Consider the following 125,932-nt stretch of genomic DNA (forward strand, 5'->3'; position numbering starts at 1 on the left):
AAATGATGGACTTTATCGAACAAAACAACATTTGTTGTGGACCTGGGATCCCTGGAAGTGCCTTCTGATGAAGATGATCAAAGGTAAGGGAATATTTCTAATGCAATGTATGATTTTAGATGTGCCCAAGATGGCGGCTATCTGTATAGCCTAGGGTATTTTTCTGAGCTCAGTACTCAGATTATTGCAAAGAGTGCTTTCCTCGTGAAGCTTTTTTGAAATCTTTCATAGCGTTTGCATAAAGGAGATGTTCATCTATAATTCTTTGAATGACAGTTTAATTTTGTATCAATGTTTATGACAAGTATTTTTGTAAATTGTGGCGCTGATTCACCGGCAGTATTTGAGGGAAAATATTTTCTGAACGTCACGCGCCGATGTAAAATGCTGTTTTTATATATAAATATGAACTTTATCGAACAAAAAATGCATGTATTGTGTAACATGATGTCCTAGGAGTGTCATCTGATGACGATCGTCAAAGGTTAGTGCTGCATTTAGCTGTGTTTTGGGTATTTATGATGCATGCTAGTTGCTAGGAAAATGGCTGTGTGGTTGTTTTTGTCGATGGACTCTCCTAACATAATCTAATGTTTTGCTTTCGCTGTAAAGCCTTTTTGAAATCGGACAACGTGGTTCGATTCAGGAGAAGTGTATCTATGAAATGGTGTTAAATAGTCATATGTTTGAGAAATTGAAGTTATAGCATTTATGAGGTATTTGTATTTTGCGTCACACGATTCCACTGGCTGTTGTCCCACCTTGCCCAGGGAGGTTAAAGGGATTTTCATTTGGATTTCATAAATAGTCCAAATTGGTGAAGTGAAACAAAAATTACTTGATTCAAAAAATTCTAAAAAATAAAACGGAAAGTGATGCATGTATGTATTCACCCCATTTGCTATGAAGCCCCTAAATAAGATCTGGTGCAACCAATTACCTTCAGAAGTCACATAATTAGTTAAATAAATAAAGTCCACCTGTGTGCAATCTAAGTGTCACATGACCTCGGTACAAATACACTTTAACTCAGCAAAACAAAGAAATGTCCCTTTTTCAGGACCAAGTCTTCCAAAGATAATTCGTAAAAATCTAAATAACTTCATTGTAAAAGGTTTAAACACTGCAATTAAGGTCACAGTTATGAAAACTTAGGTCACTAAAGAGGCATTTCTACTGACTCTGAAAAACACCAAAAGAAAAATGCCCAGGGTCCCTGCTCATCTACGTGAACGTGTCTTAGGCATGCTGCAAGGAGACATGAGAACTGCAGATGTGGCCAGGGCAATACATTGCAATGTCAATACTGTGAGACGCCTAAGACAGTGCTACAGGGAGACAGGACGGACAGCTGATCGTCCTCGCAGCGGCAGACCACGTGTAACAACACCTGCACAGGATCGGTACATCCGAATATCACACCTGCGGGACAGGTACAGGATGGCAACAACAACTGCCCGAGTTACACCAGGAACGCACAATCCCTCTGTCAGTGCTCAGACTGTCCGCAATAGGCTGAGAGAGGCTGGACTGAGGGCTTGTAGGCCTTTTGTAAGTGTCGTGTCTTTGGCATCATTAAATTGAAGACTGTTATTTTATCAAATCAATTCTCTGTAATTATTATTACGTGATTAAACTAATCATGTAAATGTACTTAACTAGGAAGTTGGGCCACCAAGGAAAATCTTCAGATTACAAAGTTATAATTTTCCTAATATAACTCTTCAGATATTTTAATATCTGATCAATTGGTCTTCTAATTAATTAATTATTCTTTACCGAATGTCAGTCTCATTCCGAACGTTGTAAATCGTTGGTTATCTGCACGAACCCAGCCTTTACTATGAATCATCCATACATCAATTGTCTTAATCATTTATTTACTAACAAACTAAATAATCACAGAAATGCATAAACAAACAAACAGTAGATATGGTTACAAGGAAATGATAGGGGAGGTTCCCTAGTGGGCTAAGCCGACATGATGGCTTGGTGGACAAAGGGAAGTGGGTGTGGACTGAGAAGGGCGGAAAAGAGTCACTACACAGTTGATAATTATAATAATTGAAATGCTAATCCTTTGCACATGAACGCTCACTCATTCGGGAATAATTGCAATCAATATATATATATTTACGCTCAGTGTGTTGTCGTGATCTCTGTTGGAATCGTCCGTCTTTCTGTTGGAAAGTTAATCTGATTGTCTCTCTGCTTCCATGAAGTCTCTCGTGGTTAGAATGTATACGTCAGAGTACCATTCAGAAATGTTCTTATAGAATAGGGGTTTCGGCGGTTGTCGGTCCTCGCATCTCAGGTCGACATAATTTCGAGCTGCAGACTAGTAATTAGTATCGAAGATTTGCTCTTATACTGTTGGTATCGATAGTCTCAGAGTTTAACAACCATTACAACCTTAGCTTATGCTGAGGTTTTTGTGGTCTCTACTCAAACCTTTGTCCTCTCGGTGACCGAGGTGTGCATGGTCTGAAGTGGGTTTCTTCAAGTGGGGGTTTTATTCGTAACAGTAGAAAAGTGCTGTCCCATGAGCCAGATCATGTCTGTGTTCACGAGGGTGGGCCAATGACTTAGTTAAACTTTGAAGGGAATACAATTCTCTCACATTAACAGTTCAACATCACCTTACATAATTTCAAAAATAATTTCATCTTCATCATTTATTTTATACAATAATTAGACACAAACCTCATAACGGAGGCTCCTGTATAAACAGAGTTATGGTAATGTGGCTGTATTGTCTTTCATGAGGTCACAACATGAAACAAAATGGACCGGGTCGTAGCGGGCTACTCCAACGACCGTTTACACATTCTCCAAAACATGGATATTGTTCAGTTCTCAAGTTCTGTGATGTAGAAGATGGTCCTTTGTTCTACTGTGAAACTCTCTCTCTCTATAATGCATGGCCATGAGGAGAGAGTCTCCTCCAGGAATTTACGACCTGAGATAACAGAACATGGGTGTAGGAGGGAGAGAGAGGGAGAGAGAGGTGGATGGTACTCGCTATACCCAAAGAGGGCCATGTCATGACATAAGGCAGGTCCTCAACAGACGCCACTGGCAACAATGTTGCCAATGGGCACAAACCCACCATCGCTTGACCAGATTGTGTGTTCCTGAGATACTCCAATCTCTGCTGTGGAGATTTGCAGCTCCTTCAGGGTTATCTTTGGTCTCTTTGTTGCCTCTCTGATTAATGCCCTCCTTGCCTGGTCCATGAGTTTTGGTGGGTGGCCCTCTCTTGGCAGGTTTGTTGTGGTGTCATATTCTTTCCATTTTTTAATAATGGATTTAATGGTTCTCCGTGGGATGTTCAAAGTTTACGATACATTTTTTGTTGTTGATGTGTACTTCTCCACAACTTTGTCCCTGACCTGTTTTCGAAAGGTCTTTGGTCTTCATGGTGCATCTTGCTTAGTGTTGCCCTTTGCTTAGTGGTGTTGCAGACTCTGGGGCCTTTCAGAACAGATGTGTATATATACTGAGATCATGTGACAGATCATGTGGCACTTAGATTGCACACAGGTAGACTTTATTTAACTAATTATGTGACTTCTGAAGATAGTTGGTTGCACCAGATCTTATTTAGGAAATTCATAGCAAAGGGGGTGAATCCATATGCATGCACCACTTTTCCGTTTTGTATTTATTTGAAACAAGTAATTTTTTTCATTTCACTTCACCAATGTGGACTATTTTGTGTATGTCCATTACACAAAATACAAATAAAAACCATTTAAATTACAGGTTGTAATGCAACAAAACAGGAAAAACACCAAAGGGGATGAGTACTTTTGCAAGGCACTGTATAACATGAATTACCTGATATGTGACATGAGGGAGAAGGGGGAATAGAGGAGAAAGAGGGGAGAGGGAAAGCGAGGGGAGAGGAGAGGGAGAGGGAGGAGAGAGGGAGAGAGAGGGGACAGAGACAGAAAGAGCGAGATAGAGAGAGAGAGGGAGAAAGCAAGGGGAGTTAGAGAGAGAGAAGATTTGTGACATGAATTATCTGATATGTGACATGAATTCATGCTAGAATTAAAGCTCTGGCCCACCTGCCCTGAATGACATGTCGCCACTGCCTGTCCTTAAATCCTTCTCAAAAAACATCGGAGGAGAACTTCTGAGGGGGGGGACCTTGGATATTCTCTTCCAATGCGTTTTGAGAATGAGGCGAGGAGAGAGGACAAGGAATTGAGGGAAGGTGAATTCAGAAAGAGCCAAGCGGTGGTTTCCAATATTCAACATTTTCTCCAGAAGTGTGCACTTGTTCACTTCCCTTTATGGATTTGAAAGGAAATGACTGGTGTATGGGAATCTAGCGCACATGCCTACACCAACCCAAGGCTTTTAGATTTATGGGAAGTAGTGGACGAGTGTACACTTCAGCAGAAAGAAGATATTATTGGTATTATCATTCTTGCTTTCAGCTGTAATTCATTTTTGCCTATAGATTATTTTCAGCCTTTTGGATCAGTCACAATGCTGTATCGGTTTCAGCTTTGTCCTCTTCCCTCTAAACAGTGTATTCATTGCAGGGATAGGCCTCCCACTTGCGGGACAACTTCCGGTTAACCTGTTGGGGATAGGGGGCAGTATTTGCACGGCCGGATAAAAAAAATGTACCCGATTTAATCTGGTTACTACTCCTGCCCAGTAACTAGAATATGCATATAAATGTTTCATTTGGATAGAAAACACCGTAAAGTTTCTAAAACTGTTTGAATGGTGTCTGTGAGTATAACAGAACTCATTTGGCAGGCCAAAACCTGAGAAGATTCCAAACAGGAAGCGCTCTCTCTGACTATGTCTTGGCCTTCTTGATCATCTCTAACCAAAACAGGGGATCTCTGGCATAACGTGACATTTTCTAACGCTCCCATAGGCTCTCAGAAGGCGCCAGAACGATGAATGGTGGCTTTGCAGGCCATGGCTGAAAAACATTAGCGCATTTGGATAATGGTCGATCAGAGGACAATGAGACTGGAGGCGCGTGCACCAGCCGACACCATGTTTACTTTCTCTCTCTTTGAACGAAAACAACGACTCCCGTTCGGAATATTATCGCTTTTTTACGAGAAAAATAGCATAAAAATTGATTTTAAACAACGTTTGACATGCTTCGAAGTACAGTAATGGAATATTTCAATTTTTTTTTGTCACGAAACACGTCGGGCGCACGAACAAAACGCCACTATTTGGATATAACTATGGATTATTTGGAACCAAACCAACATTTGTTATTGAAGGAGAAGTCCTGGGAGTGCATTCTGACGAAGAACAGCAAAGGTAATCAAACTTTTCTAATAGTAAATCGGAGTTTGGTGAGTACCACACTTGGTGGGTGTCAAAATAGCTAGCCTGTGATGGCCGGGCTATCTACTCAGAATATTGCAAAATGTGCCTTCACAGAAAAGCTATTTTAAAATCGGACATAGCGAGTGCATAAAGGAGTTCTGTATCTATAATTCTTAAAATAATTGTTATGGTTTTTGTGAACGTTTATCGTGAGTAATTTAGTAAATTCACCGGAACCTTAAAGATTCACCTACCTGTGTAACAACGTGCTAGTCACATGCTAATGTAAAAAGCTGTTTTTTGATATAAATATGAACTTGATTGAACAAAACATGCATGTATTGTATAACATAATGTCCTAGGGTTGTCATCTGATGAAGAACAAAGTGCGCACACTCATTCACGTGCGCAAAAACACTAACAAACCTATTGTACTTCCTCTGGAATATCCTCTACTACTTCTTCATTATTCAACAAACAAGCCTGAAACCTTGTATAAAGACTGCTGACATCTAGTGGAAGCCATAGGTACTGCAATCTGGGTCCTATTCATTTGAATGGACAATAGACTTCAATTGAAAGTGGCTGTGTCCTCCCAAAAAGGATGGATTCTGGATGGATTTTTCTCGGGTTTTCGCCTGCCATATCAGTTATGTTACACTCACAGACATTATTTTAACAGTTTTGGAAACTTCAGAGTGTTTCTATATGCATATCCTAGCTTCTGGGACTGAGTAACAGACAGTTTACTTTGGGCACGTCAGACAGGTGGAAATTCAGGATTCTGAAGAAGTTAACTAACTGTATGATTACCTTTCTAACTGACTCCTAATGGTAATATCTACTGTATGATTACCTTTCTAACTGACTCCTAATGGTAATATCTACTGTATGATTCTAACTTCAGTGACTAGTAGTTGAGTAGTTACTCTGATGTGCATCTCCACCAGGTTCCTCTCTGTTGTCTGTCTGTGGTCCACTACAGTTGATAGAATGTTTTAAGAATCCAATCACCTTCAAGCAGGAAGTTGTTAGACCTCACAGGATATTCTAAACACAGTGATATAACATGATAGCTGCTTCACAACAAGTAGTGTCGAGTGCAGCCTTTCATCCTATCACTTTGATAGGCCTGTTTGTGGCTTCCACAGCCTTCAAATGGAGTTCACATTATGGCTCGTACTCTCTCTATGCCATCGATAGGGGCCTTTTTCTTTTATCTATGCTGTGTGTGTGTGTGTGTGTGTGTGTGACATCAGTGTGAAAAGTTAGTCAGAGATGTGTGTGGGACATCTGTCTGCATCTTTATCAGAAAAGGGGAACTTCACACGTGTGTCTGTGTGTGTGTTTGCCTGCGTGCAGTGTGTATCCTCTCAGTACTGTTCTGCCTTCTGTCTGTGTCCAACTGCAAGTCACATTGTTTAAACAATCCAATCACATTCAATCAGGAAGCTGGTAAACCTGCTAGGTTCCTTTCTTACTTAATCTGAGCCTTAGTAAGAAGATGAACTAAAGAGATTTATGCTAATAATTGATTATGAAAAAAGCACAAGCCTATGGCAAATCACATAACATGTTTCTTTTTAAAATAATGAATGCAAGCATTTTACAGATGACAGTATGTCTACACACTGTTTAACTAGAGAGAGATACTGTAGCACTCTATATAATGAGCTACTGTATAGGTAAATGCTATGTCATAATATTTATCTACAGGCTCAGAATACCCAATATTACCATCAGCACAGTCCTAGTTACAGTCTATCCTGGTACATCACAATTATCAGGTTGTTTTATCCCCCAGTACAGTACCTACAGTGTGTTGGTGTGTGTGTCTTAGAGAGAGAGAGAGAGAATGAAGTTGTGTACATGTGTAAGGTGCTGTATGTGTGCGCGTCCTCCCACCAGCCTCCTCTGTTGTCATGGTGTTGTTAAACCACCTTCTCACAAATCCAGTAACGATTGAGTAAACATGATTGGTCATTCCATGCCTTTACAGGACGCCATGTTACTGTGTTCAACTCAACACAGTCCTCCTCCCCATTTTCTGGGTAGTCACGGCCATTATCAGGCTGCTGTGAGTACCAGTAACTACAGGGTAAACAAGACAGAGAAAATAAAATAATTACAATTTTATTTTGTCACATGCGCAAAATAGAACAGGTGTAGACTTTACCATGAAATGCTTAGGTATGGGTCCTTCCCAAACAATGCAGAGTTAAACAGTAAAACATATATTAATTAAACTTTTGCTATATAAAAAAAGGAAAATATTAACACAAAATAGAAAGTGACTTGGCAATCAGGATAGGTAATAAACAGAGTAGCACAGTGAGTGTGAAGAATGTGAAAGAGTGTGAAATAGTGTGAAAGTGTGTGTTTACGTGTTAAATGCTATTTCTAGGGGGTTTAGGGTTAAGGTTAGAATTAGTATTAGGGTTAGAATTACATTAAGGGTTAGGGTTAGGGGCTAGGGTTAGTTTTAGGGTTATGTTAGGGTTAAGTTTAGGGTTAGTTTTAGTGTTAGGGTAAGGAGCTAGGGTTAGGTTTAGGAGCTAGGGTTAGTTTTAGGGTTATGGTTAGGGTTAGGTTTAGAGTAAGAGTACGGGTTAGGGGTTAGGGAAAATAAGGTTTTGAATGGGACTGAATTGTGACGTCAATACACGTGTGTGTGTGTTTTGTGTGTACATGTATGTGTGTGTTTGAGAATCAGTGTAAGTATGTGTGAGTGTGTGGGTAGAGTCTAGTGAGTGTGTGGGTAGAGTCTAGTGAGTGTGTGGGTAGAGTGTAGTGAGTGTGTGTGTGGGTAGAGTCTAGTGAGTGTGTGGGTAGGGTCTAGTGAGTGTGTGGGTAGAGTCTAGTGAGTGTGTGGGTAGAGTCCAGTGAGTGTGTGGGTAGAGTCTAGTGAGTGTGTGGGTAGAGTCTAGTGAGTGTGTGGGTAGAGTCTAGTGAGTGTGTGGGTAGAGTCCAGTGAGTGTGTGGGTAGAGTCTAGTGAGTGTGTGGGTAGAGTCTAGTGAGTGAGTGGGTACTGTCTAGTGAGTGTGTGGGTAGAGTCTAGTGAGTGTGTGGGTAGAGTCTAGTGAGTGTGTGGGCAGAGTCTAGTGAGTGTGTCGGTAGAGTCTAGTGAGTGTGTGGGTAGAGTCTAGTGAGTGTGTGGATAGAGTCTAGTGAGTGTGTGGGTAGAGTCTAGTGAGTGTGTGGGTAGAGTCTAGTGAGTGTGTGGGTAGAGTCTAGTGAGTGTGTGGGTAGAGTCTAGTGAGTGTGTGGGTAGAGTCTAGTGAGTGTGTGGGTAGAGTCTAGTGAGTGTGTGGGTAGAGTCTAGTGAGTGTGTGGGTAGAGTCTAGTGAGTGTGTGGGTAGAGTCTAGTGAGTATGTGGGTAGAGTCTAGTGAGTGTGTGGGTAGAGTCTAGTGAGTGTGTGGGTAGAGTCTAGTGAGTGTGTTGGTAGAGTCTAGTGAGTGTGTGGGTAGAGTCTAGTGAGTGTGTGGGTAGAGTCTAGTGAGTGTGTGCATAGAGTCAGTGTAAAAAAAGTAAAAAAAGGGGTCAATATAAATACACACATGTTTATTCAGCTTTAAAAGGAGCACAGCCTTTTTTGGACCAAGATCCAACACTTTATTTGTATTTTTTTATGACATTTTATGATATATCTTTAGTGCTTGTGGAATGACATCATTGAACATGATTTGAAGCAACATGTAATTTGTTAAAGGTGTCTATCACACCTGGATGGTCAAATCTCACCTTGTAGTCAATGGATTATGAACAACACAGAGAATCAGTCCTACTCCTTACACTGATGAGAGTGTTATTACCTTGGGGTGGTCAGTGTTATTATAGAGCAGTAGTCTCTTACCTTGGGGTGGTCAGTGTTATTATAGAGCAGTAGTCTCTTACCTTGGGGTGGTCAGTGTTATTATAGAGCAGTAGTCTGTTACCTTGGGGTGGTCAGTGTTATTATAGAGCAGTAATCTGTTACCTTGGGGTGGTCAGTGTTGTTATAGAGCAGTATCTCTTACCTTGGGGTGGTCAGTGTTGTTATAGAGCAGTAGTGTCTTACCTTGGGGTGGTCAGTGTTGTTATAGAGCAGTAGTGTCTTACCTTGGGGTGGTCAGTGTTGTTATAGAGCAGTAGTGTCTTACCTTGGGGTGGTCAGTGTTATTATAGAGCAGTAATCTGTTACCTTGGGGTGGTCAGTGTTATTATAGAACAGTAGTCTGTTACCTTGGGGTGGTCAGTGTTATTATAGAGCAGTAATCTGTTACCTTGGGGTGGTCAGTGTTATTATAGAGCAGTAGTCTCTTACCTTGGGGTGGTCAGTGGGGTGCCGTCCACCCATTTCCAGGTCCCCTCAGTAACAGAGTCAGTCAGACCAATCCAGGCTCTCTTATTGAAGCTTAAGAGAAACTGCTGTTGGTGAGAAAGATACTGATGTTGTCAACTACTATAGGCTACATGTGTTAAATACTGGAAGATACATTACTAACCAAGAGATGTTTGATTCACTCACTCACTCGCTCACTCACTCTCTCACTCACTCACTCACTCACTCACTCACTCACTCACTCACTCACTCACTCACTCACTCACTCACTCACTCACTCACTCACTCACTCACTCACTCACTCACTCACTCACTCACTCACTCACCTGTTCCATATCACTGTTTATGATCACCAGGTCTGCTCCTCTCTTCAGACAGTCCTCTCTGCTCTCCTTCCAGGTTGCAGTCTCAGTAGAGATGAAGTACCACCTGGAGATAATCCTCTGCCAGCCTTCAGGACAGGTTTGTTCTACAACACAAAAACATGCATTTCCATCTTATTATTCTGCACCTATTATTGTAGAATAAGAACACAAGTTTACCGCATATTAGATATGTGATGTTATGATCATTTATCAGGTAAACTCACTCAGATTAGAGAACTTTGTCATGAGATCATCTCTTTCCTTCTGTAGCTGGTCTCTCTCTTTAGTCAGGGTGTTGTAACTGGTCTGTAGCTGGCCTCTCTCTTCAGTCAGGTTGTTGTAACTGGTCTGTAGCTGGACTCTCTCTTCAGTCAGGGTGTTGTAACTGGTCTGTAGCTGGCCTCTCTCTTCAGTCAGGGTGTTGTAACTGGTCTGTAGCTGGTCTCTCTCTGCAGTCTCATTGCCTCTGTTATCTGGAAAGCATTGATACATATAGTCAAGAAATCTAAATGCATATTCCCATGATAATGACTGAGATGATTGGCATGCAGTGTGAACATTTCACCAGTAAAACGTGATGAATTATCTTTCATTATTGACATTGATGTTTACAGTCTATTTTGAAATGAGGTATGCCTAACTTGGTGTAGGAAGGTGTTAAAAATATAACATGTTCTTGAGACAATGTGGATATAGTCAGACGTTGCAATCGGAGTATGCATTTTATGTGTGTTCTATAAAGAGAACACACATAAAACTTGAGAAATTATGATGTCATAAACAAATATCACTCCACCACTGCTTATAAAAGACATGATTGACGTCGCGAAAAGAGGTTTATAAAGCATTCCTTGTGCTTTCATAAGCACTACAGTCGTGGCCAAAAGTTTTGAGAATGACACAAATATTAATTTCCACAAAGTTTGCTGCTTCAGTGTCTTTAGATATTTTTGTCAGATGTTACTATGGAATTCTGAAGTATAATTACAAGTGTCAAAGGCTTTTATTGACAATTACATGAAGTTGATGCAAAGAGACTTGCAGTGAGTCTTGCAAAGTGTCTTGCAATATTTGCAGTGTTGACCCTTCTTTTTGAAGACCTCTGCAATCCGCCCTGGTGTGCTGTCAATTAACTTCTGGGCCACATCCAAATCAAATCAAATCAAATCAAATGTATTTGTCACATACACATGGTTAGCAGATGTTAATGCGAGTGTAGTGAAATGCTTGTGCTTCTAGTTCCGACCATGCAGTAATATCTAACAAGTAATCTAGCCTAACAATTTCACAACTACCTTATATACACAAGTGTTAAGGAATGAATAAGAATATGTACATAAAAATATATGAATGAGTGATGGCAGAACGGCATAGGAAAGATGAAGTAGATGGTATAGAGTACAGTATATACATATGCGATGAGTAATGTAGGGTATGTAAACATTATATAAAGTGGCATTGTTTAAAGTGGCTAGTGATACATTTATTACATACATTTTTCCATTATTAAAGTGGCTAGAGTTGAGTCATTATGTTGGCAGCAGCCACTCCATGTTAGTGATGGCTGTTTAACAGTCTGATGGCCTTGAGATAGAAGCTGTTTTTCAGTCTCTCGGTCCCTGGTTTGATGCACCTGTACTGACCTCGCCTTCTGGATGATAGTGGGGTGAACAGGCAGTGGCTCAGGTGGTTGTTGTCCTTGATGATCTTTTTGGCCATCCTGTGACATCGGGTGGTGTAGGTGTCCTGGAGGGCAGGTAGTTTGCCCCCGGTGATGCGTTGTGCAGACCTCACTACCCTCTGGAGAGCCTTATGGTTGTGGGCGGAGTAGTTGCCGTACCAGGTGGTGACACAGCCCGACAGGATGCTCTCGATTGTGCATCTGTAAAAGTTTGTGAGTGTTTTTGGTGACAAGCCAAATTTCTTCAGCCTCCAGAGGTTGAAGAGGCGCTGCTGCGCCTTCTTTACCCACTGTCTGTGTGGGCGGACCATTTCAGTTTGTCCGTGATGTTGTAACGCCCTGGCCATAGAGAGGGTTTTTTTGTTCTCTATTTTGGTTAGGCCAGGGTGTTACATGGGTGGGCGTTCTATGTTTATTTTTCTATGTTGGTTTGTTTCTTTGGTTTGGCCGTGTGTGGCTCCCAATCAGGCACAGGTGTAGTTCGTTGTTGCTGATTGGGAGTCATACATAGGCAGCCTGTTTTTCCTTTGGGGTTTGTGGGTGATTGATTTCTGTTTAGTGTTTGCACCTGACAGAACTGTTTGGCTGTCGGTTTCTTGTTTTTTTGTTGTATAGTGTTTTTTCATTTATTAAATCATTTACGATGAACACATCTTCCGCTGCACCTTGGTCTCATTCCGACGACGGCCGTTACAGATGTGTACGCCGAGGAACTTAAAACTTTCCACCTTCTCCACTACTGTCCCGTTGATGTGAATAGGGAGTGGGTGACTATATTGGAGTGGGTCTAGGGTGTCAGGTAGGGTGGAGGTGATATAGTCCTTGACTAGTCTCTCAAATCACTTCATGATGACGGAAGTGAGTGCTACAGGATGATAGTCATTTAGCTCAGTTACCTTAGCTTTCTTGGGAACAGGAACAATGGTGTCCCTCTTGAAGCATGTGGGAACAGCAGACTTGGATAAGGATTGATTGAACATGTCCGTAAACACACCAGCCAGCTGGTCTGCGCATGCTCTGAGGATGCGGCTGTGGATGCCGTCTGGGCCTGCAGCCTTGCGAGGGTTAACACGTTTAAATGTTTTACTCACGTTGGCTGCAGCGAAGTAGAGCTCGCATGTTTTGGTAGCGTGCCTTGTCAGTGTCACTGTGTTGTCCTCAAAGCGAGCATAGAAGTTGTTAAGTTTGTCTGGGAGCAAGACATCGTGGTCCGCGACGGGGCTGGTTTTTCTTTTGTAGTCCGTGGTTGACTGTAGACCCTGCCACATACCTCTCGTGTCTGTGTCGTTGAATTGCGACTCTACTTTCTCTCTATACTGATGCTTAGCTTGTTTGATTGCCTTGCCTAGGGAATAGCTAAAATGTTTGTATTCGGTCATGTTACCGGTCACCTTGCCCTGATTAAAAGCAGTGGTTCGTCATCCTGACTGATGGCAGACCATTCTTGCATAATCAATGCTTGGAGTTTGTCAGAATTTGTGGGTTTTTGTTTGTCCACCCACCTCTTGAGAATTGACCACAAGTTCTCAATGGGATTAAGGTCTGGGAGTTTCCTGGCCATGGACCCAAAATATCAATGTTTTGTTCCCAAAGCCACTTAGTTATCACTTTTGCCTTACGGCAAGGTGCTCCATCATGCTGGAAAAGGCATTGTTCGTCACCAAACTGTTCCTGGATGGTTGGGTCTTCCTGTCTGGGTTGGCGCCCCCCCCTTGGGTTGTGCCATGGCCGAGATCTTTGTGGGCTATACTCGGCCTTGTCTTAGGACGGTAAGTTGGTGGTTGTAGACATCCCTCTAGTGGTGTGGGGGCTGTGCTTTGGCAAAGTGGGTGGGGTTATATCCTGCCTGTTTGGCCCTGTCCGAGGGTATCATCGGATGGGGCCACAGTGTCTTCTGATCCCTCCTGTCTCAGCCTCCAGTATTTATGCTGCAGTAGTTTATGTGTCGGGGGGCTAGGGTCAGTCTGTTACATCTGGAGTATTTCTCTTGTCTTATCCGGTGTCCTGTGTGAATTTATATATGCTCTCTCTAATTCTCTCTTTCTCTCTTTCTTTCTTTCTCTCGGAGGACCTGAGCCCTAGGACCATGCCTCAGGACTACCTGGCATGATGACTCCTTGCTGTCCCCAGTCCACCTGGCCATGCTGCTGCTCCAGTTTCCACTGGTCTGCCTGCGGCTATGGAACCCTGACCTGTTCACCGGACGTGCTTGTTACACCCTCGACAACTACTATGATTATTATTATTTGACGATGCTGGTCATTTATGAACATTTTAACATCTTGACCATGTTCTGTTATAATATCGATATTATAACAGGCTATTATAACAGGCTATGAGGCTATGAGGACTGGCCACCCCTCATAGCCTGGTTCCTCTCTAGGTTTCTTCCTAGGTTTTTTGCCTTTCTAGGGAGTTTTTCCTAGGGAGTTTTTCCAAGCCACCGTGCTTCTTTCACATGCATTGCTTGCTGTTTGGGGTTTTAGGCTGGGTTTCTGTACAGCACTTTGAGATTTCAGCTGATGTACGAAGGGCTATATAAATACATTTGATTTGATTTGATTTGATTTGGGAAAAGTTGCTCTCGAAGGATGTGTTGGTGCCATTCTTTATTCATGGCTGTGTTCTTAGGCAAAATTGTGAGTGAGCCTACTCCCTTGGCTGAGAAGCAACCCCACACATGAATGGTCTCTGGATGCTTTACTGTTGGCATGACACAGGACTGATGGTAGCGCTCACCTTGTCTTCTCCAGACAAGCTTTTTTCCATATGCCCCAAACAATCGGAAAGGGGATTCATTAGAGGAAATGACTTTACCCCAGTCCTCAGCAGTCCAATCCCTGTACCTTTTGAAGAATATCAGTCTGTCCGTGATGTTTTTCCTGGAGAGAAATGGCTTCTTTGCTGCCCTTCTTGACACCAGGTCATCCTCCAAAAGTCTTCGCCTCACTGTGCGTGCAAATGCACTCACACCTGCCTTCTACTATTCCTGAGCAAGCTCTGTACTAGTGGTGCCCCGATCCCCCGCAGCTGAATCAACTTTAGTAGACGGTCCTGGCGCTTGCTGGACTTTCTTGGGCGCCCTGAAGCCTTCTTCACAACAATTGAACCGCTCTCCTTGAAATTCTTGATGATCCGATAAATGGTTGATTTACGTGCAATCTTACTGGCATGATTCCAAACACCACCCTCCTTTTGAAGCTTCCAGTCTGTTATTTGAACTCAATCAGCATAACAGAGTGATCTCCAGCCTTGTCCTTGTCAACACTCAGACCTGTGTTAACGAGAGAATCACTGACATGATGTCAGCTGGTCCTTTTGTGGCAGGGCTGAAATGTAGTTGAAATGTTTTTTGGGGATTCAGTTCATTTGCATGGCAAAGAGGGACATTGCAATTAATTGCAATTCATCTGATCACTCTTCATAACATTCTGGAGTATATGCAAATTGCCATCATACAAACTGAGGCAGCAGACTTTGTGAAAATTAATATTTGTGTCATTCTCCAAACTTTTGGCCACGACTGTACATCAATGTGTTATATAGCATATATAAGTGCATGTTATGCTTTATAAAGGGTTCATAAACGTGGCATAACTGTGTGACAATATCACCCATGTCAAATGTGACATAACCCCACTATGTTGAATATGATATAAACATGTGCTTTAAAAATAGTGAAATGCTGTGCTGAAGTATGAAACACGCTCTAAAGTTAAGTTATTTTAGATTACACCTAATCTCGTTCCCAGACACTTCCGCCCAAATACTCGGAAGGTCTGGTATATCAACGCATCAAACTTGGCCTTCATTAATTAGGTTAGGTTAAAACTACATTTTAAGAAGAGAAATTAGTGCTTAGCCATAATTATGACTTTGTGGCTGTGTTAACTAGTGACGACCAGGGGGAATGTATTTGCTAGCAAAGGACATAGCCTAATGGCAAATATTTTACTCAGTAAGGTCACTTACATAGAATTCTATGGTCACTCCCACTAAGGCCAACTTTGAATGGTTGATATCCCAGGCTTATACAGTGCATTCGGAAAAAAAGACACTTTGACTTTCTTACAGCCTTATTCTAAAATGTATTAAAGTGTTTTCTCCCCTCATCAATCTACACACAATACCCCATAATGACAAAGCAAAAACAGTTTTTTAGAAGTTTTTGCAACTTTATTAAAAATAAAAAACAGAAATATCACATTTACATCACGAATACAGCCTTGAGACTTCTTGGGGACGATGCTACAAGCTTGGCACACCTGTATTTGGGGAGTTTCTCCCATTTTTCTCTGTAGATCCTCTCAACCTCTGTCAGGTTGGATGGGGAGCATCGCTGCACAGCTATTTTCAAGTCTCTCCAGAGGTGTTCCATCGAAGTTCAAGTCCGGGCTTTGGCTGGGCCACTGAAGGACATTCAGAGACTTGTCCCGAAGCCATTCCTGCGTTGTCTGTCATGTGCCTTTTACTGAGGAGTGGCTTCCGTCTGGCCACTCCACCATAAAGGCCTGATTGGTGGAGTGCTGCAGAGATGGTTGTCCTTCTGGAAGGTTCTCCCATATCCACAGAAGAACTATGGAGCTCTGTCAGAGTGACCATCAGGTTCTTGGTCGCCTCCCTGACCAAGGCCCTTCTCCCCTGATTGCTCAGTTTGGCCAGGCGTCCAGCTCTAGGAAGAGTCCTGGTTGTTCCAAACTCCTTCCATTTAGGAATGATGGAGGCCACTGTGTTCTTGGGGACCTTCAATGCTGCAGAAATTTCTTGGAACCCTTCCCCAGATCTGTGCCTTGACACAATCCTGTCTCTGAGCTCTATGGACAATTCCTTTGACCTAGTGGCTTGGTTTTTGCTCTGACATGCACTGTCAACTGTGGGACCTTATATAGACAGGAGTATGCCTTTCCAAATCATGTCCAATCAATTGAATTTACCACAGGTGGACTCCAATCAAGTTGTACAAACATCTCAAGGATGATCAATGGAAACAGGATGCACCTGAGCTCAATTTCGAGTCTCAAAGCAAAGGGTCTGAATACTTATGTAAATAAGGTATTTATGTTTTTTTTTTTTATACATTTGGAAAAAAATCTATTAACCTGTTTTCCCTTTGTCATTATTGTCACGGTTGTCGTAGGGTGAAGCGGAACAAAGTGCAGCGTATGTATCGTTCCACATTTTTATTGAACTGTGAAACTATGCAATACATATAAATAAACTGAATAACAAAAACAACAAACCGTGACACAGAGGTGAAACATACACTAACTCAAAGACAATCTCCCACAAACCCAGGTGGGAAAAACACCTACTTAAGTATGATCTCCAATTAGAGACAATGATGACTAGCTGCCTCTAATTGGAGATCATCCCAAACAAAACCCAACCTAGAAATACAAAACTAGAACATGACATCATAGAAAAACTAAACTAGAAAACCCCCCTGTCACGCCCTGACCTACTCTACCATAGAAAATAACAGCTTTCTATGGTAAGTGACAATTATGCGGTATTGTGTGTAGATTGATTCAATATTTTTTTCCCCTCATCAATTTTAGAATAAGGCTGTAATGTAACAAAATGTGGAAAAAGTGAAGACATCTGAATATTTCCCAAATGCACTGTAGACATGGTTTGTGTACTCAAGTAGAGCTGATGCATTTTTTATTTATTTATTGTCACATTTTTGGCAGTGCTTGACTTTGACTGAAATAGGAACTGCTACGCAGTCCCAAATGGCACCCTGTTCCCTATGTAGTGCACTGTCAAAAGTACAGTGCTAATAGGGTGTCATTTTGGCCTCACTCACAGAAAGCCAGTCTCAGGGAGATGTTGAGAATGACTTGTAGAACACACAGCACTCCTAAACACACAGCAGCCAGCCTGTAGAGTCTTAGTCTTCTATCTGCAGAGAAACAGATACACACACCATCCTACATGATGATTACAAACAGAACAAACATCTTCCTACATCACTACTGACTATGATTAGAATTCTGAGAACCAAACCCCCCCGATTTAGGGTTGTCAGCGAACGTTTGCTCAAGAGTGCTGTCATCTCAATTCTGATAAACAGGAAGCTACTTTATGAAGAAATTACCAAAATTACACAATATAGCTAAAGCATGACTTAAAGAGGCTATCTGCGATTGCTGCTTACATTTTTGGGACATTGAAATGTATAATATTAACCTATTCATTCTTTATGAATGTAACTTATAAATGCCACATGAGCTTAGTTTAACCCCATCAGGACGCAAAACAAAAGCGTGTTCTACCACGGAATTGTTAGCAAACACTGTGTAGCCTCAGATGGGTAAAACTATCATTTTGATCTCATGGATGGTCAGTCCTTGAATACATACTGTAGCTCTGCCTATGAATTACATACAGTACCAGTCATACATAGCTCTGCCTATGAATTACATACAGTACCAGTCATACATAGCTCTGCCTATGAATTACATACAGTACCAGTCATACATAGCTCTGTCTATGAATTTGTAAACAAACACTGTGTAGCCTCAAATGTTAGCTCTGTCTATGAATTTCAGAGTGGTTACATTTCTGCAGCGTACATTGTTTTGAGAGTGGTTACGTTTCTAGCGGAATTAAAGGGAAGGTCACCAGGTGCACAGAGCCTGTTTCAGGTTGCCAGCCCCTCAGCTGTTTACCAAAAACAGTGGTAGGATATCCACTGTGTTGTTGTTTAAAAATATTATTTTCAGTTGATCTTATTTAATAGTTCTAAATAGTTCCAATAACTGAAGTGAAAAAATATATTGAATTGATGCATTTTAGTGTATGTGACCCCAGCAGGTTGTAAACCCCAGGCTCTGTACCAACTCAACCACACAGAAGACAGAACAATAAAACAAGTACAAGTGTTTTTCTATGATGTGCTATTAGTGTGTGTGCACGTGCCAGCATACGTGTGTGCGTTCGTTTTGGCGTTCATACCTGTCTGCATCTGTGTGTGTGTGAGAGAGAGAAAGATAATTCATTGTACCTGAGAGATGGGTCTCAGTCTTCACGCTCCTCGTTGCTCTGTTCTGGTTTTGTTCATTAACTTCATTTAATTCAATCACCTTTTTGTTGATGTATGCCGGCCATCTTAACTAACTGTACCGAATATCAATGATTATGAATCAATCAATTAATCAACTAATTCAGTCTGTCTAACCTTTAATTGTAATATATATGATTTTAACTTTTACTTACAGTATTAACTTACTTATGATTACCTTTCTAACTGACTCCTAATGGTAATATCTACTGTGTGATTCTAACTTCAATGACAAGTAGTTGAGTAGTTGCTCTGATGTGGGTCTCCATTGGTGTCTCTGATGTCTGTCTGTGGTGCACTGCAATTGAAAGAATGTTTTAAGTATCCAATCACTTTCAAGCAAGAAGTCATATTTCATGTTCATAAGGAAGTGACATTATGGCTCACACCCCGTGACTCACATTCAATCAGGAAGCTGGTAGAACTCAGAGATTGTTCCTTTATTTATTCATCTGTGCCTTTGTTCTTCTTATTATAAAAGTTATTTCTGATAATAATTGAAGATGAAAAAATTAATAAACTTAGCAGAAGCATTGGAAGTAACATTACATGTTGCTAATAAAAAGAGGTAGAGGGAGAGATAGAGAGAGATGTGTGTACAGCCTACAAGAAATGCTACATAATGAACTGTACATCTTAAGATTGACAAAAGGTATTGAGTGATATAAACCTAATTGTATTTGTGTGCGTGCATGATTCAGTGGTGTGTGTGTGTGTGTGTGTGTGTGTGTGTGTGTGTGTGTGTGTGTGTGTGTGTGTGGTGTGTGCACGTGCCTTTCTCTCCAACGTCTCGTTCATAGAGCCATTCTACCAAAATATATCATCGGTCTTCAGATTCAGTAAAGAGTTCCTTCAACAGCAGTACCTACAAAAGGCCTTTTTCACAGATCCAGAACTGTGGATATGAACACTGATTGTCCCACCATTCTCTGTAGCCTGATGACCAGTAAGGTAACACCACACAGTTCTCCACTCCACCACCATAAGGGCCTCCACTCCTCCAATAGCTGGAAGTAGAAACAACAGAGTTAGACTGACCACTCTCTCAGACCCTAGAGGATGAACATCATAGAGTTAGACTGACCACTCTCTCAGAACCTAGAGTATGAACAACACAATTAGACTAACCACTCTCTCAGAACCTAGAGTATGAACAACACAGAGTTAGACTGACCACTCTCTCAGAACCTAGAGTATGAACAACACAGAGTTAGACTGACCTCTCTCTCAGAACCTAGAGGATGAACAACACAGAGTTAGACTGACCACTCTCTCAGAACCTAGAAGATGAACAACACAGAGTTAGACTGACAACTCTCTCAGAACCTAGAGTGTGAACAAACTGACAGACTGACCCTGTCACTAAACCTGTCCCTTTCTTTAGTCAGGGCAATGTAACGCTCTTCTAACTGGTTTTTGTCCGTTTTCTCTTGGTCTCTCTCGTTTTGCAGTTGGTCGCTCTCCCTCTGTAACTGGTCTCTCTCAGCTCAGTGACTGGTTTCAGTTCGTCCGGCAATGGTATCTGAATGTACACAGGTCAATGATACCACTACAGGTATCTGGCTGGCCTCTGTCTTTTTCCAGACCAGTGGTGTTGTAACAGGCCTCTAATAGTTTTCTCTCTTCATTAGAGCGGGCTGAAAGAAAGAAAAGAGAAGTTCCTGTGATGTATTCCAAATGACAATATATTCCTTATATGGTGAGCTGCTTTTGACCAAAGCCTTAAGTGCCCTGGTCAAACATAGTGTACTTTAAAGAGGACAGGATGATATTTGGGACACAGAGGTTGTGGTATTTTCATAAATATTTTGTGTGTCAACAATTTTGAAAAACTGCCGGTCCCACAAGCTATGTAATGTCTGTAAGTCTGAATTGTGATCCTTGCTTTTTGAGAACAGAACTATAGTGCGATAATATAATACATATCTATCCTATCGGCCAGGGTTAAAGTAATGCACTATTGTCACGCCCTGACCAGGTGAACTCGGGTATTTTGGGTCAGGGTGTGTCATGTTGGGTATTTTTCCTGGGTTTATTTTCTATGTTTGCGTTATAGCCTTGTGTTAGCTCTATGGGGTTTATTTCTATGTTGGGTTCTGTCGATTCCCAATCAGAGACAGCTGTCTCTGATTGGGATCACATTTAAGTTCCTCTTTCCCCCACGCTGTTTGTGGGGTGTTGTCTCTTTGTTTTGAGCAGTTAACGTATCGGCATTTTCTTGGTTTTGTGTACGTGTTTATTTCAGTGTTAAGAATAAACATGTGTTCGCTCCCAGCTGCGCTTTGGTCCGCTTCCTCATCACCCGACGACGATCGTTACAGAACACCCCACCAAAGCAGGACCAAGCAGCGGGAGGATAAGGAGCTCGAGAGATGGGCTCACGAGGGGAAGGAGTTCTGGACCTGGGAGGAGATCATGTCGGGGAAAGGACCCTGGCGAAAGGATTCCCAGGTCGAGGAGGTAATGCCAGCCGGTGGACGGAGTCGCAGGCGGCGGTCGAGGGGGCCCGGAAGACACCCCCAATATTTTTTTGGGGGGGGCTAAGTGGGTGGTCCGGAAGGGCAGAGGAAGAGCCCAGACCACTGCTCTCGTGGGGGATGACGGCGGAAGAGGAGACGGAGATGAGGCGGTTGATTGAGGACCTGCTGAGGGAAGATCTGGAGGAGGAGCCATGGGATGCGGAGTTGCGTGCTGTGTCGCCAGTGCGCCCGCACAGCCCGGTGCGTCCGGTGGACATGCCCAGCACATGCCGTGCTAGGATGGGCATCCAGCCAGGACGAGTGGCTAAACCGGCTCCACGCTTCAGTTCACCAGTGCGTGTTCACAGTCCTGTCTGGCCCGTTCCTGTTCCTCGCACCAAGCCCACGGTGCGTGTCCACAGTCCTGTCCGGCCCATCCCTGCTCCCCGCACCAAGCCATGGGAAGCGGAGTTGCGCGCTGTGTCACCAGTGCGCCCGCACAGCCCGGTGCGTCCGGTGGACATGCCCAGCACATGCCGTGCTAGGATGGGCATCCAGTCAGGACGAGTGGCTAAACCGGCTCCACGCTTCAGTTCACCAGTGCGTGTTCACAGTCCTGTCTGGCCCGTTCCTGCTCCCCGCACCAAGCCCACGGTGCGTGTCCACAGTCCTGTCCGGCCCGTCCCTGCTACCCGCACCAAGTCAGTGGTGCGTGTTCCCAGTCCGGCCCGGCCCGTTCCTGCTCCCCGCACCAAGCCAGTGGTGCGTGTTCCCAGTCCGGCCCGGCCCGTCACTGCTCCCCGCACCAGGTCAGTGGTGCGTGTCCCCAGTCCTGTCCGGCCCATCCCTGTTCCCCGCACCAAGCCCACGGTGCGTGTCCACAGTCCTGTCCGGCCCGTTCCTGTTCCCCGCACCAAGCCCACGGTGCGTGTCCACAGTCCGGCCCGGCCCGTTCCTGTTCCCCGCACCAAGTCAGTGGTGCGTGTCCCCAGTCCGGCCCGGCCCGTTCCTGCTCCCCGCACCAAGCCAGTGGTGCGTGTTCCCAGTCCGGCCCGGCCCGTTCCTGCTGCCCGCACCAAGCCAGTGGTGCGTGTTCCCAGTCCGGCACGACCCGTGTCCGGTCCACCGGTGCCCAATCCTGTTCCGGTCGACGGCTCCACTCCGGAGCCTGAGCATGCCGCTCCACAGTGGTCCAGTCCGGGCCAGAGGGGTAGGGCTAAGGTGGAGGCGGGGGAAAGAACACGCCCGGGGCCAGAGCCTCCACCGAGGGTGAGGCGCCCACCCGGGTCCCCCCCCCTAATAGACTTAAGTTTGGTGCGCCGGGAGTACGCACCGTTGGGGGGGGGGGTACTGTCACGCCCTGACCAGGTGAACTCGGGTATTTTGGGTCAGGGTGTGTCATGTTGGGTACTTTTCCTGGGTTTATTTTCTATGTTTGCGTTATAGCCTTGTGTTAGCTCTATGGGGTTTATTTCTATGTTGGGTTCTGTCGATTCCCAATCAGAGACAGCTGTCGCTAGTTGTCTCTGATTGGGATCACATTTAAGTTCCTCTTTCCCCCACGCTGTTTGTGGGGTGTTGTCTCTTTGTTTTGAGCAGTTAAAGTATCGGCATTTTCTTGGTTTTGTGTACGTGTTTATTTCAGTGTTAAGAATAAACATGTGTTCGCTCCCAGCTGCGCTTTGGTCCGCTTCCTCATCACCCGACGACGATCGTTACAACTATACATGGAAAAGGGTCCCAAATGACACCCTAGATTCCCAAATGGCACGCTATCCCCTATATTAGTGCACTACGTTTGACCAGTGCACTAATGGAGTGTCATTTGGGACACAGACTCACTCACAGAAAGCCAGCCTCAGGGAGATGTTGAGAGTGACTTGTAGAACACACAGCACTCCTAAACACACAGCAGCCAGCCTGTAGAGTCTTAGTCTTCTATCTGCAGAGGAACAGGCACACAGAAACACGCACACACACATACAGTTACAGAAACACACACACCATCATCCTACGTCACTAATGATTATGATTAGAATTCTGAGAGCCAAACATTTCCATTGCGTCATTGGTTTTCTTTCGATTGAGGGTTGGCAGCAACAGTTTGCTCAAGCTTGTGGTCATCTCCAATCTGATAATCAGGAAGCTACTGTATAAAGAAATTACCAAAATTACACAATATAGCCGAAGCATGATTTAAAGGGTCAATCTGCGATTGCTATATCACATTTTATTTTTTACTTTTAAATGTATAATATTTCCCCATTGATTCTTCTATGTAACTTATTCTGTAATTGCCTCAAGCTTAGTTTAACTTTGTAACCCCATCAGAACACAAAATATAAGCTTGTTTTATCATGGAACTGTTAACAAACACTGTGTAGCCTCAGATTGTTGAAACTATCATTTTGAACTCGTGGATGATCAGTCCTTGCACACACACAGTAGTTCTCTCTATGCATTTAAGAGTGGTTCCATTTTTCCAGCCCCGGCATGGTTTTTACTGTGCTGTTTAAAAAGGTTATTTTCAATTAATCACATTTAAATAGTTCAAAATAGTTTCAATACCTGAAGTAAAACAATTGAATTGACATATTTTAGTGTATGTGACCCCAGAAGGTTTTGAACACCATGCTCCGTACCAACTGAACCACACAGAAGTGTTTTTCCTATTATCTGGTATTTGTGTGTGTGTGTGTGTGTGTGTGTGTGTGCGTGCGTGCCTGCACCTGAGTGTGTGAGAGAGAGAAAGATAGATATTTCTTAGTTCTTACCTGAGAGTTGGGTCTCAGTCTTCACGCTCCTCGTTGTTCTGTTCTGGTTTTCTTCATTAACTTTGTTTAATTCAATCACCTGTTTGTTGATGTAGTCGGCCATCTTAACTAACCGTACCGAATATCAATGATTACCACAAACAATCAATTAATAAACTAATTCATTCTGGCCTCTTATTGTAATATATATGATTTTATTTACTTTTACTTGTAGTATGAACTTACTGTATGATTACCTTTCTAACTGACTCCTAATGGTAATATCTACTGTATGATTACCTTTCTAACTGACTCCTAATGGTAATATCTACTGTATGATTACCTTTCTAACTGACTCCTAATGGTAATATCTACTGTATGATTACCTTTCTAACTGACTCCTAATGATAATATCTACTGTATGATTACCTTTCTAACTGACTCCTAATGGTAATATCTACTCTTATGATTACCTTTCTAACTGACTCCTAACGGTAATATCTACTGTATGATTACCTTTCTAACTGAGTCCTAATGATAATATCTACTGTATGATTACCTTTCTAACTGACTCCTAATGGTAATATCTACTGTATGATTCTAACTTTCATTGACTAGTAGGTGAGTAGTTGCTCTGATGTGCATCTCCACCAGGTTCCTCTCTGATCTCTGTCTGTTGTCCACTAACATTGATATATACAAGTATCCAGTCACCTTCAGTCAGGAAGTTAAACAAGACGGGATATTCCAAACAGAGTGATTGATATAACATGATAGCTGCATGACAACAAGTAGTGAGGAGCGCAGTCTTTCATCCTTTGACAGGCCTGTTTGTGGCTTCCCCAGTCTTCAAATGGAGTTCACATTACGTATCTTACTTTCTCTATGCCACCGATGGACATATAAGGGCTCTTTAATTGTATCTAAGGTGTCTGTGTGTGACATCAGTGTGAAGAGTTATTCAGAGGTTTGTGTGGGACATCTGTCTGCATCTTTATCAGAAAAGGGGAACTTCACACGTGTGTCTGTATCTGTGTGTCTGTGTGTGTGTCTGTGTGTGTGTCTGTGTGTGTGTGTCTGCCTGCGTGCAGCATGTATCCTCTCAGTACTGTTCTGCCTTCCGTCTATGTGTAACGGCTTTCGTCTGAAGAATGGGACCAAAGCGCAGCGTGGTAAGTGTTCATATTTATTCAATACTGAATATACTCGAACAAAAATAAACACGAAAAAGACAACAGTTCCGTCAGGTACAGAAAACAAAACAGAAAACAACTACCCACCAACACAGGTGGGAAAAGGCTGCCTAAGTATGATTCCCAATCAGAGACAACGATAGACAGCTGCCTCTGATTGGAAACCATACTTGGCCAAAACAAAGAAATAGAATGAATAGAATGCCTACCCCACATCACACCCTGACCAAACCAAACAGAGAAAAACGGCTCTCTCATGTCAGGGCGTGACACTATGTCCAACTGCAAGTCACATTGTTTTAACAATCCAATCACATTCAATCAGGAAGCTGGTAAACCTGCTTGGTTCCTTTCTACTTGATCTGAGCCTCATCTTTTACTGAAGAGTTGTATGCTAATAATTGATCATGAAAAAAGCACAAGCAAATCTGTGGCAAATCACATAACGTGTTTCTATTTAAAACAATGAATACAAGCATTTTACAGATGACAATATGTCTACACACTGTTTAACTAGAGAGAGATGCATTAGCACTGTAGCAACGCTATATAATGAGCTACTGTATAACTCTTCACAAATCCAGTTATGTTGAGAGGTAAATTATATGTCAGAATATTTATATACAGGTTCAGAATACCCAATATTACCATCAGCACAGTCCTAGTTACAGTCTATCCTGGTACACCACCATTATCAGGTTGTTTTGTCGCCCAGTACAGTACCTACAGTGTGTTGGTGTGTGTGTGTGTGTGTGTGTCTTAGAGAGAGTGAGAGAATGAAGTTGTGTGCACTGTAAGGTGCTGTATGTGTGCACGTCCTCCCACCAGCCTCCTCTGTTGTCATGGTGTTGTTAAACCACCTTCTCACAAATCCATTGACGATTGTCTAAACATGACTGGTCGTTCCATGCCTTTGCAGGAGGCCAGGTTTCTGTGTTCAGCTCAACACAGTCCTCATCCCCATTTTTTGGGTCGTCACGACCATTATCAGGCTGCTGTGAGTGCCAGTAACTACAGGGTAAACAAGACAGAGAAATAATTAATAAACATGTTGATTTGTCACATGTGCCGAATACAACAGGTGTAGACCTTACCATGAAATGCTTAGTTACGGGTCCTTTCACAATAATGCAGAGTTAAAGTAATTAAGTAATTATGAAATTAAGAAATAATTTGTTAAACTTTTTTTTAATAGTAACACAACAAATAAAAAGTAACGAGTCTATATACAAGTTTTCTCCTATCACAGAAATTCAACTCTGTAACTGTTTTAAAGTCACCATTGGCCTCGTGTTATAATCCCTGATCGGTTTCCTTCCTCTCCAGTAACTGAGTTAGGAAAGATGCTTGTATCTTTGTAGTGTCTTGGTGTATTGGTACACCATTCAAAGTGTAATTATTAACTTCACCATGCTCAAAGGGATATTCAATGTTGGCTTTTTTGTTTTTACCCATCTACCTATAGGTGTCCTTCTTTGCGAGTCATTGGAAAACACCCCTTGTCTTTGTGGGTGAATCTGTGTTTGAAATTCACTGCTTGAATGAGGGTCCTTACAGATAATTGTATGTATAGGGTACAGAGATGAGGTAGTCATTCAAAAATAATGTTAAACACTATTATTGCACACAGAGTAAGTCCATGCAACTTATGTCAGTTGTTAAGCAAAATTTGACTCCTGGACTTATTTAGGGTTGCTATAACAAAAGGGTTGAAAACTTATTGACTCAAGACATTTCAGCTTTTCATTTTAAATTCATCCACAAACATTTCGAAACACATAATTCCACTTTGAAATTATGGGGTATTGTGTGTTGGCCAGTGACAAAAACATCTCAATTTAATACATTTTAAATTCAGGCTGTAACACAACAAAATGTGGAAAAAGTCGAGGGGTGTGAATACTTTCTGATGTAGTTAGGGGTAAAAGTGAGTAGGCAATCAGGATAGATAATTAACAGAATAGCAGCAGTGCATGTGAAGAGGTTGAATGTCTGTGTGTGTGTGTGTGTGTGTGCGTGTTTACCAACTGAGGACATTTTGTTAGTCCCCACAAGGTCAAATGCTATTTCTAAGGCGTTTAGGGTTAGAATTCAATTAAGGATTAGGGGCTGGGGTTAGGGTTAGGGTTTGGTTTAGGGTAAGAGTAGGGGTTAGGGAAAATAGGATTTGAATGGGACTGAATTGTGTGTCCCCACAAGGTTAGCTGTACAAGACCACACACACACACACACACACACACACACACACACACACACACACACACACACACACACACACACACACACACACACTTGGCGTCAATATGCGTGTGTGTGTTTTGTGTGCGTGTGTTGGAGTATCAGTGTAGAGTGTGTGGGTAGTCTAGTGAGTGTGTGGGTAGAGTCTAGTGAGTGTGTGGGTAGAGTCTAGTGAGTGTGTGGGTAGTCTAGTGAGTGTGTGGGTAGAGTCTACTGAGTGTGTGGGTAGTCTAGTGAGTGTGTGGGTAGAGTCTAGTGAGTGTGTGGGTAGAGTCTAGTGAGTGTGTGGGTAGAGTCTAGTGAGTGTGTGGGTGGAGTCTAGTGAGTGTGTGGGTAGAGTCTAGTGAGTGTGTGGGTAGAGTCTAGTGAGTGTGTGGGTAGAGTCTAGTGAGTGTGTGGGTAGTCTAGTGAGTGTGTGGGTAGAGTCTAGTGATTGTGTGGGTAGAGTCTAGTGAGTGTGTGGGTAGTCTAGTGAGTGTGTGGGTGGAGTCTAGTGAGTGTGTGGGTAGAGTCTAGTGAGTGTGTGGGTAAAGTCTAGTGAGTGTGTGGGTAGATCTAGTGAGTGTGTGGGTAGAGTCTAGTGAGTGTGTGGGTAGGTCTAGTGAGTGTGTGGGTAGAGTCTAGTGATTGTGTGGGTAGAGTCTAGTGAGTGTGTGGGTAGTCTAGTGAGTGTGTGGGTGGAGTCTAGTGAGTGTGTGGGTAGAGTCTAGTGAGTGTGTGGGTAAAGTCTAGTGAGTGTGTGGGTAGACTAGTGAGTGTGTGGGTAGAGTCTAGTGAGTGTGTGGGTAGAGTCTAGTGAGTGTGTGGGTAGAGTCTAGTGAGTGTGTGGGTAGAGTCTAGAGAGTGTGTGGGTAGAGTCTAGTGAGTGTGTGGGTAGAGTCTAGTGAGCGTGTTGGTAGAGTCTAGTGAGCGTGTGGGTAGAGTCTAGTGAGCGTGTGGGTAGAGTCTAGTGAGCGTGGTGAGTGTGTGGGTAGAGTCTAGTGAGTGTGTGGGTAGAGTCTAGTGAGTGTGTGGGTAGAGTCTAGTGAGTGTGTGGGTAGAGTCTAGAGAGTGTGTGGGTAGAGTCTAGTGAGCGTGTGGGTAGAGTCTAGTGAGCGTGTGGGTAGAGTCTAGTGAGCGTGGTGAGTGTGTGGGTAGAGTCTAGTGAGTGTGTGGGTAGAGTCTAGTGAGCGTGTGGGTAGAGTCTAGTGAGTGAGTGGGTACTGTCTAGTGAGTGAGTGGGTACTGTCTAGTGAGTGTGTGGGTAGAGTCTAGTGAGCGTGTGGGTAGAGTCTAGTGAGCGTGTGGGTAGAGTCTAGTGAGCGTGTGGGTAGAGTCTAGTGAGCGTGTGGGTAGAGTCTCGTGAGTGTGCATAGAACGAGTGCATGAGAGTCAATGCAAATAAAATAAAACATACAAATAAAAAAGGGGTAAATAAAGTAAATAATCAGAAAACATCATCATAAATTATAGACATGTTTTTTCAGCTTTAAAATGAGCACACCCTCATCTAGCTTAGACCAACAAACATAACTTTAGTCGTATTTTTATTGCATTTTCATATTTAATAGTACTTAGTTTCTAAGATATATATATATTAGTGTTAGTGGAAAGACACCAATGAGTAGAAACAACACTTTTTATGAACACGATTTGAAGCAAGATGTAATTTGTTAAAGGTCTCTATCACACCTGGATGCTCAAATCTCACCTTATGGTCAGTGGGGTGGTCAGTGTTATTAGAGCAGTAGTCTCTTACCTTGGGGTGGTCAGTGTTATTAGAGCAGTAGTCTCTTACCTTGGGGTGGTCAGTGTTATTATAGAGCAGTAGTCTCTTACCTTGGGGTGGTCAGTGTTATTAGAGCAGTAGTCTCTTACCTTGGGGTGGTCAGTGGGGTGTCGTCCACCCATTTCCATGTCCCCTCAGTAACAGAGTCAGTCAGACCAATCCAGACTCCCTTATTGAGGCCAAAGAGAAACTGCTGTTGGTGAGAAAGATACTGATGTTGTCAACTACTATAGACTACATGTGTTAAATACTGGAAGATACATTACTGACAGAGATGCTTGATTCTCTCTCTCTCCCACTCTCTCACTCTCTCACACAGACACACACCTGTTCCTTATCACTGTTTATGATCACCAGGTCTGCTCCTCTCTCCAGACAGTCCTCTCTGCTCTCCTCCCAGGTTTTTTTCACTGTAGACAGGAAGTACCACCTGGAGTTAAACTTCTGCCAGCCTTCAGGACAGGTTTGTTCTACAAGACAAAAACATGAATTTCCATCTTGTTATTCTGCACCTATTATTGAAGAATACAAACACAAGTTTACTGCGTATTAGATATGTGATGTTATGATCATTTATCAGGTAAACTCACTCAGATTAGAGAACTTTCTCATGAGATCATCTCTTTCCTTCTGAAGCTGGTCTCTCTCTTTAGTCAGGGTGTTGTAACTGGTCTGTAGCTGGCCTCTCTCTTCAGTCAGGGTGTTGTAACTGGTCTGTAGCTGGCCTCTCTCTTCAGTCAGGGTGTTGTAACTGGTCTCTAGCTGGACTCTCTCTTTAGTCAGGGTGTTGTAACTGGTCTGTAGCTGGTCTCTCGCTGCAGTCTCATTGCCTCTGTTATCTGGAAAGGATTGATACATATAGCTCCTGGTTAATTCACTCACAAAACAGTAATTCAATAATATCTAAATGCATATTCCCATGATAATGATTGAGAGGATTGGCATGCAGTGTGGACATTTCACCAGTAAAACGTGATGAATTATCATTCAAGATTGACATTGATGTTCACAGTCTATTTTGAAATGAGCTGTTCCTGACTTGGTGTAGGACATAGAACATTTTCTTGAGACAATGTGGATATAGTCAGACGTTGTAATCTGAGGATGCATTTTATTTATATTCTATATATGCATTCAAAAGGTGCCATCCGTTGGTACAAACTTTGATTGAGAAATGATGACAAATATCACTACACCACTGGTCACTGGTTACAGTGCTTATCAAAAGACATGATTGACATCGGGAAAAGAGGATAGACTATCAGCTGATCATTAATGTTGATGATTGATGTAAATCTGCTAGTTAGCTAGATCAATAATGTTTTCACTGATTGTGATTTCATCTTCAATGGTCTTATCAAAGGGTTCATAAAGCCTTCATAATGCATTCATAAGCACTACATAAATGTGTTATTAAGCATCTATAAGTATGTCATGCTTTATAAACGTGTCATAACTGTGACATAATCACCCATGTCAAATGTGACATAACCCACAATGTTGAATATGATAAAAACATATAAAGGGTGACATGCTGTGCTGAAGGATGAAACACGCTCTAAAGTTAAGTCATTTTAGTCACATTACACCTAATTTTGTTCCCAGACACTTACGTCCAAATGCTCGGAAGGTTTGGCAGACCAACGCATGAAACTTAGATTTAGGGTTCGATTTCAAAGCAATTGTGGAAATGGGCAGGGTTTAGCCATAATTATGACTTTGTGGCTGTATTAATTATTGACGACTAGGGGAAATATTTTTGCTAAAGGACATAGGCTGATGGAAAATATTTACTCAATAATGTCACTCCCATAGAATTCTATGGACACTCCCACTAACTTTGAGTGGTTGATATCCCAGGCTTATACAGTGCATTCGGAAAGTATTCAGAAACCTTGACTTTTTTCACATTTTGTTATGATAAAGCCTTATTCTAAAATGTATTAAATTGTTTTCTCCCCTCATCAATCTACACACAATAACAAGGCAAAAACAGGTTTTTAGAAATGATTGGAATTTCATTTAAAAAAAAAATATATATATATATATATATATATATATTTTGGTGGCTGGGACAGACGCCCACAGCGTGAAAAGACAGGGGGCTTGTCTGCGAGGACTGCGGGTTCCCGCACAGGCGTGTCACCTGACTGTCCAAGGGGAGTATTGATGGGCGAGGGAGCGGCCGACCTGTGATCCCCTGGCTCTTCGCCCAGTGCCTCAGGCCCCATGTGACTTGCTGGGGTTCTGTCTTTTGTCATGCGACCACTTTGACCATCAGGGTTCTGAGTAGGTGCTGGCTCAGCAATCCGAAGGTCAACCCTGTTACGATGGTACAGTGATCCATTCACCTCGACCAAGTAGGAGCGTGGTGCCACTTTCTGTACACAGGATCCGAGTCTCCAGAGGCCAGTCCGGTCCCCTGGTAGTGGCTTCATCCGCACCGTTTCACCCACCCTGAGCTCGGGTAAGTATTTTGCTGATTTGTCATAGATGAACTTGGAGACCTGTCTTCTGTGACGTAGCTTCACCAGCACGTCTGTCACCACACATGGCTCCAGGAGAGTGCTGGCTACTGGCAGAGCTGCTTTTAAGCGCCGTGCCATGAGGCGCTGGGCCGGGCTGCTATCCATGCCCTCTGTCGGGGTATTGCGCCACTGCAGGATTGCTTTCCAGGCATCTTTGTCCTCTTGCAGAGCTTTTTTGCAGAGGTTCTTTGCGATTTTGACTGCGGACTCCGCCTTCCCATTAGCTTTTGGGTGTCGTGGTGATGAAGTGACGTGCTCGAATTCCCAATCTGCAGCAAATTTTCGGAACTCAACTCCGGAGAATTGGGGTCCATTGTCTGAAATTACCCTATCTGGCTGGCCCTAGCTGGCAAACTGAGCCTTGCAGCGTTTGATTGTTGTCTCTGCTGAGAGGTCGGGGAGGAGGTCAATCTCCCAGAAGTCTGAGTAATGATCGACTACCAGCAGAAAGTCTTTGCCACTGTGCTGGAAGAGATCTAGACTTACTATCTGCCAGGGGCTCATCGGTAGCTCGTGGGACATCATCGTCTCTCTCTGTTGCTCAATGGCAGATTCATTGCAGATTGTGCATTTACTGACATAGTCTTTGATTTCACTCTGCATTCCTGGCCAATACAGTGTGTCATGTGCTTGTCTGTAACAGGCCTCACCTCCTATGTGACTTGAGTGCACGCGCGCCAACATCTCAGGGCACAGTGACCGGGGAATAACGACTCTCTGACCCTTGAATATTACTCCGTTTGAACACTGAGCTCCTCTTGACTGGCCAATAATCTCTGACGGCTAAAGCAGTTTCTTCCTTGCAGTCGGGCTAGCCCATCAGAATCACAGACCTCAATGCCTGGAGTTGCTCGTCCCTGTCTGTGTGCTGTCTGATTTGTATAAGGTGCTGGTCCGTGACATTGAGGTAGTCAGCCTGGTTGATGTGTTCAACATCCAATTACTCTGTTTGTAAGCTGCACACTGCGTGTCTTTCATGCATGGAGCGTGTGTGAGGGCCTGATGCAGTAGCCCTGCTGAGTGTGTCACTCACATACATCTCTGGCCCTGGCTTGTACACCACCTTGAGGTTGTAGTTTTGTAGGGCCAGTAGCATGCTCTGCAGTCGTTTCGGGGCATTCAGGAGAGGCTTGCTGAATATAGCAATAAGGGGCTTGTGATCCGTCTCTACGGTAATATTGTCGCGCCCGTACAGGTAGTGGTGGAAGCGTTGGCATGCAAACACAATGCTGAGGCACTCCTTCTCTATCTGGGCATAGTTCTGCTCTGTTGGGGTGAGTGCCCTAGAGTTGAATGCCACAGGCTGGCCCTCCTGCATGAGGCAACAGCCAAGTCCATACTGGCTTGAGTCACTCTGAATCGTGACAGGTTTTGACACATCGTAGTATCGCAGTACAGGTGTCTGGGTGACCAGTTGTTTTATTTCCCTCACCGCTGAGTCATGTTTTGGGCGCCAATGCCAGATGGTGTCCTTGTCCATGAGCCTCCTTAGTGGCTCACACACTTCAGAGAGCCGCGGTAGGAACTTGGCCAGGTAGGTGACGAATCCGACGAAGCGCTGCACTGCCTTCACGTCAGATGGGTGGGGCATTTCCAAGACAGCCTTCACTTTTTCAGGATCCGCCTTCAATCCAGTGGAGGACAAGATGTGCCCATGAAAGCGGACCTCTGGCACTTTAAACTGAAGCTTTTTTATGCTTAGCCTTAGCTTGACCTGTCTGCATCTGACCATCAGGGCCAGCAGCTTGGCATCATAGTCACATTCTGCCTCCTCATCACTCTCCCCACAGCCCACTACAAGGATGTCATCTGCTATGGGTTATACACCACTGAGTCCCATCAACAGCTCATGCTGTTTCCGCTGATACACCTCTGGAGCCACGGGAGCTTCAACCACCTCTTCCTGCTCCAGGGTGTCCAAAAGGTGGTCATGTAGCTGCAGGGCTCGTCGAGCTTGCACTGCAGGAAGGCATCTCTGGCGTCCACGAGCGTGAAGACTCTGGCCTTTGGGAGCTTGTAAAGAACATCCTCCAACGTGGGCATAATGTAATTTGAGCGTCTCAGAGCCCGGTTGAGGTGTTTAGGATCAATGCATATCCGTAGCCTGTCTGGTTTCTTGACGATGACCATATTACTTATCCAGTCTGTAGGCTCGGTGACGGATATCATGTGGCCATCTGCTTCGTATTTGTCAAGCTGAGCCTTTGTAGCTGCTTTCATGGCCACTGGTACATCGCGGGGTGCACACTGGACAGGCTGGATTGCTGCGTCCAACTCAAAGTGGACTTCGCCGGGAACTGACTCGACCGGTGCGTTGAAGACATCATGGTACTTGCTTAGGAGTGTCTCCTTGCTCAGGGGCCCAGCCTGGACATTGTCTATAATGTTAAGATCAGCTGGGATGGTGAAGTTAATAAGTCCAAGGTGCTCGCATGTAGAACCTGACAGTAATGGCTGTTGACTAGCCTCAACTATTTCAAACTCAAGGGTGTGTTTCTGGCCACGTAAAACACACTCTGTCACAAACAGGCCTAAAGAGGTCATGAACTGTCCTGAATACAGTTTCAGCTTGGTGCTACTCTGTGTGAGTTTGTCTCTGGGCGCGAGCCTCCTTTTGTCTTTAAGGCTCATAACGTTACATGTGGCCCCTGAATCTAGCTGGCATTGCTGTGGTTTATTATTAAGTAGCAGAGTGACAAACCACTTTTGTCCTTTTGCCCTCACTGCCCCTATGCACTCGCTAGCATATACATCCTCTGTGTTGTTGTTCCCTTCATCTGTGTTTGTTTCAATGGAGTGCACTTTACCCTCCTTTCTCTTGCTTTTCATGCAGACCCTTGCGAAGTGATAAGCTGTACCACAGGATTTGCATATTTTTCCATAGGCTGGGCAGTATTTTTTTCCTCGTCCATGAGAAATGCCACAATATCGGCACGTATTGTGGTTGTCTGCTGCAGAGTTGGCTGTAGTATTAGCATTAGCTGTGGCAAAGGGGAATTTCTTTACTGGCTGCCTGAATGTAGCATTGACATTGTCCATATGTTGTCTTTCTAGTTCCATGGACCTTATCCGTATATCAGTAAGCTCTGCTGCACGGCATGTCTCCACTGCCAAGACCAGCGTCAGGTCACGTTCTCTCAGCAAACGTCTGCGGGTGTCCTCATCAGTTATGCCAAGCACTAGCTTATCTCTGATCAGTTCATCTCTTAAAGCACCATATTCACATGTAGCTGCCTTTTCCCTTAGCCTAGTGACAAAGCTGTCAATGGACTCCCGTCCTCCTGTTTGCAACAACCGAAAACATAACGCTCGTAGATAACGTTCTTTGCTGGCTTAAAGTAATGTTCAAGAGCATCAAGAATAGCTGTAGCGTTACCTTGCTGAGCTGCTGTTAGGTTCAGGTTGTGTTTGTATACGTGTCGGCATTCTGTTCCCATTATAGTCCTCAAAGTGGCAGCCACTACCTCATCGTCCTTTTCCTGAAGTCCTGTTGCTAGTGCATAGTCCTCCCATTCACCTCTAAACGTATCCCAGTTTGTGCTCCAGTCTCCGCTAAGCTTCATAACGGCGGGAGGGGGAATGTTCGCTGCCATGTCTAACCGGTGCTAACAACACTGAAGCTAACTAGCAAACTCACTCTAGCTAAGGACAATTCCGGCGTCCGGCGAAGTTTTACTCAAATAAGCATTTTTTAGGGGGTAAACCAGAACAGGTTGCTCTAATTTGCGGAAAGCATGGTTAGTTATCCGACTCTGACACCATGTTTGAATGTTAAATGACGAGACAGAGGCATTGATGCGAGTAACCAGTCTTGTTCAGTATATTGCAATACATCCGGGTATTTCAAGCACACCGGTAAAAACACTGGAGTTGCAGTAATTAGCATTTACCAACAGATGGCATCACTGTGCCATCTTACACCCATAACACAGACCTTCCTATATATAGTAATTGGGCTGGATACAGTTGATTGATTTAAAACAAAGTTGCACATCACTAATGATAGCAAGGTAGAAAGAGAGGCAGACATGAGAAGTAGAGAGATGAATGCGATTGAAAGAATCTACATTTTCATCAGGATATTTTCAGATTTTATTTGTTCTAGTCATTTCTTTAGGCACCAATGAATCACGGTGTATAAATGTGTCCATATGGCAAAGGCTGGTGCTCTCCCATTAGTGGAATTTCTCCTTTAAGATGTTCATAATTTTAATTCCGGTTTGAAGCGGCAGGTAGCATAGCGGTTAAGAGCGTTGGGGAGGTATACTAGGTGAACAATCTGTCGATGTGCCCTTGACTAAGAGACTTACTCCTAATTACTCATGTAAATCGCTCTGGATAAGAACGTTTCCGAAATGATGTAATTCCGGTTTGTATAATTAACCACGTGACAATTATTTTGAAAGACAAATACGTTACTATTTAAATGAAAATGTTCCACTAAAACGTGTTGATGAAAATCATAACTGACACGCGGATCGGTAGAAATGGAATGATAAATTGTAAACTTTCTCAAACATTAAACTGCAGAGTCTAGGAACAGACTATTGTAAATAGAGCGCACATTTCGTAGTACTGCATAATTACAACAGGTGTGTTTATTTTTGTGCGTCAAAAACATTGACAAACTACATGAATTGTGATCATTGATTTTAACTACAGAACTACAGTGTGATGATAAAATACATATCTGCCCCATCGATCCTGTTCATGTAGTCCGTTATAAAATGGAAAAGAGCCCCGAATGGAAAAGGGTCCCAAATGGCACTCTATTCCCTACATAGTGCACTGTCAAAGGAACAGAGCTACTAGGGTGTTATTTGGGACACAGGCTCACTCACAGAAAGCCAGCCTCAGGGAGATGTTGAGAGTGACTTGTAGAACACACAGCACTCCAAAACACACAGCAGCCAGCCTGTAGAGTCTTAATCTTCGTCTTCCATCTGCAGAGGAACACACACACACACACATCACTAACGATTATGATTATAATTCTGAGAACCAAACATTTCCATTGCGTCATTTGTTTCCCCCTGATTTAGGGTTGGCAGCAACACTTTGCTCAAACTTGTGGTCACCTCACATCAGATAAACAGGAGGCTACTGTATGATGAAACTTCCAAAATTACACAATAAAGCTGAAGCATGATTTAAAAGTACTATCTTTGATTGCTGCCTCAATTTTTGGACTTTGAAAAGTATAATATTTACCCATTCATTCTTCATGAATGTAACTTAGAAATGCCTCATGAGCTTAGTTTAACTATGTAACCCCATCAGGACCCAAAATACACACTGAGTGGAGAAATGTAACCACTTTAAAATGCATAGACAGAGCTCTGTATGCAAGGACTGACCATCCATCAGCTCAAAATTATAATTTAAAGATGCACTATGCAGAAATCGCTCCGCCATTTCCTGGTTGCAAAAAATGACAAAAGAAGCAGTCATTGTGTAAAATAAATATTGTATATTCTGTTGTTTGAAGTTGCTGTACAAAACCTAAAGTAAAAGATGCAAAGATTTAACTTCAGAAAGGGAAGCACAGAAAAACAACACATAGAACAGATCTACTGCTTCTTAGACTTGCTTTCAATGGGAATGAAAGATCTATAACTCACATTTCTATATGAATTTGGTAGGATCTCCCAAATATACAGAGTTTGTACAATTCCATGATTTACAATTCCAGAGTAAATTAAGCTTACACTGAGCATACAGAGCTGTGTGTATGAATTTGAGAGTGCTTACATTTCTCCAGCCCCTCAGCTGTTTACCAAAAACAGTGGCAGGCGGTCCACTTTGTTGCTGTTTTAAAAGGTTATTTTCAATTGATCGTATTAAAATAGTTCCAGTAATTGAAGGGGAAACAATTATGCATTTTAGTGTACATGACCCCAGCATGTTGTAAATCCCACTCTCCTTACCAACTGATCCACCCCGAAGACAGAACACTCAAAAATATACATGCTATGTATGTTTTTCTTTTATGTGGTATTTGTGTGTGTGTGTGTGTGTGTGTGTGTGTGTGTGTGTGTGTGTGTGTGTGTGTGTGTGTGCGCGCGTGCATGTGTTTGGTTCGTCTATGCCTGCAGGCGGGCGTGCGTCCGTGTGTGAGAGAGAGAAAAATAGCAAATGATTTGTCCTTACCTGAGAGATGGGTCTCCGTCTTCACGCTCCTCGTTGTTCTGTTCCGTTTTTCTTCATTAACTTTTTTTAATTCAATCACCTGTTTGTTGACGTAGTCGGCCATCTTAACTAGCTGTACCGAATATCAATGATTACCCCAATCAATCAATGAATGAACTAATTCAGTCTGACTGACCTGGAATTGTAATATCTATTATTCTAACTTACTTTTATTTACGGTATTAACTTACTGTATGATTACCTTTCTAACTGACTCCTAATGGTAATATCTACAGTATGATTCTAACTTCAGTGACTAGTAGTTGAGTAGTTACTATGATATGCGTCTCCACTGGTACCTCTCTGATGTCTGTCTGTGGTCGACTGCAGTTGATAGAATCCAATCAGATTCAAGCAGGAAGTCATATTTCGCAAGGGCTGTTCGTAACATTGTTCATAAGGAAGTCACTTTTGCTTGCACTCTGTGACTGGCCATCGATGGCCATATAGGGGCCTTTTTTCCTGTCTATGCTGTGTGTGTGTGACATCAGTGTGAGGAAATATTCAAACGTGTGTGTAGGATATTTATGTCTGCGTCTTTTCCGAGGTTTTAAAGGGGAACTTTGCGTTTGCGAATGTGTGTGTGTCCTAAGTTCTGTTCTGCCCTCTGTCTGTGTCCAACTGCAAGTCACACTTTTATAAAGATCCAATCACATTCAATCGGGAAGCTGGTAGACCTCAGAGGACACTGTTCCTTTATTTATTAATCTGTGCCATTGTTCTTCTTATTATAAAAGTGATTGATGATAATAATCGATCATGAAAAGAAATCTAGAAAAATTATGAGTACATTTAGCAGAATTCAAGCCTTTTAGAGCACAGTATGTCTACACTCATCTAAATCTTAACATAACATTATTTTTCTCTGTCCATCATTAATTAAAATATTCTTCTTCCTCTAAGGCTCTCTCTGACAAGGCTCTATCTCAACGGTCTTTCCTTGATTCCTCTTCTCTTATCGCCTCTCCTTCTGCTTAACCCTATTAGAGGAGAAGGTCCAAGGTCCCTCCCGAGGATTGTATTATCCAATGTGTTTTGAGAAGGAGGGGAGGAGAGAGGATGCGAGGAGGAACCGAGGAAGGATGAATTGAGAAAAAACCCAGAGACAATTGTGTAATACCACTATTTTACCTCTATGTTGAGTACATGGTGAGTTCATCTCTCACTTTAACCACTAGGTGGGATCACTTAACCATTCAGCACTGTATCCAACCATCAACATGAGAGAGATAGAGGTAGAGAGAGAGCGAGATATTTGTGTAGAACCTACATGCAACGCTATGTAATGAACTATAAATCTTAACATTAAAAACAGCTATTATGTGATATACAGTACCAGTCAAAAGTGTGGACACAACTACTCATTCAGGGGTTATTCTTTATTTTTACTATTTTCTACATTTTAGAATAATAGTGAAGATATCAAAACTATGAAATAACACATATGGAATCATGTAGTTACCAAAAAAGTGTTAAACAAATCAAAATATATTTTATATTCTTCAAAGTAGCCAACCCTTGCATTGATGACAGCTTTGCACACTCTTGGCATTCTCTCAACCAGCTTCACCTGGAATGCTTTTCCAGCAGTCTGAAGGAGTTCCCACATAGGCTGAGCACTTGTTGGCTGCTTTTCCTTCACTCTGCGGTCCAACTCATCCCAAACCATCTCAACTGGGTTGAGGTCAAGTGACTGGAGGCCAGGTCAGCTGATGCAGCACTCCATGACTCTCCTTCTTGATCAAATAGCCCTTATACAGCCTGGAGGTGTGTTGGATCATTGTCCTAAACAAATGATAGGAAGGCGGGACTGAGACAGGTAATGGCGGACTGAACGTAGTTATGTAGAGCACCTCAAGATAAAAACGTAATATTCAATATCGGCAAGTTAGACTAAATAGTAGCACTACACAATCTGGTGGGTGATAACCTTCAATGTGGATAATAACACTAAACAAATCCTAAGACTAGAGACATTTATCGACAAATATTGCGAAAACAAGCAACACTCAAACATGACGAAGAGTAAGACAGGGGAACAAATTTCAAAACGAAAATGTGACTCAACAGACAAAGACGATGTAATATTTTCACCACCGGGAATGGTAAAGGTCAAAACCGATCTGTTAAAATCAATAAATGACAAACTGGGTATACTTGAATTAGTCAGTAAGGATATAAAAGAGTTGAAGGCAAGCCTCAAGATGAGTGATGAAAAAGCTGCGACATTGGAGAAGGAAACACACAAAGGACAGTCAATAAGATTGAAACCGAAGTGAATGAACTTAAAAAGGAGAACACTGTTCTGAGAGAAGCCTTACTTGACATACAGACTAGATCCATGAGAGAGAATCTGGTACTTACAGGTATACAAGAGAAAGAAGGAGAAGTTCCTGAATCTGTAGTTAGAGAGTTCCTCCTTACAGCGCTTCAGATTCCAGGTGAAGCTATTGACAAAATCCAGCTCAAACGTGTACACTGCTTCGGACAGAGAGGGCAAAGGTATAAATGCCCAATCGTTGCCAAGTTTGCTTCCTTTAAAGATAAAATAATGGTTAAAAGCCTGGGTAAAAGACTTGCTGGGACCAAAATTGGCATGAATGACCAGTTCCCGAAGGAAATTGCAGAACGGCGTAAAGTTCTGTATCCAATTGTCAAGGAAAATAGATTAAAAGGGAAACGAGTAGCTCTTGTCGTCGATAAACTATATATTGATGACCAGTTGTTCAGAGACAAAAAATACAAAGTTCTTGTAGACGAGGAAAATAATGAAACACAATTCTAGCCCGGTTATGGATTGTAACAATACACAAAAAAATATAGCTTTTCTATACATCTTCAAAAATTACTAATTTGAACACACAAGCACTAATTCAACATGGTGAAGATAAAAACTCAGTAAACAGAAGGCACAGTATGTGTGGATGGTGTGGTGTGTGTTTATTTATTTTTTATTTTGCTATGTTTGGGAAAGTGTGGCGTTGAGTGAGAAATGAAATGGTTGCATATCCCAAAACCAATGTATTGCTGTGAGCCAGGGTGTGAGAGAGCTTTCAATGTTGTTCAGATGATGGATATACTTTTATAATGAATTATGTCTTATTTATTTATTGTCCTATCATGGTGGAACTGTTTTAAAATAAATTATACATTTAATGTATTCATTGTCCTATCATGGAACTAAATTGTTTAAATATACGTGAATGCTCATCTTGATTTTTAATTATCTTCAAAAATGAACATACAAAATAACAAAACCGAAAAACGAACAACTAACAAACAGTCTGCAAAGCTTAGGCTCAACACAGAACAATCACCCACAAATCACACACACAAACACACCCTAATATATGGGACTCTCAATCAAAGGCAGATAGACAACACCTGCCTTCAACTGAGAATCCCAACCCCAATTAACCAAACATAGAAACACACACACCAGACTAACCATAGAATACAAACACATAGACCATCAACCAAAAACCCGGAAATACTAAATCAAACACCCTTTACACAAACACACCACCCCGAACCACATAAAACAAATACCCTCTGCCACGTCCTGACCAAACTACAAAAACAATTAACCTTATACTGGCCAGGACGTGACAGTACCCCCCCCTTAAAGGTGCTACCCCAGAAGCACCTTAACAAAAAAATAACCCCAAGCAACACCAAAAAAAAATTCCCCTTTTCTAAAGGGAGGGAAGGGAGGGTGGCTGCCGTCAACGACGGCACTGTGCTACACCCCCCCTCCCCAACCCACCTATTTCTGGAGGTGGCTCTGGTTCCGGCCGTTCCAGGCTGTCGGGCCACTCTGGCATCGCCGAGGGGCAGTCGGGCATCGCCGGGGGGCAGTCGGGCCAGTCTGGCAGTTCGGGACAGTCTGGGCAGTCTGGCAGTTCGGGACAGTCTGGGCAGTCTGGGCAGTCTGGCAACTCGGGACAGTCGGGACAGTCTGGCAACTCGGGACAGTCTGGCAACTGGGGACAGTCTGGCAACTGGGGACAGTCTGGCAACTGGGGACAGTCTGGGCAGTCTGGCCACTCCGGCAGTTCAGCGCAGTCTGGCCACTCCGGCAGTTCAGCGCAGTCTGGCCTCTCCGGCAGTTCAGCGCAGTCTGGCCTCTCCGGCAGTTCAGCGCAGTCTGGCCTCTCCGGCAGTTCAGCGCAGTCTGGCCTCTCCGGCAGTTCAGCGCAGTCTGGCCTCTCCGGCAGTTCAGCGCAGTCTGGCCTCTCTGACGACTGTTGACTGGCGGGCAGCTCTGATGATGACTGTTGACTGGCGGGCAGCTCTGATGATGACTGTTGACTGGCGGGCAGCTCTGATGACGACTGTTGACTGGCGGGCAGCTCTGATGACGACTGTTGACTGGCGGGCAGCTCTGATGACGACTGTTGACTGGCGGGCAGCTCTGATGACGACTGTTGACTGGCGGGGCTGGGTTGACGCACTTGTAGCCTGGTGCGTGGTGCTGGTACTGGGCTTACCAGATTATGAACACGCACCTCCAGGCTAGTGCGGGGAGCGGGAACAGGACGAGTCGGACTGGGTTGACGCACTTCCGGGTCCGCACGAGAGACAGGAGCTGGAAACCCAGGGCTATGGAGGCGCACAGTCGGTCTAGATCTTACCTCCTGCACAACCCGCCTTGGCTGGATGGAACTAGTAGCCCTGTACGAGCGGGGTGCTCGTACAGGGCAGACTGGGCTGTGCAGGGGCCTGATGGTAGCCGTGCGTAGAGCGGGAGTTGGGTAGCCTGGTCCTCGGAGGCGTACCGGCGACCAGATGCGCTGCGCAGGCATCCTCCTACCAGGCTGGATGCCCGCTCTAGCACGGCACCTGCGAGGGGCTGGAATAACGCGCACCGGACTGTGCGTGCGTATGGGTGAGATAGTGCGCTCCTCAGCGAAACATAGCGCTCTCCACCCCATACGCTCCTCCATATAACCACGGGTAGCTGGCTTCCGGCTCTTCTTACGCCTAGCCAAACTACCCGTGTGCCCCCCCCAAAAAAAATTATTGGGGGTGCCTCTCGTGCTTCTCCTTCAGCGCATCCATGGCCTCGTACCACCGCCTCTCTGCCTTGGCTGCCTCAATTTCCCACTGCGGGCGGCGATAATCCCCAGCCTGGTGCCAAGGTCCGGCCCCGTCCAGAATTTCCTCCCAGGTCCACTTCTCCCGCCAGTCCAACTCGAATTCCCTCTGCTCCTTCCTCTGCTGCTTGGTCCTTGAGTGGTGGGTGATTCTGTCACGGTTGTCGTCGGTGAATGAGGACCAAAACGCAGCAGGTACGTGAATGCTCATCTTGATTTTTAATTATCTTCAAAAATGAACATACAAAATAACAAAACCGAAAAACGAACAACTAACAATCAGTCTGCAAAGCATAGGCTCAACACAGAACAATCACCCACAAATCACACACACAAACACACCCTAATATATGGGACTCTCAATCAAAGGCAGATAGACAACACCTGCCTTCAACTGAGAGTCCCAAGCCCAATTAACCAAACATAGAAACACACACATCAGACTAACCATAGAATACAAACACATAGACCATCAACCAAAAACCCGGAAATACTAAATCAAACACCCTTTACACAAACACACCACCCCGAACCACATAAAACAAATACCCTCTGCCACGTCCTGACCAAACTACAAAAACAATTAACCTTATACTGGCCAGGACGTGACACCCTAACTGTTTTATGTGCCTGCTGTAAGCGGTCTGTATGCAGCCAAAATGCGGTCAGAGACCTAGAGCAGCACTGCCCCTTCAAGATTCTGAGCCTGCTTGGCAGGGTTGGTCCTGCAAAGCCAAAGCCCCCTAAAGGGAGAGCATACTACACAAGGAAATTCTCAAAGCTGCTAATGAGAACCTTGACGACCTTGTACCTAGTCGGTTTGGATTCCGGTGGGGTGCCTCCACCCAGGCAGTGGCAGTGCTGGCAACACTAGCTGCAGTAACCCATGGGGATGTGGTCACACTCGGACATTCAGAGAGGGGGTATATTATTGTGGCCCTGGTGGCACAATATCAAAAGTCTGACTGCATGGAGGTGCTTGGGAACATGGTCAATACGAGGGACCGTGTTGTGGGTGTTTCAGGGAAAAGGGGTACATTTGACCTCCATCATCTAGGATGTGACAATGGTTAAGGAAATCTCAATTTCTGCCAATTTCTTTTGCACGGTCTTGCAGGCCTTCTCATACAGCTGCAACTGTATATGCATTTGTAAATCAAGACCTAAGTTTGAGTTGGGCTCTGGGATGGTGCAACTGTTGAGAATGTGAGCCTATGGTTGTGTGGGGGGAAAGGTTGAGTGTGTATGATTGTGTGGGTGTATGTGCGTATCCCACAACTGTTGCGAAGGAGTAAAAGATGTTAGGGACAATAGAGGATGATTCACAAGAATTGTTCGCTAATATAATAATTGCTTTTAATAATGTAATTTTCGGTAATGGTGAGACTGATGAGAGGTAAAATCATTTTCATAAATTGCCTACATTACTACAAATATTAATGGCTAATTATGGAAAATAAGAAACAGGATTCTTAATATATATATATATATATATATTTTTTTTTATGGCTATATATAATAAAAATCGAGGTGAGGTCGATGGAAATGCATTTTGCAGTTGATCTAATTCTGTTCTGTAAATGGCACTGTACGCTCTTTTCGAAGGATGGATCCCAGTCTTTTCAGGGCTATGGGATACGGGGGGTCGGGGGTGGTCTGCTGAGCATTGGGATGACAACCCAAGTCAGGGCTTTTAGCGGGTGGAATAGTGGGGACCAATTGGAGGTTTACTTAGTAGCAATGCAAATATCATGGTACAGCTATATAGACACTCAATCATCATGTTACTTTTTAATGGTACGTTTACAAACATATATTTTGATAAATAGAATTGAAAGTTGAGTCTCATTATGGTGAGTGGTGAAATAAGTATAGCCAGTTACAATTGTAATGGCTTAGCAGATAATAAGAAAAGACAAATCAGTATTTACCTGGTTAAAAGAGAAGGAATATAATATCTATTGCTTACAGGAAACTGATTCAACAATTTTAGCTGAGGTTTTGTGGAAAAAGGACTGGGGGGACGAAATATATTTTTCCCATGGGCAAAGAAATTCAAAAGGGGTGATAGTTTTAATTAACAGTAATTTTGATCCAAATGTGCAAATTGTCCAAACAGATCATCAAGGTAGATGGATTATTTTAAATATGTTATTGGACAATAAACAGATATGGCTTATTAACCTATACGGTCCAAATAATGATGATCCAAGCTTCTTTGAAAATATATATATAAGAATTTGTCAACTCTACAAGCAACACCAGACTCTATTATTATGGTGGGAGATTTTAATACGGTCTTAAATACCTCTATGGACCTGAAAGGAAATCACACTACAAACTATCACCCTCAGGCACTTAAGGAAATCATGAATGTCATGGATAAATTGGAATTAGTGGATATATGGAGACTTAAAAACCCTGACCAAGTGAGATATACATGGCGGAGGCTTAATCAAGCTAGTCGTCTTGACTACTTTCTTATGCCATTCTCTCTGGCACCAAAAGTAAAAAAAATGTTGATAAGGGACAGAATCCGGTCGGATCATCACATAATTGGCATATATATTACTCTTACAGTATTTCCATGTGGGCGAGGATATTGGAAATGTAATCAAAGCCTACTAGATGATAAATTGATGATAAAAACTAGGACAGAAGAATTTATAACTGACTTTTTCAGACATAACATAGGTAAGGCAGAACCCCTTATTGTATGGGACACTTTTAAGTGCAATTCAGTACTCATCTATAAAACAAAAGCAATTTAGATCAAAAGAGTCCATATTAACAGAGGAAATTGACGGACTAACAGTACAGTTAGATGGCAATAAACACTGTACCATAGAGGCACACAATAAGTTAGAGGAAAAACAAAAAGAAATGGAGGAACTTATTCAAGAAAGATCCAGTGTAATATATTATAAAAATAAAGCGAACTGGATGGAATATGCGGAAAAATGCACCAAATTGTTTTTCAATCTTCAATATAGAAATGCTACCAAAAAATCGATTAAAACTTGTTACAAATGATGGAGTCACGCATGATTCACCAAATGATATTTTGAAAGAGAAAGTAAAGTACTTTAAGAATATGTTTTCATTTCAGTCTCCTCCAGATCCACTAACTGAAACTAATGGTATGGATATTTTTCCTAATGATAATGTAAAATTAACATCTGTACAGAAAGACTCATGTGAAGGCCAAATTACAGAGGAACTTCTTGATGCAATTGGGGCATATAAGGATGGGAAAACTCCAGGGCTGGATGGCATACCAGTGGAAGTATACAATATGTTTTTGGATATACTCAGAGGACCATTATTACCATGTTTTAACCACTCCTATAAAAATGGTAGATTATCAGACACGCAACAAGAAGGTCTGATATCATTATTACTGAAACAGGACGCAAGTGGTATATATAAAGATCCAGTCCATTAAAAAAATTGGAGATCTCTTACACTTCAGTGTTGTGATAAAAAAATCCTAGTAAAATGCTTGGCGCATAGAATTAAAAAAGTATTGTCAGATATTATTCATCCTAATCAGACAGGTTTTTTACATGGACGATACATTGGAGATAATATAAGACAAGTACTGGAAACACTAGAATATTATGAAATATCGGGGACACCAGGCCTGGTTTTCATAGCTGATTTTGAAAAGGCTTTTGATAAAGTATGACTGGAGTTTATATATAAACACCTAGAATATTTCAATTTTGGGGAATCTCTTATAAAATGGGTTAAAATGATGTATTTTAACCCTAGGTGTAAAATAATAAATAACGGCTACGTCTCAGAAAGTTTTAAACTATCTAAAGGAGTAAAACAAGGTTGTCCACTATCGGCATATCTATTTATTATTGCCATAGAAATGTTAGCTGTTAAAATTAGATCAAACAATAATATTAAGGGATTAGAAAGCCGTGGCCTAAAAACTAAGGTGTCATTGTACGCTGATGATTCATGTTTTCCTTTAAAACCATAATTAGAATCTCTCCACAGCCTCTTAGAGGATCGAGATACTTTTGCTATCCTCTCTGTATTAAAACCAAATTATGATGTGTACTATATTACGTATTGGATCACAAAAAAAGGCACAATTTACATTACCATGTTGTTTACCAATTAAATGGTCTGACAGAGATGTGGACATACTCGGTACACAAATCCCAAAAGAAAGAAATTATCTCACTCAAATACATTTTTATAGAAAGTTAGCAAAAATAGATAAGATCTTGCTACCATGGAAAGGAAAATACCTGTCCATTTGTGGAAAAATCATCCTGATTAACTCTTTAGTCATATCACAGTTTACCTATTTGTTTATGGTTTTGCCTACACCTAGTGACCTGCTTTTTAAATTCTATGAACAAAAACAATTACATTTTATTTGGAACGGCAAGCCAGAAAAAATTAAAAGGGCCTATTTAAATAACGAATATGAGTTCGGAGGGCAGAAATTATTAAATATTAAAGCATTAGACCTCTCACTTAAGGCATCAGTCATACAAATGTTATACTTAAATCCAAACTGGTTCTCCAGTAAATTGGCAGGAATATCTCATCCTATGTTCAAGAATGGCCTTTTTCCCTTTATTCAGATTACATCTGCTCACTTTCGGTTGTTTGAAGGGGGAATAATCTCCAAAATATAGTTATTTTTTACTCTTGGGGCTAGGTGGGACGCTAGCGTGCCACCCGTAGTGCACTCCATCAACAGCTAGTGCATTTCAAGAGCGGCAAATTTGAATCCAAATAAATGTCAAAATTCAAATTTTTCAAAAATACAACTATTTTACACCATTTGAAAGATAAACATCTCCTTAATCTAACCACGTTTTACGATTTCAAAAAGGTTTTACGGCGAAAGCATAAATTTAGAGTATGTTAGGACAGTACATTTACAAGAGTTGTGTGTAATGTTTTGTCAAGTCAAAGACAGGGTCACCAAAACCATAAAACCAGCTAAAATGATGCACTAACCTTTTACAATCTCCATCAGATGACACTCCTAGGACATTATGTTAGACAATGCATGCATTTTTAGTTCTATCAAGTTCATATTTATATCCAAAAACAGCGTTTTACTATGGCATTGATGTTGAGGAAATCGTTTCCCTCCAATAACCGGCAGTCAAGTCAGCATCACAAATTAAATAATTAAAATTAGAAAACATTGGTAAAATATTATATTGTCATTTAAAGAATTATAGATTTACATCTCTTGAACGCAATCAACTTGCCAGATTTAAAAATAACCTTACTGGGAAATCACACTTTGCAATAATCTGAGCACTGCGCCCAGAAAAATATGCGTTGCGATACAGACTAGACGTCATGTTGGGGAGATCTAAAATCGAAAATACTATGTAAATAATCCATTACCTTTGATTCTCTTCATCAGATGTCACTTCCAGGTATCACAGGTCCATAACGAATGTAGTTTTGTTCAAAAAAGCTCATCATTTATGTCCAAAAATCTCCGTCTCGTTAGCACATGATGTAAGCCAGCCGGACTTCTCGTCATGAACGAGGGGAAAAATATATTTCCGTTCGTTCAAACATGTCAAACGTTGTATAGCATAAATCATTAGGGCCTTTTTAACCAGAACATGAATAATATTCAAGGTGGACGAATGCATACTCTTTTATAACGTATTGGAACGAGGGTACCCAACATGAACTCGCGTGCCAGGTGTCTAATGGGACATCATCGTTCCATGGCTCTTGTTCGGTCAGATCTCCCTCCAGAAGACTCAAAACACTTTGTAAAGGCTGGTGACATCTAGTGGAAGCAATAGGAAGTGCCAAAATATTCCTAAGCCCCTGTGTTTTTCAATGGGATAGGTTTAAAGTCAATACAACACATCAGGTATCCACTTCCTGTCAGAAAATGTCTCAGGGTTTTGCCTGCCAAATGAGTTCTGTTATACTCACAGACACCATTCAAACAATTTTAGAAACTTTAGAGTGTTTTCTATCCATATATAATAAGTATATGCATATTCTAGTTACTGGGTAGGATTAGTAACCAGATTAAATCGGGTACATTTTTTTTATCCAGACGTGCAAATGCTGCCCCCTAGACCCAACAGGTTAAACAAGTCTTAGAAAGTTGGTTGCAATTTCAGTTTAATACACCTGAAAAGACAGAACAAATAATACAACAAATATTGTGGTTAAACTCAAATACACAAATTGATTAAAAAATATATATTTTTCGAGGACATTTTTAAAAAAGGTATAATTTTAGTGAATGATATCATAAATAGGACTCGTGGAGTTATGTCACACATGCAGCTAACAAAGACATGGAAATGTCTGCTCTATCCAAAATTACAACCAATTAATTGCAGCATTACCACAAAAATGGAAGAGGCAAGTAGAAGGGGAATAAAGTAAGGAACTTGTATGTCGGCCTTGTATTAAAGAACATAAAAGGTTAAAGAAAAGTGTGATAAATAAAAACATATACCAATTTCATTTAAGGACCAAAAAACTGACAGCTGTGCCATATAAATTGCAAAATAGTTGGGAAGAGATTTTCGATGTACCCATTCCATGGCACATGGTTTATGATTTGATACGCAAAAGAACGCCGGATTCAAAACTTCACATTTTTCAATTGAAATTACTATACAAAATTCTTGCAACCAATAGAATGTTATATATATGAAGAAATACAATCTTCCCAGCTCTGCAGATTTTGCTGTGAGGAGGCAGAATCATTAGATCATTTATTTTGGTATTGTTTTTGGTCACAGGTCCATGAATGGCTGAAGAATTGCAACATTTGCCTAGAACTAACGCTGCAGATAGCAATACTGGGTGATTTGAAAAGCCATAGTCAATCAATCAATAATATAATAATTATTTTAGCCAAAAAATATTTTTAATTTACAATCTGTAGAAGCTATGAGAATAGAAAGGTTCAGTACTTTTGTGAAGCATCACAGCACAGTTGAAAAATATATGGCAAATAGAAATCCAAAATGGATGATGTTGAGAGATAGATGGGAGGGGTTGAATGGAGCTGAAGGGTGGGACTAATAACAAGTTAACCAATGTAAAACATACGGGGTCTGTAAAATGTATATAGGTTCAGACATTTTGTGAAATAGCACAGTTACAAATAGAAATCAAACTGGATGGACATCAGAAATAGAGGAAGGACTAAAAACAAACAAAATATAACTATTGTAAAATAGATTGTGTCTGTAAAATGTGTATAAGATGTATAAACTGAAGGTAGAAGCCTAAGTGTTTATTAGATTACTCCAATTGGGGGGAGGGTGGTAGGGTTTGCGGGGAATAATAAAGGTATATTCTTAAAAAAGTATGTATATCTGTATAGGTATGTGCATGTATATATGTGTATATGTATGCATGCGTGTATGTATATGGATATATATATATTTACCCGAAAAATATATGGGGGATTGGAAATGATGATTAGATAACAATACACTCACAGACTAGTCTCAGGGAGATGTTGAGAGTGACTTGTAGAACACACAGCATCCCAAAGCTCACAGCAACCATCCTGTAGAGTGTTCTCCCTGAATCCTTAGGTCCTGAGGAGATACACACTGATGTGAGAACACACACACATGTACCCACAAACACACGCGTGCACAAGAATACAAATACACACACACACACACACACACACACACACACACACACACACACACACACACACACACACACACACACACACACACACACACACACACACACACACACACACACACACACACACACACACACACACACACATACACGTATAAGAGGGTGGGTGTGTGACATAATCAACCGCAATAGGAATGTTTCTCACAGCTGTTTTATGATATAAAGTCTGCCAATCCATTCTTAAAGATGATAACTTATAAAAGCCTCATGAGCTTAGTTCAACAGTCATTCCCTATCAGAATCTAAAATAAAAGCTGTTTTAGTATTTGTTATGTAAACAATATTGTAAACAAACTATGTATAGCCTCAAAACATTGTTTAAAAATCAAATTTGCTATCAGTTAGCATTTTTTAGTGTTTTTGTTCATGTGCTTAAGTCTTTGTCTGTGTGTCTGTATGTGATAGTCCTCTTAGTTCTACCTGAGCGATTGGTCTGTCTTCACTCTCCTCATTGCTCTGTTCTCATTTTCTTCAATAACCTGTTTGTTGACGTAGTCATCCATCTTAACCTGTTAGGGCTAGGGGGCAGTATTTGCACGGCTGGATAAAAAAAATGTACCCGATTTAATCTGGTTACTAATCCTACCCAGTAACTAGAATATGCATATACTTATTATATATGGATAGAAAACACCCTAAAGTTTCTAAAACTGTTTGAATGGTGTCTGTGAGTATAACAGAACTCATTTGGCAGGCAAAACCCTGAGACATTTTCTGACAGGAAGTGGATACCTGATGTGTTGTATTACCTTTAAACCTATCCCATTGAAAAACACAGGGGCTGAGGAATATTTTGGCACTTCCTATTGCTTCCACTAGATGTCACCAGCCTTTACAAGTCTTTTGAGTCTTCTGGAGGGAGATCTGACCGAACAAGAGCCATGGAACGATGATGGCCCATTAGACACCTGGCACGCGAGTTCATGTTGGGTACCCTTGTTCCAATACGTTATAAAAGAGTATGCATTCGTCCACCTTGAATATTATTCATGTTCTGGTTAAAAAAGGCCCTAATGATTTATGCTATACAACGTTTGACATGTTTGAACGAACGTAAATATATTTTTTCCCCTCGTTCATGACGAAAGTCCGGCTGGCTTAGATCATGTGCTAACAAGACGGAGATTTTTGGACATAAATGATGAGCTTTTTTAACAAAACTACATTCGTTATGGACCTGTGATACCTGGAAGTGACATCTGATGAAGAGAATCAAAGGTAATGGATTATTTACATAGTATTTTCGATTTTAGATCTCCCCAACATGACGTCTAGTCTGTATCGCAACGCATATTTTTCTGGGCGCAGTGCTCAGATTATTGCAAAGTGTGATTTCCCAGTAAGGTTATTTTTAAATCTGGCAAGTTGATTGCGTTCAAGAGATGTAAATCTATAATTCTTTAAATGACAATATAATATTTTACCAATGTTTTCTAATTTTAATTATTTAATTTGTGGTGTTGACTTGACTGCCGGTTATTGGAGGGAAACGATTTCCTCAACATCAATGCCATAGTAAAACGCTGTTTTTGGATATAAATATGAACTTGATAGAACTAAAAATGCATGCATTGTCTAACATAATGTCCTAGGAGTGTCATCTGATGGAGATTGTAAAAGGTTAGTGCATCATTTTAGCTGGTTTTATGGATTTGGTGACCCTGTCTTTGAATTGACAAAACATTACACACAACTCTTGTAAATGTACTGTCCTAACATACTCTAAATTTATGCTTTCGCCGTAAAACCTTTTTGAAATCGTAAAACGTGGTTAGATTAAGGAGATGTTTATCTTTCAAAGGGTGTAAAATAGTTGTATGTTTGAAAAATTTGAATTTTGACATTTATTTGGATTCAAATTTGCGCTCTTGAAATGCACCTGCTGTTGATGGAGTGCACCACGGATCTCCCTCCAGAAGACTCAAAACACTTTGTAAAGGCTGGTGACATCTAGTGGAAGCAATAGGAAGTGCCAAAATATTCCTCAGCCCCTGTGTTTTTCAATGGGATAGGTTTAAAGGTAATACAACACATCAGGTATCCACTTCCTGTCAGAAAATGTCTCAGGGTTTTGCCTGCCAAATGAGTTCTGTTATACTCACAGACACCATTCAAACAGTTTTAGAAACTTTAGAGTGTTTTCTATCCATATATAGTAAGTATATGCATATTCTAGTTACTGGGTAGGATTAGTAACCAGATTAAATCGGGTACATTTTTTTTATCCAGCCGTGCAAATACTGCCCCCTAGCCCTAACAGGTTAAACCCTTTACAATGAGGATCTGTGAAGTTATTTGGATTATCTTTGAAAGACAGGGTCCTGAAAAAGTGACATTTCGTTTTTTGCTGAGTTTATATTTCAGTGGATAAAAATTCAGTGGATAAAAATTATCACATACATCACCATTGGCCTAATGCCGTATAGGGGCTTTTCTCTATCTATGCTGTTATTCAGAATTGTGTGTGGGAAATCTATGCTTGCATATTTCTCAGAGATTTAAAAGGGAAGTGTGTGTGTGTGTGGGTGTGTTTGTGTGTGCTTTATGGAAAAAAAGCAAGAAAATAATTAAACTCAAAATTAACCTCTGGCAATGTTGCTAATAAGAATAATTAAGAAGCATTTTGTATGTCTACATACTCTCCTCTAAATTTAAACGTAACAATTATTTGTCTATTATTTGTCTCTCTTTCTCATTCTATTAAATGTCTTCTTCCTCCTATGTCTCTCTCTGAGACTAAGGCTCTTTCTCAATGAGTCTATCCTAGATTCCTCTCATCCTATCACCTCTGCTATCTCCTCTCCTCATATATCCTCCCCTCCCTCTCCAGCTGGCCTCTCTCCTCAGTCAGGTTGTTGTAACTGGTCTGTAGCTGGCCTCTCTCCTCAGTCAGGTTGTTGTAACTGGTCTGTAGCTGGCCTCTCTCCTCAGTCAGGTTGTTGTAACTGGACTCTAGCTGGCCTCTCTCCTCAGTCAGGTTGTTGTAACTGGACTCTAGCTGGCCTCTCTCCTCAGTCAGGTTGTTGTAACTGGACTCTAGCTGGCCTCTCTCCTCAGTCAGGTTGTTGTAAATGGTCTATAGCTGGCCTCTCTCCTCAGTCAGGTTGTTGTAACTGGACTCTAGCTGGCCTCTCTCCTCAGTCAGGTTGTTGTAACTGGACTCTAGCTGGCCTCTCTCCTCAGTCAGGTTGTTGTAACTGGACTCTAGCTGGCCTCTCTCCTCAGTCAGGTTGTTGTAACTGGACTCTAGCTGGCCTCTCTCCTCAGTCAGGTTGTTGTAACTGGTCTATAGCTGGCCTCTCTCCTCAGTCAGGTTGTTGTAACTGGACTCTAGCTGGCCTCTCTCCTCAGTCAGGTTGTTGTAACTGGACTCTAGCTGGCCTCTCTCCTCAGTCAGGTTGTTGTAACTGGTTGTTGTAGCTTGTCTCTCACTTCAGGTCTGTGTGTGTGTGTGTGTGTGTGTGTGTGTGTGTGTGTGTGTGTGTGTGTGTGTGTGTGTGTGTGTGTGTGTGTGTGTGTGTGTGTGTGTGTGTGTGTGTGTGTGTGTGTGTGTGTGTGTGTGTATGTGTGTGTGTAGCACATGGGGATGTGTGAAACATACTCCTCAGCCTGAAGTGTCCTCACTTGCGCCAGCGAATAGCTAACTTTTCACGTTGCGTCAACTGGTAAGACACTTCAGGAGGGCTCAGTAAAGATGGGCTCAGACATTTCCAACAACGTACTGTGTTTTCTGTCTAACATGTCTATGTTAAGTCTCCCCAGGTTCTTGTGATATCGTTACCTATGTCCTGTGTCTGTTCCTATCCCTTACTGTAAGTGACACTGTTTTAACTGACGAGATACTGTGAAATCAACAAGTCCCTGGCCTCCACGTAACTTCACCCCACTTTAGCTTCTAACGGAATAATTTTTGTTTCCCACCGTGCACATATTTTAAACATATGATTCAAGTTAGAATTTAATTAATCATATTATTTAGTGGATAAAAAATGTGACCCTCTGAATTCACATATAGATCATATAGCATTACTGAGTCTTTGACACCCCAGCCTTCAAACTAAGGTCACGTGTTAGCTTGCACTCTGTGGCCAGCCACTGATTTCATCACATACATCACCATTGGCCTTATGCCGTATAGAGGCTTTTCTCTATCTATGCGGTTATTCAGAAGTGTGTGTGGGAAATCTATGCTTGCATATTTCTCAGAGTTTTAAAAGGGAAGTGTGTGTGTGTGTGCTCTAAGTACTGATATGCCTTGTGTGTCTGTGCGTGTGTGTGTCCACTGCTTTATGAAAAAAAATCAAGACAGTTTTTTGTCTTATTATTTGTCTCTCTCATTCTCTTAAATGTCTTCTTCCTCCTCTATGGCTCTCTCTGAGACTAAGGCTCTATCTCAATTAGTCTTTCCAAGAATCCTCTCATCCTATCTCCCCTCCTCCTATCTCCTCTCTTCCATCTCCAGTTGATCTCTCTCTTTAGTCAGGGTGTTGTAACTGTTCTGTAGCTGATCTCTCTCATTAGCCAGGTTGTTGTAGCTGATCTGTAGCTGGTCTCACTCTTTAGTCAGGTTGTTGTAGCTGATCTGTAACTCACCAATTGCCTTTAGTCATAAATGGGCCTTTGATCTATCTATGCTGTCTGTGTGTGACATCATTGTGAAGAGTTATGCAGAAGTGTGGGTGGGAAATCCATGTCTGCATCTTTCTCTGAAGTTTAAAAAGTGAAGAGTGTGTGTGCTCTCAGGATTGTTTTGCCTTCTGTGTTTGTGTCCAACTGCAAGTCACGCTGTTTTATGAAAAATAAGCAAGGAAATATTTAAACTAAGCAAAGGCCCATGGCGATGTTGCTATTTTTAACAGCTAAGAAACACCGCTAACCAAACAACAGTGCTAGCTGGCTGTACTACAGACACCTGTCGGCATCAAGGGAAAGACTCATTGTTATCTTTTTGTAAAACAACTGGTTGCAGTAAATAGCCAACCTGGATACTAGGAGATCCTGAGGGAAATTGACGAGTATCAACAGCTTTACACTATGGAGGAACAACATACTCCATCATGGAAAGATCCGACTTCCTCACAAAAGAAAACAGATTCATCTACAGACACGGACGATTTACTTAACGTTGAAGTAGAGGCTAGTGCTCTGGCTGGAATCCATGCAACACTGGAAAAGATGTGTGAGGAGGTAGCAGGGCTGAGAGGGAGTTTGGAGTTCAGCCAGAGTGAAATTCTCACTGAACAAGGCAATAACAGCCAAAGTAAAAATCCACGATTCCAACATGGATTGTCTACTCAGGGAACACAGGGTGATGAAGGAGTCGCTACTAGACATACAAAGGCGTAGCATGCGTGAAAATCGCATCCAATAATCCAGAGGGCGGGATCAGAGAATTCATGCAATCATTCTTGAAACTTCCTATAGAGACTGTAAACAAGGTGGCTTTCCACCGAGTACACAGACTTGGAGCTAGGAGCGACAAGACCAAGGGTCCCAAACCAACCATCGCAAAACTACCAACAAAAGGAGCTGATCAAAAGCTGCAGAAGGGAGCTTAAAGGAACCAAATTTGGTCTTAATGATCAATTTCCAAGGGAGATAAATGAACGTTGCAAGAAAATGTATCTGGTACAGATGCAACAGAAGGAGAAGGGTAAGCAGGCCTTTCTCATTTTGGACAAACTCTTTATAGATGGACAGCTATTCCGAGACCGCTCCATAACACCATGGCTGTACTAAATTCTACAGGGACTTCAGGTTATGAAAAAAAGAAAGTATGGGAACTGTAAAAATATCTGAACACTATGAAGTGGATATGAACACACACACTCAATTACATGCTCGCTTACACATACGGACTTATACATACACATTGTGGCAGACGGCAGGGAGAGGTTAGGGGAGTGGTAATTGAGGAGAGATAGGTTGCAGGTTGCTGGCTCCACCCCCAAGCCTTATATGGACTTCCTGCCCCAACGAGGCAAGACTGTGATTCATTAAGCCAGGGAGTGCTTGGGGATAAAGGAGGAAGCAGCCTACACAAAAGGGCAGAGGTGAGAGACAAGAGAGTTATGAAGAGTGAGAGAAACTAGAGCAAAATCTGTTTGATTGCCCGTTGTGACCAGGACTGTCAGACTACCCCTCATGCGTACCGGACTGGTTAGGCTGAGGACACGAGTGTGACGATTACCCCTGGAAAACGGAACGGACAAAGAGAATGGCTTTAGTGGCTATGTACATTTGAAGTCGGAAGTTTACATGCACTTAGGTTGGAGTCATTAAACTCGTTTTTCAACCACTTCACAAATTTCTTGTTAACAAACTATAGTTTTGGCAAGTCGGTTAGGACATCTACTTTGTGCATGACACAAGTCATTTTTCCAACAATTGTTTACAGACAGATTATTTCACTTATAATTCACTGTATCACAATTCCGGTGGGTCAGAAGTTTACATACACTAAGTTGACTGTGCGTTTCATTAAACAGCTTGGAAAAGTCCAGAAAATGATGTAATGGCTTTAGAAGCTTCTGTTAGGCTAACTGACATAATTTGAGTCAATTGGAGGTGTACCTGTGGATGGATTTCAAGGCCTACCTTCAAACTCAGTGCCTCTTTGCTTGACATCATGTGAAAATCAAAAGAATTTAGCCAAATCAAATGTATTTATATAGCCCTTCTTACATCAGCTGCTAAACATCTTTTTAATGCAACTGCTGTGACAGATTTCAAAAAAGCTTCAGGGGAAAGCACACTTTGCAATAATCTGAGTACGGCGCTCAGAAAAATACATCAGGCAATACAGATACCGCCATTTTGGAGTCATCTAAAATCATAAATAGCATTATGAATATTCACTTACCTTTGATGATCTTCATCAGAAGGCACTTCCAGGAATCCCAGGTCCACAATAAATGTTGTTTTGTTCGATAAAGTCCATAATTTATGTCCAAATACGTCCTTGTTGTTTGCGCGTCCAAATGTAGGAAGCGCGCCGTAAATTTCACAACGAAAAGTTTAAAAAAAGTTATATTTACGTTCGTAGAAACATGTCAAACGTTGTATAGCATCAATCTTTAGGGCCTTTTTAACCTCTATCGGCTAGGTGGGACGCTTGCGTCCCACCTACTCAACAGCCAGTTGAATCCTGTGGCGTGTTCAAATACCTTAGATATGCTATTACTTCAATTTTTCTAAAATATGACTATTTTACACCATTTTAAAGATAAGACTCTCGTTAATCTAACCACACTGTCCGATTTCAAAAAGGCTTTACAACGAAAGCAAAACATTAGATTATGTCAGCAGAGTACCCAGCCAGAAATAATCAGACACCCATTTTTCAAGCTAGCATATAATGTCACATAAACCCAAACCACAGCTAAATGTAGCACTAACCTTTGATGATCTTCATCAGATGACAACCCTAGGACATTATGTTATACAATACATGCATGTTTTGTTCAATCAAGTTCATATTTATATCAAAAAACAGCTTTTTACATAAGCATGTGACTAGTATGTGACTAGCATTCCCACCGAACACTGCCGGTGAATTTACTAAATTACTCACGATAAACGTTCACAAAAAGCAGAACAATTATTTTAAGAATTATAGATACAGAACTCCTCTATGCACTCGATATGTCCGATTTTAAAATAGCTTTTCGGTGAAAGCACATTTTGCAATATTCTCAGTAGATAGCCCGGCATCACAGGGCTAGCTATTTAGACACCCAGCAAGTTTAGCACTCATCAAAGTCAGATTTACAATAAGAAAAATGTTATTACCTTTGTTGTCTTCGTCAGAATGCACTCCCAGGTCTTCTACTTCAATAACAAATGTTGGTTTGGTCCAAAATAATCCATCGTTATATCCAAACAGCGGCGTTTTGTTCGTGCGTTCTAGACACTATCCTAAAGAGTAAATAAGGGTGGCGAGCATGGCGCAATTCGTGACAAAAAAATTCTAAATATTCCATTACCGTACTTCGAAGCATGTCAACCGCTGTTTAAAATCAATTTTTGTGCCATTTTTCTCATAAAAAAGCGATAATATTCCGACCGGGAATCTGCGTTTAGATAAACAGACAAAGGAAAAGAAAGCATTCGGTCGAAGCGGGCACGTGCCTAAGCCCATAGTACTCTGAGTGGCCACTTGCCAAAAGCGATAAAGTGTTTCAGCCAGAGCCTGCCTCGATATCGTTCAGATTTTTCCCGGGCTCTAAGACCCTATGGAAGCCGTAGGAAGTGTCACGTTATTGCACAGATCCTGAGTCTTCAATAAAAAGAACCAAGATGAAACAGTACTTCTCAGACAGGCCACTTCCTGCTTGAAATCTTATCAGGTTTTGGCCTGCCATATGAGTTCTGTTATACTCACAGACACCATTCAAACAGTTTTAGAAACTTTAGGGTGTTTTCTATCCAAAGCCAATAATTATATGCATATTCTAGTTACTGGGCAGGAGTAAATCGGGTACGTTTTTTATCCAGCCGTGTCAATACTGCCCCCTAGCCCTAACAGGTTAACATAAAACTTCAATAATATTCCAACCGGACGATTCCAATGTCTTGAAAAACGTTATGGAACACAGCTACTTCATCACGTGAATGTGCGCCAATGAACTCATGTCATTTTCTGAGTCATCAACTTCCCGGCCTTCTTGTTCGCTCTCTGTTCACTGCAAAATCCTGGAACAAGGTTCTAAAGACTGTTGACATCTAGTGGAAGCCTTAGGAAGTGCAAAATGAACCCTAAGTCACTGTGTGTTAGATAGGCAATAACTTGAAAAGACTCCAAGCATCAGATTTCCCACTTCCTGGTTGGATTTTTCTCAGGTTTTTGCCTGCCATATGAGTTCTGTTATACTCACAGACATCATTCAAACAGTTTTAGATACTTCAGAGTGTTTTCTATCCAAATCTACTAATAATATGCAAATATTTGACTCTGGGCCCGAGTATTAGGCAGTTTACTCTGGGAACGCTTTTCATCCGAAATCGAAAATACTGCCCACTATACCTTAAAAAGATAACAGAACATGGCCAAGATGTTCAAATGTCCATAAATGACCAGCATGGTCAAATAATAATAATCACAGTAGTTGTCGAGGGTGCAACATGTCAGCACCTCAAGAGTAAATGTCAGTTGGCTTTTCATAGCCGATCATTGATGGTATCTCTACCGCTCCTGCTGTCTCTAGAGAGTTGAAAACAGCAGGTCTGGGACAGGTAGCACATCCGGTGAACAGGTCAGGGTTCCATAGCCGCAGGCAGACCAGTTGAAACTGGAGCAGCAGCACGGCCAGGTGGACTGGGGACAGCAAGCAGGTCATCATGCCAGGTAGTCCTGAGGCATGGTCTTAGGGCTCAGGTCCTCTGAGAGAGAGAAAGAAAGAAAGAGAGAAAGGGAGAAAGAGAGAATTAGACAGGAGAAATACTCCAGATATAACAGACTGACCCTAGCCCCCCGACACATAAACTACTGCAGCATAGTCCCGTGTGGCTCAGTTGGTAGAGCATGGTGTTTGCAATGCCAGGGTTGTGGGTTCGATTCCCATGTGGGACCAGTACAGAAGAAAATGTATGAAATGTATGCATTCACTAATGTAAGTCGCTCTGGATAAGAACGTCTGCTAAATGACTAAAATGTAAAATGTATAAATATTGGAGGCTGAGACAGGAGGGGACAGGGCCAAACAGGCAGGATATAACCACACCCACTTTGCCAAAGCACAGCCCCCACACCACTAGAGTGATACCTTCAACCACCAACTTACCATCCTGAGACAAGGCTGATTATTACCCACAAAGATCTCTGCCATGGCACAACCCAAGGGGGGTGCTAACCCAGACAGGAAGACCACGTCAGTGACTCAACCCACTCAAGTGACGCACCCCTCCTATTGACGGCATGGAAGAGCACAAGTAAGCCAGTGTCTCAGCCCCTGTAATAGGGTTAAAGGCAAAAAATCCCAGTGGAGAGAGGGGAACCGGCCAGGCAGAGACAGCCAGGGCGGTTTGTTGCTCCAGAGCCTTTCTGTTCACCTTCACACTCCTGGGCCAGACTACACTCAATCATATGACCTACTGAAGAGATGAGTCAGTAAAGACTTTAAGGTTGAGACCGAGTCTGTGTCTCTCACATGGGTAGGCAGACCATTCCATAAAAATGGAGCTCTATAGGAGAAAGCCCTGCCTCCAGCCAAGACCTCAGAAAAAAGTTGTAGACCTCCACACGCCTGAATGTACCACGTTCATCTGTACAAACAATAGTACGCAAGTATGAACACGTGGAAATTCTATAAGAGTTATGTGAAGGCCAATTAGATGATGATCCGATTGCATTCTGTCTCCTATTAAAACTCTTTTAACATTTGATGCAAGAGAGAAAGTGACAAGAATGCAGTCAAGACGACTAGCTTGGTTAAGTCTCCTCCATGTATATCTCACTAGGTCGGTGTTTTCTAGTCTCCAAATATTCACTATTTCTAATGTGTCCATCATATTTGTGATTTTCTTAAGGGCACGGGGATGATAGTTTGTAGAGTGATTTCCTTTGCGGTCCATTAAGGTACTTAACACTGTATTACAGTCTCTTACCACAATGATTTGACCATTTGTTGCCTGTAAATTCAATAAATTGGCATAAATATTTTCAAAGAAGTATGGATCATCCTGATTTGTGCCATATAGATTAATGAGCCAAATCTCTTTTTCGTCCACTTTCATATTACGAATCATTTCTTGATCCACCTTCCTTACGAATCATTTCTGACTTTGCACATTCAGATCAACATTTTTGTTAATTAATATCATCACACCTTTTGAGTTCCTTTGTCCATGACAGAAAATGATTTCATCACCCCATTCCTTTTTCCACGCAACTTCATCTAAGGATGTAGAGTGAGTTTCCTGTAAACAGTATATGTTATATTCCTTTTCGTTTAGCCATGTAAAAACGGATCTTTTTTATAATCTGCTAAACCGTTACACTAATAACTGGCTATACTTATTTCACCACTTATCATAACCAGATACTATTCTCAGTCTAAATTGACCACAATTAGTGCTTGTAAAGTTACTGCCATCAGAGGTATTATGACGGTCAAAATCAGAGCTTTCAAATGTCTGATATTTAGAATTCAAGAAATAGGTTCTAGCAATTTTTGCTTTATTGGAAAATTGTTAGAAAATTGAGCCAAGATATTACGTGTGTAGTAAATCTGAGTAAGTTGATGTGTATGATATTGGATGTGATTTAGTGAGTGTGTACGATGTCTGTATAAGAGTAAGACTATAATATGTTCTGTCCAAATAAATAATAACTCAGCCAATGTGCATGGTTGTGTAACATGTAGTGTGTATAGCCTTAATATTCATGATGATAATTGTAAACCATATCGTATCACCATCATAGTTGCATCATAATTACATTTAACATCATTGAAAAACACATCCCAGCATTTCCATAGCAATTGACATTTCACATGATCTTGCATTACTATAGAGACAGCTTCACTACAGTACAAATGTATTCCGTACAATATGTTGTTATTCCCCAATGCCCCTATTCTGATATCTTCCACTTCTTTGTTGTAAACATATACAGTTGAAGTCAGAAGTTTACATACACCTTAGCCAAATACATTTAAACTCAGTGATTGACAATTCCTGACATTTAATCCTAGTAAAAATTCCCTGTCTTTGGTCAATTAGGATAAACACTTTATTTTAAGAATGTGAAATGTCAGAATAATAGTAGAGAGTTTGATTTATTTCAGCTTTTATTTCTTTCATCACATTCCCAGTGGGTCAGAAGTTTACATACACTCATTTACTATTTGGTAGCATTGCCTTTACATTGTTTAACTTGGGTCAAACATTTCAGGTAGCCTTCCACACGCTTCTAATTGGAGATCATCCCAAACAAACCAACATAGAAATACAAAAACTAGAACCTAAGAACATAGAAATAGAACACAGAATAAACCCCCCTGTCACGCCCTGACCTACTCTACCATAGAAAATAACAGCTTACCATGGTCAGGACGTGACAACAGTATATAACTGTTCTCTCCTCAGTCAGGTTGTTGTAACTGGTCTGTGACTTGTCTCTCTCTTTAGTCAGGTCGTTGTAACAGGTCTCTAGGTGGTCTCTCTCCTCAGTCAGGTTATTGTAACTGGTCTGTAGCTCGTCTCTCTCCTCAGTCAGGTTGTTTTAACTGGTCTGGAACCAGTCTCTCTCTTTAGTCAGTTTGTTGTAACTGTTCTGTAGCTGGTCGCGTTCTTTAGTCAGGTTGTTGTAATTGGTCGGTAACTGGTCTCTCTCCTCAGTCAGGTTGTTGTAACTGGTCTATGTCTTTCGTCAGGTTGATGTAACTGGTCTGTAACTGGTCTCTCTCCTCAGTCAGGTTGATGTAACTAGTCTGTAACTGGTCTCTCTCCTCAGTCAGGTTGATGTAACTGGTCTGTAACTGGTCTCTCTCCTCAGTCAGGTTGATGTAACTAGTCTGTAACTGGTCTCTCTCCTCAGTCAGGTTGATGTAACTGGTCTGTAACTGGTCTCTCTCCTCAGTCGGGTTGATGTAACTGGTCTGTAACTGGTCTCTCTCCTCAGTCAGGTTGTTGTAACTGGGTTTTAACTGGTCTATGTCTTTCGTCAGGGTGTTATAGCTGATCTGTTTATGAAAAACAAAGCAATAAAATAAATAAAATAAGCATAAGCCAATGGCAATGTTGCTAATGAAAATAATTAATAGAAGCATTTTACAGAGTACAGTATGTCTACATACTCTCCTCTAAATTTAAACACTACAATTATTTATCTTGTTTTTTCTCTCTTCCTCATTCTCTTAATTTTCTTCTTCCTCTATGGTTCTCTCTGACACTAAGGCTCTATCTCAATTAGTATTTCAAAGATTCCTCTCCTACTATCTCCTCTCCTCTTTCTCCAGCCGATCTCACTCTTCAGTCAGGTTGTACTAACTGGTCTTTAACTGGTCTCTCTCTCCAGTCAGGTTGTAGTAACTGGTCTTTAACTGGTCTCTCTCTCCAGTCAGGTTGTAGTAACTGGTCTTTAACTGGTCTCTGTCCTCAGTCAAGTTGTAGTAACTGGTCTTTAACTGGTCTCTCTCCTCAGTCAGGTTGTAGTAACTGGTCTTTAACTGGTCTCTGTCCTCAGTCAGGTTGTAGTAACTGGTCTTTAACTGGTCTCTGTCCTCAGTCAGGTTGTTGTAACTTGTCTGTAACTGGTCTCTCTTTAGTCAGGTTGTATAAACTGGTCTTTAACTGGTCTCTCTCCTCAGTCAGGTTGTAGTAACTAGTCTGTAACTGGTCTCTCTCCTCTATAAGGTTGTAGTTACTGGTCTGTAACTGGTCTCTCTCCTCAGTCAGGTTGTAGTAACTGGTCTTTAACTGGTCTCTCTCTCCAGTCAGGTTGTAGTAACTGGTCTTTAACTGGTCTCTGTCCTCAGTCAGGTTGTAGTAACTGGTCTTTAACTGGTCTCTCTCCTCAGTCAGGTTGTAGTAACTGGTCTTTAACTGGTCTCTGTCCTCAGTCAGGTTGTAGTAACTGGTCTTTAACTGGTCTCTGTCCTCAGTCAGGTTGTTGTAACTTGTCTGTAACTGGTCTCTCTTTAGTCAGGTTGTATAAACTGGTCTTTAACTGGTCTCTCTCAGTCAGGTTGTAGTAACTAGTCTGTAACTGGTCTCTCTCCTCTGTTAGGTTGTAGTTACTGGTCTTTAACTGGTCTCTCTCCTCAGTCAGGTTGTTGTAACTGGTCTGTAACTGGTCTCTCTCCTCAGTCAGGGTGTTGTAACTTGTCTGTAACTGGTCTCTCTTTAGTCAGGTTGTATAAACGGGTCTTTAACTGGTCTCTCTCCTCAGTCAGGTTGTAGTAACTAGTCTGTAACTGGTCTCTCTTTAGTCAGGTTGTATAAACTGGTCTTTAACTGGTCTCTCTCCTCAGTCAGGTTGTTGTAACTTGTCTGTAACTGGTCTCTCTCTTTAGTCAGGTTGTTGTTGCTGGTCTGTAACTGGTCTCTCTCCTCAGTCAGGTTGTTGTATCTGGTCTGTAACTGGTCTCTCTCTTTAGTCAGGTTGTTGTAGCTGGTCTGTAACTGGTCTCTCTCGTTAGTCAGGTTGTTGTAACTTGTCTGTAGCTGGTCTCTCTCTTTAGTCAGGTTGTTGTATCTGGTCTGTAACTGGTCTCTCTCTTTAGTCAGGTTGTTGTAGCTGGTCTGTAACTGGTCTCTCTCGTTAGTCAGGCTGTTGTAACTGGTCTGTAGCTGGTCTCTCTGCTTATTCAGGTTGTTGTAACTGGTCCTTAACTGGTCTCTCTCTTTAGTCAGGTTGTTGTAACTGGTCTGTAGCTCGTCTCTCTCTGCAGCTGCGTTCGTCTTAGAAATGGAAAACCTCTTTGACAGGATGGTCCTGCAATCTTCAGAATCTTTGGTGGCTCTTTTATCTGTAAGTATAAATACATAGTTACTAGCCTAAACACCAGGTAAATAGGCCTAGTAACCAGCACATCTTACAACTATGTGATAAGCATTGAACATATGAAACAAACTCACAGTAGACAGACAGGCCTATGATCCCAGCCAGTAGGAGAACACACAGCAGCCCCAGACACACTGCAGCAACTAGGAAGGGTCTCTTCCCTGAGCTATCAGGCTCTGTGGACACATAAAATAAGATTTTATATATGTGTGTGTGTGTGTGTGTGTGTGTGTGTGTGTGTGTGTGTGTGTGTGTGTGTGTGTGTGTGTGTGTGTGTGTGTGTGTGTGTGTGTGTGTGTGTGTGTGTGTGTGTGTGCATGTGTATCACATGGGGATGTGTGAAACTTACTCCTCAGCCTGAAGTGTCCCCGCTTGCGCCAGCCAATAGATTACTTTTCGCATGAGGGTGACTCGTAAGACGCTTCAGGCAGTCACGTCTGCTAGCAAGGCAGAGGTCCCAAGTTCGAACCAATGAATAAGTGGCACTTGCTAAGTATGCAGCGTGACGTACTTTTCACTTGTTTGTGTGTCTGTCTGTCTGTCTGTCTGTCTGTCTGTCTGTCTGTCTGTCTGTCTGTCTGTCTGTCTGTCTGTCTGTCTGTCTGTCTGTCTGTCTGTCTGTCTGTCTGTCTGTCTGTCTGTCTGTCTGTCTGTCTGTCTGTCTGTCTGTCTGTCTGTCTGTGTTACCTGAGTTCTGGTCTCCTGGTCCATTATTAGGAGCAGTGTCTGCTGTCTCTTCTCTCTTGGTGCTGGTCTCACCGTCTCTCAGGGTGTCTGCACTGACGTAGATATCCACAATCATTTCCTCCATCTCACCTCTGTCAAATCTCTTGGTCATATCTGGCTCAGCATAGATGGCTTCAGACATCTCCAACAATGTTTTCTTCTTGGGCATATCTGGTTCAGCATAGATGGCATCAGACATCTCCAACAATGTTTTCTTCGTGGTCATATCTGGCTCAGCATAGATGGCCTTAGACATCTCCAACAATGTTTGATGCTTTCTTTCTATGTAGGTCTTCTATATGTTAATTCTAGGTTCTAGTGATATCACTGCCTCTATCTCTCTGTGTCTGTTTGTCTCTATGTCTCCCTTCATCTCTCTCTGTGTCATCTGTGTCTCTGTCTGTGTGACTTACTGCTGTAGCTGTTAACCATAGGGAAGTTTCAAAAGCAGAAAGTTGAGCAACAAATTACATGGGTAGTTGTGGCTGCGGCATCTTCTCATTTTTTACATTTTTATCTGACTTCTGAGTAGTGTGTGTGCACTTATCAGGAGTCTAATGGTGTCTCTCCTCAGCCAGGTTGTTGTAACTGGTCTGTAGCTGGTCTCACTCTTCAGTAAGGTTTCTGTAACTTGTCTTTGGTTGGCCTCTCTCTTTTAGTCAGGTTGGTGTAGCTGGTCTGTAGCTGGTCTCTCTTTTCAGTCATGTTGTTGTAACTGGTCTGTAGCTGGTCTCTCTGCAGTTGTGTTAGTCTTGTAAACATAAAAACTCCTTCACAAGTTGTTCCTTTTATCCTCAGAGTATAAATACATAGTTACTAGCTAAAACATCATGTAAGTAGTAACAATCTCTTACAACTAGGGGATAAGCAATGCACATATGGCACAAATAATAAACTTACAGTGGACAGACAGGCCAATGATCCCAGCAGTGGAGGCTCCTCAGAGGAGGAAGGGGAGGACCATCCAAAGAATTTTATAAAAATAAAAATAGTGAAACATTAATACAGTTATCCTCTTTAGATAAAACTATTCTAAATATTAATGCAATTTGAGGTCTACAGTAGCTTAAACAGCACTCTGTAGGATAGCACCATGGTGTAACCGGAGGACAGATAGTTTACCTCCTCCTCTGGGTACATTGATGTCAATACAAAACGTAGGAGGCTCATGGTTCTCACACCCTTCCATAGACTTACAGAGTAATTATGACAACTTCCAGAGGATGTCCTCCAACCTATCAGAGTTCTTGCAGCATGAACTGATATTTTGTCCACCTAATCAAAGGATCAGAGAATAAATCTAGTACTTACAGCATAAGCTAAAGCTAGCTAGCACTGCAGAGCATAACATGTGGTGAGTAGGTGACTCAAAGAGAGTGAAAGACAATAGTTAAACAGTTTAGAACAAATTCAATTCTTTAAAAATGAAGGAGAATCAAGAGACAGAGAGAGCTAGCTATATTTTGTTGTATTTTTTTCCACTTTCACTTAGCTAGCAAATGCAGCTAGTTAGTTTAACCTACTCAAACACCCGACTAAAATAGAGAGGGATAATATGTTAGCTAGCTGGCTATGTCTATCCAACACTGGAACTCTTCCAAGTCAAGGTAAGCTTTTGGTTTTATAAATGTATTGCCACCGGGCCCGCTGGTGTAACTGATCAACTGCTTGCCCACTGTACACCGTACTGCATGATTGTAGTGGGTTTACTAACGCATTAGTTCTAGTAGCTATGTTGACTAGCTATGAAATTAGAAGAAATGGTGACAACAATGTAGGCTGTCTGTAGTGGTTAGTGGTTATTTTATCTTTATTTAACTTGTCAAGGCAGTTAATCACAAATTCTTATTTTGAATGACAGCCTAGGAACAGTGGCAGGGGCAGAACAAAATATTTTTACCTTGTCAGCTCGGGGATTCGATTTTGCAACCTTTTGGTTACAAGTCCAAGACTCTAACCACTAGGCTAGAGCGTAGAGCGTTTGGATTATTATATGTTTTGGCTTGGAAAGGTTTTTGACCTGGTCACAGACAGCTGATGTAGTGTGCACTGAAGTCCACAAGCGAACGGAAAAGGTGAGAGGAGGAGGGTGCATAAATGCAAGAAGGAATTATACAACAATCAAAGCGATCATGCTGTGAACGAACAAGGATAAACATATCTAATTGTGTCTAATAGTGACTCTTGTTTGCAACTCTTGTTTGCAGCTGTGGGACTCGACCAGCTGGATACAGGCAAGAGCGTGCAAGGCGGTAATAAAAGTGTCACTGTCTGTCGCACTACAAGTCCTGCCTCTCGCAGGTAGCCTAGCAGTTAGAGCATTGGGCCAGTATCTGAAAGGTTGCTGGTTCGAATAGCTGAGTTGACAAGGTGAAAAACCTGTCGATGTGTCCTTGAGCAAGGTACTTAACCCTAATTTGCTCCGGGGCACACCCTGTAGTTAGGCCGTCATAGGAAATAAGAATTTTTTCTTAACTAACTTGCCTAGTTAAGTAATATAAATATAATCCCATCTCCTCGTTGTTTTTTTAGGAGCATATACCCACCTGGGTGATTGAAAGCATAACTGAGGTCTACCCTCCAGGCCAGTTGGTGGTGGTGGTAATGCACCTTAAAGTTGGTTGCCAATTGCCTATATAAAGTCCACAGAAAAAGAAGAACAGTGAAGAGGAGAGATCACTAGAAATAAACTACATTTCCCATTTTATCTGTGGACTAATAGTCGGAGTAGCGAACACACGATTTTGTGTGACTCAAAATGGGCCAAAATTCTACAAAGATCCAGAAAAAAAAGGACCTTGTCCATTTCAGGTATTATATTTAGCAAAAGCAAGCTAGCTAAATGTCCATGAATATTTAATGTATTTCGACCTGTCCCCTGTCATGACGTTGGCCTGTGGGTAAGGTTTATGACCCCCCCATAAATACCTTTCTCCCTTCCCCTCTCTTTCTGACCCTACTGAAGGACTGTTGAATAGCATTTGTTAAATATAGAGAGTCTGGGAACATCAAACAAATGGAGAAAAGGAACCATATTTTGGTAATATACCAGTTGGAAATATGCTTTGTAACTTAATGAGTATGGATGTCAGTTCGGTTTTTATCTGAAACATTATGACTGATGACAGGACGACATAAACTGTACCTGGGAAAGTATACACCCTCTAGTTATCAGAGTCACATGAAATTGTTATGCAATTGAAATGTTTGATATTGAAATTGTTTGTTAGGAGATTAAATGTAATTTTAGCTTCCAATTGAGAGAATTGGGTTTTCATAAGGAAAGTGCCCTGCTTGATCAGTGGCCCGCCCCTGTGAAGAGACAGGGGTTATAAACGATGAAACACACCCTCCTCCCCTCGCCACTATATAAGACAATGACCAATGTTCTCCAGAGTTCCACTACGTGAGGTCTGCAGCCTCTGCGTTACAAGGACACACATGTCAAGTACAGAACTAAGCCAATGTCGGCGTGAGCTTTGGTTGTGAATGGTATGAACTTTGAACTTATTCACTACAGAAGTGATACTTCCTAGCCGTTGAGTTAGCAGCGGCCGCAGTAGACGTGGGCTAGGAAAGGACGGACGACGGATCCAGTCTACCACAGATGAAGATACCACCACGTATCCAATTTACCACCAGAGACATTCTTCCGAGGACCGGAAGATCTGTTGGCCAACCCGGCCAGCATCTACGACCAATCTACCGAAGCGCAGCTCAGAGTAAATATTTATTGCATTTTCCTTTTCCAAATGGGCGGTAATTTAGAATGCATAAGATTCTGTATTTACGATAGCATAGCTGCTGTTTCTTTGTTCTTAAGTCTTCCCGCTCTTTCATTCAAGCCCAACCCCCTGTCACGATTCCTACCGACGGTGGCGCCCCCTCCTGCTCGGGTGGCGCTCGGCGGTCGTCGTCACCGGCCTATTAGCTACCACCGATTCCCTTTTTGTTTTTCCCTTTTTTATGATTTCTCACCTGCCCTGAGTTAGTCAAATAAGAGGGCTATTTAGTTCAGCTGACCCGCTCCCTATTGTGCGGGATTGTCTTTCTGTGTCGACTGCGTTTTGTTCGACTGTGCTTGTCGATTGTATTTTCCCTGTTGTTGCTTCCTGCGCTTCTTTCCGCCACACAACAGACAAGCCGTTACAGAATCCCGCGCCACAAAGAGCATGGAATCAGCGGGAGCAGCGGGCACTCCACTACCCTCGATGGAGGAACGTGTCCTGCATAATACATCGGTCCTGCATCGCATCGGATCCGCCATGGACCAGATGATGGAGAGGATGGACCGATGGGAGAGGAGTGGTATCCTCTCTCCACCTACACCCCCCCGATACAACCATCTCCTCCTCCTACGACGTCTGGCTCTGGCGCGCTTCGCCTGGCACTCCCGAGGGAGTACGATGGGACGGCGGCTGGGTGCAAGGGGTTTCTTCTCCAGTTAGAGTTGTACCTGGCCACCGTGAGACCTGCTCCTACAGGAGAGGAGAGCGTGAGTGCCCTCGTTTCCTGCCTGACGGGCCGAGCTCTGGAGTGGGCTAATGCGGTCTGGAACGCTCCAGACTCGGCGAGGGACCACTACCCAGAGTTCACCCGCCGCTTGGAACGGCTGTTCCACCTCAGGCAGGAGACGAGGAGCGCTCAAGACTTCGCGCTGGAGTTTAGGACCTTGGCTGCTGGAGCGGGGTGGAATGACAGGGCCCTCATAGACCACTACCGGTGTAGTCTCCGGGCGGACGTCCGCAGGGAGCTGGCCTGTAGGGACACCAATCTATCCCTGGACGAACTCATTGATATGTCCATACGGTTGGACAATTTGCTGGCTGCCCGCGGGCGTTCGGAGAGGGTCCTGCCCGTTCCACCCCCGTGCACCCCCGCCCCTACCCCTATGGAGGTAAGGGGGGCCGTGCCAAGGGGCACCGGAGGAGGTGGCTCCTCCTGCACCAGCTGTGGTCGGAGAGGACACACGGCCGACCGGTGCTGGAGGAGCCAGTCTGGGAGTCGTGAAGGCAGGCAGAACACTTCTCGGTCACCTCAGATGAGTCAGCACCAGATTCGCCCAGAACCCCCTGTTGGTCATGTGTTTTTGCCTGTTTCATTTTCTCAATTTTTTCCCTCTTCCCAGCATAGGGCGCTAGTCGATTCAGGCGCAGCTGGGAACTTTATGGACCGTGGACTTGCCATTAAGCTGGGCATTCCACGGGTGCCGATAGATTCCCCCTTCCCCGTGCACTCCTTAGATAGCCGACCATTAGGGTCAGGGCTAGTCAGGGAGTCTACGGTCACCTGCGTTTCCGGTGGTGCTGGGGGTCTCCTGGCTGGCTGGTCACAATCCCCTCATTTCATGGAAACAGGGGGTTCTCCAGGGGTGGTCGGAGGAGTGTTCAGGGAGGTGTCTAGGAGTTTCCATAGGTGCCACGTCGGTGGAGAGTCCAGACCAGGTGTCCACCGTGCGCATTCCCCCTGAATACGCCGATTTGGCGATCGCTTTTTGTAAAAAGAGAGCGACTAAATTACCACCTCATTGACAAGGGGATTGTGCGATAGATCTCCAGGTTAACGCTGCGCTTCCCAGGAGTCACGTGTACCCCTTGTCACAAGAGGAGACGGCGGCTATGGAGACATACGTTACGGAATCCTTGGGACACGGGTACATTCGGCCCTCCATCTCACCCGCTTCCTCGAGTTTCTTTTTTGTGAAGAAAAAGGAGGGAGGTCTGCGTCCGTGCATTGATTATAGAGGTCTAAACGCGATCACGGTGGGGTTTAGTTACCCACTACCTCTTATCGCTACGGCGGTGGAATCATTTCACGGAGCACAGTTCTTCACAAAATTGGATCTCAGGAGCGCGTATAACCTGGTGCGTATCAAGAAGGGAGATGAGTGGAAAACCGCCTTTAGTACCACATCAGGCCATTATGAGTACCTCGTCATGCCGTATGGGTTGAAAAATGCTCCAGCCGTCTTTCAATCCTTTGTTGACGAGATTCTCAGGGACCTGCACGGGCAGGGCGTGATTGTCTATATCGATGACATTCTGATATATTCCGCCACCCGCTCCGCGCATGTGTCTTTGGTGCGCAAGGTGCTTGGTAGACTGCTGGAGCATGACCTATACGTTAAGGCTGAGAAGTGTGAGTTTTTCAAACGAGCCGTCTCCTTTCTGGGTTATCGCATTTCCACCACGGGGGTGGTGATGGAGTGTGACCGCGTTAAGGCTGTGCGTAATTGGCCGACTCCAACCACGGTGAAGGAAGTGCAGCGGTTCTTGGGCTTTGCCAACGACTACCGGAGGTTTATCCGGGGGTTTGGCCAGGTAGCGGCTCCCATTACCTCACTGCTGAAGGGGGGGCCGGCGCGTTTGAGATGGTCGACGGAGGCGGACGGAGCCTTCAAGAAGTTGAAGACACTGTTCACCGACGCGCCCGTGTTGGCGCACCCGGACCCATCTTTAGCGTTCCTAGTAGAGGTGGACGCATCCGAGGCTGGGGTGGGTGCCGTGCTATCACAGCGCTCGGGTACGCCACCGAAACTCCGCCCCTGCGCTTTCTTCTCAGGGAAGCTCAGTTCGGCGGAGCGTAACTACGATGTGGGGGACAGGGAGTTGCTAGAGGTAGTCAGAGCCTTGAGGGTGTGGCGACAGTGGCTTGAGGGGGCTAAGCACCCCTTTCTCATCTGGACCAACCACCGAAACCTGGAGTACATCCGGGCAGCGAGGAGACTGAATCCACGTCAGGCAAGGTGGGCCATGTTCTTCGCCCGGTTTAGGTTTACCATCTCATATAGACCGGGTTCCCTTAATACTAAAGCCGACGCGCTGTCCCGTCTGTATGACACGGATGACCGACCCATCGATCCAACTCCCATCATTCCAGCGTCTAGGCTGGTGGCACCAGTGGTGTGGGAGGTGGACGTGGACATTGAGCGGGCACTGGTGTTGGAACCTGCGCCTGCGCAGGTGCCCGTGGGGCGCATGTATGTGCCGCTCGATGTTCGCGATCGGTTGATTCGGTGCGGCGGGTCATCCTGGTGTAGAGAAGACAGTGCGGAGTCTAAGGGGGAAGTATTGGTGGCCCACCTTGGCTAAGGACGTGAGGTCATATGTCTCTTCCTGTTCAGTGTGTGCCCAGAGTAAGGCTCCTAGGCATTTACCGAGAGGGAAGTTACAGCCCCTCCCCGTTCCGCAATGGCCATGGTCGCACCTGTCTATCGACTTCCTGACAGATCTTCCCCCCTCTCAGGGGAACACTGCGATTCTGGTGGTTGTGGATCGGTTTTCTAAGTCCTGCCGTCTCCTCCCCTTGCCAGGTCTCCCTACGGCCCTGCAGACTGCGGAGGCCCTATTTACCCACGTCTGGACAAAATCAACATGCGCGTGATGGCGTTCCGGTGTAGTCAGCATGTTAAAGTATACAAGACAATTTTACTGGTTCAGGAGAGTATCTCTGCTGTGTGTCAGTGTCTGAAACAAACAGCTTTTGACCCGGTTGAAGGTGGAGGTTACCCCCAGCAAACTTTGAAGTAACAAATATCAAAGGAAGACAAACATAAACATGTTCTGTCTGGTTACACAGTAACATGCCCTGCCTGGTTATACAGTAACATGTTCTGTCTGGTTATGCAGTAACATGTCCTGTCTGGTTATACAGTAACATGTCCTGTCTGGTTATACTGTAACATGTCCTGGCTGGTTAAACAGTAACATGTCCTGGCTGGTTATACAGTAACATGTCCTGGCTGGTTATACAGTAACATGTCCTGTCTGGTTATACAGTAACAAGTCCTGGCTGGTTAAACAGTAACATGTCCTGGCTGGTTATACAGTAACATGTCCTGGCTGGTTATACAGTAACATGTCCTGGCTGGTTATACAGTAACATGTCCTGGCTGGTTATACAGTAACATGCCCTGTCTGGTTATACAGTAACATGTTCTGGCTGGTTATACAGTAACATGCCCTGGCTGGTTATACAGAACATTTTCTGGCTGGTTATACAGTAACACGTCCTGGTTGGTTATGCAGAACATGTTCTGGCTGGTTATACAGTAACATGTCCTAGCTGGTTATGCAGTAACATGTCCTGGCTGGTTATGCAGTAGCATGTCCTGGCTGGTTATACTGTAACATGTCCTGGCTGGTTATGCAGTAACATGTCCTGGCTGGTTATACAGTAACATGTCCTGGCTGGTTAAACAGTAACATGTCCTGGCTGGTTATACAGTAACATGTCCTGTCTGGTTATACAGTAACAAGTCCTGGCTGGTTATACAGTAACAAGTCCTGGCTGGTTATACAGTAACATGTCCTAGCTGGTTATACAGTAACATGTCCTGTCTGGTTATACAGTAACATGCTCTGTCTGGTTATACAGTAACATGTTCTGGCTGGTTATACAGTAACATGCCCTGGCTGGTTATACAGAACATTTTCTGGCTGGTTATACAGTAACACGTCCTGGTTGGTTATGCAGTACATGTTCTGGCTGGTTATACAGTAACATGTCCTGGCTGGTTATGCAGTAACATGTCCTGGCTGGTTATGCAGTAGCATGTCCTGGCTGGTTATACTGTAACATGTCCTGGCTGGTTATGCAGTAACATGTCCTGGCTGGTTATACAGTAACATGTCCTAGCTGGTTATACAGTAACATGTCCTGGCTGGTTAAACAGTAACATGTCCTGGCTGGTTATACAGTAACATGTCCTGGCTGGTTATACAGTAACATGTCCTGTCTGGTTATACAGTAACAAGTCCTGGCTGGTTATACAGTAACATGTCCTGGCTGGTTATACAGTAACATCTCCTGTCTGGTTATACAGTAACATGTTCTGGCTGGTTATACAGTAACATGCCCTGGCTGGTTACACAGAACATTTTCTGGCTGGTTATACAGTAACATGTCCTGGTTGGTTATACAGAACATGTTCTGGCTGGTTATACAGAACATGTTCTGGCTGGTTATACAGCAACATGTCCTAGCTGGTTATACAGTAACATGTCTTGTCTGGTTATACAGTAACATGTTCTGGCTGGTTATACAGTAACCAGCCCTGGCTGGTTATACAGTAACATGCCCTGGCTGGTTTTACAGAACATGTTCTGCTGGTTATACAGTAACATATCCTGGTTGGTTATGCAGAACATGTTCTGGCTGGTTATACAGTAACATGTCCTAGCTGGTTATACAGTAACATGTCCTAGCTGGTTATACAGTAACATGTCCTAGCTGGTTATACAGTAACATGCCCTGGCTGGTTATACAGTAAAATGTTCTGGCTGGTTATACAGTAACATGTCCTAGCTGGTTATACAGTAACATGCCCTGGCTGGTTATACAGTAAAATGTCCTGGCTGGTTATACAGTAACATGCCCTGGCTGGTTATACAGTAAAATGTTCTGGCTGGTTATACAGTAACATGCCCTGGCTGGTTATACAGAACATGTTCTGGCTGGTTATACAGTAACATGCCCTGGCTGGTTATACAGAACATGTTCTGGCTGGTTATACAGTAACATGCCCTGGCTGGTTATACAGAACATGTCCTGGCTGGTTATACAGTAACATGCCCTGGCTGGTTATACAGAACATGTTCTGGCTGGTTATACAGTAACAAGTCCTGGCTGGTTATACAGTAACATGTCCTGGCTGGTTATACAGTAACCAGCCCTGGCTGGTTATACAGAACATGTCCTGGCTGGTTATACAGTAACATGTCCTAGCTGGTTATGCAGTAACGTCCTGGCTGGTTATACAGAACATGTTCTGGCTGGTTATACATTAACATGTCCTAGCTGGTTATGCAGTAGCATGTCCTGGCTGGTTATACAGTAAGATGTCCTAGCTGGTTATGCAGTAACATGTCCTGGCTGGTTATACAGTAACATGTCCTGGCTGGTTATGCAGTAACATGTCCTGGCTGGTTATACAGTGACATGTCCTGGCTGGTTATGCAGTGACATGTCCTGGCTGGTTATACAGTAACATGCCCTGGCTGGTTATACAGTAACATGTCCTGACTGGTTATGACGGACCTGGCATCCTTTCACTCCCTCCTCTCTACATTCTCCTCTTCTGTCTCTGCTGCTAAAGCCACTTTCTACCACTCTAAATTCCAAGCATCTGCCTCTAACCCTAGGAAGCTCTTTGCTACCTTCTCCTCCCTCCTGAATCCTCCTCACCCTCCCCCCTCCTCCCTCTCTGCGGATGACTTCGTCAACCATTTTGAAAAGAAGGTTGACGATATCCGATCCTCGTCTGCTAAGTCAAACGACACCGCTGGTCCTGCTCACACTGCCCTACCCTGTGCTTTGACCTCTTTCTCCCCTCTCTCTCCAGATGAAATCTCGCGTCTTGTGACGGCCGGCCGCCCAACAACCTGCCCACTTGACCCTATCCCCTCCTCTCTTCTCCAGACCATTTCCGGAGACCTTCTCCCCTTCCTCACCTCGCTCATCAACTCATCCTTGACCGCTGGCTACGTCCCTTCCGTCTTCAAGAGAGCGAGAGTTGCACCCCTTCTGAAAAAAACCTACACTCGATCCCTCCGATGTCAACAACTACAGACCAGTATCCCTTCTTTCTTTTCTCTCCAAAACTCTTGAACGTGCCATCCTTGGCCAGCTCTCCTGCTATCTCTCTCAGAATGACCTTCTTGATCCTAATCAGTCAGGTTTCAAGACTGGGCATTCAACTGAGACTGCTCTTCTCTGTGTCACGGAGGCTCTCCGCACTGCTAAAGCTAACTCTCTCTCCTCTGCTCTCATCCTTCTAGACCTATCTGCTGCCTTTGATACTGTGAACCATCAGATCCTCCTCTCCACCCTCTCCGAGTTGGGCATCTCCGGCGCGGCCCACGCTTGGATTGCGTCCTACCTGACAGGTCGCTCCTCCGCACCATGTGCTCTCACCACTGGTGTCCCCCAGGGCTCTGTTCTAGGCCCTCTCCTATTCTCGCTATACACCAAGTCACTTGGCTCTGTCATATCCTCACATGGTCTCTCCTATCATTGCTATGCAGACGACACACAATTAATCTTCTCCTTTCCCCCTTCTGATAACCAGGCGGCGAATCGCATCTCTGCATGTCTGTCAGACATATCAGTGTGGATGACGGATCACCAGCTCAAGCTGAACCTCGGCAAGACGGAGCTGCTCTTCCTCCCAGGGAAGGACTGCCCGTTCCATGATTTCGCCATCACGGTTGACAACTCCCTTGTGTCCTCCTCCCAGAGTGCTAAGAACCTTGGCGTGATCCTGGACAACACCCTGTCGTTCTCCACTAACATCAAGGCGGTGACCCGATCCTGTAGGTTCATGCTCTACAACATTCGCAGAGTACGACCCTGCCTCACACAGGAAGCGGCGCAGGTCCTAATCCAGGCACTTGTCATCTCCCGTCTGGATTACTGCAACTCGCTGTTGGCTGGGCTCCCTGCCTGTGCCATTAAACCCCTACAACTCATCCAGAACGCCGCAGCCCGTCTGGTGTTCAACCTTCCCAAGTTCTCTCACGTCACCCCGCTCCTCCGCTCTCTCCACTGGCTTCCAGTTGAAGCTCGCATCCGCTACAAGACCATGGTGATTGCCTACGGAGCTGTGAAGGGAACGGCACCTCCATACCTTCAGGCTCTGATCAGGCCCTACACCCAAACAAGGGCACTGCGTTCATCCACCTTTGGCCTGCTGGCCCCCTACCTCTGAGGAAGCACAGTTCCCGCTCAGCCCAGTCAAAACTGTTCGCTGCTCTGGCACCCCAATGGTGGAACAAGCTCCCTCACGACGCCAGGACAGCGGAGTCAATCACCACCTTCCGGAGACACCTGAAACCCCACCTCTTTAAGGAATACCTAGGATAGGATAAAGTAATCCTTCTAACCCCCCCCCCCCTTAAAAGATTTAGATGCACTATTGTAAAGTGGTTGTTCCACTGGATATCATAAGGTGAATGCACCAATTTGTAAGTCGCTCTGGATAAGAGCGTCTGCAAAATGACTTAAATGTAAATGTATATGTAATGTAAATGGTTATACAGTAACATGTCCTGGCTGGTTATACAGTAACATGTCCTGTCTGGTTATACAGTAACATGTCCTGGCTGGTTATGCAGTAGCATGCCCTGGCTGGTTATACAGTAACATGTCCTGACTGGTTGTACAGTAACATGCTGGTTATAGTTGCGTCACTTTCTTCTTCTTCTATTTCCCTTGTTATCTGATTCCTGAGTAACTTCCTGGTCTTCTGGGGGAAGTTCCACCCACATACACCCGGCTCACACATCCTCTTATGTGGTCTCTTACTAATCTATTGGCAATTGACCAATTACTAAATGCATCTTACAGACTCCTATTTGTGTCATCCCAAGCCTTCAAACGGAGGTCACATTATGGCTTGCACCGTGGCCATGTAGGGGCCGTTTAGGGGCTATTTTTCTTTTACCTATGCTGTCTGTGTGTGACATCAGTGTGAGGAGTTATTCAGAAGTGTGTGTAGGATATTGATCTGCATCTTTCTCAGAGGTTTAAAAAGGGAACTTGACGTGAGTCCGTGTCAGTGTGGCAAGTGTGTCCTCTTACTACTGTTCTGCCCTCTGTCTATGTCCAACTACAGGTAACACTGTTTTAATGATCCAATCACATTCAATCAGGAAGCTGGGAAATCTCCTAGGACATTTTCCCTTCATTACTTAATATGTGCCTTAATTCTTCTTATTAATGAACTGTGTCTTTAGATCAGTATGGTTAAGGAATTATTCACACTACCAAGTTACCTCAACAGTTAACAATGTATTGTATTGAATGGGTGAGTAATTGAGGATTGTTTTGTTTCTTTTCTTTGTCAGGCTTGGGGAGAGGCCAAATTGTGTCCCAAATAGCACCCTGACCACTATTTAGTTCACTACTTTTGACCAAGGCCCATGGATCAGGTCAAATGTAGGGCAGGAGGAGGGCTGTACTTAATTAATATGGTCAGTGTGAAAACGATGATTGATATCAGACCAGAAGTATTGTTAGTAAGACTAGCTAAGCATTGGCACCAAGTGTAGAGTTTTCACATGTTTTTTCAGTTTAGGGGATAAGAGTCCTAAAGCAAAGCTAAAACATTTACATATTACCTAATGTTTTCTTTTTTCAATTAACCTAAGTTAAAATGTTAATGTGTTATAGTCTCTATGGCCACTAGACAGAACACAACACAACACAGAACACAGCATCCACACATTGTTCATTTTATAGAAGCAATACCATTTCATAGAAGTAATACTTAATAAATAAACTGTTTAGAGGGAAGAGGACAAAGCTGTCTCACTATCTCTCCTCTCTCTCTCCCTCTATCTCTTCCATCTTTCTCACCCCTCCCTTTTCTCCCCTCTCTCTCTCTCCTCTCTCTCTCCTCCCCTCTCTTCCCATCTCCCTCTCCTCCCTCTCTCTCCCTTCCCTCTCCTCTCTCTTTCCCCTCTCTCCATCTCCCCTCTCTCTCTCCTCCTCTTCCCTCTCTCCTCCTCTCCCCTCTCTCCCTTTCTATCTCCCTTTCCCCTCTCCTCTATCTTTCATCTCTCTCCACTGCTCTCCCATTTCTGTCTCAATATCTCCCCTCTCTATCTCTCTCCCCTCACTCCCTCTCCCTCTCTCTCCCCTCTCGCTCTTGCTCTCTCTCATCTCTCTCCTCCCCTCTCTCTCCTCCCTCTCTCCACTCTCTCTCTCCACTCTCTCTCCTCCCCTCTCTCCCCCTCTCTCCCTCTCTCTCCTCTTCCCCTCTCTCCCTCTCTCTTTCCCCTCTCCCCTCTCTTTCCCCTCTCTCTCCTCTCCTCTCTCTCTCCCTTCCCTTCCCTCTCTTTCCCCTCTCCTCTCCTCCTTCTTTCCCTCTTCCACCTCTCTCTCTCCCCTCTCTCTTTCACCTCTCTCCTCCCTCTCCCCTCTCTTCTCTCACTCCCTCTTTCTCTTTCTTTACCCTCTCTCCTCCCCTTTCTCCATCTCCCTCCTCCCCTCTCTCCTCCCTCTCCCTCCCCTCTTCCTTTCTCTTCCTCCCCTCCCCCTCTCCTCTCCCCTCTCTCCCCTCTCTTCTCTCTCTCCCTCTCTCTCTTTCTTTACCCTCTCTCCTCCCCTTTCTCCATCTCCCTCCTCCCCTCTCTCCTCCCTCTCCCTCCCCTCTTGCCTCTCTCTTCCTCCCCTCCCCCTCTCCTCTCCCCTCTCTCTTTCCCCTATCCCCTCTCTATCCTCCCCTCACTCCTCCACTCTTCCCTAACTCCCCTCTCGTTCCCCTCTCTCCATATTGCGACAGGTTTCCTTCAGGACAGGTTTTCCACTGTTTAGCTCTGTCAGAGAAATATACTATGTTACACGTATTGAACAACAAATTCTAACATTGTAATTAACTGTTGGCAAATCCTTGAGGGTGCACTCATGAGGTTAAATTCCGAAGCTAAACCCTTCTCCCGAAATATACACTTGTACACTCTCCCTCATTGATTTAAAGGAATATGATTGCACCAATCCAATGCATTTAAATGCATGACTGAACAAGGGCACACTTCTGGAGAATGAAGGGTAGAGAATGGGGACACAGCCCTAGTGACTGACTTGACTACTTACCACACTCAGAGAGCCTCTTCTCTAGCACCACCTTCTCATTGGTCAGAACACTGACCCTGTCACTAAACCTGTCCCTTTCTTTAGTCAGGGCAATGTAACACTCCTGTAACTGTTTTTTGTCAGTTTTCTCTTGGTCTCTCTCCTATTGCAGCTGGTTGCTCTCTGTCTAACTCGTCTCTTTCCCTCAGTAACTGGTTTCTGTTCGTCCGGCACTGGTCTCGCTGTACACAGAGCCATGATACAACTGGTATCTGTCTGTTCTTGCACCAGACCAGTGGTGTTGCAACAGCCCTATAAATGTTTTCTCTCTTCATTAGAGCGGGCTGAAAGAAAGAAAAGAGAAGTTCCTGGGATGTGTCCCAAATGACACTATTACTTATATGGTGAGCTGCTTTTGACCAAAGCCCTAAGTGCCATGGTCAAAAGTAGTGTACTTTAAAGAGGATAGAATGCTATTTGGGACACTGTTTTTTTAGTGTGTCAGCAATTTTGACAGACTGCTGGTCCCACAAGCTATGTAATGTATGTAAGTCTGAATTGTGACCCTTGGTTTGTGAGAACAGAACTATGGTGTGATAATGACATACATATCTGTACTATCGGCCCTGGTTAAAACTATACATGGAATAGGGTCCCAAATGACACCCTAGGTTCCCAAATCGAAAAGGTTCCCAAATGGCACCCTATCCCCTATTTAGTGCGCTACGTTTGACCAGTGCCCTAATGGGGTGTCATTTGGGACACAGTCTCACTCACAGAAAGCCAGTCTCAGGGAGATGTTGAGAGTGAATTGTAGAACATACAGCACTCCTAAACACACAGCAGCCAGCCTGTAGAGTCTTAGTCTTCTATCTGCAGAGAAACACACACACACACAAACATACATACACACGCAGACACACAGAAACACAGACACAGAAACACACACAGAAAAACAGACACAGAAACACATGTAGACACACACACCGTCATCCTACATGACTAATGATTGTTCTAAACAGAACACACGTCATCCTACATCACTAATGGTTATGATTAGAATTCTGAGAGCCAAACATTTCCATTGCACCATTGGTTTTCCCCCATCGAGGGTTGGCAGCAACAGTTTGCTCAAGCTTGTGGTCATCTCAAATCTGATAAACAGGAAGCTACTGCATGAATAAATTAGACAATATAGCTATAGCATGATTTACAGGGGCAATCAGTGATTACTATATCACATTTTGTTTAACTGTAATTTATAATTGCCTTCTGACTTTAGTTTAACAGTCTAACCCCATCAGGACCCAAAAAATAAGCTTGTTCTACCATGGAATTGTAAACAAACCCTGTGTAGCCTCAAATAGTTAAAACTATCATTTAGATCTCGTGGATGGTCGGTCCTTGCATTCATACTGTAGCTCTGTGTATGAATTTGAGAGTGGTAACATTTTTACAGCCCCGTCCCTCAGCTGTTTACCAAAAACAGTGGTGGGGTGTCCACTGTGTTGTTGTTGAAAAAGGCTATTTTGAATTAATCGTATTTAAATAGTTCCAATAACTAAACTAAAAAAATACATTGAATTGATACATTTTAGTGAACGTGACCCAGCAGGTTTTGAACCCCATGCTACGCACCAACTGAACCACACAGAAGATGTACACGTTTTTCCTATTATGTGGTATTAGTGTGTGTGTGTGTGCCTTTCTTTCCAATGTCTAGTTCAGAGTGCCATTCTAACAAAATATATAATTTGTCTTCAGAGTTCCTTAAACAGCAGTACCTACAAGAGGCCTTTTTCACACATCCAGTACTGTGGATATGAACACAGATAGTCCCACCATCCTCTGTAGCCTGATGACCAGTAAGGTACCACCACCACACACAGGTATGCAGGTTCATGCCTGCATACCTGCCTGCATCCGTGTCTGTGTGAGAGTGAAAAATAGATAATTCTTTGTACATGAGAGATGGGTCTTAGTCTTCACACTTGTTGCTCTGTTCCAGTTTTCTTCAGTAACTTTCTTTAATTCAATCACCTGTTTGTTGATGTAGTCGGCCATCTTAACTAACAGTACCGAATATCAATGATTACCCCAATCAATCAATTAGGTCTGTCTGACCTCTTTTTGTAATATATATGATATATATATATATATATATAAAACTTACTTTTACTTACAGTATTAACTTACTGTATGATTACCTTTCTAACTGACTCCTAATGGGAATATCTACTGTATGATTACCTTTCTAACTGACTCCTAATGGTAATATCTACTGTATGATTACCTTTCTAACTGACTCCTAATGGTAATATCTACTGTATGATTACCTTTCTAACTGGCTCCTAATGGTAATATCTACTGTATGATTCTAACTTGTTCTAACAGTGTCTCTGCTGCTGCAGTAGTTTATGTGTCGGGGGGCTAGGGTCAGTCTGTTATATCTGGAGTATTTCTCCTGTCTTATCCGGTGTCCTGTGTGAATTTAAGTATGCTCTCTCTAATTCTCTCTTTCTCTCTTTTCTTTCTTTCTCTCTCTCGGAGGACCTGAGCCCTAGGACCATGCCTCAGGACTACCTGACATGATGACTCCTTGCTGTCCCCAGTCCACCTGGCCATGCTGCTGCTCCAGTTTCAACTGTTCTGCCTGCGGCTATGGAACCCTGACCTGTTCACCGGACGTGCTACCTGTCCCAGACCTGCTGTTTTCAACTCTCTAGAGACAGCAGGAGCGGTATAGATACTCTCAATGATCGGCTATGAAAAGCCAACTGACATTTACTCTTGAGGTGCTGACTTGTTGCACCCTCAACAACTGTGATTATTATTATTTGACCATGCTGGTCATTTATGAACATTTGAACATCTTGACCATGTTCTGTTATAATCTCCACCCGGCACAGCCAGAAGAGGACTGGCCACCCCTCATAGCCTGGTTCCTCTCTAGGTTTCTTCCTGGGTGTTGGCCTTTCTAGGGAGTTTTTCCTAGCCACTGTGCTTCTACACCTGCATTGCTTGCTGTTTGGGGTCTTAGGCTGGGTTTCTGTACAGCACTTTGAGATATCAGCTGATGAAAGAAGGGCTATATAAATACATTTGATTTGAACTTCAGTGACTAGTAGTTGAGTAGTTACTCTGATGTGCATCTCCACCAGGTTCCTCTCTGTTGTCTGTCTGAGGTCCACTACAGTTGATAGAATGTTTTAAGAATCCAATCACCTTCAAGCAGGAAGTTGGTAGACCTAACAGGATATTCTAAACAGAGTGATATAACATGATAGCTGCTTGACAACAAGTAGTGACGAGTGCAGTCTTTCATCCTATCACTTTGACTGGCCTTCAAATGGAGTTCACATTATGACTCTCTCTCTCTATGCCACTAATGGCCTTTTTAAATACTGTCTGTGTGTGACGTCAGTGTGAGGAGTTATTTCAAAGTGTATGTAGAAAATCTGTCTGCATCTTAATCAGAGGTTTAAAAGGTAAACTTCACAGAACACAGTGTGTGTGTGTGTGTGTGTGTGTGTGTGTGTGTGTGTGTGTGTGTGTGTGTGTGTGCCATCTCAGTACCTCTCTGCCCTCTGTGTGTGTCCAGGTCACACTGTTTTAACAATCCAATCACATTCAATCAGGAAGCTGGTAGACCTTGTTAAAGGACGTTTCCTTTATTTATTCATCTGTGCCTTAATTCTTCTTATTATTAAAGCAGTTTATGTAATAATTGATCATGGAAAAATCACAAGCCTATGGCAAATCACATAACATGTTTATATTAAAAACATTGAATACAAGCATTTTACAGATTACAGTATGTCTACACACTCTTAAACTATAGAGAAAATTGATGCCACTAGAACTGGGCTTTCTTTGGCATTAGCCATGAAGGATTTTGCCTCAGCCCGAGTCTTTCGCCCTGCTGGGAGGGTGTACAGCAAACTAGGTTACACTGCATTACACACTGCAATAAATACTCCAATCATGAGCCCTGGCCTGCCTTTTTAGTGGTACCTAAAACCAGCATTTCTGTATACTGTGGAGTCAAAGTTGTTTTCAAAGTCATTTTGATTCGTCCAAATAATTAATATGTTGTCGGGCATCTGTTCATTCTCTGAGGGAGAGCGTACAAAGATGAGAAGGAGAACCGGAGGTAAACTTTCTTAGCTTGCTACTACTATAGCTAGCTACTTTTGTTAGCCCATGATGAGGCTATTCAGAGTTATTGACCTCACAGTAAACCAGATTCGAGTAATTTAGCTACAATTCAACATGTTGACTCAAAAGCTGCACTGACAGATTACGTTAAACTAGCTAACTAACGTTAGGGACAACCTAGATTAGCTTTTTGGACACTGGACACTAAATCCAACTGCTGGAGCTCTGTTCACCACCCAAATAGTATCACTAACCAATTACTGTCTAATCAATTACTGTCCAAATATACAAAAAATTGCTAATAAACCTAGCTAGCTAGCTAACTTGAGGGGCATCAATGACTAACATGACACTAGCTACTTTTGGTAATGTCAGCTCAATTATCTGTTGAAAAAACAAGATGGACATACAGAATTTCTTCTTGAGAAAGAGGGTGAGAGATGCAGCTCAGCAAACACAGAGACAGTCGTTCTAATTGCAGGAGTAAGTGCATAGATTTTGTGTGTTTACAATACAATTGCAAATGCACTGATATTATTCTGCATCTACATAGAGAGACAGAGGTCCACAGGACAGACAGAGGAGCGTACAGGAGAACAGAGAGAGAACAAAGGTATTGTGGTTAGTGATACAGTGGCAAGAAAAAGTATGTGAACCCTTTGGAATTACCTGGACTTCTGCATAAATTGGTCATGACATTTGATGTGATCTTCATCTAAGTCCCATTTGACAGTTGAATGTTCATCGGGTTTAAGATTGAGTGAACTGCTATTATCTTTAAGGAACAGAAATTATCTCAAATTTTATGGACATATTCAATCTCTCCCTAACCCAGTCTGCTGTCCCTACATGCTTCAAGATGGCCACCATTGTTCCTGTACCCAAGAAAACAAAGGTAACTGAACTAAATGACTATCGCCTGTAGCACTCACTTCTGCAATCATGAAGTGCTTTGAGAGACTAGTCAAGGATCATATCACCTCTACTTTACCTGACACCCTAGACCCACTTCAATTTGCTTTCCGCACCAATAGATCCACAGACAATGCAATCGCCAATCCATTGAATTAATATTAAAAATGATTGATTATTTGGTGTCAGGAGAGCACAGCGCACTGAAGAAAGCAGTAAGATATGAAACACAGTGTTATGTTTCTGCAAAATTTTCACTGCTAGCGTGCGAGGCCAAGAGTGCAAGCTGCTTCATTTCGGCCGAGCAGGTATCTGTATCTGTGTTACAGTATGGTGTCATGTGAGGAGGCTGGTGGGAGGAGCTATAGGAGGACAGGCTCATTGTAATGGCTGGAATGGAATTCATGGAACGGAGTCAAACATGTGTTTTATATATGTTTGATGCGTTTGATACCGGTCCATAAATTGCATTCCAGCAATTACAATGAGCCCGCATGCCCTCCCACCTGCCTCCTCTGTTGTCATGGTGTTGTTAAACACTTTTTTCACAAATCCAGTAACGATTGTCTTCACATGATTGGTCATTCCATGCTTTTACAGGATGCCATGTTTCTGTGTTCAGCTCAACACAGTCCTCCTCCCCATTTGCTGGGTTGTCACCACCATTATCAGGCTGCGGTGAGTACCAGTAACTACAGGGTAAACAAGACAGAGAAAATAAAATGCTAAAGATTTGTCACATGCTCTGAATACAACAGGTGTAGACTTTACCGTGAAATGCTTACTTACGGGTCCTTTCCCAACAATGCAGAGTTAAAATGTCAGATAAAAATAAAAAATTAGCTAAATAGAAAAAGGAAAATATTAACACAATAAAATAACAACAACAAGGAATACCGGTACCGAGTCATTGTGCAAGGGTACGAGGTAGTTGAGATAATTTAGGTAATATGTACATGTAGGTAGGGGTAAAAGGGACTAGGCAATCAGGATAGATAATAAACAGAGTAGCAGCACTGCATGTGAAAAGTGTGTGTGTGTGTGTGTGTGTGTGTGTGTGTGTGTGTGTGTGTGTGTGTGTGTGTGTGTGTGTGTGTGTGTGTGTGTGTGTGTGTGTGTGTGTGTGTGTGTGTGTGGTTGTGTGTGTTTTGAGTGTGTGTGTGTAGTGTGTGTGTTGGAGTATCAGTGTAGTATGTCTGAGTGTGTGAGTGTGTGGGTAGAGTCTAGTGAGTGGTGGGTAGAGTCTAGTGAGTGTGTTGGTAGAGTCTAGTGAGTGTGTGAGTAGAGTCTAGTGAGTGTGTGGGTAGAGTCTAGTGAGTGTGTGGGTAGAGTCTAGTGAGTGTGTGGGTAGAGTCTAGTGAGTGTGTGGGTAGAGTCTAGTGAGTGTGTGGGTAGAGTTTAGTGAGTGTGGGTAGAGTCTAGTGAGTGTGTGGGTAGAATCTAGTGAGTGTGCAAAGAACCAGTGCAAGAGAGCCATTGCATACAGTCAGCGCAAAAATCAACAAAAAAAATGTCAAAGTAAACAGTCAATCTTGAGGATACCTCATCAAGCTTGGACCTACAAACACAACTTTATTTGTATTCTTTTTTATATAATGTTCATATGCAAATAGTACTTGGTTTCTATGATATATCTTTAGTGCTTGTAGAATGACATCTATGAGTGGAAATATGATTTGAAGCAATATGTCATTTGGTAAAAGTCTCCATACACCTGGAGGATCATATCTCACCTTGTACTCATTGGATTATGAGCAACACAGAGAATCAGTCCTACTCCTTTTTTAGAGCAGTAGTCTCTTACCTTGGGGTGGTCAGTGTTTTTAGAGCAGTAGTCTCTTACCTTGGGGTGGTCAGTGCTATTATAGAGCAGTAGTCTCTTACCTTGGGGTGGTCAGTGTTATTATACAGCAGTAGTCTCTTACTTTGGGGTGGTCAGTGTTTTTAGAGCAGTAGTCTCTTACCTTGGGGTGGTCAGTGCTATTATAGAGCAGTAGTCTCTTACCTTGGGGTGGTCAGTGTTATTATAGAGTAGTAGTCTCTTACCTTGTGGTGGTCAGTGTTTTTAGAGCTGTAGTCTCTTACCTTGGGGTGGTCAGTGTTATTATAGAGCTGTAGTCTCTTACCTTGGGGTGGTCAGTGTTATTATAGAGCAGTAGTCTCTTACCTTGAGGTGGTCAGTGTTATTATAGATCAGTAGTCTGTTACCTTGGGGTGGTCAGTGTTATTATAGAGCAGTAGTCTGTTACCTTGTGGTGGTCAGTGTTACTATAGAGCAGTAGTCTCTTACCTTGGGGTGGTCAGTGTTTTTAGAGCAGTAGTCTCTTACCTTGGGGTGGTCAGTGCTATTATAGAGCAGTAGTCTCTTACCTTGGGGTGGTCAGTGTTATTATACAGCAGTAGTCTCTTACTTTGGGGTGGTCAGTGTTTTTAGAGCAGTAGTCTCTTACCTTGGGGTGGTCAGTGCTATTATAGAGCAGTAGTCTCTTACCTTGGGGTGGTCAGTGTTATTATAGAGTAGTAGTCTCTTACCTTGTGGTGGTCAGTGTTTTTAGAGCTGTAGTCTCTTACCTTGGGGTGGTCAGTGTTATTATAGAGCTGTAGTCTCTTACCTTGGGGTGGTCAGTGTTATTATAGAGCAGTAGTCTCTTACCTTGAGGTGGTCAGTGTTATTATAGATCAGTAGTCTGTTACCTTGGGGTGGTCAGTGTTATTATAGAGCAGTAGTCTGTTACCTTGTGGTGGTCAGTGTTACTATAGAGCAGTAGTCTCTTACCTTGGGGTGGTCAGTGTTATTATAGAGCAGTAGTCTCTTACCTTGGGATGGTCAGTGTTACTATAGAGCAGTAGTCTGTTACCTTGGGGTGGTCAGTGTTATTATAGAGCAGTAGTCTGTTACCTTGTGGTGGTCAGTGTTACTATAGAGCAGTAGTCTCTTACCTTGGGGTGGTCAGTGTTATTATAGAGCAGTAGTCTCTTACCTTGGGATGGTCAGTGTTACTATAGAGCAGTAGTCTGTTACCTTGTGGTGGTCAGTGTTATTATAGAGCAGTAGTCTCTTACCTTGGGGTGGTCAGTGGGGTGCCGTCCACCCATTTCCAGGTCCCCTCAGTAACAGAGTCAGTCAGACCAATCCAGGCTCTCTTATTGACGCCAAAGATTAACTGCTGTTGGTGAGAAAGATACTGATATTGTCAACTACTATAGACTACATGTGTTAAATACTGGAAGATACATTACTGACCAAGAGATGTTTGATTCACTCACTCACTCACTCACTCACTCACTCACTCACTCACTCACTCACTCACTCACTCACTCACTCACTCACTCACTCACTCACTCACTCACTCACTCACTCACTCACTCACTCACTCACTCACTCACTCACTCACCTGTTCCTCCAAGCTGTTTATGATCACCAAATATGCTCCTCTGTTCAGACAGTCCAGTCTGCTCTCCTCCCAGGTTTTCATCTGAGTCGACAGGAAGTAACAGCTGGATCCCAAGAGCCTCCAACCCTCTGGACAAGGTTTCCCGATTTTCCGACAAATGTTTATCCCTGATGAAGAAATGTACATAATATGTGAAATATATAACACATTGTTTATTGTATTGAATATTTTTTTACATTGTCATTTAACTATTGGTGAATCCATGATTGGTGTGTACTGCACACAGTGCACAGAATGAAAGATAGAGAAGAGGGATGCAGCCCTAGTGACTGACTTGACTACTTACCACGCTCAGAGATCTTCTTCTCCAGCGCCACCTTCTCATTGGTCAGAACACTGACCCTGTTTCTCAACAAGTCCCTGTCTTTAGTCAGGGCATTGTAACGCTCCTGTAACTGGTTTTTGTCCTCTGTATTCTCTGACTGGTCTCTGTCCCTCAGTAACTGGCCTCTCTCCCTCTCTAGCTGGTTCATGTTCTTTCTATGCTGGTCTATCTCCTCCTGCAACTGGTCTCTGTCTGTACACAGGTCAGTGATACCACTACTGGTATCTGACTGGTCTCTGCCCCTCAGTAACTGGTTTCTCTCCCTCTCTAGCTGGTTCATGTTCTTCCGACACTGGTCTCTCTCCTTCTGCAGCTGGTCCCTGTCTGTACACAGGTCAATGATACCACTACTGGTATCTGGCTGGTCTCTGTCTTGCGCAAGGCCAGTGGTGTTGTAACAGGTCTGTAACTGGTTTCTCTCTTCGTTAGAGCGGGCTGAAAAACAAAGAAGTTCCTGCATGTCATGCATCCCAAATGACACCCTATTCCTTCTATAGTGCAGTACCATGGACCAAAGCCCTATGTACCCTGGTCAAAAGTAGTGCCCTTTAAAGAGGATAGGGTGCCATTTGGGACACAGTCCTGGTTGTGGTGTTTACAATGTACACCATGTTCAGTAACTTACACATGGCCAAGGGCACCAGTTACAGTAGTTACTACATTCTCTGTGGACAATGTCAACATTATTATTTTTTATTTATATTTTTTATTTATACATACACATATACACATATACATACATATACACATTTTATAATACACCTTTATTATTCCCCACAGACCCTACCACCCCTCCTCCAATTGGAGTAAACTAATACACATTAACACTTAAGCTTCTACCTTCAGTTTATACATATTTTACAGACACAAGCTATTTGACAAAAGTTATATTTTGTTTGTTTTCAGTCCTGGCCTTCCTCTATTTCTGATGTCCATCCAGTTTGATTTCTATTTGTAACTCTGCTATTTCACAACATTTCTGGACCTGTATACATTTTACAGACCCTGTATGTTTTACGTTTGTTATCTTGTTGTTATTGGTCCCACCCTTCAGCTCCGTTCAACTTCTCCCATCAATCTCTTAACACCATGCATTAGGGATTTCTATTTGCAATATATTTTTCAACTGTGCTGTGATGCTTCACAAAAGTACTGAACCTTTCTATTCTCATAGTTCCTAGAGAATGTAAATTAAAGATACATTTTTTCTAAAATAATAATTATATTTTTGATCGATTGACTGACTTTTTAAATCACCCAGTACTGCTATCTGCAGCGTTAGTTCTAGGTAAATGTTGCCATTCCTGGAAGTGTGACCAAGAATGAGCTACAGAACATATGGACAGTACCAAAATAAATGATCTAATGACTCTGCCTCCTCGCAGCAAAATCTGCAGAGCTGGGAAGATTGTATCCCCCATAGAAATAACATTCTATTGGTTGCAATTGGTTGCAAATTGAAAAATGTGAGTTTTGAATCCGCCGTTGTTTTGCGTGTCAATTCATAAACCATGTGCCATGGAATCGGTACATTGAAAGTCTCTTCCCCACTATTTTGTAATTTATATGGCGCAGCTGTCAATTTTTTGGTGCTTTTATTTTTATTTCTCACAAATTTCATTAACCATTTTTGTTTTTTAATGCAGGGCTGACAAACAAGTTCTTTACTTTTTCACCCTTCAACTTGCCTCTTCCATTTTTGTGGCAATGCTGCAATCAGTTGGTATGTAAATTTGGTTAGAGCAGACATTTCCATATGTCTGTGTTATCTGCATGTGTGACATAACTCCACCAGTCCTATTTATGATGTCATTCACTAAAATTATACCTTTTTTAAACATTTCTTCGAAAAATACATTTTTTTTTCAGTTAGTATACTTGAGTTTAACCACAATATTTGTTGATTTATTTGTTCTTTCTTTTCAGATGGATTAAACTGAAACTGCAACCAAATTTCTAAGGCTTGATTCAAAAATAACGATATTTTGGAGATGATTACGCTTTAATATAACCGGAAGTGAGCAGTTGCAATCTGAATAAAGGGAAAAGGCCATTCTTGAACATGGTGTGAGACATTGTTACTACAGTAATTTGCTGGAGAACCATTTCAGATTTAAGTATAACTTTTGTATTTAATAATTTCTGCCCTCCAAATTGATGTTCGTTATATAAATATAAATTTGGTATATTGTGTCTGGCTTGCCATTCCAAATAAAATGGAATATTTTTTGTTCATATAATTTAAAAAGCAGGTCACTAGGTGTAGGCAAAACAATAAGCAAATAGTTCAACTGTGATATGACTAAAGAGTGAATCAGGATGATTTTTCCACAAATAGACAGGTATTTTCCTTTCCATGGTAACAAGATCTTATCTATTTTTGCTAACTTTCTATTCATTTTCTATTGATTGGAGTGAGATCATTTCTTTCTTTCGGGATATGTATACCGAGTATGTCCACATCCCCGTCGGACCATTTTATTGGTAAACTACACGGTAATGTAAAAGTTGCATTTTTTTGTGATCCAATACATAATATCATCATTATCATCAACACTTATCATCATTTGGTTTTAATACAGAGAGGTTAGAAAAAGTATCTAGATCCTGTAAGAGGCTGTGGAGAGATTCTAATTGTGGTTTTAAAAGAAAACATGAATCATCAGCGTACAATGACACCTTTGTTTTTAAGCCACGGATTTCTGATCCCTTAATATTATTGTTGAATCTAATTTTAACAGCTAACATTTCGATGGCAATAATAAATAGATATGCTCGATAGTGGACAACCCTGTTTTACTCCTCTTGACAATTTAAAACTTTCTGAGATGTAGCCATTATTTACTATTTTACACCGAGGGTTACTATACATAACTTTAACCCATTTTATAAGAGATTCTCCAAAATCGAAATATTCCATGCATTTATATATAAACTCCAGTCATACTTTATCAAAAGCCTTTTCAAAATCAGCTATGAAAAGCAGGCCTGGTTTTTCTAACATTTCATAGTATTCTATTGTTTCCAGTACTGGTCTTATATGATCTCCAATGTATCGTCCATGTAAAAAACCTCTCTGATTAGGATGAATAGTATCTGTCAAAACCTTTTAATTTCTATGCGCCAAGCATTTAGCTAGAATTTTTGCATCTCAACACTGAAGTGTAAGAGCCCTCCAATTTTCCAAATTGACTGGATCTTTATATATACCACTTGGATCCTGTTTCAGTAATAATGAAATCAACATTTTGTTTTGTGTGTCAACAATATTGACAAACTACTGGTCCCACAAGTTTTGTAACGTCTGTAAGTCTGAATTGTGATCCTTGCTTTGTGAGAACATAACTATAGTGTGATAATGAAATACATATCTGTCCTATGGGCCCTGGTCAAAAGTAATGCATTGCAGTACATTCGGAAAGTATTCAGACCCCTTTCCTTTTTCCACATTTTGTTACGTTACAACCTTATTCTGGATATGGATTAAAATAATTTTTTTCTTCATCAATCTACACACAATTCTCATAATGACAAACAAAAACAGGTTTTGTAATTTTTTGTAAATGTATAACATCTTATACATTTACATCAAATATATAACATCTTATGCTTCACAGAGTCGTGGCTGAACGAAGACAGAAATCAACATACAGCTGTCTGGCTATACGATGTACCAGCAGGATAGAACTGCGGCATCTGGTAAGACAAGGGGCGGCGGTCTATGTATTTTTGTAAACAACAGCTGGTGCACTATATCTAAGGATATCTCGAGCTATTGCTCGCCTGAGGTAGAGTTTCTCACGATAAGCTGCAGGCCACACTACCTACAGAGAGAGTTTTCATCTATATTCTTTGTAGCTGTTTACATACGACCACAGTCAGAGGCTGGCGCAAAGATAGCATTGAATGAGCTGTATTCTGCCATAAGCAAACAAGAAAACACTCATCCAGAGAATGCGCTCCTAGTAGCCGGGAACTTTAATGCAGGGAAACTTATATCAGTTTTACCAAATATCTATCAGCATGTTAAATGTGTAACCAGAGGGAAAATAACTTTGGACCACCTATACGCCACACAGAGATGCATACAAAAATCTCCCTCACCCTCCGTTTGGCAAATCTGACCATAATTCCATCCTGCTGTTTCCTGCTTACAAGCAAAAATTAAAGCAGGAAGCACCAGTGACTAGATCAATAAAAAAGTGGTCAGAGGAAGCAAATGCTAAGCCACAGGACTTTTGCTAGCACAGACTGGAATACCTTCCGGGATTCCTCCAATGGCATTGAGGAGTACACCTCATCTGTCATTGGCTTCATCAATAAGTGCATCGATGATGTCGACCCCACAGTGACCGTACGTACATACCCCAACCAGAAGCCATGGATTACAGGCAGCATCCACACTGAGCTAAAGGCTAGAGCTGCCGCTTTCAAGGAGCGGGACTCTAACCCGGAAGTTTATGAGAAATCCCGCTATACCCTGAAACATGCATGAGAGCACTAGCTGTACCGGAAGACTGTGTGATCATGCTCTCCGTAGCCAATGTGAGAAAGACCTTTAGACAGGTCAACATTCACAAGACCGCAGGGCCAGACGGATTACCAGGACGTGTAGCAAGTGTCTTCACTGACATTTCAACCTTTCCCTGTCCGAGTCTGTAATACCAACATGTTTTAAAACCTGTTGGGGCTACAGGTTAGCAATGAACCCCGAGTCGGGATTGCTAACAAGGCTGGAAATTCAAAAACATCAAAAATCTAATAATTTCAATTTCTCAAACAATCAACTATTTTACACAATTTAAATGATAAACATCTCCTTAATCTAACCACATTGTTCGATTTTCAAAGAGGCTTTACGGCAAAAGCATAAAGTTAGATTATGTTAGGACAGTACATAGCCACAAAAGTACAAACATCCATTTTCAATTCAAGGTCAGGCGTCACCAAAAGCAGAAACCAGCTAGAATTATGCACTAACTTTTGTCAATCTCCATCAGATGACACTCCTAGGACATTATGTTATACAATACATGCATTTTTTGTTCCATCAAGTTCATATTTATATCCAAAAACAGCATTTTACAGTAGCGTGAAATTCAGATTTTTTTCTTCTCTGAAATGCTTCCGGTGAACATAACAAAATTACTATTCGAAAACATTGGTAAATTATAATATTGTCATTCAAAGAATAATATATTATCATCTCGTAATTGCTACCGAATGGCCAGATCTCAAAATAACTTTACTGGGAAATCACATTTTGCAATAAACGGGGTGCTATGCTAAGAACAACAGGCTATGCTATACAGTTAGCATCATCTAATATCGATAATAACATTGTAAATATCCCCTTACCTTTGATTATCTCCATCAGAAGGCAGGCATCCCAGGTCCGGAACAAATGTGGTTTCTTTTGACAAAGTTCATAATTTATGTCCAAATAACACCAAGTACTTAGCGTTCATTATGCTCCCACAAAACGTGGTGGGGGGAGTGTAAAATCACGCCGAAAAGCTAAAAAAACCTAGTAAATAATCTATTTACGTCCGTTCAAACATGTCAAATGTTGTTTAGCATTAATCTTTTGGTCCATTTTTAACGTTAAACATCAGTAATATTTTCACACAACCTATCCTATGTCTAGATAAACAATGATGACAAACTCACGTTTCTCCGATTTATGCGCAGGCGCAAAAAAATGAAGTGATGACATGTCAACTTCCTTGGATTCTAATTTGCTCTCTGTTTATCATAGACGCTTCAAACAACTTTATAAAGATCGTTGACATCTAGTGGAAGCCGTAGGTGTTGCGAAATGAATCCTTTCTCACTATGGTATCTATAAAACAATGACACTAAATAGTACAGTCACAAAATTCACATTTTTTTGGGGATCTATTTTTCACAGGTTTTTGCCTGCAATATGAGTTTTGTTATACTTACAGACACCATTCAAACTGTTTTAGAAAATTCAGAGTGTTTTCTATCCGAATGTGTTAATAATATGCATATCCTAGCTTCTGAGTTGGTGTAGGAGGCAGTTAAAAATGGGCACATATTTTTTTCAAAATGTCTCAATACTGCCCCCGAGCCCCAACAGGTTTTAAGCAGACCACCATAGTGCCTGTGCCCAAGAACACTAAGGTAACCTACCGAAATGACTACCAACCCGTAGCACTCACGGCTGTAGCCATGAAGTGCTTTGAAAGGCTGGTCATGGCTCACATCAACACCATCAACCAGAAACCCTAGACCCACTCCAATTTGCATACCGCCCCAACAGATCCACAGATGATGCTGTCTCTTCTGCACTCCACACGGCCCTTTCCCACCTAGACAAAAGGAACACCTATGTGAGAATTCTATTCATTGACTACAGCTCAGCGTTCAACACCATAGTGCCCTTAAAGCTCATCAATAAGCGAAGGACCCTGGGACTAAACACCTCTCTCTGCAACTGGATCCTGGACTTCCTGACGGGCCACCCCCAGGTGGTGAGGGTAGGCAACTACACATCTGCCACGCTGATCCTCAACACAGGGTCTAGCTGCACTATCAAGAGCATCCTTACTGGCTGTATCAGTGCCGGGTGTGGCAACTGCTCAGCCTCCGACCGCAAGTCACTACAGAGGGTCGTGCGACCAGACTAGTACATCACTGGGGCCAAGCTTCCTGCCATCCAGGGCCTCTATACCAGGCGGTGTCAGAGGAAGGCCCTAAAAATTGTCAAAGACTCCAGCCACCCTAGTCATAGACTGTTCTCTCTGCTACCACACTGCAAGCGGTACCGGAGCGCCAAGTCTAGGTCCAAGAGGCTTCTAAACAGCTTCTACCCCAAGCCATAAGACTCCTAAACATCTAGTCAAATGACTACCTAGACTATTTGCATTGCCCTCCTCCCCTTTCCACACCACTGCCACTCTCTGTTGTCATCTATGCATAGTCACTTTAATTAACTCTACCTACGTATACATACTACCTCAACTAACCGGTCCCCCTGCGAATTGACTCTGTACCGGCACACACCTGTATATATTGTTATTTTTTACAGCTGCTCTTTATTTACTTGTTACTTTTATCTCTTATTCTTTTCTGTATTTTTTGAAACTGCCCTGTTGGTTAGGGGCTCTTAACCTGATGTGAATAGGGGGCAGTATTTTCACGGCCGGCTTAAAAAAAACGTACCCGATTTAATCTGGTTCTCTTGCCCAGAAACTAGAATATGCATACAATTAGTAGAATTGGATAGAAACACTCTAAAGTTTCTAAAACTGTTTGAATGGTGTCTGTGAGTATAACAGAACTCATATGGCAGGCAAAAACCTGAGAAGATTCCAGGCAGGAAGTGGCCTGTCTGTGAAATTGTAGTCCTTCTGTTGCATCTCTATCAAAATTACAGTATCTGAGCTGTTACGTGACACTTTCTAAGGCTTCCATTGGCTCTCTAAAGCCTTCGGAAACCGGATTGACACGTCTCCTGTCTCTGGGCAAAGTATAGCAGGTCAGTTTCTGAGTGGTCTGCCTGGTGACTCAGAGACTGGAGATGCGCATTCACGAGACCTCGCAATTTTTTTCTTTTCCTCTTTGAATGAATACAACATTGTCCGGTTGGAATATTATCGCTATTTTACGAGAAAAATAGCATAAAAATAGATTTTAAACACCGTTTGACATGCTTCAAAGTACGGTAATGGAACATTTTGAATTTATTTTTTTCGATATGTGTTACCCTTGGCGATGCGCGTTACCCTTTGGATAGTGCCCTGAACGCACAAACAAAACTGTGATATTTGCACATAACTATGGATTATTTGGAACAAAAACAACATTTGTTGTGGAAGTAGCAGTCCTGGGAGTGCATTCTGACGAAGAACAGCAAAGGTAATACAATTCCTCTAATAGTAATTCTGAGTTTAGGTGACCCCGAAGTTGGCGGGTGTCTGAATAGCTAGCCTGTGATGGCTGAGCTATGTACTCAGAATATTGCAAAATGTGCTTTCGCCGAAAAGCTATTTTAAAATCTGACATAGCGATTGCATAAAGGAGTTCTGTATCTATAATTCTTAAAATAATTGTTCTGTATTTTGTCAACGTTTATGATGAGTAATTTAGTAAATTCACCAGAAATTTTGGGTGGGAATGCTAGCGGAACGTCTAGATGTAAGAAGCTAAGTAAGCATTTCACTGTAAGGTCTACACTTGTATTTGGCGCATGTGACTAACACAATTTTGTTTTATTTGATTTGATTTTATTGAAAATAAAAACAGAAATACCATATTTACATAAGTATTCAGACCCTTTGCTATGAGACTCGAAATTGAGCTCAGGTGCATGCTGTTTCCATTGTTCATCCTTGAGATGTTTCTACAACAGGATTGGAGTCCACTTGTGGTAAATTCAATTGATTGGACATGATTTGTAAAGGCGCACACCTGTCTATATAAGGTCCCACAGTTGACAGTGCATGACAGAGCAAAAACCAAGCCATGAGGTCGAAGGAATAATTAGAACTACGAGACAGCATTGTGTCGAGGCACAGATCTGGGGAAGGGTATCAAAACATTTCTGCAGCACTGAAGGTCCCTAAGAACACAGTGGCCTCCATCATTCTTAAATGGAAGAAGTTTAGAACCACCAAGACTCTTCCTAGAGCTGAGCAAACGGGGGAGAAGGGCCTTGGTCAGGGAGGTGACCAAGAACCCAATGTTCACTCTGACAGAGCTCCATAGTTCCTCTGTGGAAATCGGAGAAGCTTCCAGAAAGACATTCATCTCTGCACCACTTCACCAATCAGGCCTTTATGGTAGAGTGGCCAGACTGAAGCCACTCCTCAGTAAAAGGCACTTAACAGCCCTTTTGGAGCTTGCCATAAGACAACTGAAGGACTCTCAGACCATGAGAAACAAGATTCTCTTCTCTGATAAAACCAAGAATGAACTTTTTGGCCTGAATGCCATACCAAAGATGACTTGAGACTGTAATAGCTGCCAAAGGTGCTTCAGTTTTTCATTGTTAGTAAATTGCAAAACATTCTAAATACATGTTTTTTCTTTGTCGTTATTGGCTATTGTTTGTGGATTGATGAGGAAAAAATACATCTTTAGAGAGAGTCTGTAACGTAACAAAATGTGGAAAAAGTCAAGGGGTCTGAATACTTTCCGAATGCACGTGGAATAGCATCCCAAATCCCTATTTAATGCATTGCTATTGACTAGTCCACTAGTAGGGTGTCATTTGGGATACAACCTGACTCACAGAAAGCCAGTCTCAGGGAGACGTTGAGAATGACTTGTAGAACACACAGCACTCCAAAACACACAGCAGCCAGCCTGTAGAGTCTTGTTCTTTCATCTGCAGAGGAACATGCACACCATCGTCCCACATCACTAATGACTATGATTAAAACACAACACATATCCTCCTACATCACTAACGATTATGATTAGAACTTTGAGAAACAAACATTTCCATTGCGCCATTGGCTTTCCCCCGATTTAGGGTTTGCAGGAAGAGTTTGCTCAAGAGTGCTGTCATCTCAGTTCTGAAAACAGGAAGCTACTGTATGAAGAAATTACATGTAACTTTAGCATGATTTAAAGGGGCAATCTGCGATTGCTGTAGCATGATTTAAATGGGCAATCTGCAATATCACATTATTTTTTTACATTTAAATTTAAATTTAAATATTTCCCCATTGATTCTGAAGAATGGAACTTAAAACGTAAATGCTCTATGAACTTAGTTTAACTTTCTAACCCCATCAGGACCCAAAATATAAGTTTGTTCTACCATGGAATTGTAAACAAACACTGTGTAGCCTCAGATGGTTGAAACTATCATTTTGATCTCGTGGATGATCAGTCCTTGAAAACATACTGTAGCTCTGTCTATGAATTTGAGAGTGGTTACATTTTTACAACCCCGGCGGGGTGTCCACTGTGCTGTTGTTTAAAGAGGTTATTTTCAAATAATCGTAGATTTAAAAAGTTACTAATCGTTTTTAAAATTGAAGTGAAAAAATACATTGAATTGATACATTTTAGTGAACGTCACCCCAGCATGTTTTGAACCCGAAGCTCCGTACCAACTGAACCACCCAGAAGACAGAACAATAAAAATGTACAAGTGTTTTTCTATTATGTGGTATTAGTGTGTGTTTTGTGCATTCGGTTCATGCCTGCATTGTTAGGTGTGTGTTACAGTGTGTGTGAGAGAGAATAAGATACACAGAATTATTTGTCCTTACCTGAGAGTTGGGTCTCACTCTTCATGCTCCTCGTTGCTCTGTTCCGGTTTTCTTCAGTAACTTCATTTAATTCAATCACCTGTTTGTTGACGTAGTCGGCCATCTTAACTAACTGTACCGAATATCAATGATTACCCCAATCAATCAATGAATCAACTAATTCAGTCTGTTTGACGTCTTATTGTAATATACATTATTTTAGCATTTACTTATACTATTAACTTACTCATGATTACCTTTCTAACTGACTCCTAATGGTAATATCTACTGTATGATGACTAGTAGTTGAGTATTTGCTTTGATATGCGTCTCCACTGGTACCTCTCTGATGACTGTCTGTGGTCGACTGCAGTTGATAGAATGTTTTAAGTACCCAATCACTTTCAAGCAGGACGTCGTATTTCGCAAGGCCTGTTTGTGGCATTGTTCATAAGGAAGTGACATTATGGCTTGCACTCCATGACTAGCAATCGATGGCGAAATAGGGGAATTTGTTCCTCTATACTGTCTGTGTGACATCAGTTTGAGGAAATATTCAGAAGTTTGTAAGAAATCTGTCTGCATCTTTAGCAGAGGTTTGAAAGGGCAACTTCACAGATGTGCGTGCGTTTGTGCGTGCGTGTGGTTCTGCCTGTGTGCAGTGTGCGGCTCTGTCTGTGCAGCGTTCTGTTCTGCCCTCTGTCTGTGTCCAACTGCAGGTCACACTTTAAAGGTACAATCACACTTGATCAGGAATCTGGTAGACCATGTTCAAGGACATTGTTACTTTATTTATTAATTTGTGCTTTTGTTAAAATTCTCACTCACTCACCTGTTCCATATCACTGTTTATGATCACCAGGTCTGCTCCTCTCTCCAGACAGTCCTCTCTGCTCTCCTTCCAGGTTTTAGTCTAGACATCTAGTGGAAGCCTTAGGAAGTGCAAAATGAACCCTAAGTCACTGTGTGTTAGATAGGCAATAACTTGAAAAGACTCCAAGCATCAGATTTCCCACTTCCTGGTTGGATTTTTCTCAGGTTTTTGCCTGCCATATGAGTTCTGTTATACTCACAGACATCATTCAAACAGTTTTAGATACTTCAGAGTGTTTTCTATCCAAATCTACTAATAATATGCAAATATTTGACTCTGGGCCCGAGTATTAGGCAGTTTACTCTGGGCACGCTTTTCATCCGAAATCGAAAATACTGCCCACTATACCTTAAAAAGATAACAGAACATGGCCAAGATGTTCAAATGTCCATAAATGACCAGCATGGTCAAATAATAATAATCACAGTAGTTGTCGAGGGTGCAACATGTCAGCACCTCAAGAGTAAATGTCAGTTGGCTTTTCATAGCCGATCATTGATGGTATCTCTACCGCTCCTGCTGTCTCTAGAGAGTTGAAAACAGCAGGTCTGGGACAGGTAGCACATCCGGTGAACAGGTCAGGGTTCCATAGCCGCAGGCAGACCAGTTGAAACTGGAGCAGCAGCACGGCCAGGTGGACTGGGGACAGCAAGGAGTCATCATGCCAGGTAGTCCTGAGGCATGGTCTTAGGGCTCAGGTCCTCTGAGAGAGAGAAAGAAAGAAAGAAAGAGAGAAAGGGAGAAAGAGAGAATTAGACAGGAGAAATACTCCAGATATAACAGACTGACCCTAGCCCCCCGACACATAAACTACTGCAGCATAGTCCCGTGTGGCTCAGTTGGTAGAGCATGGTGTTTGCAATGCCAGGGTTGTGGGTTCGATTCCCATGTGGGACCAGTACAGAAGAAAATGTATGAAATGTATGCATTCACTAATGTAAGTTGCTCTGGATAAGAACGTCTGCTAAATGACTAAAATGTAAAATGTATAAATATTGGAGGCTGAGACAGGAGGGGACAGGGCCAAACAGGCAGGATATAACCACACCCACTTTGCCAAAGCACAGCCCCCACACCACTAGAGTGATACCTTCAACCACCAACTTACCATCCTGAGACAAGGCTGATTATTACCCACAAAGATCTCCGCCATGGCACAACCCAAGGGGGGTGCTAACCCAGACAGGAAGACCACGTCAGTGACTCAACCCACTCAAGTGATGCACCCCTCCTATTGACGGCATGGAAGAGCACAAGTAAGCCAGTGTCTCAGCCCCTGTAATAGGGTTAAAGGCAAAAAATCCCAGTGGAGAGAGGGGAACCGGCCAGGCAGAGACAGCCAGGGCGGTTTGTTGCTCCAGAGCCTTTCTGTTCACCTTCACACTCCTGGGCCAGACTACACTCAATCATATGACCTAGTGAAGAGATGAGTCAGTAAAGACTTTAAGGTTGAGACCGAGTCTGTGTCTCTCACATGGGTAGGCAGACCATTCCATAAAAATGGAGCTCTATAGGAGAAAGCCCTGCCTCCAGCCAAGACCTCAGAAAAAAAGTTGTAGACCTCCACACGCCTGAATGTACCACGTTCATCTGTACAAACAATAGTACGCAAGTATGAACACGTGGAAATTCTATAAGAGTTATGTGAAGGCCAATTAGATGATGATCCGATTGCATTCTGTCTCCTATTAAAACTCTTTTAACATTTGATGCAAGAGAGAAAGTGACAAGAATGCAGTCAAGACGACTAGCTTGGTTAAGTCTCCTCCATGTATATCTCACTAGGTCGGTGTTTTCTAGTCTCCAAATATTCACTATTTCTAATGTGTCCATCATATTTGTGATTTTCTTAAGGGCACGGGGATGATAGTTTGTAGAGTGATTTCCTTTGCGGTCCATTAAGGTACTTAACACTGTATTACAGTCTCTTACCACAATGATTTGATCATTTGTTGCCTGTAAATTCAATAAATTGGCATAAATATTTTCAAAGAAGTATGGATCATCCTGATTTGTGCCATATAGATTAATGAGCCAAATCTCTTTTTCGTCCACTTTCATATTACGAATCATTTCTTGATCCACCTTCCTTACGAATCATTTCTGACTTTGCACATTCAGATCAACATTTTTGTTAATTAATATCATCACACCTTTTGAGTTCCTTTGTCCATGACAGAAAATGATTTCATCACCCCATTCCTTTTTCCACGCAACTTCATCTAAGGATGTAGAGTGAGTTTCCTGTAAACAGTATATGTTATATTCCTTTTCGTTTAGCCATGTAAAAACGGATCTTTTTTTATAATCTGCTAAACCGTTACACTAATAACTGGCTATACTTATTTCACCACTTATCATAACCAGATACTATTCTCAGTCTAAATTGACCACAATTAGTGCTTGTAAAGTTACTGCCATCAGAGGTATTATGACGGTCAAAATCAGAGCTTTCAAATGTCTGATATTTAGAATTCAAGAAATAGGTTCTAGCAATTTTTGCTTTATTGGAAAATTGTTAGAAAATTGAGCCAAGATATTACGTGTGTAGTAAATCTGAGTAAGTTGATGTGTATGATATTGGATGTGATTTAGTGAGTGTGTACGATGTCTGTATAAGAGTAAGACTATAATATGTTCTGTCCAAATAAATAATAACTCAGCCAATGTGCATGGTTGTGTAACATGTAGTGTGTATAGCCTTAATATTCATGATGATAATTGTAAACCATATCGTATCACCATCATAGTTGCATCATAATTACATTTAACATCATTGAAAAACACATCCCAGCATTTCCATAGCAATTGACATTTCACATGATCTTGCATTACTATAGAGACAGCTTCACTACAGTACAAATGTATTCCGTACAATATGTTGTTATTCCCCAATGCCCCTATTCTGATATCTTCCACTTGTTTGTTGTAAACATATACATTTGAAGTCAGAAGTTTACATACACCTTAGCCAAATACATTTAAACTCAGTGATTGACAATTCCTGACATTTAATCCTAGTAAAAATTCACTGTCTTTGGTCAATTAGGATAAACACTTTATTTTAAGAATGTGAAATGTCAGAATAATAGTAGAGAGTTTGATTTATTTCAGCTTTTATTTCTTTCATCACATTCCCAGTGGGTCAGAAGTTTACATACACTCATTTACTATTTGGTAGCATTGCCTTTACATTGTTTAACTTGGGTCAAACATTTCAGGTAGCCTTCCACACGATTCTAATTGGAGATCATCCCAAACAAACCAACATAGAAATACAAAAACTAGAACCTAGGAACATAGAAAAAGAACACAGAATAAACCCCCCTGTCACACCCTGACCTACTCTACCATAGAAAATAACAGCTTACCATGGTCAGGACGTGACAACAGTATATAACTGTTCTCTCCTCAGTCAGGTTGTTGTAACTGGTCTGTGACTTGTCTCTCTCTTTAGTCAGGTCGTTGTAACAGGTCTCTAGGTGGTCTCTCTCCTCAGTCAGGTTATTGTAACTGGTCTGTAGCTCGTCTCTCTCCTCAGTCAGGTTGTTTTAACTGGTCTGGAACCAGTCTCTCTCTTTAGTCAGTTGTTGTAACTGTTCTGTAGCTGGTCGCGTTCTTTAGTCAGGTTGTTGTAATTGGTCGGTAACTGGTCTCTCTCCTCAGTCAGGTTGTTGTAACTAGTCTGTAACTGGTCTATGTCTTTCATCAGGTTGATGTAACTGGTCTGTAACTGGTCTCTCTCCTCAGTCAGGTTGTTGAAACTGGGATTTAACTGGTCTATGTCTTTCGTCAGGTTGATGTAACTGGTCTGTAACTGGTCTCTCTCCTCAGTCAGGTTGATGTAACTGGTCTGTAACTGGTCTCTCTCCTCAGTCAGGTTGATGTAACTAGTCTGTAACTGGTCTCTCTCCTCAGTCAGGTTGATGTAACTGGTCTGTAACTGGTCTCTCTCCTCAGTCAGGTTGATGTAACTGGTCTGTAACTGGTCTCTCTCCTCAGTCGGGTTGATGTAACTGGTCTGTAACTGGTCTCTCTCCTCAGTCAGGTTGTTGTAACTGGGTTTTAACTGGTCTATGTCTTTCGTCAGGGTGTTATAGCTGATCTGTTTATGAAAAACAAAGCAATAAAATAAATAAAATAAGCATAAGCCAATGGCAATGTTGCTAATGAAAATAATTAATAGAAGCATTTTACAGAGTACAGTATGTCTACATACTCTCCTCTAAATTTAAACACTACAATTATTTATCTTGTTTTTTCTCTCTTCCTCATTCTCTTAATTTTCTTCTTCCTCTATGGTTCTCTCTGACACTAAGGCTCTATCTCAATTAGTATTTCAAAGATTCCTCTCCTACTATCTCCTCTCCTCTTTCTCCAGCCGATCTCACTCTTCAGTCAGGTTGTACTAACTGGTCTTTAACTGGTCTCTCTCTCCAGTCAGGTTGTAGTAACTGCTCTTTAACTGGTCTCTCTCTCCAGTCAGGTTGTAGTAACTGGTCTTAAACTGGTCTCTGTCCTCAGTCAGGTTGTAGTAACTGGTCTTTAACTGGTCTCTGTCCTCAGTCAGGTTGTAGTAACTGGTCTTTAACTGGTCTCTGTCCTCAGTCAGGTTGTTGTAACTTGTCTGTAACTGGTCTCTCTTTAGTCAGGTTGTATAAACTGGTCTTTAACTGGTCTCTCTCCTCAGTCAGGTTGTAGTAACTAGTCTGTAACTGGTCTCTCTCCTCTGTTAGGTTGTAGTTACTGGTCTTTAACTGGTCTCTCTCCTCAGTCAGGTTGTTGTAACTGGTCTGTAACTGGTCTCTCTCCTCAGTCAGGTTGTAGTAACTGGTCTTTAACTGGTCTCTCTCTCCAGTCAGGTTGTAGTAACTGGTCTTTAACTGGTCTCTGTCCTCAGTCAGGTTGTAGTAACTGGTCTTTAACTGGTCTCTCTCCTCAGTCAGGTTGTTTTAACTTGTCTGTAACTGGTCTCTCTTTAGTCAGGTTGTATAAACTGGTCTTTAACTGGTCTCTCTCAGTCAGGTTGTAGTAACTAGTCTGTAACTGGTCTCTCTCCTCTGTTAGGTTGTAGTTACTGGTCTTTAACTGGTCTCTCTCCTCAGTCAGGTTGTTGTAACTGTTCTGTAACTGGTCTCTCTCCTCAGTCAGGGTGTTGTAACTTGTCTGTAACTGGTCTCTCTTTAGTCAGGTTGTATAAACTGGTCTTTAACTGGTCTCTCTCCTCAGTCAGGTTGTAGTAACTAGTCTGTAACTTGTCTCTCTTTAGTCAGGTTGTATAAACTGGTCTTTAACTGGTCTCTCTCCTCAGTCAGGTTGTTGTAACTTGTCTGTAACTGGTCTCTCTCTTTAGTCAGGTTGTTGTTGCTGGTCTGTAACTGGTCTCTCTCCTCAGTCAGGTTGTTGTATCTGGTCTGTAACTGGTCTCTCTCTTTAGTCAGGTTGTTGTAGCTGGTCTGTAACTGGTCTCTCTCGTTAGTCAGGTTGTTGTAACTTGTCTGTAGCTGGTCTCTCTCTTTAGTCAGGTTGTTGTATCTGGTCTGTAACTGGTCTCTCTCTTTAATCAGGTTGTTGTAGCTGGTCTGTAACTGGTCTCTCTCGTTAGTCAGGCTGTTGTAACTGGTCTGTAGCTGGTCTCTCTGCTTATTCAGGTTGTTGTAACTGGTCCTTAACTGGTCTCTCTCTTTAGTCAGGTTGTTGTAACTGGTCTGTAGCTCGTCTCTCTCTGCAGCTGCGATCGTCTTAGAAATGGAAAACCTGTGTGTGTGTGTGTGTGTGTGTGTGTGTGTGTGTGTGTGTGTGTGTGTGTGTGTGTGTGTGTGTGTGTGTGTGTGTGTGCATGTGTATCACATGGGGATGTGTGAAACTTACTCCTCAGCCTGAAGTGTCCCCGCTTGCGCCAGCCAATAGATTACTTTTCGCATGAGGGTGACTCGTAAGACGCTTCAGGCAGTCACGTCTGCTAGCAAGGCAGAGGTCCCAAGTTCGAACCAATGAATAAGTGGCACTTGCTAAGTATGCAGCGTGACGTACTTTTCACTTGTTTGTGTGTGTGTGTGTGTGTGTGTGTGTGTGTGTGTGTGTGTGTGTGTGTGTGTCTGTCTGTCTGTCTGTCTGTCTGTCTGTCTGTCTGTCTGTCTGTCTGTCTGTCTGTCTGTCTGTCTGTCTGTCTGTCTGTCTGTCTGTCTGTCTGTCTGTCTGTCTGTCTGTCTGTCTGTGTTACCTGAGTTCTGGTCTCCTGGTCCATTATTAGGAGCAGTGTCTGCTGTCTCTTCTCTCTTGGTGCTGGTCTCACCGTCTCTCAGGGTGTCTGCACTGACGTAGATATCCACAATCATTTCCTCCATCTCACCTCTGTCAAATCTCTTGGTCATATCTGGCTCAGCATAGATGGCTTCAGACATCTCCAACAATGTTTTCTTCTTGGGCATATCTGGTTCAGCATAGATGGCATCAGACATCTCCAACAATGTTTTCTTCGTGGTCATATCTGGCTCAGCATAGATGGCCTTAGACATCTCCAACAATGTTTGATGCTTTCTTTCTATGTAGGTCTCCTATATGTTAATTCTAGGTTCTAGTGATATCACTGCCTCTATCTCTCTGTGTCTGTTTGTCTCTATGTCTCCCTTCATCTCTCTCTGTGTCATCTGTGTCTCTGTCTGTGTGACTTACTGCTGTAGCTGTTAACCATAGGGAAGTTTCAAAAGCAGAAAGTTGAGCATCAAATTACATGGGTAGTTGTGGCTGCGGCATCTTCTCATTTTTTACATTTTTATCAGACTTCTGAGTAGTGTGTGTGCACTTATCAGGAGTCTAATGGTGTCTCTCCTCAGCCAGGTTGTTGTAACTGGTCTGTAGCTGGTCTCTCTTTTCAGTCATGTTGTTGTAACTGGTCTGTAGCTGGTCTCTCTGCAGTTGTGTTAGTCTTGTAAACATAAAAACTCCTTCACAAGTTGTTCCTTTTATCCTCAGAGTATAAATACATAGTTACTAGCTAAAACATCATGTAAGTAGTAACCATCTCTTACAACTAGGGGATAAGCAATGCACATATGGCACAAATAATAAACTTACAGTGGACAGACAGGCCAATGATCCCAGCAGTGGAGGCTCCTCAGAGGAGGAAGGGGAGGACCATCCAAAGAATTTTATAAAAATAAAAATAGTGAAACATTAATACAGTTATCCTCTTTAGATAAAACTATTCTAAATATTAATGCAATTTGAGGTCTACAGTAGCTTAACCTGTTGGGGCTCGGGGGCAGTATTGAGACATTTTGAAAAAAATATGTGCCCATTTTTAACTGCCTCCTACACCAACTCACAAGCTAGGATATGCATATTATTAACACATTCGGATAGAAAACACTCTGAATTTTCTAAAACAGTTTGAATGGTGTCGGTTTATTTCTGTATTTCATGATTGCAACTTGCTGAAAAGTGTCAACAATGTTCCTTTCATCGAGCTTAAACAGTACAGCAAAATGGTACTTACAGAGTGACTCAAACATGACTTAGACCATTTTTTTGAAAAACGGTTTATTTCTGTATTTCATGATTGCAATTTGCTGAAAAGTGTTAACAAGGGTTCCTTTCATCGAGTTTAAACAGTACAGCAAAATGGTACTTACAGAGTGACCTTGTTTTTGAGAAACTATTTATTTCTGTATTACATCATTGCAACTTGCTGAAAAGTGTTAACAGTGTTCCTTTCATCGAGTTTAAACAGTACAGCAAAATTGTATTTACAGAGTGACCTTGTTTTTGAGAAACTGTTTATTTCTGTATTACATGATTGCAACTTGCTGAAAAGTGTCAACAGTGTTCCTATCAACCTGATAAGCAATACAGCAAAATGGTACTTACAGAGTGACTCAAACATGACTTAGACCTTGTTTTTGAAAAACTGTTTATTTCTGTATTTCATGATTGCAACTTGCTGAAAAGTGTCAACAATGTTCCTTTCATCGAGCTTAAACAGTACAGCAAAATGGTACTTACAGAGTGACTCAAACATGACTTAGACCTTGTTTTTGAAAAACTGTTTATTTCTGTATTTCATGATTGCAACTTGCTGAAAAGTGTCAACAATGTTCCTTTCATCGAGCTTAAACAGTACAGCAAAATGGTACTTACAGAGTGACTAAAACATGACTTAGACCTTTTTTTTGAAAAACGGTTTATTTCTGTATTTCATGATTGCAACTTCCTTTCATCGAGTTTAACCTCTATGGGACCGGCGGGACGAATTCGTCCCACCTACGTAACAGCCACTGCCAGCCTGTGGCGCGATTTTCAAAATCTTCAAAATCGTATTACTTCAATTTCTCAAACATATGACTATTTTACAGCCATTTAAAGATAAGACTCTAGTTAATCTAACCACACTGTCCGATTTCAAAAAGGCTTTACAACGAAAGCAAAACATTAGATTATGTCAGCAGAGTACCAAGCCAGAAATAATCAGACACCCATTTTTCAAGCCAGCATATAATGTCACCAAAACCCAGAAGACAGCTAAATGCAGCACTCACCTTTGATGATCTTCATCAGATGACAACCCTAGGACATAATGTTATACAATACATGCATGTTTTGTTCAATCAAGTTCATATTTATATCAAAAACCAGCTTTTTACATTAGCATGTGACGTTCAGAACTAGCATACCCCCCGCAAACTTACGGGGAATTCGCTAACATTTTACTAAATTACTCACGATAAACGTTCACAAAAAGCATAACAATTATTTTAAGAATTATAGATACAGACCTCCTCTATGCACTCGATATGTCCGATTTTAAAATAGCTTTTTGGTGAAAGCACATTTTGCAATATTCTAAGTACATAGCCCAGGCATCACGGGCTCGCTATTTAGACACCCGGCAAGTTTAGCACTCACCATAATCATATTTACTATTATAAAAATGTCATTACCTTTTGTTGTCTTCGTCAGAATGCACACCCAGGACGTCTACTTCAATAACAAATGTTGGTTTGGTCCAAAATAATCCATCGTTATATCCGAATAGCGGCGTTTTGTTCGTGCGTTCCAGACACTATCCGAAATAGTAAAGAAGTGTCGCGCTTGGCGCAATTCCTGACAATAAAATTCAAAGTATTCCATTGCCGTACGTCGAAGCATGTCAACCGCTGTTTAAAATCAATTTTTACGTCATTTTTCTCGTGAAAAGCGATAATATTCCGACAGGGAATCTCCTTTTCGGCAAACAGAGGAAAAAATCCCAAAGGCGGGGGCGGTCGGGGTCACGCGCATAAGCTAGTGTCTCTTGATGGGCCACTTGAGAAAGGCGATAATGTGTTTCAGCCTGGGGCTGGAATGACGACATTCTCTTTTTTCCCGGGCTCTGAGAGCCTATGGAAGACGTGGGAAGTGTCACGTTAGAGCAGAGATCCTTAGTAAATGATAGAGATGGCAAAGAAGTTCCAGAAATGGTCAGACAGGCCACTTCCTGTAAAGGAATCTCTCAGGTTTTGACCTGCCATTTGAGTTCTGTTATACTCACAGACACCATTCAAACAGTTTTAGAAAATTTAGGGTGTTTTCTATCCATATGTAATAAGTATATGCATATTCTAGTTACTGAGTAGGAGTGGTAACCAGATTAAATCGGGTATGTTTTTTATCCAGCCGTGTCAATGCTGCCCCCTAGCCCTAACAGGTTTGCAATACAGCAAAAATTGTTCTTACAGAGTGCATCAAACATGATTTAGACCTTGTTTGTGAAAAACTATTTATTTCTGTATTTCATGATTGCAACTTGCTGAAAAGTGTCAACAATGTTCCTTTCATCGAACCTGTTGGGGCTCGGGGGCAGTATTGAGACATTTTGAAAAAAATATGTGCCCATTTTTAACTGCCTCCTACACCAACTCAGAAGCTAGGATATGCATATTACTAACACATTCGGATAGAAAACACTCTGAATTTTCTAAAACAGTTTGAATGGTGTCTGTAAGTATAACAAAACTCATATTGCAGGCAAAAACCTGTGAAAAATAGATTTTAAAAAAATGTGAATTTTGTGACTGTACTATTTAGTGTCATTGTTTTATAGATACCATAGTGAGAAAGGATTCATTTCGCAACACCTACGGCTTCCACTAGATGTCAACGATCTTTATAAAGTTGTTTGAAGCGTCTATGATAAACAGAGAGCAAATTAGAATCCAAGGAAGTTGACATGTCATCACTTCATTTTTTTGCGCCTGCGCATAAATCTGAGAAACGTGAGTTTGTCATAATTTTTTATCTAGACATAGGATAGGTTGTGTGAAAATATTACTGATGTTTAACGTTAAAAATGGACCAAAAGATTAATGCTAAACAACATTTGACATGTTTGAACGAACATAAATAGATTATTTACTAGTTTTTTTTTAGCTTTTCGGCGTGATTTTACCAGCCACCCAACAACGTTTTGTGGGAGAATAATGAACGCTAAGTACTTGGTGTTATTTGGACATAAATTATGAACTTTGTCAAAAGAAACCACATTTGTTCCGGACCTGGAATGCCTTCCGGACCTGGGATCCTGCCTTCTGATGGAGATAATCAAAGGTAAGGGGGTATTTACAATGTTATTATCGATTTTAGATGATGCTAACTGTATAGCATAGCCTGTTGTTCTTAGCATAGCACCCCGTTTATTGCAAAATGTGATTTCCCAGTAAAGTTATTTTGAGATCTGGCCATTCGGTAGCAATTACGAGATGATAATATATTATTCTTTGAATGACAATATTATAATTTACCAATGTTTTCGAATAGTAATTTTGTTATGTTCACCGGAAGCATTTCTGAGAAGAAAAAATCTGAATTTCACGCTACTGTAAAATGCTGTTTTTGGATATAAATATGAACTTGATGGAACAAAAAATGCATGTATTGTATAACATAATGTCCTAGGAGTGTCATCTGATGGAGATTGACAAAAGTTAGTGCATAATTCAAGCTGGTTTCTGCTTTTGGTGACGCCTGACCTTGAATTGAAAATGGATGTTTGTACTTTTGTGGCTATGTACTGTCCTAACATAATCTAACTTTATGCTTTTGCCGTAAAGCCTCTTTGAAAATTGAACAATGTGGTTAGATTAAGGAGATGTTTATCATTTAAATTGTGTAAAATAGTTGATTGTTTGAGAAATTGAAATTATTAGATTTTTGATGTTTTGAATTTCCAGCCTTGTTAGCAATCCCGACTCGGGGTTCATTGCTAACCTGTAGCCCCAACAGGTTAAACAGCACTCTGTAGGATAGCACCATGGTGTAACCGGAGGACAGATAGTTTACCTCCTCCTCTGGGTACATTGATGTCAATACAAAACGTAGGAGGCTCATGGTTCTCACACCCTTCCATAGACTTACAGAGTAATTATGACAACTTCCAGAGGATGTCCTCCAACCTATCAGAGTTCTTGCAGCATGAACTGATATTTTGTCCACCTAATCAAAGGATCAGAGAATAAATCTAGTACTTACAGCATAAGCTAAAGCTAGCTAGCACTGCAGAGCATAACATGTGGTGAGTAGGTGACTCAAAGAGAGTGAAAGACAATAGTTAAACAGTTTAGAACAAATTCAATTCTTTAAAAATGAAGGAGAATCAAGAGACAGAGAGAGCTAGCTATATTTTGTTGTATTTTTTTCCATTTTCACTTAGCTAGCAAATGCAGCTAGTTAGTTTAACCTACTCAAACACCCGACTAAAATAGAGAGGGATAATATGTTAGCTAGCTGGCTATGGCTATCCAACACTGGAACTCTTCCAAGTCAAGGTAAGCTTTTGGTTTTATAAATGTATTGCCACCGGGGCCCGCTGGTGTAACTGATCAACTGCTTGCCCACTGTACACCGTACTGCATGATTGTAGTGGGTTTACTAACGCATTAGTTCTAGTAGCTATGTTGACTAGCTATGAAATTAGAAGAAATGGTGACAACAATGTAGGCTGTCTGTAGTGGTTAGCGGTTATTTTATCTTTATTTAACTTGTCAAGGCAGTTAATCACAAATTCTTATTTTGAATGACAGCCTAGGAACAGTGGGTTAACTGCCTTGTTCAGGGGCAGAACAAAATATTTTTACCTTGTCAGCTCGGGGATTCGATTTTGCAACCTTTTGGTTACAAGTCCAAGACTCTAACCACTAGGCTAGAGCGTAGAGCGTTTGGATTATTATATGTTTTGGCTTGGAAAGGTTTTTGACCTGGTCACAGACAGCTGATGTAGTGTGCACTGAAGTCCACAAGCGAACGGAAAAGGTGAGAGGAGGAGGGTGCATAAATGCAAGAAGGAATTATACAACAATCAAAGCGATCATGCTGTGAACGAACAAGGATAAACATATCTAATTGTGTCTAATAGTGACTCTTGTTTGCAACTCTTGTTTGCAGCTGTGGGACTCGACCAGCTGGATACAGGCAAGAGCGTGCAAGGCGGTAATAAAAGTGTCACTGTCTGTCGCACTACAAGTCCTGCCTCTCGCAGGTAGCCTAGCAGTTAGAGCATTGGGCCAGTATCTGAAAGGTTGCTGGTTCGAATAGCTGAGTTGACAAGGTGAAAAACCTGTCGATGTGTCCTTGAGCAAGGTACTTAACCCTAATTTGCTCCAGGGCTCACCCTGTAGTTAGGCCGTCATAGGAAATAAGAATTTTTTCTTAACTAACTTGCCTAGTTAAGTAATATAAATATAATCCCATCTCCTCGTTGTTTTTTTTAGGAGCATATACCCACCTGGGTGATTGAAAGCATAACTGAGGTCTACCCTCCAGGCCAGTTGGTGGTGGTAATGCACCTTAAAGTTGGTTGCCAATTGCCTATATAAAGTCCACAGAAAAAGAACAGTGAAGAGGAGAGATCACTAGAAATAAACTACATTTCCCCTTTTATCTGTGGACTAATAGTCGGAGTAGCGACCAATAGTCGGAGTAGCGGCCAAAATTCTACAAAGATCCAGAAAAAAAAGGACCTTGTCCATTTCAGGTATTATATTTAGCAAAAGCAAGCTAGCTAAATGTCCATGAATATTTAATGTATTTCGACCTGTCCCCTGTCATGACGTTGGCCTGTGGGTAAGGTTTATGACCCCCCCATAAATACATTTCTCCCTTCCCCTCTCTTTCTGACCCTACTGAAGGACTGTTGAATAGCATTTGTTAAATATAGAGAGTCTGGGAACATCAAACAAATGGGGAAAAGGAACCATATTTTGGTAATAAAACCAGTTGGAAATATGCTTTGTAACTTAATGAGTATGGATGTCAGTTCGGTTTTTATCTGAAACATTATGACTGATGACAGGACGACATAAACTGTACCTGGGAAAGTATACACCCTCTAGTTATCAGAGTCACATGAAATTGTTATGCAATTGAAATGTTTGATATTGAAATTGTTTGTTAGGAGATTAAATGTAATTTTAGCTTCCAATTGAGAGAATTGGGTTTTCATAAGGAAAGTGCCCTGCTTGATCAGTGGCCCGCCCCTGTGAAGAGACAGGGGTTATAAACGATGAAACACACCCTCCTCCCCTCGCCACTATATAAGACAATGACCAATGTTCTCCAGAGTTCCACTACGTGAGGTCTGCAGCCTCTGCGTTACAAGGACACACATGTCAAGTACAGAACTAAGCCAATGTCGGCGTGAGCTTTGGTTGTGAATGGTATGAACTTTGAACTTATTCACTACAGAAGTGATACTTCCTAGCCGTTGAGTTAGCAGCGGCCGCAGTAGACGTGGGCTAGGAAAGGACGGACGACGGATCCAGTCTACCACAGATGAAGATACCACCACGTATCCAATTTACCACCAGAGACATTCTTCCGAGGACCGGAAGATCTGTTGGCCAACCCGGCCAGCATCTACGACCAATCTACCGAAGCGCAGCTCAGAGTAAATATTTATTGCATTTTCCTTTTCCAAATGGGCGGTAATTTAGAATGCATAAGATTCTGTATTTACGATAGCATAGCTGCTGTTTCTTTGTTCTTAAGTCTTCCCGCTCTTTCATTCAAGCCCAACCCCCTGTCACGATTCCTACCGACGGTGGCGCCCCCTCCTGCTCGGGTGGCGCTCGGCGGTCGTCGTCACCGGCCTATTAGCTACCACCGATTCCCTTTTTGTTTTTCCCTTTTTTTATGTTTTCTCACCTGCCCTGAGTTAGTCAAATAAGAGGGCTATTTAGTTCAGCTGACCCGCTCCCTATTGTGCGGGATTGTCTTTCTGTGTGTCGACTGCGTTTTGTTCGACTGTGCTTGTCGATTGTATTTTCCCTGTTGTTGCTTCCTGCGCTTCTTTCCGCCACACAACAGACAAGCCGTTACAGAATCCCGCACCACAAAGAGCATGGAATCAGCGGGAGCAGCGGGCACTCCACTACCCTCGATGGAGGAACGTGTCCTGCATAATACATCGGTCCTGCATCGCATCGGATCCGCCATGGACCAGATGATGGAGAGGATGGACCGATGGGAGAGGAGTGGTATCCTCTCTCCACCTACACCCCCCCCCGATACAACCATCTCCTCCTCCTACGACGTCTGGCTCTGGCGCGCTTCGCCTGGCACTCCCGAGGGAGTACGATGGGACGGCGGCTGGGTGCAAGGGGTTTCTTCTCCAGTTAGAGTTGTACCTGGCCACCGTGAGACCTGCTCCTACAGGAGAGGAGAGCGTGAGTGCCCTCGTTTCCTGCCTGACGGGCCGAGCTCTGGAGTGGGCTAATGCGGTCTGGAACGCTCCAGACTCGGCGAGGGACCACTACCCAGAGTTCACCCGCCGCTTTCGGGCTGTTTTCGACCACCCCCCCGAAGGTAGAGCGGCGGGTGAACGGCTGTTCCACCTCAGGCAGGAGACGAGGAGCGCTCAAGACTTCGCGCTGGAGTTTAGGACCTTGGCTGCTGGAGCGGGGTGGAATGACAGGGCCCTCATAGACCACTACCGGTGTAGTCTCCGGGCGGACGTCCGCAGGGGAGCTGGCCTGTAGGGACACCAATCTATCCCTGGACGAACTCATTGATATGTCCATACGGTTGGACAATTTGCTGGCTGCCCGCGGGTGTTCGGAGAGGGTCCTGCCCGTTCCACCCCCGTGCACCCCGCCCCTACCCCTATGGAGGTAGGGGGGCCGTGCCAAGGGGCACCGGAGGAGGTGGCTCCTCCTGCACCAGCTGTGGTCGGAGAGGACACACGGCCGACCGGTGCTGGAGGAGCCAGTCTGGGAGTCGTGAAGGCAGGCAGAACACTTCTCGGTCACCTCAGATGAGTCAGCACCAGATTCGCCCAGAACCCCCTGTTGGTCATGTGTTTTTGCCTGTTTCATTTTCTAAATTTTTTCCCTCTTCCCAGCATAGGGCGCTAGTCGATTCAGGCGCAGCTGGGAACTTTATGGACCGTGGACTTGCCATTAAGCTGGGCATTCCACAGGTGCCGATAGATTCCCCCGTCCCCGTGCACTCCTTAGATAGCCGACCATTAGGGTCAGGGCTAGTCAGGGAGTCTACGGTGCCGCTGGACATGGTAACGCTGGGGAATCATAAGGAAAGCATGAACTTTTTTCTTATTGATTCACCTGCGTTTCCGGTGGTGCTGGGGGTCTCCTGGCTGGCTGGTCACAATCCCCTCATTTCATGGAAACAGGGGGTTCTCCAGGGGTGGTCGGAGGAGTGTTCAGGGAGGTGTCTAGGAGTTTCCATAGGTGCCACGTCGGTGGAGAGTCCAGACCAGGTGTCCACCGTGCGCATTCCCCCTGAATACGCCGATTTGGCGATCGCTTTTTGTAAAAAGAGAGCGACTAAATTACCACCTCATTGACAAGGGGATTGTGCGATAGATCTCCAGGTTAACGCTGCGCTTCCCAGGAGTCACGTGTACCCCTTGTCACAAGAGGAGACGGCGGCTATGGAGACATACGTTACGGAATCCTTGGGACAGGGGTACATTCGGCCCTCCATCTCACCCGCTTCCTCGAGTTTCTTTTTTGTGAAGAAAAAGGAGGGAGGTCTGCGTCCGTGCATTGATTATAGAGGTCTAAACGCGATCACGGTGGGGTTTAGTTACCCACTACCTCTTATCGCTACGGCGGTGGAATCATTTCACGGAGCACAGTTCTTCACAAAATTGGATCTCAGGAGCGCGTATAACCTGGTGCGTATCAAGAAGGGAGATGAGTGGAAAACCGCCTTTAGTACCACATCAGGCCATTATGAGTACCTCGTCATGCCGTATGGGTTGAAAAATGCTCCAGCCGTCTTTCAATCCTTTGTTGACGAGATTCTCAGGGACCTGCACGGGCAGGGCGTGATTGTCTATATCGATGACATTCTGATATATTCCGCCACCTGCTCCGCGCATGTGTCCCTGGTGCGCAAGGTGCTTGGTAGACTGCTGGAGCATGACCTATACGTTAAGGCTGAGAAGTGTGAGTTTTTCAAACGAGACGTCTCCTTTATGGGTTATCGCATTTCCACCACGGGGGTGGTGATGGAGTGTGACCGCGTTAAGGCTGTGCGTAATTGGCCGACTCCAACCACGGTGAAGGAAGTGCAGCGGTTCTTGGGCTTTGCCAACTACTACCGGAGGTTTATCCGGGGGTTTGGCCAGGTAGCGGCTCCCATTACCTCACTGCTGAAGGGGGGGCCGGCGCGTTTGAGATGGTCGACGGAGGCGGACGGAGCCTTCAAGAAGTTGAAGACACTGTTCACCGACGCGCCCGTGTTGGCGCACCCGGACCCGTCTTTAGCGTTCCTAGTAGAGGTGGACGCATCCGAGGCTGGGGTGGGTGCCGTGCTATCACAGCGCTCGGGTACGCCACCGAAACTCCGCCCCTGCGCTTTCTTCTCAGGGAAGCTCAGTTCGGCGGAGCGTAACTACGATGTGGGGGACAGGGAGTTGCTAGAGGTAGTCAGAGCCTTGAGGGTGTGGCGACAGTGGCTTGAGGGGGCTAAGCACCCCTTTCTCATCTGGACCAACCACCGAAACCTGGAGTACATCCGGGCAGCGAGGAGACTGAATCCACGTCAGGCAAGGTGGGCCATGTTCTTCGCCCGGTTTAGGTTTACCATCTCATATAGACCGGGTTCCCTTAATACTAAAGCCGACGCGCTGTCCCGTCTGTATGACACGGATGACCGACCCATCGATCCAACTCCCATCATTCCAGCGTCTAGGCTGGTGGCACCAGTGGTGTGGGAGGTGGACGTGGACATCGAGCGGGCACTGGTGTTGGAACCTGCGCCTGCGCAGGTGCCCGTGGGGCGCATGTATGTGCCGCTCGATGTTCGCGATCGGTTGATTCGGTGCGGCGGGTCATCCTGGTGTAGAGAAGACAGTGCGGAGTCTAAGGGGGAAGTATTGGTGGCCCACCTTGGCTAAGGACGTGAGGTCATATGTCTCTTCCTGTTCAGTGTGTGCCCAGAGTAAGGCTCCTAGGCATTTACCGAGAGGGAAGTTACAGCCCCTCCCCGTTCAGCAATGGCCATGGTCGCACCTGTCTATCGACTTCCTGACAGATCTTCCCCCCTCTCAGGGGAACACTGCGATTCTGGTGGTTGTGGATCGGTTTTCTAAGTCCTGCCGTCTCCTCCCCTTGCCAGGTCTCCCTACGGCCCTGCAGACTGCGGAGGCCCTATTTACCCACGTCTGGACAAAATCAACATGCGCGTGATGGCGTTCCGGTGTAGTCAGCATGTTAAAGTATACAAGACAATTTTACTGGTTCAGGAGAGTATCTCTGCTGTGTGTCAGTGTCTGAAACAAACAGCTTTTGACCCGGTTGAAGGTGGAGGTTACCCCCAGCAAACTTTGAAGTAACAAATATCAAAGGAAGACAAACATAAACATGTTCTGTCTGGTTACACAGTAACATGCCCTGCCTGGTTATACAGTAACATGTTCTGTCTGGTTATGCAGTAACATGTCCTGTCTGGTTATACAGTAACATGTCCTGTCTGGTTATACTGTAACATGTCCTGGCTGGTTATGCAGTAACATGTCCTGGCTGGTTATACAGTAACATGTCCTCTCTGGTTATACAGTAACATGTCCTCTCTGGTTATACAGTAACATGTCCTGGCTGGTTAAACAGTAACATGTCCTGGCTGGTTATACAGTAACATGTCCTGGCTGGTTATACAGTAACATGTCCTGTCTGGTTATACAGTAACAAGTCCTGGCTGGTTAAACAGTAACATGTCCTGGCTGGTTATACAGTAACATGTCCTGGCTGGTTATACAGTAACATGTCCTGGCTGGTTATACAGTAACATGTCCTGGCTGGTTATACAGTAACATGTCCTGGCTGGTTATACAGTAACATGTCCTGTCTGGTTATACAGTAACATGCCCTGGCTGGTTATACAGTAACATGCCCTGTCTGGTTATACTGTAACATGTCCTGGCTGGTTATGCAGTAACATGTCCTGGCTGGTTATACAGTAACATGTCCTGGCTGGTTAAACAGTAACATGTCCTGGCTGGTTATACAGTAACATGTCCTGTCTGGTTATACAGTAACAAGTCCTGGCTGGTTATACAGTAACATGTCCTGGCTGGTTATACAGTAACATGTCCTGTCTGGTTATACAGTAACATGCCCTGTCTGGTTATACAGTAACATGTTCTTGCTGGTTATACAGTAACATGCCCTGGCTGGTTATACAGAACAATTTCTGGCTGGTTATACAGTAACACGTCCTGGTTGGTTATGCAGAACATGTTCTGGCTGGTTATACAGTCACATGTCCTGGCTGGTTATGCAGTAACATGTCCTGGCTGGTTATGCAGTAACATGTCCTGGCTGGTTATGCAGTAGCATGTCCTGGCTGGTTATACTGTAACATGTCCTGGCTGGTTATGCAGTAACATGTCCTGGCTGGTTATACAGTAACATGTCCTAGCTGGTTATACAGTAACATGTCCTCTCTGGTTATACAGTAACATGTTCTGGCTGGTTATACAGTAACATGCCCTGGCTGGTTATACAGAACATGTTCTGGCTGGTTATACAGTAACATGCCCTGGCTGGTTATACAGAACATGTTCTGGCTGGTTATACAGAACATGTTCTGGCTGGTTATACAGCAACATGTCCTAGCTGGTTATACAGTAACATGCCCTGGCTGGTTATACAGTAACATGTCCTAGCTGGTTATACAGTAACATGCCCTGGCTGGTTATACAGTAACATGTTCTGGTTGGTTATACAGTAACATGCCCTGGCTGGTTATACAGAACATGTCCTGGCTGGTTATACAGTAACATGTCCTAGCTGGTTATACAGTAACATGCCCTGGCTGGTTATACAGTAACATGTCCTAGCTGGTTATACAGTAACATGCCCTGGCTGGTTATACAGTAACATTTTCTGGTTGGTTATACAGTAACATGCCCTGGCTGGTTATACAGAACATGTCCTGGCTGGTTATACAGTAACATGTCCTAGCTGGTTATGCAGTAACGTCCTGGCTGGTTATACAGAACATGTTCTGGCTGGTTATACATTAACATGTCCTAGCTGGTTATGCAGTAGCATGTCCTGGCTGGTTATACAGTAACATGTCCTGTCTGGTTATACAGTAACATGCTCTGTCTGGTTATACAGTAACATGTTCTGGCTGGTTATACAGTAACATGCCCTGGCTGGTTATACAGAACATTTTCTGGCTGGTTATACAGTAACACGTCCTGGTTGGTTATGCAGTACATGTTCTGGCTGGTTATACAGTAACATGTCCTGGCTGGTTATGCAGTAACATGTCCTGGCTGGTTATGCAGTAGCATGTCCTGGCTGGTTATACTGTAACATGTCCTGGCTGGTTATGCAGTAACATGTCCTGGCTGGTTATACAGTAACATGTCCTAGCTGGTTATACAGTAACATGTCCTGGCTGGTTAAACAGTAACATGTCCTGGCTGGTTATACAGTAACATGTCCTGGCTGGTTATACAGTAACATGTCCTGTCTGGTTATACAGTAACAAGTCCTGGCTGGTTATACAGTAACATGTCCTGGCTGGTTATACAGTAACATCTCCTGTCTGGTTATACAGTAACATGTTCTGGCTGGTTATACAGTAACATGCCCTGGCTGGTTACACAGAACATTTTCTGGCTGGTTATACAGTAACATGTCCTGGTTGGTTATACAGAACATGTTCTGGCTGGTTATACAGAACATGTTCTGGCTGGTTATACAGCAACATGTCCTAGCTGGTTATACAGTAACATGTCTTGTCTGGTTATACAGTAACATGTTCTGGCTGGTTATACAGTAACCAGCCCTGGCTGGTTATACAGTAACATGCCCTGGCTGGTTTTACAGAACATGTTCTGCTGGTTATACAGTAACATATCCTGGTTGGTTATGCAGAACATGTTCTGGCTGGTTATACAGTAACATGTCCTAGCTGGTTATACAGTAACATGTCCTAGCTGGTTATACAGTAACATGCCCTAGCTGGTTATACAGTAACATGCCCTGGCTGGTTATACAGTAAAATGTTCTGGCTGGTTATACAGTAACATGTCCTAGCTGGTTATACAGTAACATGCCCTGGCTGGTTATACAGTAAAATGTCCTGGCTGGTTATACAGTAACATGCCCTGGCTGGTTATACAGTAAAATGTTCTGGCTGGTTATACAGTAACATGCCCTGGCTGGTTATACAGAACATGTTCTGGCTGGTTATACAGTAACATGCCCTGGCTGGTTATACAGAACATGTTCTGGCTGGTTATACAGTAACATGCCCTGGCTGGTTATACAGAACATGTCCTGGCTGGTTATACAGTAACATGCCCTGGCTGGTTATACAGAACATGTTCTGGCTGGTTATACAGTAACAAGTCCTGGCTGGTTATACAGTAACATGTCCTGGCTGGTTATACAGTAACCAGCCCTGGCTGGTTATACAGAACATGTCCTGGCTGGTTATACAGTAACATGTCCTAGCTGGTTATGCAGTAACGTCCTGGCTGGTTATACAGAACATGTTCTGGCTGGTTATACATTAACATGTCCTAGCTGGTTATGCAGTAGCATGTCCTGGCTGGTTATACAGTAAGATGTCCTAGCTGGTTATGCAGTAACATGTCCTGGCTGGTTATACAGTAACATGTCCTGGCTGGTTATGCAGTAACATGTCCTGGCTGGTTATACAGTGACATGTCCTGGCTGGTTATGCAGTGACATGTCCTGGCTGGTTATACAGTAACATGCCCTGGCTGGTTATACAGTAACATGTCCTGACTGGTTATGACGGACCTGGCATCCTTTCACTCCCTCCTCTCTACATTCTCCTCTTCTGTCTCTGCTGCTAAAGCCACTTTCTACCACTCTAAATTCCAAGCATCTGCCTCTAACCCTAGGAAGCTCTTTGCTACCTTCTCCTCCCTCCTGAATCCTCCTCACCCTCCCCCCCCCTCCTCCCTCTCTGCGGATGACTTCGTCAACCATTTTGAAAAGAAGGTTGACGATATCCGATCCTCGTCTGCTAAGTCAAACGACACCGCTGGTCCTGCTCACACTGCCCTACCCTGTGCTTTGACCTCTTTCTCCCCCTCTCTCCAGATGAAATCTCGCGTCTTGTGACGGCCGGCCGCCCAACAACCTGCCCACTTGACCCTATCCCCTCCTCTCTTCTCCAGACCATTTCCGGAGACCTTCTCCCCTTCCTCACCTCGCTCATCAACTCATCCTTGACCGCTGGCTACGTCCCTTCCGTCTTCAAGAGAGCGAGAGTTGCACCCCTTCTGAAAAAAACCTACACTCGATCCCTCCGATGTCAACAACTACAGACCAGTATCCCTTCTTTCTTTTCTCTCCAAAACTCTTGAACGTGCCATCCTTGGCCAGCTCTCCTGCTATCTCTCTCAGAATGACCTTCTTGATCCTAATCAGTCAGGTTTCAAGACTGGGCATTCAACTGAGACTGCTCTTCTCTGTGTCACGGAGGCTCTCCGCACTGCTAAAGCTAACTCTCTCTCCTCTGCTCTCATCCTTCTAGACCTATCTGCTGCCTTTGATACTGTGAACCATCAGATCCTCCTCTCCACCCTCTCCGAGTTGGGCATCTCCGGCGCGGCCCACGCTTGGATTGCGTCCTACCTGACAGGTCGCTCCTCCGCACCATGTGCTCTCACCACTGGTGTCCCCCAGGGCTCTGTTCTAGGCCCTCTCCTATTCTCGCTATACACCAAGTCACTTGGCTCTGTCATATCCTCACATGGTCTCTCCTATCATTGCTATGCAGACGACACACAATTAATCTTCTCCTTTCCCCCTTCTGATAACCAGGCGGCGAATCGCATCTCTGCATGTCTGTCAGACATATCAGTGTGGATGACGGATCACCAGCTCAAGCTGAACCTCGGCAAGACGGAGCTGCTCTTCCTCCCAGGGAAGGACTGCCCGTTCCATGATTTCGCCATCACGGTTGACAACTCCCTTGTGTCCTCCTCCCAGAGTGCTAAGAACCTTGGCGTGATCCTGGACAACACCCTGTCGTTCTCCACTAACATCAAGGCGGTGACCCGATCCTGTAGGTTCATGCTCTACAACATTCGCAGAGTACGACCCTGCCTCACACAGGAAGCGGCGCAGGTCCTAATCCAGGCACTTGTCATCTCCCGTCTGGATTACTGCAACTCGCTGTTGGCTGGGCTCCCTGCCTGTGCCATTAAACCCCTACAACTCATCCAGAACGCCGCAGCCCGTCTGGTGTTCAACCTTCCCAAGTTCTCTCACGTCACCCCGCTCCTCCGCTCTCTCCACTGGCTTCCAGTTGAAGCTCGCATCCGCTACAAGACCATGGTGATTGCCTACGGAGCTGTGAAGGGAACGGCACCTCCATACCTTCAGGCTCTGATCAGGCCCTACACCCAAACAAGGGCACTGCGTTCATCCACCTTTGGCCTGCTGGCCCCCCTACCTCTGAGGAAGCACAGTTCCCGCTCAGCCCAGTCAAAACTGTTCGCTGCTCTGGCACCCCAATGGTGGAACAAGCTCCCTCACGACGCCAGGACAGCGGAGTCAATCACCACCTTCCGGAGACACCTGAAACCCCACCTCTTTAAGGAATACCTAGGATAGGATAAAGTAATCCTTCTAACCCCCCCCCTTAAAAGATTTAGATGCACTATTGTAAAGTGGTTGTTCCACTGGATATCATAAGGTGAATGCACCAATTTGTAAGTCGCTCTGGATAAGAGCGTCTGCAAAATGACTTAAATGTAAATGTATATGTAATGTAAATGGTTATACAGTAACATGTCCTGGCTGGTTATACAGTAACATGTCCTGTCTGGTTATACAGTAACATGTCCTGGCTGGTTATGCAGTAGCATGCCCTGGCTGGTTATACAGTAACATGTCCTGACTGGTTGTACAGTAACATGCTGGTTATAGTTGCGTCACTTTCTTCTTCTTCTATTTCCCTTGTTATCTGATTCCTGAGTAACTTCCTGGTCTTCTGGGGGAAGTTCCACCCACATACACCCGGCTCACACATCCTCTTATGTGGTCTCTTACTAATCTATTGGCAATTGACCAATTACTAAATGCATCTTACAGACTCCTATTTGTGTCATCCCAAGCCTTCAAACGGAGGTCACATTATGGCTTGCACCGTGGCCATGTAGGGGCCGTTTAGGGGCTATTTTTCTTTTACCTATGCTGTCTGTGTGTGACATCAGTGTGAGGAGTTATTCAGAAGTGTGTGTAGGATATTGATCTGCATCTTTCTCAGAGGTTTAAAAAGGGAACTTGACGTGAGTCCGTGTCAGTGTGGCAAGTGTGTCCTCTTACTACTGTTCTGCCCTCTGTCTATGTCCAACTACAGGTAACACTGTTTTAATGATCCAATCACATTCAATCAGGAAGCTGGGAAATCTCCTAGGACATTTTCCCTTCATTACTTAATATGTGCCTTAATTCTTCTTATTAATGAACTGTGTCTTTAGATCAGTATGGTTAAGGAATTATTCACACTACCAAGTTACCTCAACAGTTAACAATGTATTGTATTGAATGGGTGAGTAATTGAGGATTGTTTTGTTTCTTTTCTTTGTCAGGCTTGGGGAGAGGCCAAATTGTGTCCCAAATAGCACCCTGACCACTATTTAGTTCACTACTTTTGACCAAGGCCCATGGATCAGGTCAAATGTAGGGCAGGAGGAGGGCTGTACTTAATTAATATGGTCAGTGTGAAAACGATGATTGATATCAGACCAGAAGTATTGTTAGTAAGACTAGCTAAGCATTGGCACCAAGTGTAGAGTTTTCACATGTTTTTTCAGTTTAGGGGATAAGAGTCCTAAAGCAAAGCTAAAACATTTACATATTACCTAATGTTTTCTTTTTTCAATTAACCTAAGTTAAAATGTTAATGTGTTATAGTCTCTATGGCCACTAGACAGAACACAACACAACACAGAACACAGCATCCACACATTGTTCATTTTATAGAAGCAATACCATTTCATAGAAGTAATACTTAATAAATAAACTGTTTAGAGGGAAGAGGACAAAGCTGTCTCACTATCTCTCCTCTCTCTCTCCCTCTATCTCTTCCATCTTTCTCACCCCTCCCTTTTCTCCCCTCTCTCTCTCTCCTCTCTCTCTCCTCCCCTCTCTTCCCATCTCCCTCTCCTCCCTCTCTCTCCCTTCCCTCTCCTCTCTCTTTCCCCTCTCTCCATCTCCCCTCTCTCTCTCCTCCTCTTCCCTCTCTCCTCCTCTCCCCTCTCTCCCTTTCTATCTCCCTTTCCCCTCTCCTCTATCTTTCATCTCTCTCCACTGCTCTCCCATTTCTGTCTCAATATCTCCCCTCTCTATCTCTCTCCCCTCACTCCCTCTCCCTCTCTCTCCCCTCTCGCTCTTGCTCTCTCTCATCTCTCTCCTCCCCTCTCTCTCCTCCCTCTCTCCACTCTCTCTCTCCACTCTCTCTCCTCCCCTCTCTCCCCTCTCTCCCTCTCTCTTTCCCCTCTCTCCCTCTCTCTTTCCCCTCTCCCCTCTCTTTCCCCTCTCTCTCCTCTCCTCTCTCTCTCCCTTCCCTTCCCTCTCTTTCCCCTCTCCTCTCCTCCTTCTTTCCCTCTTCCACCTCTCTCTCTCCCCTCTCTCTTTCACCTCTCTCCTCCCTCTCCCCTCTCTTCTCTCACTCCCTCTTTCTCTTTCTTTACCCTCTCTCCTCCCCTTTCTCCATCTCCCTCCTCCCCTCTCTCCTCCCTCTCCCTCCCCTCTTCCTTTCTCTTCCTCCCCTCCCCTCTCCTCTCCCCTCTCTCCCCTCTCTTCTCTCTCTCCCTCTCTCTCTTTCTTTACCCTCTCTCCTCCCCTTTCTCCATCTCCCTCCTCCCCTCTCTCCTCCCTCTCCCTCCCCTCTTGCCTCTCTCTTCCTCCCCTCCCCTCTCCTCTCCCCTCTCTCTTTCCCCTATCCCCTCTCTATCCTCCCCTCACTCCTCCACTCTTCCCTAACTCCCCTCT

General features: G+C 43.0%; 2 protein-coding genes across 3 annotated transcripts; both read right to left on the reverse strand.

Moving 5' to 3' along the window:
* Nucleotides 1-5,403: 5,403 nt before the first annotated feature.
* Nucleotides 5,404-66,165, reverse strand: LOC106602244 (uncharacterized). The gene is made up of 15 exons (XM_045717612.1): nt 65,871-66,165; nt 53,765-53,932; nt 33,560-34,069; nt 32,725-33,503; nt 31,310-32,033; nt 29,754-30,002; nt 29,491-29,633; nt 29,253-29,356; nt 26,015-26,168; nt 18,696-18,804; nt 17,496-17,591; nt 10,230-10,478; nt 9,967-10,109; nt 9,623-9,726; nt 5,404-7,407 (listed from the first exon to the last, which is right to left on the reverse strand). Exons 1-15 carry the CDS (start codon nt 66,163-66,165, stop codon nt 7,248-7,250), a joined length of 3,987 nt encoding a protein of 1,328 aa, XP_045573568.1. The 3' UTR covers nt 5,404-7,247.
* A 17,966-nt stretch (nt 66,166-84,131) lies between these two features.
* On the reverse strand, nt 84,132-99,927 carry LOC106602166 (CD209 antigen). Of its 2 annotated transcripts, XM_045716397.1 has the most exons (6): nt 99,584-99,927; nt 98,593-98,688; nt 89,295-89,768; nt 88,949-89,115; nt 88,617-88,720; nt 84,132-86,245 (listed from the first exon to the last, which is right to left on the reverse strand). In XM_045716397.1, the coding sequence occupies exons 1-6, from the start codon at nt 99,684-99,686 to the stop codon at nt 86,086-86,088; spliced, it is 1,104 nt and encodes a 367-aa protein (XP_045572353.1). In that variant the 5' UTR covers nt 99,687-99,927; the 3' UTR covers nt 84,132-86,085. The 2 variants fall into 2 exon arrangements, with proteins under 2 accessions (XP_045572353.1, XP_045572354.1); XM_045716398.1 differs by lacking the exon at nt 98,593-98,688.
* Nucleotides 99,928-125,932: the final 26,005 nt, after the last annotated feature.

Source organism: Salmo salar, chromosome ssa04 (genome assembly GCF_905237065.1).
Source record: "Salmo salar chromosome ssa04, Ssal_v3.1, whole genome shotgun sequence".
Classification (NCBI taxonomy): Eukaryota; Metazoa; Chordata; class Actinopteri; order Salmoniformes; family Salmonidae; genus Salmo; species Salmo salar.

Excerpts from the sequence above, each read along its gene's own strand:
- LOC106602244 (XM_045717612.1), bottom strand. The coding sequence starts at position 66,165 with ATGTCTAAGGCCATCTATGCTGAGCCAGATATGACCACGAAGAAAACA. Across the intron at positions 33,504-33,559 it reads GCTCCCGTGGCTCCAGAGGT|CAGATGACATCCTTGTAGTG; the intron begins GTATCAGCGGAA and ends TATAACCCATAG. Across the intron at positions 9,727-9,966 it reads TAAACAGTGATATGGAACAG|CAGTTTCTCTTAAGCTTCAA; the intron begins GTGAGTGAGTGA and ends TCTCACCAACAG.
- LOC106602166 (XM_045716397.1), bottom strand. The coding sequence starts at position 99,686 with ATGGCCGACTACGTCAACAAACAGGTGATTGAATTAAATGAAGTTACT. Across the intron at positions 88,721-88,948 it reads TAAACAGCTTGGAGGAACAG|CAGTTAATCTTTGGCGTCAA; the intron begins GTGAGTGAGTGA and ends TCTCACCAACAG. Across the intron at positions 86,246-88,616 it reads ACCCCACTGACCACCCCAAG|TTACTGGTACTCACCGCAGC; the intron begins GTAAGAGACTAC and ends TTTACCCTGTAG.